General features: G+C 48.0%; 4 protein-coding genes and 2 non-coding genes across 8 annotated transcripts; 5 read left to right on the forward strand and 1 right to left on the reverse strand.

The window, feature by feature from the left end:
- The first annotated feature begins 400 nt into the window (after positions 1 to 400).
- Positions 401 to 40,464, forward strand: PRPF8 (pre-mRNA processing factor 8). The gene is made up of 42 exons (XM_049782026.1): positions 401 to 515; positions 1,336 to 1,504; positions 3,513 to 3,677; positions 3,767 to 3,985; positions 4,076 to 4,288; positions 4,415 to 4,540; positions 4,637 to 4,742; positions 6,840 to 7,030; positions 7,258 to 7,377; positions 7,467 to 7,656; positions 7,773 to 7,892; positions 7,983 to 8,117; positions 9,759 to 9,888; positions 15,215 to 15,411; positions 15,533 to 15,739; positions 15,848 to 16,011; positions 16,154 to 16,280; positions 16,393 to 16,585; positions 17,070 to 17,257; positions 17,346 to 17,584; positions 18,014 to 18,160; positions 18,362 to 18,572; positions 18,767 to 18,883; positions 26,043 to 26,290; positions 26,391 to 26,570; positions 26,736 to 26,871; positions 27,368 to 27,537; positions 27,672 to 27,801; positions 27,885 to 28,031; positions 28,425 to 28,585; positions 29,650 to 29,841; positions 30,810 to 31,047; positions 31,152 to 31,280; positions 31,607 to 31,720; positions 32,041 to 32,214; positions 32,462 to 32,655; positions 34,383 to 34,622; positions 34,717 to 34,858; positions 39,219 to 39,359; positions 39,487 to 39,626; positions 39,731 to 39,933; positions 40,146 to 40,464. The coding sequence occupies exons 1-42, from the start codon at positions 416 to 418 to the stop codon at positions 40,298 to 40,300; spliced, it is 7,008 nt and encodes a 2,335-aa protein (XP_049637983.1). The 5' UTR covers positions 401 to 415; the 3' UTR covers positions 40,301 to 40,464.
- A 626-nt stretch (positions 40,465 to 41,090) lies between these two features.
- Positions 41,091 to 45,492, forward strand: RILP (Rab interacting lysosomal protein). The gene is made up of 8 exons (XM_049782596.1): positions 41,091 to 41,306; positions 41,386 to 41,479; positions 41,563 to 41,669; positions 41,774 to 41,962; positions 42,369 to 42,517; positions 42,969 to 43,091; positions 44,608 to 44,688; positions 44,853 to 45,492. Exons 1-8 carry the CDS (start codon positions 41,091 to 41,093, stop codon positions 44,995 to 44,997), a joined length of 1,104 nt encoding a protein of 367 aa, XP_049638553.1. The 3' UTR covers positions 44,998 to 45,492.
- A 26-nt stretch (positions 45,493 to 45,518) lies between these two features.
- On the forward strand, positions 45,519 to 58,420 carry SCARF1 (scavenger receptor class F member 1). 3 transcript variants are annotated; one of them, XM_049782239.1, is made up of 11 exons: positions 45,519 to 46,027; positions 46,315 to 46,376; positions 46,564 to 46,665; positions 47,342 to 47,867; positions 49,924 to 50,142; positions 50,430 to 50,558; positions 51,234 to 51,337; positions 52,570 to 52,690; positions 54,705 to 54,826; positions 54,905 to 55,051; positions 57,206 to 58,420. In XM_049782239.1, the coding sequence occupies exons 1-11, from the start codon at positions 45,927 to 45,929 to the stop codon at positions 58,054 to 58,056; spliced, it is 2,484 nt and encodes an 827-aa protein (XP_049638196.1). In that variant the 5' UTR covers positions 45,519 to 45,926; the 3' UTR covers positions 58,057 to 58,420. The 3 variants fall into 3 exon arrangements, with proteins under 3 accessions (XP_049638196.1, XP_049638206.1, XP_049638187.1); XM_049782249.1 differs by having other exon boundaries at positions 54,942 to 55,051; positions 57,206 to 57,783; XM_049782230.1 differs by having other exon boundaries at positions 54,705 to 55,051.
- Positions 56,950 to 57,155, forward strand: LOC125995278 (small nucleolar RNA U3). Its single transcript, XR_007490831.1, has one exon. It is a non-coding gene; the product is annotated as a small nucleolar RNA U3 (small nucleolar RNA).
- A 673-nt stretch (positions 58,421 to 59,093) lies between the features above and the next one.
- Positions 59,094 to 59,200, reverse strand: LOC125997038 (U6 spliceosomal RNA). Its single transcript, XR_007491622.1, has one exon. It is a non-coding gene; the product is annotated as a U6 spliceosomal RNA (small nuclear RNA).
- A 16,964-nt stretch (positions 59,201 to 76,164) lies between these two features.
- SLC43A2 (solute carrier family 43 member 2) lies at positions 76,165 to 133,943 on the forward strand. Its single transcript, XM_049782653.1, has 14 exons — positions 76,165 to 76,372; positions 86,088 to 86,295; positions 88,249 to 88,304; positions 91,412 to 91,488; positions 114,493 to 114,585; positions 116,223 to 116,356; positions 116,450 to 116,652; positions 116,855 to 117,001; positions 121,883 to 121,894; positions 122,605 to 122,743; positions 124,872 to 125,001; positions 131,040 to 131,113; positions 132,572 to 132,695; positions 133,066 to 133,943. Exons 1-14 carry the CDS (start codon positions 76,213 to 76,215, stop codon positions 133,225 to 133,227), a joined length of 1,719 nt encoding a protein of 572 aa, XP_049638610.1. The 5' UTR covers positions 76,165 to 76,212; the 3' UTR covers positions 133,228 to 133,943.
- The last annotated feature ends 6,483 nt before the right edge of the window (positions 133,944 to 140,426 follow it).

The raw sequence follows: 140,426 nt of genomic DNA on the forward strand, positions 1-140,426 counted from the left end.
TAGTAAGTTCAAACCCTTCCGCCTAAGACCCGCCCCTTCCGGCCCTAACTCCAACTCTAATTGGCCGGCTCTTTGACCCATCGGATCTCATTGGATGAAACGGCCTGCTTGGTTACGCACTTCCGGCGTCGGTACGCGGCGCGGACGTCGGTTGCCGCCATTGCTTCCGAAGAAAGCGGCTACCTGTGTGTGAGGGGCTGAGGGGTAAGTATCGGGTCTATGGGCCGTCTGTGGGGTCGGTCCGAGGAAGCAGGACGGATCGGGCCCTCGCTCCTGGTGCTTTTAGCTTTTAGCGAGACGGGACAGCGCTGGAGGGAGTCTCGCCGCTCCCTGCTACCCTACCCCCTTGGGGTCGGGCCTAGTTCATTCTGTTTCTTCTTCCGCCACCGTCTAGACTAGAGTCTCTCTCGGCATCATGGCCGGAGTGTTTCCTTACCGAGGGCCGGGGAACCCGGTGCCCGGCCCTCTAGCCCCGCTGCCGGACTACATGTCAGAGGAGAAGCTGCAGGAGAAAGGTGAGGAACGCGCGCGTGGGGCTCGAGCCGCGCTGAAGGGTGGGCGCGGGGCGGGTGTGCGCGTGCGTGTGTGCTTTTCGCGGCCTGCAGGCTCCCCTCCGGTTCTCTGCAAGTCCGACAGGAGCTGTCACTGGGTTGCACGCGCATGCCTTGCGTGCAAGAGGGAGATTCGGGTTATTTCTCTGGCCCCACCGCAGCAGCGTCCTGCTAGCATCACCTAGAACAAAACGGCCTGAAAGCAAAACGTTAGGTGTCACGCTTGTTAGACTCGTTTGTCTTCATACCTACTCAAGTCTCTTTAAAAGCCTTTCTTTGGGCCTGGAGAGAGATAGCACAGTGGCGTTTGCCTTGCAAGCAGCCGATCCAGGACCAAAGGTGGTTGGTTCGAATCCCGGTGTCCCATATGGTCCCCCGTGCCTGCCAGGAGCTATTTCTGAGCAGACAGCCAGGAGTAACCACTAAGCACCGCCGGGTGTGGCCCAAAAACCAAAAAAAAAAAAAAAAAAGCCTTTCTTTCTACACAGTGATTCAAACAATGAGGATGAAATAGCGATGACAAAAATTCCATAATGTGAATTGCAAGGGGGTGGGGAGTGAAACCATTCAAAACCCTCTCCTAAAGACACTTTAAAAGTGTGCAATAAAAGCATTAGGTAGTGATAAATGTGATCAAGGGAAAGGAAAAACAGAATGAGGTGAGGGTTTGTTGTATTTGTTCTATATCCTTCCCTTGGATCCTGATAGGTCTCTTAGGGCAGGAGGTAGGGTTGAATGGGCCAACGTTTTTCAGTCAGTTCTCTAAACCCAAATGTCTTTGTAGCCCGAAAATGGCAGCAATTACAGGCCAAGCGTTATGCAGAAAAACGCAAGTTTGGATTTGTGGATGCTCAGAAGGAAGATATGCCCCCAGAGCATGTCAGAAAGATCATTCGAGACCATGGAGACATGACTAATAGGAAGTTTCGCCATGACAAGAGAGTCTACTTGGGGTAAGGGACATTTTGGAATGATTTTATTTGAAATTTGACACCTTTCTCTGCAGCCCTGAGTCACTTCTTTTATTGTGAGATGGAGCTCAGGGGTTACTCCTTGCTCTGTGCTCAGAAATCTCCTCGCAGGCATGGGGGACCATATGGGATGTCGGGGTCCTGAATTGGCTACATGCAAGGCAAATGCCCTACTGCTGTGCTATTTCTCCAGCCCCTGTGAGATGGACTCTTATGAGAGTCCAGAGAAAGGATAAGTAGGATTCTGTGATCATTTCTGAATCTTCCAGGATGCTATTTATTGCACTGTTTATTGTATTTCTGTTTTTCCTATAATTTGGAATTGTAGCTTCTACCTGACTCAAAGAACCAGTATCCATTATACCAGAAGAGATATCTCTGTAGGAATGAATGGAAACCCAGAACTGAAGCTTTGTATATATTTGTTGAATCCTGGGGTAATGAAGTCCTATGGTCTCTTTCTATATATTTTTTGCTTGCCTCAATATGGATAAGTAAAGATACCCATAAAGTGCCTTAGCCTCTTCCAGCTGGAACCAGAAATTTAGCCATCCAGTGAACTGGCCTAAGCTGTGGAAATCTTGTTTATTTTCAAACTTTTTGAATGACTTACTGTTTCCTTTCCCTGTTCCCATTGTTGCTGCTGTGATATAGGCTTCCCCCTATGTCTGGCTGTGCTTAGTATTCACATTTTTTTAAGCTTGGGTGCTTCCAGCTTGTGCTCTCATGGCTACAGTGCTTGCTGAAGAGGTTTGCATTCTTTAGTTGTGGTTGTCCCATTCTTAGTCAAGGCACACTGAAACAGTGTTGCAGTGCTTGGGGTCACTGCTGATGCTACTTAAGGGGCAAGGTGGGGTGAGGCATGGAGCCCAGGTCCACATGTGCAAGGCAGGTGCCCTACCACTGAACCTTATCTGCAGCCCACATGTTCACTCTTTTAGTTGCTGTGTTCACCAGGATTGCGTTTCTTTTTGTGGTGCTTATACAACTGTGACTATGGCACAGCTGCTTTATGGTTATGGGATCATACTGTGCACATGGGACAGTGGAGATACTAATTTGTGTCTATACATTAACAAGGCAAGCACCTTAAATCTTGCGCTACTCCTCCAGATCTTGTGCTGTTTTCTGCTAAGGGATATAGTAGTCATTGGGGAATAATGACCCTTCTAGGCCTTACAATGTAATGTCACACAGACAAGAGACACAAGATTATAGTAAAGTACACTGAAAATTGATTATATATGAAAAGATACAGAGGGGCCGGGCGGTGGCGCTGGAGGTAAGGTGCCTGCCTTGCCTGCGCTAGCCTAGGACGGACCGCGGTTCGATCCCCCGGCGTCCCATATGGTCCCCCAAGAAGCCAGGAGCAACTTCTGAGCGCATAGCCAGGAGTAACCCCTGAGCGTCACAGGGTGTGGCCCAAAAAAAAAAAAAAGAAAAGATACAGAAAGTAGAATGTAAGCCCACCTAAAAACTATAGTGGTGGGACCGCAGCAATAGCACAGCGGTAGGGCGTTTGCCTTGCACGCAGCTAACCCAGGACGGACCCAGTTTGATCCCCAGCATCCCATATGGTCCCCTAAGCCAGAAGCGATTTCTTAGCGCAGAGCCAGAAGTAGCCCCTGAGCGCCACCAGGTATGGCCCAAAAAGCAAAAAATAATTAGACAGACAGACAAGAAACCTATATTGGTTTAAAGTGACTAGAGCTCATCTTGTTAGACTGATGTATAGCTCAGGGAACTATATATGTTGGGGATTGGAACCAGGGTTCTGGCCATCACAGTCACATGCAAGGCAAGTACTTTATTTCCTGTACTACCTCTCTGTGGGCAGAGTTCTTTGTCTTACAGCCCTGTGTACTATATTTGGAAATTTGGACTTTAAGCAGTATTTTCTGTGGAAGGGGAGCTGATAGCTTATTTGCATGGAAAGCAGAACAATAGAGAATACCTTGTCTTTTCTAATAATTTGTCTTGAACATTTTAGTGCTCTAAAGTACATGCCCCATGCAGTCCTCAAACTCCTGGAGAACATGCCAATGCCATGGGAACAGATTCGGGATGTGCCTGTACTGTACCACATCACTGGAGCCATTTCATTTGTCAATGAGATTCCGTGGGTTATTGAACCTGTCTACATCTCCCAGTGGGGGTAAGAAGGTCTAGACTGTGCTGTATGTTGGTGGGTGGAGAAGGGGGTGGTGGGTGAAAAGCTGTATGTGTGCTATTGTTTGCTTCTAGGTCAATGTGGATTATGATGCGCCGAGAAAAAAGAGACAGAAGGCATTTCAAGAGGATGCGTTTTCCCCCTTTTGATGATGAGGAACCCCCTTTGGACTATGCTGACAATATCCTAGATGTTGAGCCGTTGGAGGCCATTCAGCTAGAGCTGGACCCTGAGGAGGATGCCCCTGTATTGGACTGGTTCTATGACCACCAGCCACTGAGGGACAGCAGGAAGTGAGTGAAGATAGGTTTGTTATTACTGGGCTTGGCTTTTTAGTATGTCTGCTTGACATGGACCTGTATTTTTTTTTTTTTTTTGGTCAGGTATGTCAATGGTTCTACTTACCAGCGTTGGCAGTTCACACTTCCCATGATGTCTACTCTCTACCGCCTAGCCAATCAGCTCCTGACAGACTTGGTAGATGACAACTACTTCTATTTATTTGATCTCAAGGCCTTCTTTACCTCCAAGGCCCTTAATATGGCTATTCCTGGAGGCCCCAAATTTGAACCTCTTGTTCGAGATATCAACTTGCAGTAAGTAGGCAAAAATTGGGATGTTAGTTACCTTGGAATGAATAAAATCCAATATTGAACCTTAATATCCTGTGTAACCTGCAGATATCCTGAATAGTGTGCTTATCTTTGAATTTTGTGCCCTAGGGATGAAGACTGGAATGAATTCAATGATATTAATAAGATCATAATTCGGCAGCCTATTCGCACTGAGTACAAGATCGCATTTCCTTACTTATACAACAACCTACCACACCATGTCCACCTCACCTGGTGAGAATGGGAATGTAGCTGACTAGGGAAAGAGAAGACTGGTACTTATATTGGACCAGGGCAGGAGAATCTGGACTGACTATTCTTTCATTTTAGGTACCATACTCCCAACGTTGTCTTCATCAAAACCGAGGATCCTGATTTGCCTGCTTTCTACTTTGATCCTTTGATCAATCCAATTTCTCATAGGCACTCTGTCAAGGTGGGACATTTGACCTTAGCTCTTCCCAGAGAAATTTCCCAAGTGTGGCTAAAGTATTACTAGATCAAATCAGCTAGAGAGAGACATTTTTTCTAGCCTCTTGAGTGTTCTCTTGAGGATTAAGCTAATTTGAGAGGTTGGCACTTGGCTCAAACCTAGTTGTTGGTATAATTTTGGTTTCTTTGCTTATTCATCTGGGCTTTGTAGTTAATCCTCTGGGATTTTTTTCTCTATGCTATTCTGACCTGTTTCCATTGTTTTCTATTTTTCTCAATTCTTTTTATTGAGATACAATTTGCTTATTGTGTTCTATTTATTTCTTAGTTCCTTTTACTTTGCTTACTATGCTAATTTAAAATGTAAAATGCAGTGGTTATTAGTTTTCAGAGATGTACAACTATCATAATTTCTTTTTATTTTGGTTTTTGATTTTTGGGCCACAGCTTGTGGTGCACAGGGGTACTCCTGGCAGGCTTGAGACCATATGGGCTGCTGAGGATCAATCCTGGGTTAGCTACGTGCAAGTCAAATGCCTTATCTGCTGTGTTATCAAACTGGCCCCATCACAGGCAATTTTAAGACCTTTTCTTTTGGTTTTGGACCACACCTGGTAGTACTCAGGGGTTACTCCTGGCTCTGCTCTCAGGAATCACTCTTTTTTTTTTTTTTTTTGGTTTTTGGGTCACACCCGGCGTTGCTCAGGGGTACTCCTGGCTGTCTGCTCAGAAATAGCTCCTGGCAGGCACAGGGGACCATATGGGACACCGGGATTCGAACCAGCCACCTTTGGTCCTGGATCGGCTGCTTGCAAGGCAAACGCCGCTGTGCTATCTCTCCGGGCCCAGGAATCACTCTTGATGGGCTCCAGGGACCATATGAGATGCCAGGGTTGGCACTGTGCAAGGCAAACACCCTATCTTCTCTAGCCTCGAACATTTTCTTTGATCTGAAATAGATCCCTTATTAGCCTTTATTCTTCATTTCCCCTAGTCTCCCTTGGTACTAATCTACTTTTATTACTAGAATTTTGCCAGTTCTGGATGTATTCTATAAATGGAATCACATATAATTTTGTTTGACTTTGGGGCCATATAGTACAATGGGTAGGGCACTTGCTTTGCATACAACTGACCTTGTTGAGACCCTGATTGATCTGGTACCGCCCCCTATGGTCTCCCAGAACTGCCAGGAATAATCCCTGAGAGCAAGACCAGGGGTAAACACTGGATGTGGTCCCCAGACACTAGGAAAAGAATATTTATCTTTAAATATTTAAATATTTATCTGATATTTATTCTCATGTTACTTCAGGTATTTTGTTCATTATTGTTTTTTGGATTTGGGTTAGACCTGCAGTGCTCCAATTCAGTGCTTGAAGGTTACTTCTGGTGATGCTTGGAAGCAGGGTAGGGAGCTATATGTATTTCAGTCTTTGATCTTTCTCCATGGCTCTTCATTTTGTTCTCAGCAGGAACAAGTGCATTTCTCATTCTGGGGATTACCTGCATCTCAACCTGAGATGTGTAATTCCTTTCTTTTACTTAATGGCATAATTTAATATTGGCTCTTCTCTCTCTCTCTCTCTCTCTCTCTCTCTCTCTCTCTCTCTCTCTCTCTCTCTCTCTCTCTCTCTCCTTTCTCTCTCTCTCTACTCTCTCTCTCAGCCCACATTGTCTCTTGAAGTCATGTCTGTCTGTTTCACTCTCATTATTTTCTCACTCTCTTAGAAAAGCTTATTTTACTTGGAAAAACTAAACAAACATTAGCAAAATTCTCCTACAGCCTAGTATTTGGCATTTGGCTGGGAGATGATTGCAGTGTTTACCTCCTGGAGCTCAGGCTCCTGTGGGAGGTGTGTATTTGGTAGTGAGCCAGTGGGGTGTGAGGACTGATGCTTTTCTTGTTGGCCCTGACTTGTTTTCTGCTCCCTTGGCCCCCTCTGACCTGGCCCTTTAGGGCTTATCTTGTCAGGCAGCCCAGTTTCTATGGCAGTTGTAGCCATTGTGCATGGCCCCAGAGAGTTTCCCTCTCATGCCAAGTCTGCTCAGTTTAGTGGGAGATGAGCCCATGAGGTTCTTCTTTTTTTTTTTTTTCCAGAGCCAGGAACCATTGCCAGATGATGATGAGGAGTTTGAACTCCCAGAGTTTGTGGAACCCTTCCTGAAGGACACACCCCTCTACACCGACAATACAGCCAATGGCATTGCTCTGCTATGGGCACCACGACCCTTCAACCTTCGCTCTGGTCGCACACGCCGGGCCCTGGATATTCCTCTTGTAAAAAATTGGTAAGGTGCTTTCTGGGGTCAGGAACGTGACTCACTGGTGGGGCACTTGGTTTGCATGTGTGAGATCCTGGGTTTGAGCTCTGCATCACTTATACACACATACACAAGAACTGGTAAGGCCTGTGGGACTCCAGGTAGTTTAAGGGGAACAGGATGCCTAGGTGAGCAGGCACTCAGCCTTGAATGGAAGGAGAGAGGGGTTAAACTTCTGCTCCTTGTTTTCTCAGGTATCGGGAGCATTGCCCTGCAGGACAACCTGTGAAAGTCAGGGTCTCCTACCAAAAATTGCTGAAGTACTATGTGCTGAATGCCCTGAAACACCGGCCCCCAAAAGCTCAAAAGAAGAGGTAAGGTATCCTAGGTAACCCTGTTGAGACACCTTTGCTCCAAAGGAAATCAGGAGGCTAAGACTTAATTCTTTCCATTCCCACTTTAGGTATCTCTTCCGCTCCTTCAAAGCCACCAAATTCTTCCAGTCCACTAAGCTCGACTGGGTGGAGGTGGGGCTACAGGTTTGCCGCCAAGGCTATAACATGCTCAACCTTCTTATTCACCGCAAAAACCTCAACTATCTGCACTTGGATTACAATTTCAATCTGAAGCCGGTCAAGACACTCACCACGAAGGTACTTTCTAGAATCTTAAGGATTTCTTGATTTGTACTGACCCCTGAGGAAGGCAGTCATCCTGTTGAAAACATGGCTCATTCATAATTTTTCTATTTGGGCCATCTTTTTATCAGGAAAGAAAAAAATCTCGCTTTGGCAATGCTTTTCATCTGTGTCGAGAGGTTCTTCGTCTAACGAAGTTGGTAGTAGACAGTCATGTGCAATATCGATTGGGCAATGTGGATGCCTTTCAGGTGAGGTGGGGTAGCCCCAAACCCTGCTCCGGTGGGGAAACCAGGCAGATCATGATCTTGGCTTAAGCTTAAATCGTAATTGTATTGCAGCTGGCAGATGGGTTACAGTATATCTTTGCCCACGTGGGACAACTGACAGGCATGTACCGCTATAAATACAAGCTGATGCGGCAGATTCGCATGTGTAAGGACCTGAAGCATCTCATTTATTATCGCTTCAACACGGTGAGCCCTGTGATTGGATCCATTTTCATTTTGTTTGTTCTTTTTTAAGTAAAAATATTTTATTTGGAGGTACTGAGAAAGATGGAGGATAAGAGAGAGTAATGAGTGGGCTTCTCCAGAGGTGTAGAGAGCCCGATATACAACCCAGCATGAAAGTAGGAAAGTCATCTCAAGAGGGGTGATATGGGTGACATGTATTCTGGCACCATGTACCCAGACAACACATTTCCCTGATCAGATCCATTTTTTTTTTGTTTGTTTGTTTTGGGTCACACCAGCATTGTGCTGAGGTTACTTCTGGCTTTGCGCTCAGAATTCACTCATGGCAGATTGGAGGACCGTTATGGGATGTCAGGGATCAAACTTGGGTCTGTTCGGGGTTGGCCACAGGCAAGGCAATTATTGCCTAACCACTGTACTATTGCTCCAGCCCCCATTTTCATCTTTCTTTCTCTTCTTTCTCTTCTTTCTTTCTTTCTTTTTCTTTCTTTCTTTTCTTTCTTTCTTTCTTTCTTTTTTCTTTCTTTCTTCTTTCTTTCTTTCTTTCTTTCTTTCTTTCTTTTCTTTCTCTCTCTCTCTCTCTCTCTCTCTCTTCTCTTCTCTCTATCTCCCTCCTCCCTCCCTCCCTCCTCCTCCCTCCTCTCCTCCTCTCTCCCTTCCTTCCTTCTCTCTCTCTCTCTCTCTCTCTCTTTCTTTCTTTCTTTCTTTCTTTCTTTCTTTCTTTCTTTCTTTCTTTCTTTCTTTCTTTCTCTCTTTCTCTCTCTCTCTCTCTCTCTCTCTCTTCCTTTCTTTCTTTCTTTTTTTTTTTTCACACATGATGGACTCAGGGGTTACTCCTGGCTCTGTGCTCAGAATTCACTTATATAAGGCAGGCACTGGGGACCATATGGCATGCTGGGATTCGAACCACCGTCAGTCCTGAATTGGCTGTGTGCAAGGCAACACCCCACTTCTGTGCTATCTCTCTGCCCTCCCCCTTTTCATTTTTCTATCAGAACCATTTTCTCTTTTTACAGAGATTGCATATTATTAGTACTCTCCTTATTTTTTTTTGTTTTTCGGGCCACACCCATTTGATGCTCAGGGGTTACTCCTAGCTTAAGCGCTCAGAAATTGCCCATGGCTTGGGGGACCATATGGGACGCTGGGGGATCGAACCGTGGTCCTTCCTTGGTTAGTACTTGCAAGGCAGACACCTTACCTCTAGTGCCACCTTGCCAGCCCCAGTACTCTCCTTTTGTAAGTGAATCTCAACATGTCTCCTAAGCCCTTTTAAATCTAAATATGAAATCTCAATTACACTCTTTTACCTTAAAATTTTTATATAGGGGTTAGAGAGATAATTCAGTGGGTAGTAGGCTTCCTTTGCATGTATCCAACCTGGGTTTGATCCCTGGCACCACTTGTTATTCCTGAAGCACTGCCAGTAGTGCTCCAAAAGCCAAGAGTAAGTCCTGTTCATGGCAGCTTGTGGCCCCACCCCAAAATTTTTTTTTATCCCATTTCTAGATAAGGTTCACAGGTTTTCCTTTTTCCTCTTTCCTGTTACAAATCTGTTCCTCCTGTCCTACCTCTGCTTAATTTTGTTGTTATCTAAATGAATTATTAACTTGTATTTCTGACTTTTACTTGGAATTGTAGGGCCCCGTAGGAAAGGGCCCTGGCTGTGGCTTCTGGGCTGCTGGATGGCGAGTTTGGCTGTTTTTCATGCGTGGTATCACCCCTCTATTGGAGCGATGGCTGGGTAACCTCCTGGCCCGCCAGTTTGAAGGTAAGTGGTTTTTCTTTGGCCCCAGCGTGTCTCCTTATTGCATTAATATTAACTCATGTTAAGCCTGCTCTCTCCCTTGTTCTTTGAGTTTGTGAAAAATATTTTGGTTATATTTCTTCTAAGATCTGTTTTCTAGTGAGTCTAGTTTAGTATTCTGTTTTTTGAGTTTTTCTCTGGATCCTAGGTTGTATCATAAATTTATAGGATATGACTTTCTCTGAAATTGGTCTGTACTGGAGTGACAGTACAATAGGTAGGGCACTTGTCTTAAACACAACCCACCTTCAATCCCCAGTATCCCATATGGTCCTGTGAGCCTGCCAGTAGTAATCCTTGCGCACTGCTGGATATCCACCACCACCACCACCACCCCCAAAAAAATCTCAGAAATGTAAGTGTGTATATTCAAAGTAGTTGTTTTTTGGCATGTGCTTTGCAAAACCAGGATTGGTTGTGGGGTGACAAAGTGACTGTCTAATAAAAAGTTTAGTCACTTTAATTACAAAATTAAAGCTAATGATAGATTCCCTGTAGACAGTATTCCAATCCCACACTTCCCACTTCCTAGAGTGACTGCTTCCTTCCCTCCATCTATTTCAGGGTCTTAGGTATTATGGTTTACAATATTGTTAACATAAAGATTTAATGCATACAGCGTTCCAACCCTCAACTCTCCTCCATAATGTCTCCTTCCCTGTACTGTTGTCTCAGGATCCTACTGAAGCTCCACCGCCCCCGGTTAAGCTTAGTTTTGTAGACTGTTTCTCAGATTCTGTTGCTTGAGGCCATTTGTTATTCTCTTACTATGATGCTTTATGTCTTACATGTGTGAGAGGTCATTTTGTGTCTACCTCCCTCCACCTTTTTGCTGACTTTGCTCAGCATGTCATCCTTCAGCTCGATCCGCATAGTAAATTGCATGATTTAATGTTTTTTATTAGCTGTGGATAAGTACCGAAGTCCTCCAGTGCCCTGCTGGCTGTTCTATCACTTTGGTCCCCCAAACGTCTTTTCTGAATACGTATTTGGGTCCTTTTGATAGATGCCCACAAGTGAAATTGCTCAGTCATATGGAAGCTTAAGCCTTAGATTTTTTGGTTGGTTTTATTTTATTTCACACACAGTGAAGTCCTAGTATTCAGGACCTACTCCTATCCCTGTGCTCAGGGATCACTCCTCAAAGGTCTTGGGGATCATATATAAAATGTCTGTGATTGAAATGGGCTTAGTTGTGTGCAAGGCAAGTAGCCCTGCCAGAGCTATATTGTTGCTCTGGTTCCCAAAGTCTGGGTGTTTTAAAAAATATCAATATCGTTTTCCAACTAGTTTGAACCTGTGACATTCCCCCAATGGGTAAATGTGGGTTCTTTTTTCCAATATCTCTTCCAACACTGGTTGTTTTTGTTCTTTGTGATGTGTGCTGGTCTCACTGATGTGAGGTAATAGGTCATCATTGTTTGGATTTGCATTCCCTGATAAGTGCTAGAGAGCATTTTTTCATATATTTAATGCCATCTGTATGTGTTCTTTGAGTAAGTTTCTGTTCATCTCTATGTTTTGATGAGATTGATAATTTTCTTTTTTTGTTTGTTTTTGGGTCACACCTGGTGACGCTCAGGGGTGGGGTGGGGTATTCATGGCTCTGTGCTCCAAAGTCGCTCCTAGCAGGCTTGGGACCATATGGGATGTCAGGATTCGAACCAGGGTTCACCCGGTGTTGGCCACGTGCAAAGCAAAAGCCCTATTGCTGTGCTAACGTTCCAGCCCATCCATTTTTCCTTTATTTCTTTTTATGGTTTTGTTATTTGGGGCACACCTGGTATTGCTCAAGGGTTACTCCTGACTCTAAACTCAGGGATCACTCCTGGTGGGGGCTCAGAAAACTATATTGGAATTCTAGAATCCAGTCCTGGTTGACTTGTTTGCAGGCAAGCCCCCTACATCACTATACTATTTCTCCAGCCTTATCTCTGCTCTCTGGCCCTATTTATAAATTCTTTTTTTTTGTTTTGTTTTGGTTTGTGCTCAGTGGCTACTCCTGGCTCTATGCTTAGAAATGGCTCCTGGCAGGCTCAGAGACCATATGGGATGCCAGGATTCGAACACTGATCTTCTGCACCAAGGGCAAATGCCTACCTCCATGCTATCTCTCCCAGCCCCATAAATTCTTTAAGTGAATCACCATAAGATACAGTTAGAGCGTTATTTATTATTGAGTTTCAGGCATACAATATCCAACAGCCTTCACCAGTGCACATTTTCTGCCACCAGTATCTTTAATTTCCCTCCTGCCCTCTCCCCTGCCTGCCTCTGTGGCAGGGCCTTTTTCTTCTCTTCTCTTCCTGTTTTTTCCTTTTAGACACTGCAGTTTGCAATATTATTGACTGAGGGTTTCATGCATATAACTTTATCTCCTTCTAGCACCCAGTTTCTTGTCTAAAGTGATCATTTTCCAATTATCATTGTCATAGTAGCTCGTTCTCTGCCCAACTGCACTCCCCCCACTATTTGTGGCCCTCATCTTTATTTTCTCTGGGTATTAATATTATTCAATCTTTTAATTTTAGGTCAAATAATGAGTGTCATCATCCTTTTCCTCTCACTCTGACTCATTTTACTCAGCATAATACTTCATATCCATCATGTATAAGCAAATTTCATGACATTCATTTTTCCTAACAGCTGCATACTATTCCATTGTGTAGATGTACCATGGTTTCTTTTATACTCATCTGTTCTTGGGCACTTGATTATTTATTTTGGTTACCATTTCTTTTTTTTTTTTATGGTTTTTGGGTCACACCCGGCAATGCTCAGGGGTTACTCCTGGCTTCATGCTCAGAAATTGCTCCTGGCAGACACGGGGGACCATATGGGACGCTGGGATTCGAACCGATGACCTTCTGCATGAAAGGCAAATGTCTTACCTCCATGCTATCTCTCTGGCCCCCTACCATTTCTTTTATAGTGCAGATGCTTCTTAAATTTGACGTTAGGTCTCATTTCCTTATATATTTTTTTTGTTTGCTTGGTGAGTGGCATTGAATCATGGAAGATGTTTTTAGGTGTTTAGGGGAAGGTTCTGCCCTATGTTTTTCCTCAATATAATGTTTTAGGTCTGATATCAAGATATTTGATCTTTTTTTTTTTTTTTGTGGTTTTTGGGGGTCACACCCGTCAGTGCTCAGGGGGTTATTCCTGGCTCCAGGCTCATAAATTGCTCCTGGGCAGGCACGGGGGACCATATGGGGGCACCGGGATTCGAACCGTTAGACCTCCTGCAATGAAAGGCAAACGCCTTACCTTCCATGCTATCTCTTCCGGCCCCAAGATATTTGATCTTTAATTCTTTTTCTTTGTTTTTTTTTTTTTTCTTGGATACACCCTGGGTGCTGAGGGCTTGCTCTGTACTCATGGATCAATCATAAATGGTGCAGGGAACTATATGTGATGGTAGGGATTGAATTTAGTTGGTTTCCTGTGAGGGAAGCACCTCCTACTCACTGTAGTTTTTCTGATCTGGTCTAATCCATCTTGAATTAATTTTTGTGAATGGTGTGAAGTAGCGGTATGAGTTAATCTTTTTTACATGTGACTGACCAATTTTCTCAACTGGCTCTACATTCAGGAATTACTCCTGGTGGGCTCAGAGAACCATATGGGATGCCAGGGATTGAACCTGGGTTGATTGTGTGCAAGTCAAGTACCCTACCTGTTGTACTATGTCTTTGACCTTGATCTATAGCTTTTAAAAAATTGTTGGGGGGGGATGTAGTCTGTCTACTCAGGTTTGATCTTTGACATCACATATGGTTCCCTGAACACTACCATGAATAATTCCTGAGTGTAGTGCCAGGAGAAACCCTTGCCACAAAAACAAAGACTACAAAAAATAATGTCATGGGAATGATAGAGCAATAGTACAGTGGGTAGTACATTTGCCTTGCATTCAGCTGATCCAGTTTCCATCTCTGCACCTCATATGTACCACAGAGCATGTTAGGATTGATCCCTTAGCACAGAGCCAGATGTAAGCCCTGAGTACTTCTAATTGTGTTCTGCAAACAAATAAATTGTCATGGGTATTCCTGTAGAACTGTAGTGAACTATTGTTAATATTTTTTGGGGAAAAAAATAGTTCTTTGGATAAGATTGTTATTTTGGCAACATTAATCCTTCCAACAAGAACTTACTAAAAGAGCAGACTCAGGCCAGAAAGTTGGCTCAGTCAACTGGAGTTCATGTTTTGCATGCTAGAGACCCAGGCTTGGTTTCTAGCTCTGCATGGTCTTTTGTATACCATGAAAAATGACCCCTAAGCACTAAACCAGAAGCAGTTTCTGAGCATTGCTAGGTATAGTCCAAAAATGTGAACAAAAAATAAAAGCATGGAGTTGGAGTGAGAAGGTATAGCTCAGGTAGGGCTATTGACCTTGCACACTGCCAGCTTGGTTTCTGTCTCCTGAGCCTGCCAGGAATGATTCCAAAGTGCAGAGCCAGGTGTGTCCCCTGAGCACTGCCAGGGGAAAAACAAACAAAAATAATAAAAGCATAGGGCCGGAGAGATAGCACAACGGTAGGGTATTTGCCTTGCAAGCAGCCAACCCAGGACCAACGGTGGTTCAAATCCCAGCATCCCGTATGGTCCCCCGTGCCTGCCAGGAGTAACCCCTGAGTACCGCCGGGTGTGACCCAAAAACCAAAATAATGATAATATATAAATAATGATAATAAAAGCAAGGGCCAGAGCAGTGGTACAAGAGATAGAGCGTCTGCCTTGCATGCAGTAACCTAGGATAGACTGCAGTTCAATCCCCTGGTCTCCTATATGGTCCCCCAAGCCAGGCGCAATTTCTGAGCGCATAGCCAGGAGTAACTCCTAAGCGTCACCAGGTGTGGCCCAAAAACCAAATAAATAAATAAATAAATAAATAAATAAATAAATAAATAAATAAATAAAAGCACTAGAGAGATGGTACAATGTTGTTGGTCAGGATTTTGCATTGCTTGGGTTGACTCAGGTTCAATTCCAAGCACTGTGTACAGTCTTTTAAGCAGGACTGATGTCTTACCACAGAGACTGAATTAAGCCCTGAGTATTACTAGGTGTGGCTCAAAGACCAAAAAGTAAAATTAAATAAAAACAAGGGCACTTTATTGGGGAAAACAGCTCAGGAAGAAGAGCATATGCCTAGGCTGTGTGAGAACCCTGAGTTTAATCCCAAGCACCATTGGATGACCCTGAGGAACATTAAGCTTAACCACTGCCAGGTTTAGCCTTAATAATAGAATAAAAACAAAGACTTTTGGTTTTAATCACTTCTAGGCCGGCACTCAAAGGGAGTGGCGAAGACTGTGACAAAACAGAGAGTGGAGTCGCATTTCGACCTTGAGCTTCGGGCAGCTGTGATGCATGATATTCTGGACATGATGCCTGAGGGGATTAAACAGAATAAGGCCAGGACAATCCTGCAGCATCTCAGTGAAGCCTGGCGCTGCTGGAAGGCCAATATCCCCTGGAAGGTGGGTGGCTTCTGGATACTACAGAGACACAGTACCGTCTTTCAGAGATTCATTTTCTCAGGCTCTTACTGGAGTCTCTCTGAGCTCCATCACTTTTTCATTGTGCCTTTTGTACTTTTAGGTTCCTGGACTACCAACGCCCATAGAAAATATGATCCTTCGCTATGTGAAGGCAAAGGCTGATTGGTGGACAAATACTGCCCACTACAACCGAGAACGTATCCGCCGCGGGGCCACTGTTGACAAGACTGTTTGCAAAAAGAACCTGGGTCGTCTCACCCGACTCTACCTAAAGGCTGAACAGGAGCGACAGCACAACTACTTGAAGGTCAGACAGATTAGCCTAGACTGGAGGTGGATGGTTGAATAGGGCACCTGGGTTGGCTTGGAGAGATTGGGCTACTGAGGGCAACAAGTGATCTTGTTTATCTTGCAGGATGGACCTTACATCACTGCAGAGGAAGCAGTGGCAGTGTACACCACCACCGTGCATTGGTTGGAAAGTCGTCGGTTTTCACCCATCCCTTTCCCCCCACTTTCCTACAAGCATGACACCAAGTTGCTCATCTTGGCCTTGGAGCGACTTAAGGAAGCTTACAGGTGAGAAGGAGAGTAGACATCTGCTCTGTAAGTACAGATGAAAATGAGGCTGTTCTGAGTCTAAAGGAAGATTTATTTCCATCCTGTTTGGGTTTGGCTTCCTCTTGGTTTTTTCATTTTTACCTTCTCTGTTGCCTGTTAGTGTGAAGTCTCGTTTAAATCAGTCTCAGAGAGAGGAACTAGGTCTGATCGAGCAAGCCTATGACAACCCCCATGAAGCATTGTCCCGCATCAAGCGTCATCTTCTCACACAGAGAGCTTTCAAAGAAGTGAGTGAGATTCTTTCAAGTTTTCTTTTGGCTGTCAATCATCTGTGGCACCCCATGGTGGCGGTTACCTCAGATGGATTGCTGTGAGCTATTTTATTTTCCTGTCCCACAGGTAGGCATCGAGTTCATGGACCTCTATAGTCACCTGGTACCAGTCTATGATGTGGAGCCATTAGAAAAGATAACTGATGCCTACTTGGACCAGTACCTGTGGTATGAAGCTGATAAGCGCCGCCTTTTCCCACCCTGGATCAAACCTGCAGACACAGAACCACCTCCTTTGCTTGTTTACAAGTGGTGCCAAGGTAAAACTTGTTGGGACTGGTGTGATATCTCAGACTAAGCAATTACAGAGCATGATTTGCATGTGACACGCCCAGTTTGATTCCCTGGTACTTCTGGGTGTGGCGCCAAAGTAGAAACCTTTCTTAGAAATGCACTCTGTAAGGAAGGTGAATTGCATTCTCTGTCGAAATTCTCACTAGGCTGTATTATGGTATTTGGTTTTGGAGCCACATTGGATATTGCCCATGACTGACTCCTGATGCTCTGTGCTCAGGGATCACTTAAGGCAGGGCTCGGGACCATATGGAGTGCTGTAGCTTGAACCCAGATTGGCCGTGTGCACTGTACTGTCATAGGCAGCATCAAGTTTAAGTGACAAAGCTGATGCTAAATACAGTCCTGATGCGTGATTGACTTGGCAATGGGAATGTGTAACAACAGGTGCCTAGTCTGAAAGGGAGATGTATATGCCTTACTGGTAACAAGGCTTAACTTACCTTTTAGGCATCAATAATCTGCAGGATGTGTGGGAGACAAGTGAGGGTGAGTGCAACGTTATGTTGGAATCACGCTTTGAGAAGATGTATGAGAAAATCGACTTGACCCTGCTCAATCGGCTGCTCCGACTCATTGTGGATCACAACATTGCTGACTACATGACAGCCAAAAACAATGTTGTCATCAACTATAAGGTCAGGAAAAGGGAGAACAAGAAGATGGGCCCTGGGGAAGTCTGAGAATGAACAGGCTAAAGTTAAGAATTTTAACTCTCTTTTATAGGATATGAACCATACAAACTCATATGGGATCATCAGAGGCCTTCAGTTTGCCTCATTCATTGTGCAGTACTATGGCCTGGTGATGGATTTGCTTGTATTGGGATTGCACAGAGCCAGTGAGATGGCTGGGCCTCCTCAGATGCCAAATGATTTCCTCAGTTTCCAGGACATAGCCACTGAGGCTGCCCATCCCATCCGTCTCTTCTGCAGATACATTGATCGCATCCATATCTTTTTTAGGTGAAGGCTTGCATGAGTTGTTTTTTGTTTTTTGTTTTTTGTTTTTTTTTGGTGGTGGTGGTTGTGGGGGTTGTTGCTTAGGTGATTGTATCTTGTGTTCCTTGGGGGTCATTTGCAGTTACCGTGCAGGACTGGGGATCAAGTCTAGGACTTGAGAGTGCAGAGCATACCCTTTAGTTCCTTGAGTTGTCTCTCTGGCCCTTGCTTGGATTCTTATCCCTGGAGGGTATTGAAGTTTAGACTCTTAAGGGACAGGCCCTGCTCCTGAAAGTACCTCTTCAACCTTATTTTACTGCTGGATTGTCCTTCTGTAATGTGACGAAATTCAGTGGGTAGGGTGAGTTGGGGCTCTTTGCTTATGATGCAGTGGATCTGATGTGATCATAGTATTTGGGGGGGGCCCTTAATACTGTACCTTATATGTTGTAGGTTCACAGCAGATGAGGCTCGAGACCTTATCCAGCGTTACCTTACTGAACATCCTGACCCCAATAATGAGAACATTGTGGGCTATAACAACAAAAAGTGCTGGCCACGAGATGCCCGCATGCGCCTCATGAAGCATGATGTCAACTTGTGAGTTGTGTCTGGGAGCTGGACAGACATCAGCTTAAGGGACCCAGTCTTGACTTGTGACTCCTATCTTATGATACTAGGACTTTGTGTGCTTGTTTCCTGGGTGGAAGGAGTACGTTGTGTTAGAATAGCTCAGTATGGCTTTTGAAGGGAAATTTCTTCCAGGAGACTGATGTGACTTAATATATTCTTCGTGGGCAGGGGCCGAGCAGTGTTCTGGGACATCAAGAACCGTCTGCCACGGTCAGTGACTACAGTTCAGTGGGAGAACAGTTTCGTCTCCGTGTACAGTAAGGACAACCCCAACCTGCTGTTCAACATGTGTGGCTTTGAGTGCCGGATCCTGCCTAAATGCCGCACCAGCTATGAGGAGTTCACCCACAAGGATGGGGTCTGGAACCTGCAGAATGAGGTATAATCTGGAAAGCGGACTAGGAAGAGCAATGGTGCCCTATATCCTGGCACATAGGCTGAGGAACACACTGGCACACTTTCATTCTCAGTTACTTGAGTCTTAGTGGGTGGTTGGTGATTAATGGTGCTCAGAGTTGAGCTTGGTGGCTTGGACAGTTTCTGAAGCAAGTTAATCTTGACCTTGTGGTTTAGGTTACCAAGGAACGAACAGCTCAGTGCTTCCTGCGTGTGGATGATGAGTCAATGCAGCGTTTCCATAACCGTGTGCGTCAGATTCTGATGGCCTCTGGGTCCACCACTTTCACCAAGGTAAGGAGGCAGATAGCCCTTACTTACCTCAGATTTTCTGCCTCCCTGTCAGCTTATTTGCTCTCCTTTCTTCCCAACTTTACGTTGTCTGCAAGATTTTATGTTTTAGCAACTTAGATATCAACCAACTGATTTTCTGAGAACCTTTGGCACCACACATGGCTCCTTGAGCCCTTCTGGATGTGACTCCCCAAAGCCAAACAAACGAAGAACAAGTGTAAGGGATGGGATATATAAGGCACTTAACTTGCACACAGGTGATCTGGTTCAATCCCTGGTGCCACAAATGACCCTTTGAGCACTGCCAAGAGTGATCTCTGAGTTCGGTTGCAGAGCCAAGAGTAAGCCCTGAGTACTACGGGTATGGCCCAAAATGAAAAAGCAAGTTTAGGGACTAAGGATTTGAGATAGAGGCAGAACACTTACTTTTTAAGCCTTGTATGGTCTTCTGTGAGGTTTGATTCTTGGCACTGCAAAAAAAAAAAAGAGGGGGCCACTAACCTTTATGGAAAACAATATAAAGATTCCTCATAAAACTGGAAATTGAGGGGCCAGAGAGATAGCATGAAGGTAAGGCATTTGCCTTGCATGCAGAAGGATGGTGGTTTGAATCCTGGCATCCCATATGGTCCCCGAGCCTGCCGGGAGCAATTTCTGAGCATAGAGCCAGGAGTGACCCCTGAGTGCTGCCGGGTGTGACCCCACCCCCCGCAAAAAAAAAGCTGGAAATAGATTCGTCTATACTATTCCTAGGGATATACACTAGTAACATAAAAACATAATGCAAAAATGCTTTCTGCACACCTATATTCATTGCAACACTATTTACAACAGCCAGAATCTGGAAATAATCCAGATGGGTGCCTGACAACACATGAGTGGCTAAAGAAACTGTGGTACATATACACAATGGAATACTATGCAGCCGTCAAGGAAAAAATGAAGTCATGAAATTTTCCTACACATGGATGGACATGGAAACTATTATGCTGAGTGAAATAAACCAGAGGGAGAGAAATGGATATAGAATAGTCTCATACATCTGTGGGATTTAAGAAAAATAAAAGACAGTACTGTCATAATACCCAGTGATAATAGAGATGAGGGCTGAAAGGACCAGCTATGATATGAAGCTTACCAGAGTAGTGAGTTCAGTTAGAGAAATAACTACACTGAGAACTTTCATGACAATGTATTGAGTGAGAGAAATAGAATGCCTGTCGCAGGTGGGGGAGGATTGGTGGTGGAAAGGTTGCACTGGTTAAGGGTCTGTGTGTGTGTGTGTGTGTGTGAGAGAGAGAGAGAGAGAGAGAGAGAGAGAGAGAGAGAGAGAGAGCGAGAGAGAGAGAGAGAGAGAGAGAGAGAGAGAGAGAGTGTTGTAACTGAAACTCTACAAGCATGTTTGTAGGTAGGGGGCATTGGTGGTGGAAAGGTTGCACTGGTTAAGGGTGTGTGTGGTTTTCTTTTGTAACTGAAACCCAACTACAAACATGTTTGTAATTATGGTGCTTAAATAAAGATATTTAAAAGCGGGGAACACAGAGAAAGGCTCTGGGCTTACTCCTGGCTCTCATTTAGAACTCTTTGGTAGTGCTCAGGGGACCATAGGGGACGCTGGTAATCAAACCAAGGTCAGCTGCTAGGTTTGCTGTGTGTAAGGCAATACCCTGCCCTCTGTACTCCAGCCTTAAGAACTAACATTTTGAACTAACATTACTTCCCCCTCAATGGCTTCTGTAGGCCAACTGATGATAGGTGTACTTAAAGGCAGAATTAGATGAGAATTTGTGTATGCAAATTCTGTGCCTTTTCACCATTAGGAAAAGGAATGACTTGATTATGTTACTGTACTGTGAACTGAAACAGAACCAGGTCACAGAAATGGGAAATTTTGAATTTCGTAGGCAGATTAAGTGTAGGCTGATCAGCTGTAGAATTGATAGGCAGCTCATAATGAATTTGAAACTAGAGAGAGAAATGTATTGAACAAGTAAGAAAAGTGAAAAAATTGGTTGGAGAAATACTATAGTACTTAAGATGCTTGTCTTGTGTGTGACCAACCAGTTCAATCTCTGGCCCCACATATATGGTCCTTTGAGTACCATAAGGAGTGATTCCTGGGTACAGAGCCAGGAGTAAATCTTGAGTACAACCAGGTAAGTTCCAAAAGGAAGAATAAAATACACCATTTTTTGTTTGTTTTTGGGCCCCAAATAGCAATACTCACAGTTCCTATGACTGTTCTCAGGAATCACTTTTGGTGGGGCTTAGGGAATATATGGGAGGCTGGAGATTAAACCTAGGTTGGCATGCAAGTCATATTCTACCTGCTGTTTTTTCTACCTATTGCTTTGTCTCCAAATTATACCTTTTTTTTTTTTTTTTTTTTTTGCAGTGTCAGGGTTCAAACTCAGTGCCTCAGTGCCTTACTTAGCAAGGTTAGTACTTAATCTTCATTCTCACATCTGTAGCTCTCAGGAGTTATTTTAGGGTTCTGTAGGATATCCAAGCAGCGATACTTTATCATTTAAAGATCTCTCTTTAAAATGGGAGAAAGATATGCCAGAGTGGGAATTTCTGAGGGACTGTAAGGAATTTAGGACCACATGAGGAGATCAAAGGGAACACAGCGTCATAGGAGCCAAGGCCTTGAACGAAAGTCCAGAACTGGGACAAGTCCTTTAACAGTGTCCTTGTCTAAGAACATTTCTGTTAGAGATGACTCTAAAAGTACCCATTGAGTTTGGCAGTTAAGACGTCATGAATGACCTTAGGGAGAACTCTTTCAGAAATAATGCAATTGGAGGCCAAATTGCAGTGGGTAAAGCTTTATGGGATGTGAGAATGGCAGAGCTGAAGTAAGAGGAGAAAGGCTGCCACCTAGAGGGAGATAAGAGTTAAAGCCTATCGTTTATTTATTTTTTAATAATTTTTGTTTTGTTTTGTTTTTTTGGCTACATCTGGTGATGCTCAGGGGTTACTCCTGGATATGCATTCAGAAATTACTCCTGGCTTTGGGGAACCATATGGGACGCCGGGGATCTAACCAAGGTTCGTCGTAGGTCAGCCACATGCAAGGCAAACGACTATTGCTGTGCTATAGCTCCTATTTATTTTATTTTATTTTTTCGGTTTGCGGCCCCACCCAACAGTGCTCAGGGGTTACTCCTGGCTCTGCGCTCAGAAATTACTCCTGGTATATAAGAGATGCCAAGGTCCATCCTGGCTCAATTGCATACAAGACAAACACCCTACCACTGTGCTATCTCTCTGGCCCCAAAACCTATCTTTTAAATGTCTTGACTTCTAAGGAACTTGTTGGAATACAACAGATACACAAAAATTGATGGTATAGTAATCCAGAGGAATTGAGCAATTTTAGAGAATGAAAGGGCAGCATTTTCTAACTCTGACAGTAATGTCTAGGGCTGGAGCAATAGTACAGTGGGTGATGATTGCCTTGCACACAGATATCCAGGGTTTGATCCTGAGCAGTGCCATCTGTGGCTTAAAAAAACTCAGAAGAGAAAAAAATAATCTCAAACATTTAGCTTTGCACAGACATAAGTGAGGGATGGAGTGTTGGACTTACATGGAGGGTCTAAGAAGCTGAGAGTAAGGGTGTGGGTGGATGTCAGGGAGAGGAAGCATGAGTTTTAGATGCACTTAGCTACTTAATGATGGGAGGAAAAGAAAGTGTGGATTGTAGTGGGTTAGGAGTGGTCTTTGGTTTGGGGCCTCCACCTGGCTGTACTTGGGCTATTCCCAAATCAATGCTCAGAGTTATTCCTTGGAAGTGCTCAAAGGACCATGTGCTGGGCATCAAACCCAGCCTATTATTTCTCTGTCCTGGTATTTCTGTTTTGTTTTGTTTTGTTTTGTTTTGCGGCCACTCTTGGTGATGCTCAGGGGTTACTCCTGGCTATGCACTCAGAAATTGCTCCTGGTTTGGGAGATCATATGGGACGTCAGAGGATTGAGCCGCAGTTTGTCCTAGGTTGCACATGGAAGGCAGACGCCCTACCACTTGCGCCACTGCTCCGGCCCCATCTGTTCTAGTATTAATGGCAAAGGGCTTTTACTATATGGAGTAGTAAAGGATAGAGTGCAAGGATTCAAGGGTTTTGACCTTTGGGAATCCTGGATTAAGGGAAAGGGTGATAAGGAAGAATGCAGAACAGGCATATTTTACAGCATCTTGTGGGATAATGTAGCGCAAAGGAAATAGGCAGAGCCTAAGTAATGTAGGCTTGTCTGGTTGGGGAGACAGTTGTCATATAGTTGGGATACTGAGTCTATATTCAAACTGAATTCATGCACAGCTCTGTCACATGACTAGCTGAGATTCTGAGCAAATCATCCACTTGGACCTCAATTCATTCAACCATAAAGTGGAGCTATTGATGTTATTACTAGCTCAGAGAGCTTTTGTAAGAAATATTGAGCATAATCTATATTTTTGATTGATTGCTTATTATTTACTCACTAATTATAGAGTTGAGGTTATCATATAAAAGGACAGTAATTCTCTACCTATATGGCTTTATTGCAAGAAGAAATTTCAGTTTCCCAAGATGTATAAGGAAATCTCCAATAGGGCTAGAGGTGATTGAACCATAGAGCTATTTTTGTCCTCTAAAATGTTCTATTCCTTTGGCTGATGTTACCTTTGCTGCCACTGCCAATAGTGCTGTTAGATTCTTTGTATATATCCCAAGGTTGGACATAAGAGACTTCTCTTTAGTTCTACCAATAAATATGAAATAAGGCTAGAAGATTTAAGGCTTTGATAAGGGCCAAAATAAAACGGAGGGACCCAAGCAACAGCATAGTGGTAGAGCATTTGCCTTGCTTATAGCCAGTCCAGAGTCGATCTCTAGCATCCCATATATTCCCCTGAATTCCATGAAGAGTAAATCCTGGGTGCAGAGCCAGGAGTGACCTCTTTAAAGACTGGGTGTGGCCCAGTCTTCCCGCGATTCCCCCCCGCCCCCACAAAAAAAAAAAAACAAACAGGTCAGTGAGTACTCAACTAGAGCATAGACCTCAGGTATGAAACTCTGTGTTTGAGCCTCAGCAACAACTAAAATTAACAAAAGTAGGGGTGTGGCTTCTGAATCTAATTTGAGTTGGGGGGTAACATAACCGGTACTGCTTAGGAATCACTGCTGGTGGGCTTAGGGGACCACATAGGGTGTCTGGCATTGAGCCTGGGTCGGCCATGTGCAAGACAAGGTTGCCATGTGCAACCCTACGCTCTGTACTATTAATCCAGCCTCTTATCTGATTCATAAGGTGCAGCATAGTGAGCTTCAGTTTATGAAGTTCCTCAAGGTTGTTTTTCTGCCTTCCTACAAACATCAATCTTTTTGTACCTCTTACCAGGAAATTTATTTTGCTTGCTCCCTCCTATGCACCCTTTCGTACCAGCAGTTCTGGGGCCTTGTGTAGGCATGTGCTCTAAGCACTGAGTCATTTCTCCTGGTATCTTTTTTCCCTTTGGGTTTTTTGGGCCACATCCAGTGATACTCGGGTTACTCCTGGCTATGCGCTCAGAAATCGCTCCTGACTTGGGAGACAATATGGGATGCTGGGGGATCGAAACGCAGTCCGTCCTAGGTTACCATGTGCAAGGTAAACGCTCTACCACTTGAGCCACCGCTCCGGCCCCAGCCTCTGGTGTTTTTTCAAGAGGAGGAAGGAAGGGGCAATGCTTGTTCCTTCATACATGTGGTTGAGTTCTTTGCACACTTGGTGCACACACCATACATTTTTTTCAGTTGTGTTTATTGTAATATAAATACAATGTGGACTGGAAAGATGGTACAGGGGTTAAGATACGTTCCCTATATTCAACCATTGAACTGTTTACTGATTCTCCGTTCTCTTCTAACATTTTTGTTGTTTATTTTTGGACCATACACATTAGTGCTAGAGTTTAATCCTGGTTCTGTTCTCAGGTGTGCACCTGTTTGCGGTGTGCACCTGTTTGCGTGAGGGAGAACTATAGGGAGTGCCAGGGATCAAATTCAGGTTGACTTTATGCAAAGCAGATGCCCTGCCTGAAGTCCTATCTTTCTAGTCCTCTAGGTTTTTATTATCTCAAAAAGAGGCAGTGGGGAGCGGAGAGATAGCATGGAGGTAGGGCATTTGCCTTTCATGCTTCGAATCCCGGCATCCCTTATGGTCCCCAGAGCCTGCCAGGAGCGATTTCTGAGCGTAGAGCCAGGAGTAACCCCTGAGCACTGCCAGGTGTGGCCCAAAAAACAAAACAGAAAAAAAGAGGCAGTGTACCCTTTAACTATCAGTCTCAACCTATTGTCCCCCTCCCATGTACCTAGCTCCTAACAAATGTTGATCTATTTGTGTTTATGTGAATTTGTTTAATATGGATATTTATTACATGGATTTATATAACATGTAGCTCTTTTAGTCTGGGTTAGAATAAACTTCATTTATATTATATTTATATGTTATTAGTACCCTTCTATATCTTTTATTAGTACTTTTCTATATCTGTGATTAATAATATTCTGTTGTTTTTTTGTTTTTGGGCCACACCCAGCAGTGCTCAGGGGTTACTCCTGGCTGTCTGCTCAGAAATAGCTCCTGGCAGACACGGGGGACCATATGGGACACCGGGATTCGAACCAACCACCTTTGGTCCTGGATCGGCTGCTTGCAAGGCAAACGCCGCTGTGCTATCTCTCCAGGCCCTTAAGATCTCTGTTTAACCTTTCAAGAAACTGCCAGGCTATTTCAAAGGTCTGAGCATTTCATGTTTCTAATAGTAGCATATTTAAGTTCTTCATGCACTGTTTGTCACTATCTTTCTTTTTGGGGATCACACCCGTCACGCTCAGAGGTTACTCCTGGCTCTGCATTCAGAAATTGCCCCTGGTAGACATGGGGGACCATATGGGATGCCAGGATTTGAACCACGGTCCATTCTGGATCAGCTACTTGCAAGGCAAACACTCCACCACTATGCTCTCTCTGCCCTGTTGTCACTATTTTTTGACTTCCAGTCATTGAAGTGGGTGTGAAGTGGCTTTTAATAGTGGTTTTGATTTCACCTGTAATGACAGAGCTCAAACTTGAGAATTGGGTTCACCCCCTCTTACCCTATCCATAATTACTTCTTGTCTTCTGTTTTCAGATTGTGAATAAGTGGAACACAGCTCTCATTGGCCTGATGACATACTTTCGGGAGGCTGTGGTAAACACTCAAGAACTCCTGGACCTCTTGGTTAAGTGTGAGAATAAGATCCAGACACGCATCAAGATTGGTCTCAACTCCAAAATGCCAAGTCGTTTCCCCCCTGTTGTGTTCTATACTCCTAAGGAACTGGGTGGACTTGGCATGCTCTCAATGGGCCATGTGCTCATTCCCCAGTCTGACCTCAGGTAGGACTGTGCTGGAAATCTTGCCAGATCCTGAGGGAAGAGATGGTTCTTTATGTCCAGGTTTTACTTTTCTTATAATCTTCGCTGTGCTTCAAAACAGGTGGTCCAAGCAGACAGATGTGGGTATTACACACTTTCGTTCAGGAATGAGCCATGAGGAAGATCAGCTAATTCCTAATTTGTATCGCTACATACAGCCATGGGAAAGTGAATTTATTGATTCTCAGCGAGTCTGGGCTGAGTATGCACTCAAGAGGCAAGAAGCTATTGCTCAGAACAGGTACGTACCAGATTAAAGCTGCCCTGGGGAAAGAGGGGAGGACTTTGAGTTCTGTGTGGAGATCAGATAGGTTCTGTGTGCTCCTCATTATTGGTTAGGGACAATGTTGAACTACTCGTGAATGTCTTTAACTTTGATCCCTTCCCCCCTCCCCAACTTTGGCAGACGATTGACTTTAGAAGATCTAGAAGACTCGTGGGATCGTGGTATTCCTCGAATCAACACCCTCTTCCAGAAGGATCGGCATACATTAGCTTATGATAAGGGCTGGCGTGTTCGAACTGACTTTAAGCAGTACCAGGTACTTGGACCAAACAGGTAGACATTGTCATTCCATTAAAATTCACGGCCATGGGCCAGAGATAGCACAACGGTAGGGCGTTTGCCTTGCATGCAGAACAGTGGTTTGAATCCCAGTATCCCATATGGTTCCCTGAGCCTGCGGGGGGCGATTTCTGAGCTTAGAGCCAGGAATAGCCCCTGAGGGCTGCCAGGTGTGACCCAAAAAAACAAAAATTGGGGGCTGGAGAGATAGCATGGAGGTAAGGCGTTTGCCTTTCATGCAGAAGGTCCGTGGTTCAAATCCCTGCGTCCCATATGGTCCTACATGCCTGCCAGGAGCAATTTCTGAGCATAGAGCCAGGAGTAACCCTTGAGCACTGCGGGGTGTGACCCAAAAACCAAAAAAAAAAAAAAAAAAAAACCAAAAAAAAAATTTAACAAAAAAAATTCATGGCCATGCTGGGATCCTTGGCAGAGTATACCCTGAAGCTTGACTATACCTGCTTTGCATCTAGGTTTTGAAGCAAAACCCTTTCTGGTGGACACACCAGCGGCATGACGGCAAACTCTGGAACCTGAACAACTACCGAACAGACATGATCCAGGCCCTGGGCGGTGTAGAAGGCATTCTAGAGCACACACTTTTCAAGGGCACTTATTTTCCCACCTGGGAGGGGCTTTTCTGGTGAGGATTCCCTTCCCCTGTCCTGGTTGACACCAAAGGGTGCTCATCCCTCTGTACCTTTGTGCCATCAGTCAACCCCAGGAAGGAGGAGGTCATCTGGCAATTAATAGATTTCACATGTCTCTGCTTCTCAGGGAGAAGGCCAGTGGTTTTGAGGAGTCCATGAAATGGAAGAAACTAACTAATGCTCAGCGATCTGGTTTGAATCAGATCCCCAATCGTCGATTTACCCTCTGGTGGTCCCCCACCATCAATCGGGCCAATGTGAGTGTGATTGGTAGACACGGTAGAGGTTGCTCTCCATCCTTGATTGTGTCTTGAAAACTGAAGTATCCCTCTCTTGCCAGGTCTACGTGGGCTTTCAGGTACAACTGGACCTCACGGGTATCTTCATGCACGGCAAGATCCCCACACTGAAGATCTCTCTCATTCAGATCTTCCGAGCTCACTTGTGGCAGAAGATCCATGAGAGCATAGTGATGGACTTGTGTCAGGTGAGCTACAGTTGAGGGACTAAAATCCTGCATAACAGATAACTTCATTCTTTTCGGATTTGGGAAATTCTTTTTTTTTTTTTTTTTTGGTTTTTGGGTCACACCTGGCAGTGCTCAGGGGTTATTCCTGGCTCCAGGCTCAGAAATTGCTCCTGGCAGGCACAGGGGACCATATGGGGCGCCGGGATTCGAACCGATGACCTCCTGCATGAAAGGCAAACGCCTTACCTCCATGCTATCTCTCTGGCCCCGGATTTGGGAAATTCTTCCTCAGAGCTCTGAAGACAAGATTCCTGTGTGTGGCTTTCAGTGTTATATTACCTTAAATTCTCAAAGCCGACATTCTAAGTGGACTTTCAAAATTTGTCCTTACTTGCCCATATGTATTTCCAGGTATTTGACCAGGAACTTGATGCACTTGAAATTGAGACAGTACAAAAGGAGACAATCCACCCTCGAAAATCATATAAGATGAATTCCTCCTGTGCAGATATTCTGCTTTTTGCTTCCTATAAGTGGAATGTCTCTCGGCCTTCATTATTGGCAGACTCCAAGTAAGTGCCTTAGGACCAACCCTTGACATCTGGGAACCTTAGTTTTATTATCAACTGACCCTGCTTACTCTTTCAAACTTTGGACTCATTATTAACCACTGGATCCTATCAATACCCACAGCTGGTCTTGAATTCTCTGGGAGGTCTTACTTATTTGTAATAAGTAAAGGACATGGTTTTGAGATCTAGATGCAGTGATTGGGAGAATTCTTTTTCTCTGTGTTTTTGGGTTACACTTACGGGATTACTTCCCCGGTGCTGTCTGGGGGACTTCGAGGTGCTTAGGATTGAACTCAGGGTTCTTGCCTGCAAAGGATGTGTTCCATTCCTTTGTGTTCTCTCCCTAACCCTCTGAAGCTATTTCACAAAAAGTTTATTATAGGGGCTAGAGAGATAGCACAATGGTAGGGCGTTTGCCTCGCATGTTGCCGATCCAAGAAAGACAATGGCTCTAATCCCAACATCTCATATGATCTATAACTCCATGATTTGCCAAGTTGTTCAAAATACAGTCTTTTCAGGCATTAAATATTCAAACACCAATCCCGCCATCAGTGTGACCTTCCCTTCAGCAATTTCCCACTCATCACCATAACCTGCTTCCACATAGGCACAAACAAGTTTACTTCATATTGTTTGTTACAACACAAAGGCAAATGGTATTTTCAAAACTTAGATCAACAATTGTCAATTTGAAGTGTTTGTCGTATTTCTCTATGGTGTTACTAAAATCAGTGTCTAAGGATTTACTGGGCTGTGGTTGGTATTAGTTGAGCCTTCTGGGTTACTGTTTAGGCTCAGTGAGGATGATAGACTGTGTAAGATGTTGAATGGCTGTGCTATCCAGGATTTATAGATCTGAAACTAATTTTTATTTTTTCAAGACTGCTTTTATTTGGGGGCTATCACACCCAATGCTTGGAACTAACCAGTGCTAAGGATGGTCACAGGCTTTATGCTTGCAAAGCTCACATCTTGCCAGTTGCTCGGAAGAATTCTTATAGTATCAGTTGTGCCAGTTGCTTCCTAGAAACCTGGACTTCTAACCTCTTGTCTCCACTCAGGGATGTGATGGACAGTACCACTACTCAGAAGTATTGGATTGATATTCAGTTGCGCTGGGGGGACTATGATTCCCATGACATTGAACGCTATGCCCGGGCCAAGTTCTTGGACTATACCACAGACAACATGAGTATTTACCCTTCACCCACGGGTGTGCTCATCGCCATTGACCTAGCCTATAACCTGCATAGGTAAGTTAGGCTTGTATTTCCCATCAGTCCCTTATCTTTTTATATAGGTGATATTTGGTTTGCCCATGTAAGATGAGGTTCGGCTCGTCCCTCCTCTCTCTGAGTTATTGACTCTTCCCTGACTCTTTGTAAATGGGCAGATTTATAAGCCTCACCAGTTGTCTTTATGGGTTTTGGTGGGGCTACACCAGCAAGTGCTTGAGGATCACTCCCAGCTGTGTTTAGGATACTTGTTGTGCTAGGTTTTTTTTTTTTTTTTTTTTTTTTTTTTTTTTTTTTTGGTTTTTGGGTCACACCCGGCAGTGCTCAGGGATTATTCCTGGCTCCAGGCTCAGAAATTGTTCCTGGCAGGCACGGGGGACCATATGGGATGCCGGATTCGAACCGATGACCTCCTGCATGAAAGGCAAACGCATTACCTCCATGCTATCTCTCCGGCCCTGTGCTAGGTTTTAATACTGAATCTCCCACCTGCAAGCATGTTCTCCAATAATTAGTCTTTGTCCAATTGTAGTTTGCCCTTTTTTTTTTTGGGCGGGGGTTGGTTTTGGTTTTGGGGCCACACCTGGTGACACTCAGGGATTACTCCTGGCTATGCGCTCAGAAATTGCTCCAGGCTCGGGGGATCATATGGAATGCCAGGGATAGAACCTAGGTCCATTCTGGGTCAGCTGCGTGCAAGGCAAATGGCCTACCACTGTGCTATTGCTCTGGCCCCGTGTTTGCCCTATTTTTAAAATGTTGATCTGGTCTTGATTTTTGTCCTTTTTGGGGGTGGTTTGAGGTGGGGGATTGGATCACACAGCTTTTTGCATGGCTTCTTCTTGGCTTTGTGCTCAGGGATCATTTCTGGTAGTATTTGGGACCAGCCATGGATCAAACCTGGGTTAGCCATATGCAGGGCAAGTGCTTTACCCTCTGTACGATTTCTCTGCCCCTTTATTTTTCTTGTCTCTTCACCCTCACAGTGCCTATGGAAACTGGTTTCCAGGAAGCAAGCCTCTCATACAACAGGCCATGGCTAAGATCATGAAAGCAAACCCTGCCTTGTATGTGTTACGTGAACGGATCCGGAAGGGGCTCCAGCTATACTCATCTGAGCCCACTGAGCCCTATCTGTCCTCACAGAACTATGGTGAACTCTTCTCCAACCAGATTATCTGGTTTGTGGATGACACTAATGTCTACAGAGTGACTATCCACAAGGTGAGCCTTAGCATTATTAGGGTTTGGAGGCTCTGTGTGCATGGGCAGTAATAGAGCGGGCAGGAGGGTGTCTCTAGTCACACTAACTCGTGATCTTTCTTTAGACCTTTGAAGGGAACTTGACTACCAAGCCCATCAATGGGGCCATTTTCATCTTCAATCCACGTACAGGACAGCTATTTCTCAAGATAATCCACACATCAGTGTGGGCCGGACAGAAGCGTTTGGGGCAGGTAAGTAGGGAAACAGAGACTGTGGAAACTTGTATCCTCCTAATTTTGGGGGGGCCGTAAGTTTGCTTGTTTTTCTTTTTTGTTTGCCTGGGGCAGCACTGCTCCCCTTTTCTTTTTCTCAGCAGTGCCAGTGGTTGAGCCCAGAACCTCACCTATGTGAAGCGGGAGCTCTGCCACTGAGCCACAACCTAGGCCATTTGACACTGTTTCTCAACTTGTGAAGTATCTTAACATTAAGTAATGATGGTTCATAGAAGCATTTGGATGAATACAAGATCTGCCTCTGTGGAGACTCATTTCTTTTTCTTCTTCTGCTCACTTTATAGTTAGCTAAATGGAAGACAGCTGAGGAGGTAGCTGCTCTGATTCGCTCTCTGCCTGTGGAGGAGCAGCCCAAGCAGATCATTGTCACCAGGAAGGGTATGCTGGACCCGTTGGAGGTGAGGCTGAGTACAGTGACCGAACAGGCTAAGACCCACAGGCATCCTTGCTAATCATGTTTAAATATTTTCATGTGGGAAAGAAAAATGGCAGGTTTATCTCAACCCACAACCAGAACAGACTCTAGTCTAGACCATCCCTTTTACCCATTCAGGCTGTTCCTATGCTTTCAGCAGTCATCCACAAGAATGATCATGGATCCTGAGCTGGGGCTGGAGCTGAATCTCAGGTCACCCTAGATTGCTCCAACTAGCAGAGAAGGAACAGGTGCAGTAGTGGAGTGCTTTAATCATTAATCACATGTTTAATCTTATTCCAGGTGCACTTGCTGGACTTCCCTAATATTGTAATCAAAGGATCAGAGCTCCAGCTCCCCTTCCAGGCTTGTCTGAAGGTTGAGAAATTTGGGGACCTCATCCTGAAAGCCACTGAGCCCCAGATGGTTCTCTTCAATCTCTATGATGACTGGCTAAAGACAATTTCATCATATACGGTATGTGGTATTCGGTATGAGAAAAGGGTCACTGGGATGGGACACAAGTGGATCCTTCATAGTGTTTCCCACTGGCTCCACGTGGGGCCTTTGCTTAGCATCAGTTTATGGAGGGGATAGCAATGCTGTTCTTTATCAGTTTGACTCTTAAAAATGGGGGCAGCACCCTCAAAGTTAGAGAATGGCTCAGGGAAAGGGAAAGCTGAAATACTGCCCTAACTCCCATGTTTCTGCATCGATTCCCCAGGCTTTCTCTCGCCTCATCCTGATCCTTCGTGCCCTACATGTGAACAATGACCGGGCGAAGGTGATCCTAAAGCCTGACAAGACAACAATTACAGAGCCACACCACATTTGGCCCACTCTCACTGATGAGGAGTGGATTAAGGTGGAGGTGCAGCTCAAGGATCTTATTTTGGCAGACTATGGCAAGAAAAACAAGTAAGTGCGTACTGGGTGGAAGGAATGGAAGATCCAAAAGGGATGAAAGAAGTTTCTCTTCCCTGTAGTTTCAAGAAGTTAAGGTGTCTGGGGTAGTAGTATAGCAAGTAGGGCATTTGTCTTGCAAGCAGCAGATCGATCTCCCATCTCAAGGGGCTGTGTGGTGCTGGGAAACTTGCAATATGTGGTCCAGCTTATTAAACTATTTCTCCAGTCCATGTGCCCAGTATTTTCTGAACCTAAAACTCATTGGAGATTTCCTGAAACTTGGGGTGCTGGTTGCAAGCTGCATGGATAAAGTAATGTACAAGGTTCACCCAGATAGTGAGACTTTTGCCTTCTAGCAATTCAAAAATATTATAAAGCTATTGCATTACCACCCTCCCACTCTCAAGCATTGCCAAAAGCATCATAGTGTTCCCCCAAGCACTGCCAGGTGTGATTCCTGAGCACATGTCCAGGAGTGAGTTCTAAGTACCACAGTGTGGTCAAAACCAAAAGAAAACAAAAAGTTAAGAACACAGGGGTTAAAACACTAGCTTGTGGGGCCAGAGAGATAGCACAATGGTAGAGCATTTGTTTTGTATGTGGCCGACCTGGGAGGGACCCGGTTCGATTCCTGGTATCCCATATGGTCCCCATGCCTGCCAGGGCCTATTTCCAAGTGCAAAGCCAGGAGTAACCCCTGAGTGCCACTGGGTGTGGCCCAAAAACCAATTAATCAATCAATAAAGTTTAAAAAACCTTACATGGGGCCAGAGAGATAGCATGGAGGTAAGGTTGGCAGTTCAAATCCCGACATCCAATATGGTCCCCTGAGCCTGCCAGGAGCGATTTCTGAGCATAGAGCCAGGAGTAACCCCTGAGCGCTGCCGGGTGTGACCCAAAACCCAAAAAACAAAACAAAAAAAAAACAAAAACCGAAAAAAACTCACCACTCACCACTCTGTAAGCTTCATATCGTGGGCCAGTCCTTATAGCCCTCATCTCTATTGTCTCTGGGTACTATGACAATACTGTCTTTTGTTTTTCTTAAATCCCACAGATGAGTGAGACTATTCTGTGTGTATCTCTCTTCCTCTGGCTTATTTCACTCAGCATAATAATTTCCATGTCCATTCATGTATAGGAAAATTTCTTGACTTCATTTTTTTTTCCCTGACAGCTGCATAGTATTCCATTGTGTATATGTACCACAGTTTCTTTTTTTTTTTTTTTTTAATTTTTTTTTTAATTTTTTTTTTTTTTTTTTTTTTGTGGTTTTTGGGTCACACCCGGCAGTGCTCAGGGGTATTCCTGGCTCCACGCTCAGAAATTGCTCCTGGCTGGCACGGGGGACCATATGGGACGCTGGGATTCGAACCGATGACCTCCTGCATGAAAGGCAAATGCCTTACCTCCATGCTATCTCTCCAGCCCCTGTACCACAGTTTCTTTAGCCACTCATCTATTGTCAGGCATCTGGGCTGTTTCCAGATTCTGGCTGTTGTAAGTAGCGCGGCAATGTATGCAAAGTTGTGGTTCCTTTCACAGAACCAGCTTTTCCAGGATTGGTCCTTCTCTTTTTGGTTTCTTTTGCTTTTCACTTCCTGTGTGTCTTCTGAGGACTGTTTGGAGCATGAGTACAGCCTCATCTGTCCCACCAAGTTATATTATTGTCATTGAGACATAAGTAACAAAGGAGAAGGGACCCTCCTGGGTGACATGACTGTCCACTATTTCCACAGTGTAAATGTAGCATCACTGACACAGTCAGAGATTCGGGACATCATCCTGGGCATGGAGATCTCGGCGCCATCACAGCAGCGGCAGCAGATTGCTGAAATTGAAAAGCAAACCAAGGAACAGTCACAGCTGACAGCAACCCAGACTCGCACCGTCAACAAGCATGGTGATGAGATTATCACCTCTACCACCAGCAACTATGAGACTCAGACTTTTTCCTCTAAGACGGAGTGGAGGGTCAGGTACGATAAGGGCCAGAGTGGAGTGATGGAAAATGTTCCCGAAGCATCTAAGATGCTGGATTGATAAGTGCTGACCTTCTTTACCTGTTTTCAGGGCCATCTCTGCTGCTAATCTGCACTTACGAACCAATCACATCTATGTTTCATCTGATGACATCAAGGAGACTGGCTACACTTACATTCTCCCCAAGAATGTGCTTAAGAAATTCATCTGCATATCTGATCTTCGGGCCCAAGTGAGTAGTTTGCTCAGCCAGGCCATAGCAATGTATGTGTTTTGATTCACTTATGATGGTGCTCAAGGGGCTGTGTGGTGCTGGGAATTGACTTGCAATGTGTGGTCCAGCCTATTGAGATACTTTTCCAGTCCATATGCCTAGTGTTTTCTGTACCTAAACTCATTGGAGATTTCCTGGAACTTGGGGTGCTGGTTGCAAGCTGTGTGGATAAAGTAACGTACAAGGTTCACCCAGATAGTGAGGCTGTTGCCTTCCACCAGGATTCAAAGCATTATTGCAATACCAATACCACCCTCCCACTTCCAAGCATTGCCAAATGTGACCCCCAAAGCAAAAAAGAGAATTGTGAATGGTGTGTTTAGGTATCTTTGGGCGTCTTACTCATCTAAAGTTATTGGAAGAAAATGACAGATAGTTGGAAACAAGTCCATTAATATATAATAAATATTGGGGCCAGAGAGATAGCATGGAGGAAGGGCAGTGGTTCGAATCCCAGCATCCCGTATGGTCCTCCGGGCCTGGCAGGAGCAATTTCTGAGTGTAGAACCAGGAGTAGCCCCTAAGCACTGCCGGGTGTGACCCTAAAACCAATTATATATATATTATGATTAAAGAGCCAGAGGCTGACACTACAGTCAAGGTCTGTAGACTAGAGTGAATACTTTGTAATGCAGGAGATCCAGGTTTAATACCCAGTACCACATTACATCATTGTCATATCCCCCATCCCACCACACACCACATACACACACACGCGCGCGCGCACACACACAATGCTACAGTGATCGAGGAGTAACCCGTGCGCACTGCCAGGCATGGCATTAAAAACCAGCAACCAGGAGCCGGAGAAATAGCATGGCGGTAGGGTATTTGCCTTGCATGCAGAAGTACAGTGGTTCAAATCCTGTCATCCCATATGGTCCCCTGAGCCTGCTGGGTGTGACCCAAAAACTAAACAAAACAAAAAAATAACAGCAACTAAAAACCCAAAATTTGGCCCAAGAGAGGTAGTAAAGCGTGTTAAGGTATTTGCCTTATACATGACTGACCCTGATTTGATTCCTGGACTTCTATGATCCTCCAAGCCCCACCAGTAAGCACAAAGCCAGTAGTAAACCTTGAACACCACCGCATATGGCCTCCCCAAAATTAAGAATAGCAATAGAATAGCAAAAAGAAAAAAATATATATATATATTTTGGGGGGGGTCACACCCAGCAGTGCTCAGGGGTTACTCCTGGCTCTGTGCTCAGAAATTGCCCCTGGCAGGCACAGGGGGATATGCAATGCCGGGATTCGAACCACAGTCCTTCAGCATGAAAGGCAAACACCCTACCTCCATGCTATCTCTCCGGCCCCCAGAAATAAAATATTAACAGGAAAAATGAACAGGAAAGGCCAGAGATATAAAAGGGTTTAAGGTGATTACTTTTGCATGCGACCGACCCATTTGTTCTGGCACCAAATGTAGTTCCTTCAGCACAGTCAAGAAGAAGTCCTGGGGGCCCGGAGAGATAGCACAGCGGCGTTTGCCTTGCAAGCAGCCAATCCAGGACCAAAGGTGGTTGGTTCGAATCCTGGTGTCCTATATGGTCCCCCGTGCCTGCCAGGAGCTATTTCTGAGCAGACAGCCAGGAGTAACCCCTGAGCACTGCCGGGTGTGGCCCCAAAACAAACAAACAAAAAAATAAGTCCTGGGCCAGGGCGGTGGCGCAGCAGTAAGGCATCTGCTTCTGCCTTGCCCGCGCTAGTCTAGGACGGACCAGGGTTCGATTCCCCCAGAGTCCCATATGGTCCCCCAAGCCAGGAGCAATTTCTGAGCACATAGCCAGGAGTAACCCCTGAGCGTCACTGGGTGTGGCCCAAAAACAAAAAAAAAAAAGAATAAGTCCTGAGCACTGCTGGATGTGGCTCCAATCTTTTTTTTGTTTTGTTTTGTTTTGTTTTGTTTTTGGGTCACACCTGACGGTGCTTAGGGGTTACTCATGTTTGCTCAGAAATAGCTCCTGGCAGGCACGGGGGACCATATGGAACACCGGGATTCCAACCAACCACCTTTGGTCCTGGATCGGCTGCTTGCAAGGCAAACGCCGCTGTGCCATCTCTCCGGGCCCTCCCAATCTTTATCTTAACCAAATAAGCAAGAAAATACTGGAATAGGTAGGGTGCTTGCCTTCATGCAGCTGATACTGGTTCAATCCTTGACACCCCATATGATCCCCAAAGCCCACCAAGAGTGAGCTCTGAGCACAGAGCAAAGAACCTCTCAACCACCACTGAGTGATAGAAAAAAGGAAGTTTTAATAAGGAATTTTTTTTTTTTTTTTTTTTTTTTTTGGTTTTTGGGCCACACCCGGTAACGCTCAGGGGTTACTCCTGGCTATGTGCTCAGAAGTTGCTCCTGGCTTGGGGGACCATATGGGACACCGGGGGATCGAACCGCGGTCCGTCCAAGGCTAGCGCAGGCAAGGCAGGCACCTTACCTTTAGCGCCACCGCCCGGCCCTAATAAGGAATTTTAATAACGGGCCAGAACGGTGGCACAAGAAGTAAGGCGTCTGCCTTGCCAGCATTAGCCTAGGACGAACCGCTGTTTGATCCGCTGGCATCTCATATGGTCCCCCAAGCCAGGAGCGATTTCTGACTACATAGCCAGGAGTAAGCCCTGAGTGTCACCAGGTGTGGCCATAAAAACAATGAAAAAAATGTTTTTTAATAACATGAAGTACCTGTATAACTTGGGAGATAGGGTCAGGGGTGTCTGCTTATCTTGTACAGGGACCTAAGTTCATCCACACTACCATATGGTCCCCAAGTCACTGCCAAGTATAGCTCTGGAGTTACCTAAATACTCCCAGATATGACTTGTGTCTCCAGCATTCCTAGGCTTGAGTAGCATCACTTTGCCAGGCCCAAACTTGAATTGGTTGGCCAGGTATCAGCTAGTGTGTCTCCTGGGTACTGAGCACTGTTCAGAATGCCCCCAAAAGGATTTTTTTTTTTTGGTTCCTCATATACCATGCACTCCACGGGGGATTCACAGATAGAAAATTGTTGTTACTATTATTTTTATTTAATTTTTCAGTTACATAGCAATGCTTAGGGCTTACTCCTGCCTCTGCACCCAGCAATTACTCTGGCAATGCTTGGAGAACCATATAGGGTACTGGGGATTGAACCTAGTTGGCCACTGCTCATAAAGCAAGCACTCTTTCTACTATACTATATCTCCAGCTCCATATATATTGAACTTAAAATAACTGTAGACGGTTCTGGGAAAATATCTCAACGTGTTTTTTTTTAACACATGTATTTTAACTGGGTACCTTAGTTTAATCCCCAGGACCTTATTCTCTGAGCACTGTTGGGTATGATTTCTTCCTAAAACAAAACAAAATTGTAGGTGCCGTAGCAATAGTACAGAGGGTAGAGCACTGTTTGCCTTGCTCTACTCAAGCCGACCAGAGTTCAGTTGCCAGTTTCCTATATGGTCCCTGGAGTACCGCCAGAAATAAGTCCTGAGTTCAGAGCCAGTAGTAAGCCCTGAGCATCACTGGTATGATCCCAAAAAACTAAATATGGGGGGCTGGAGCGCAGCAGGTAAGATGTTTGCCTTGCAAGTGGCCGACCCAGGACCGCCTTGGGTTCAATCCCCGGCATTCCATAAGGTCCCCGAGCCTGCCAGGAGCAGTTTCTGCATGCATTGCCAGGTAATCTTTGAGTGCTGCCAGATGTGGCTCCCCCTACTCCCCAAAAAAAGGCACAACTAAATACAGACCAGAGCTATATATTACAGCAGGTAAGGTGTTTACCTTGCATGCAGTTAAATCTGATTTGATCCCCTGAATGTTATATGGCTCCCTGATCCCACCAGGATTAATTCCTGAGTGCAGAGCCAGGAAAATCCTTGAGCATGGCCGGATATGGCCCAAAACCCCAAAAAATTAAACAGCAACAAAAATAAAATTGTAGGTAAATGGAAAAAGAATATAAATAGGGCTTGGGAATATGGCTCAAGTAGTAGAGCATATATTTAACATTCTGAACTGTGAGTTTGATCCATGGCACCTGATGTCACAATCGAGAGTAAAGGCAGTACTATCCTGCATATCACCAAGAGAATATTTACCACTTCAGAGTATGAAGGTAGTTGAATAAAGAAACTACAGGGCCTGGAGAAGCTATATAGTGTTATGGCACTTGATTTGCACACCAATATTTGATTCTTGATAACCCATATATTTCCCCAACCCTGTCAGAAGTGACCCCTGAGCACAGAACCAGGAGTAAGTCCTGAGTATAGCCTAGATCCTTCCACCCCCCAAAATCATTTTGGTTGTTGACCCTCTTTTCTTCAGATTGCAGGATACCTGTATGGAGTGAGTCCACCAGATAACCCTCAGGTGAAGGAGATTCGCTGCATTGTGATGGTGCCTCAGTGGGGCACTCACCAGACTGTGCACCTGCCTGGCCAGCTGCCCCAGCATGAATACCTCAAGGTTAGTGCTGGAACTTAGGGAGACTGGTGGACTCTGCATATGAGCATGGTGGAAGGTAGGCCTGTACTTGCCAGTGGAGGATTGTGTTTGCAGTGTAGGTACTAACTAGCTTGCTCTCTGCCTATAGGAGATGGAGCCATTAGGTTGGATCCACACTCAGCCCAATGAATCCCCTCAGCTATCACCCCAAGATGTTACCACCCATGCTAAAATTATGGCTGACAATCCATCTTGGGATGGTGAGAAGACCATTATTATAACCTGCAGGTAGGTTGGGCTCCCTTGGGATCCAGAAGTATTGGGGGGTCAGACTTTGCAAGACAAGGCCCAAGAGGGTGGCCTAAGCTTGGACTATCCTTATCCCTCTTCAGCTTCACTCCAGGCTCCTGCACACTGACTGCCTACAAGCTGACACCCAGTGGCTATGAATGGGGCCGTCAGAACACTGACAAGGGCAACAACCCAAAGGGTTACTTGCCCTCTCATTATGAGAGGGTCCAGATGCTGCTCTCGGACCGCTTTCTCGGCTTCTTTATGGTTCCTGCTCAGTCCTCATGGAACTACAACTTTATGGGTAAGAGTAGGAATACAAGGAAGTACTGGGGTCTGGGCTAGAGCTCAGTGCTGTGTGCTCACTTACCTTGTGTAAGTGAAACGAAAAAACGAGATAGGGGAGTGGGGCTGGGGTTTTCCTTCACCCTGAATTAGGCCTGACTGGTTTGGATCCAGGCCATGACTGCATGAGGCAAGGCAACTTCATTAACTGGACTTTTTGTTTACTTCAAGGTGTCCGGCATGATCCCAACATGAAGTATGAACTACAGCTGGCAAACCCCAAGGAATTCTACCACGAGGTGCACAGACCCTCGCATTTCCTCAACTTCGCGCTCCTGCAGGAGGGCGAGGTCTACTCTGCAGACAGGGAGGACCTCTATGCCTAGACGTGGCCTCTCGCCTCCTGTTTCAAACTCCCCGCAAACAAGCTGGTGACATTCAGCAGCTTGGCCCTTTTTGCTGTCTATTTTGTGCTGACTGTGTTGTTATTGATTTCCCGGTGTCTTGTATTCCTAAACAAAGTATAATAAATTTTGTACAAATAGGAGTACTTGAGTTTTTCCCCTCCGAAGTGCAAACTCTGGGTATGGGTTTATATGCCAGAAGGTAGGACAGTTCTCAGCTAGTTGTCAACCGTGAGGATATAGGAAAGAAGCCACTATTCACGGGCTGTGTGTAGGACAGAATGCCAAAGGGGCTCCTGACTTGACTTTGGACGTTTTCGCTCCGTTTAACATCTCTTGGGAATGGTGGCAAATTTGGAGCCTTCAAATCCCATGACTGGCCGGCACTCGGCGGTGCCATGCTCGACCGACCAGGCCTGGCTAGTGGCTCCTGGGGCCTCGGGCTGGCGGCCAAGACCTTTCACCTTATGCCCCGTGTGCTTGGCAGCCCCGAATGTGCCGCCGGCCGCCTGCAGTAACTTCAGACCTCTTGGGCGGGGCCTGGGCAAGAACCACTCGGAGGCCCAAGAGCGGTTCGTTCCCGTCCTACTTCCTGCGAGTGACCTTGGGGGCTCCTCGTCTAGTCCGGCGGGGCATGGGCTTGGGGTCCGGGGCACCGATCGCCTGGGCCTGGCCTCCCCTCGGCTGCTGCTGGTCCCCCGCTCACCACCCCAGCTCCGCCGCCCTGATCGGCGCCTGGGCCTGAGCGTCCGGGCGGGGCCGGGCGAGGGCCATGGAGCCCAGGCGGGAGGGCCCGGCCGCCCAGGGCGGGGGGCCGCGGGGGGCGACGGCGGCGGAGCTCGTGTACCACCTCGCGGGGGCGCTGGGCACCGAGCTGCAGGAGCTGGCGCGCCGCTGCGGGCCCGAGGCGGCCGCGGGGCTGGTGCCGCTCGTGGTGCGGGCCCTGGAGCTGCTGGAGAAGGCGGCCGTGGGGCCCGCCCCGGACGCGGTGAGTGGGCGCCTCGCTCCCCGCTCAACTACAGCCTTCCGGGCGCGGCAGCCCCGAGCGCCCCCGTCGCTTTCCCCAGCTGCAGGTGTCTGCGCAGCGGGCCGAAGCGGAACTGCGGCGCCTGCGGGAGGAGAACCAGCAGCTGCGGGAGGAGCTGCGCTCGGCGCCTCAGGGTGAGTGGCCGACCGGCCGGGCCTGCCTGCCTTCGGGGGAGGGTCGCGAGGCCGGGCCGCCCCTGAGATCGCTTCTCCCTCAGAGGAGCGCGCGCTGCTGAGGCGCCTCAAGGAAGTGACCGACCGGCAGCGGGACGAGCTGCGAGCGCACAGCCGGGACCTGCTGCAACGAAGCCAGGAGACCGAGGCCGTGAGGGCGGGGCCGGGAGAGCGGGGAGGGGAGGGGTAGGGGCGGGGCTTCCCGGGGCTCGCGGCGTTCGCCCCGCCCACCAGCCGCTCTCGCTCCGCCCCCAGCTGCAGGAGCAGCTCCAGCGCCTCCTGCTGGTGAACGCGGAGCTGCGGCACAAACTGGCGGTGGTGGAAACGCAGCTGCGCTCTGCGCGTGACCGCGAAAGGGAGCGGCTGCTCGAGAAAGAGCCCACCACGCAGGAGCCTGGGTTGGAGTCCGCGGGTGCGGGGCCCTCGGGGTCTCCTGAGGAGCCCGTGAGTGCCTGATTAAGTCCAGGGACCCAGAGTTGGATATGCAGCTTGTTAACTGGTTCTCCAGGACCTCACCCACTGTTTGCCCTATCTCACTTGGGGGGTTCCGTATTGCAGTCTTTCCCCACAACTCTCCCTTCCTGTCACTGCCTCTAAAGTCTAACCTGTCTGTGACGGCCTGCAGGCCGGGGAGCTCTGAGTTTCAGGTGGCCCTCTGTGTATATGTGTGGGAGTTTGGGTGGAGGGACACCCCTAGTGATGCTGGGCCCACTCTGCTTGATTGCAAGAGTCACTCCAGGCAGTACTTAGATGCTGAGGATAGACCTGAACCTCTGCATGCAAAGCATGTGTTTGCAAGCAAAGCCATCTCCTATGGAGGCGACCCTCTAACCAGGCACTCCTTGTGTAGGTGGATGGCTCCCAGCATCCAGCCTGCCCTTCCAAGGCAGAGCCATGCGCTGCCTTCAGTCGAGATGAGGTTGAGCAGATACTTAAGGAGCGGAATGAGCTCAAAGCCAATGTGTTCCTGCTGAAGGAGGAGTTAGCCTATTTCCAAAGGTAAGTGGAGCCAGTCCCAGCACTGCCTGATTCCTGAATACCACTGGGAATGACCTCAGGGCACAGAGGTGGGTATAGTTTCTAAGTCCTGCCAAGTGTAGCCCAAAATCCAAAGAAGTGTTTCTAGGAGGATTGCTCCCTGTGCTAAGGTCTGGGAATGTTAGCAAGATAGTAACTCAAAAAAGGGGAGGTTCCCAAATAAATATAGTCATGGATCATATGCTGGTCTTGAACACGTCCTTCCTGAGTTTGATCCCTGGCACTCCATATGGTCCCCAAAACCCCATCAGGACTGATCCCTGGCTCTGTGCTCAGCTAAGCCCTGGGCACTGCTGGGTGTAGCCCTAAAATGAAACAAAACAAAGGGAAGAGACGGAGACCACATATACAGGTATTTGAGGTGAGATCTATTGGCATCCCCGTGCTTACCATCCTCCCATTTTCTCTGCAGGGAGCTGCTCACAGATCACCGGGTACCTGGGCTTCTGCTTGAAGCCATGAAGGTGGCTGTCAAGAAGCAGCGGAAGAAGATTAAGGCCAAGATGTTAGGGACCCCAGAGGAAGTAGAAAGCAGGTCAGTTCCTGATTCCAGTTCCCCTAAATCAGTGGTTGGCAACCTTTTTTTTTTTTTTTTTTTTTTTGTTTTTTGGGTCACACCCGGCGGTGCTCAGGGGTTACTCCTGGCTGTCTGCTCAGAAATCGCTCCTGGCAGGCACAGGGGACCATATGGGACACCGGGATTCGAACCAACCACCTTTGGTCCTGGATCGGCTGCTTGCAAGGCAAACACCGCTGTGCTATCTCTCCGGGCCCACCTTTTTTTTTTTTTTTTTTTTTTTTTTTTCAACTGAGCCAAATCTCCCCAAAACCACGATTGAAATTTACTTTGAGAGCCACACAGGGCGCACACTGACAGAGGCTAGGAGCAGAGTCCTGACTCCTGGAGCGGCGGCCCGGCACACAGTAGAGCCAAATTAAAAGTGTAAAGAGCCACATCTGGCTCTCGAGCCGCAGGTTGCCCACCACTGCCCTAAATCCACCTTTCTCCCTTCTGTTGAACCCACTAACTTTATGGTCTGGCCCTATTGAACACAGCCTCAACACCTCTTGAGCATGCTGACTAGATCTGACCCTTTACCTCTTGATTATTTCCAGTCATCTACTGAATCATTTCAAATCTGTCACCCCTAGGAAACTACTCATTTATCCTAATCACTCACTGAGTCTGTCACCTAGCCTTGTCACTTCTTTTTTGTTTGTTTTGTTTTTTGGGCCACATGAAATGGTGCTCAGGGATTACTCCTGATTCTGCTCAGAAATCACTCCTGGAGGCTGGTCCGATGGCAGTGGTTTATCAGAACTTATTAACGTTAGTATCACAAAAGTTGGTATATAACCCCACACACACACTGCTCAATTTGACTGGCTTTAAAAAAAAAAAAAGAAAGAAAAGAAAAAGAAACCACTCCTGGCAGGCTCAGGTTTTGGTAATCGAATGTGGGTTGACTGCGTGTAAGGCAAACACCATACCTGCTGTCCTTTCACTGCAATCCCGCCTTGTCATTTCTTGACCCTATAAACCTGGCCTGGCCAATACTGAGCTTGCTGTCTGGTCTTCTGTGAAGAACATGCCACTTTGGTCTGCTCTTCCACACCACAGTCCAGCCTGCTTTGGCTTTACCCAACTTACTATTTTGGCTTGATCATGTCTTCGGTCTACTGATATGGCCAGGTCACCTCCTAAACCTGCTGTCCTGCCTGCTGTCCAAAACTGGCACCCTCTTCTCTGGCTCTGCTGCTCCCTTGTGCCATATTTGTTGTGCCAATCTTATTACTTCCATTTTCCATTTCCTGCCTTGGCTGGATCTGTGTATGCTGCAGTTGTGCTGCAGCTTTGCCCAGATCTGCTGTCAGGCCATAACACCAAAACCTCAGGACATACTTCCTATGCCCAGCTTCATCTTCTCTTCAGTTTGGTGGCCTCTAGTCATCCTGCCCTCTTCTGTCTGCTCCTGGGGCTGCACAGAAGCTGGAGCCCTACTGCCTGTCAGGACTTTGATGAATGGCTCCCACATCTCTCTCTGCCTCAGCGATGATGAAGATGGCTCCTGGCTCCTGCTCTCCAACGATAAGGAAGAACCCCCAGCACCTGAATCCAGAATCCAGAATTTGTATGTTGGTAAAGGAGACAGGGGCTGAGGGAGGGGCCGCTGTGGTTTTTCCCTGAATGCGCTTTCCTACCCCCTGCTATCTTGTCCCCTTTCTGCTGCTGCTCTTAGCCCAGACTTTCATGACTCTGGTATCCAGGCTCAAAGACTCGTGGGTCTCCCTGCAGCTTTGGCTTGTGGTATCGTGGTACGGCAGAGGCCCCTGAGGCTGAGACGTGTGGCTCAGCTGCCTGCATACAAGGGAAAGAAGAGAAGACGCCACAGCCAGCCACTCTGGAGCCTGTGGGCAGCCCTGTGACCCCCAACTCCTGACCTGCACTGTTTTCAGGAGGCAGAGGCCAGCTTCTGGAACCTGTCTGTCAATGGGTTGTGTGGCCTTAAATGAGGACAGGGCTACATTTTGGTCATAGACTTTCTGTACTCCAGAACATGACAGGAATGCAGGCATCTTCCTTCCCTTCCTTCCCTACCTCTCCCCTCCCCTTCCCTTCCGTTGGTGCCAAACCTCCAGTGAAGATAAAAATGTTTCCTCTCCTGGGGCCGGAGAGATGGCATGAAGGTAGGGTGTTTGCCTTGCATGCAGAAGGACTGTGGTTCGAATCCCGGCATCCCACATGGTCCCCCGAGCCTGCCAGGAGCGATTACTGAGCGTAGAGCCAGGAGTAACCCCTGAGCGTGGCTGGGTGTGACCCAAAAAAAAAAAAAAAGAAAAGAAAAGAAAATGTTTCCTCTCCTCTCCCCATCACCTGCCCCCTTCATTGGGCCCATGATCTAAGCTGTCATAATAAAGCCCATAATACCCAGAAACAGCTCTGTGTCTGTGTTCGCCATCTACCCCCTGCCAGCCATGACGTGCCAGTGGCCTTAGCTTTGCCTTGGTTAGTTGTCACCAAGTCCTTTCACTGCTCTGACCTACTGGAAAGCCATAGCTCCCCTGTGCCCCACCCTCACCCCATCCCCTTGCCTGTTCCCATTGTCCCAGAACTGGCTTCACTCATTCTTCCTGTCGCTCCAGACTAAGGCTGGCCCGGAAAACCCCCACTTGGGCTTCACTGTTGTTTTCCTTTCATTTTTTCTGGTGTTTGGTCTTCCCAGCACCTGCCCGCCCTCTAAGGGAGGTGCCTCATGGCAGCCCGCCCTCCGGCCTGGTTTCCTCAGGAAAAGCCTTGGAAGGAAGCAGGGAGGGGGTTGTGGGTAGAAGGGGCCAGATTAGCCCTGGACCTCCTGCTGCACCGGCCACCATGGCACCAGGCATGCTGCTGCCACTGCTTCTGCTCCTGACTGAGGGGGCCCAAGGGTCCGAGCTGGACCCTACAGGGCGTCACGTCTGCAGGGCCAGTAGGTGGGTCAGGTGGGGGTTTGATGGGAGCGGGGTGACTAAACTGGTGATGAGGTGTTGGGAGGAGAAAAGGCCTCAGGGTGCGGCAAGGGACAGGCTGCTGGCAGTGGAAGGACCAATGGTGAGAAAGCCAGAGAGAGAAGACAGGGGAAAACTTGGGGACATTGGGGCTGTGACCTGGTCTAAGCCAGCCTGAGGGAGTCAAGGTAGCTGCCCAGATCCTAGCCCATGACACTGAGACACAGCGGCAGAGCCAGGCTGCCCTCGATTGAACCTGCTCTGCCCCACAGCCCCTCGGCCGAGCTCCAGTGCTGCCCAGGCTGGAGGCAGAAAGATCAAGAATGCAGCATTCGTGAGTAGCCAGGACGGATCCCCACTGGGTGCGGGAAGGCAACACTGGGATCCCTTCCTGCCCTCCTGGGGCCCCTTTCCTCTCCTGTGACACCCCCTGCCCCGAACAAGAAATCAGGAACCAGTGGGGCCAGAGAGCCTCCAGGGTGCCCCCTCCAGTCCTTCCAAACTGGGTGGGGGTTTTCCAGCTATCTGCGAGGGGCCAGATGCCTGCCAGGATAAGGAAGTGTGTGTGAAGCCAGGCCTCTGTCGGTGCAGACCCGGATTCTTCGGTGCCCGGTGCGACTCCCGTGAGTCCTGCGTCTTCTGGAAGGTGGCGGGGGTGAGGGCAGAGTAAAGAAGAATGGAGGGGTGGAGCACTCCAAGGCTAGACGGGGCAGTGTTCCTCCTCAGACTGAGAAAATCGAGGCCCAGGGGCAGGAAATGACACTCCTAGATGTCCTGAGTCATTTGTGAAGTGAACAGTGCCATCCATGGCTTAGGGCTCCTCACTTTTCTTTTCAGCTTCTTAGAAAAGATGGGAGAAGCTCCTCAAAATTACAAAATGGACAATTCTGCATCATCCCCTCCTACCCTTCTTATCCTGGGGTGGACAATGGAAGGAGGCCTCTGGTAGAAAGGGGTGTGTGAAAGAAGGGCTGATGGATTGATGACTACCTGAAATTGGGCTTAAGAGAAAATTTGGGTTGGGTTGGATGTGGCTGTTGGGGCCCCTCTGGCTTTTGAGAAAAGTGGAAGGGGCATGGAGCCTGCGCATCTGTATTCCAGGTTGACCTTGCCCATCCAGGAACTTTGTATTCTGGATTATAGGAGGGGTCGAATGAGACACCATGGCAGGCTTTGTCTGGGACTGGAAATGAGCTGGGCCCCAGAAGGAGAGGGGTCTGTCCCTGGCTCATGGCAGGCAAGCCTGGCACCCTTTTGTCTTTCTTGTGACTTCATTTCTTCTCGCCCTGATTCTTCCAGGCTGCCCAGATCAGTATTGGGGTCCTGACTGCCGTGAGATCTGCACCTGCCACCCACATGGCCTGTGCGAGCCAGCCACGGGCAAGTGCCGCTGTCTAGTGGACCGCTGGGGCGAGCACTGCGAGTTTGCGTGCACCTGCGGCCCACATGGGCGCTGCGACCGGGCAACGGGCGAGTGCCACTGTGAACCGGGCTGGTGGTCATCCACGTGCCGCAGACCGTGCCAGTGCAAACTTTCGAACTCGCACTGTGACCCTGCCACCGGCTCCTGCCTGTGCAAGCCGGGCTGGTGGGGCCACCGCTGCCGCTTCCCTTGCTCCTGCAACAGCTCGCCTTGTACAAAGGAGGCAGGCCGTTGCATCTGTCAGCCTGGCCAGTGGGGCCCAGATTGCCGGCACTCATGCGAGTGCCTGCAGGGCCATTGCAACGCCGCCAACGGCCAATGCATCTGCCCTGCTGGCTTCCGTGGTGCCCACTGCGAGCAGCCCTGCCCACGCGGCAGCTATGGGGTGCAGTGCCAAGAAAAGTAAGTCCAGGCAAGGAAGGGAAGGCCACCAGAGAGAAAAGGGGAGAGGTAGAACATGGGGTGGTGTAGAGGGGTTGTGTTTTCCTCCAAGACGTGTGCATGCGTGCGAGTGGGCACAGGTGAGCAAATGCCTTGCATGCTGCCGACCGAAGTTGTTTTTGTTTGTTTGTTTGTTTTGGGGGTGGGGTACATTCAGCACGCTCAGGGGTTACTCCTGGCCCTATGCTTTGAAATCGCTCCTGACAGACTTGGGGGACAATTTGGGATACCAGGGATAGAACACAGTTAGTTCTCTGTTGGCCGTATGCAAGGCAAATGCCCTATCCACTGTGCTATTGTTCAGGTGCCCAAGTTGTTGTTTTTTTGTGAGAGGGTTGTTTTTTGGACCATACACAGTGATACTCAGGGATTACTCCTGGTTCTGTACTCAGGAATTAATTACTTCTGGTGGTGCTCAGGGGATCATGTGGGGCTCCAGGGATTAAACACAGATGGGTTGAATGCAAGGCAAGTGCCTCACTCACTGTACTCTGGCCCCTGCCAACCCCAGTTTGATCCTATGCTTTGACCCAAGAACCTCTGGGTTCGGTCCTGGAGATCTTTGGTGCTACTGGGATGAGCCTAGGTAATTCATAGGTGGTCTGACAGCTCTGCATGCTCCACCCCTCCAATGAACCACTGGCTAATAGAGTAGGAACCCACACCTCTTCAGCACTTCTTGGTTAATACTGTTACTTCCCCTATCAACAATATTAATTAGGGGCCGGGCGGTGGCGCTCGAGGTAAGGTGCCTGCCTTACCTGCGCTAGTCTAGGAGACGGACCGCGGTTCGATCCCCCGGCGTCCCATATGGTCCCCCAAGCCAGGAGCGACTTCTGAGCGCATAGCCAGGAGTAACCCCTGAGCGTCACCGGGTGTGGCCCAAAAAAAAAAAAAAAAAAAAAACCAATATTAATTAGCCAAACTACGAAACAAAGAATTAACTTTATGGGTGCCAGAGCAATAGCACAGCAGGTAGGGCGCTTACTTTGCAAGCAGCTGACCCAGGTTCAATTCCAGCATCCCATGTGGCCCCCTAGCCTGCCAGGAGTGATTCTTGAGCACAGAGCCCCAAAACAAAACAAAAATATAAATTAATTAACTTTGTGGGCTCAAGAGACAGACATTCCAGGAATTAAGTAGGGCACTTTTGCTGCATGCTGCCAGCCATAGGTCCAATCCTGACACCTCACTGCCTGGCATGATCCCTAAGCAAAGAGCCTAAAGTAAGACCTAAGCAACTCTGGGTGCCAATTATGTCCCAGTAAAATTAGAAAAAAATGAAAAATAAACTTTTGTTTTGGGTTTTTTTTGGGGGGCCACACCTGGCAGGACTCAGGAGTTACTCCTGGCAGGCTCGGATGACCATATGAGATGCTGGGGATCGAACCTGTGTCAGTCCCAGATTGGTTACGTACAAGGCAAACACCCTACCCACTGTGCTATTGCTCCAGCCCTGAAAGATAAACTTATTATATGAAAAGAAACATTCCAGGGACCAGAGCAATAGTGGGTAGGGCGTTTGACTTGCACATGGTCTACCCAGGTTCAATCCTGGGCATCCCATATGGTCCCCCGAGCCTACCAGGAGTGATTTCTGAGCACATAGCCAGGAGTAACCCCTGAGTGCTGCCTGGTGTTGCCCAAAAACCAAAAAGAAACAAAATAAAGAGAAATGTTCCATTTTTATACCTGAGGGAGTAGGAGATAGACTACTGAGTCCCATTACTGCCAGACATCAGGGACAGCTGGGGTTGGTGAGAGGATAATGGCAGAGTGTGGGTGTCACATGGTTGCTGTGGCTGGGCTGTGAGCTCCTGGTGTGCCCTTAGGCCACCTGGGAAGAAAGGTGGGACTTTAGGATTTTAGAAGTGCAGATAACACTTGCTGGGGGGGGGGACGAGGGGGGGGGGAACACAACTGAGGCCCTGAAGGGTGCTTTCTAGTGTCTGTGGAGGCCTGGGTGGGAACTTCACCCCTCCATTCCCAGGATCCTACAAACCACTTTTCTTTCCAGATGTGGGCACTGCAGGAACCAAGAATCCTGCTCTGTAGACACAGGCAGTTGTGTGTCCTGTGAGCCAGGCTGGAATGGGACCCAGTGCCAGCAGCCCTGTCCAGCGGGTACCTTTGGTGAGAGCTGCCGGCATCAGTGCCCCCACTGCCGGCTTGGGGAGGCCTGTCAGCCTGACTCTGGGCACTGTCAGCGCTGTGACCCTGGCTGGTTGGGGCCCAGGTGAGGGGCAGTCCTGGGGGCGGGGTGCACCATCTTCCCATCTTCGAGACCATCCCTTTTTCCCTCTGGGAGCACCCCTCTGGGTCTATCCAGGCTACTGTTAAAGCCTGGGTAAGTCCTCAACTTCCTGCCCTCTGCCCCTTCCAAGGACACAGTCAGGCCCCAGTTTGTAACACACCTTTATTTCTGAGAGGAGAGTTGGGTTCCTGAGTGGAGGAGCCTGGGGGTAGGGGTTGACATGGGGCTCTCTGGTGCAGTCAGTCAGCCCTCACCTTGCCTTCTCTCAGGTGTGCAGACCCCTGCCCGGCTGGCACCTTTGGAGAAGATTGTGCCTCTCTGTGCCCACCTTGTGTCCAGGGGGCCTGTGATGCAGTGACTGGGGAGTGTGTCTGCAATGCTGGCTACTGGGGACTCAGGTGAGGCAGGGCACCTAGAGGGGCTGTTGGGCCCCTTTCAGGCCACAATGCTATATTGTCCTGACTTCCCTTCCTGGCTCCACCACCTCCCACAGACCCACCAGACTCCTCATGACTACGAACTGACACCTCCCTTTGTGGGGGCTTTGCCTCCTATAGGAGAATCCAAATGATGCCAGGTTAAACTGACATGTCCCTCATGTGTGGTGACAGTGATCAAGGGTGGGTTCCAAACACTTGTTTCCCTGGGGCCTTCAGCAGAAGACCAATTACATCATGTCTCCTGAGTCAGGTGATACCCCAGGAGACAGGAAATGGTCTCGGGGAGGAGGCACCTCAGAGGGGAGAAAGGGGCCTGAGGGGGACCAGCCAGCAAAGGATGGAGACAGGAAATGGTCTCGGGGAGGAGGCACCTCAGAGGGGAGAAAGGGACCTGAGGAGGACCAGGCCAGCAAAGGATGTGGACAATGAGAGGTGGATTCTGTCCTTGTCCCAAGTTATATTCTAGTGGTCTGGGGCTCCTGGGTTTGGAAGCTTCTGGAAGACCATCTTGGGGACTGAGGAGTATGCTTGGGCAGCATCCAGGAAGCTGGCCTAGCTGGGAATCAGGCATAGTGCCTAGAAGTCCCCTGCCTTCTTTGTCCCTGCTCACCCAGCCTCTTGGCCATCCCATAGCTGCAACACCTCATGTCCATCCGGCTTCCATGGCAACAACTGCTCTGTTCCCTGCGAGTGCCCAGAGGGGCTCTGCCACCCTGTCTCTGGATCCTGCCAGCTGGGTAAGACAGAAAGCGATATGGGGTGCAGAATCCAAGGGTTAGTGGACCCTTAACAGGGCTGCAGGGGCCCAACTTTGTGAGGGAGGCCAGGCCTGTATAAAGGACATTCCCTTAATCAGTCTGAAACTAATCTAGATGCTTTGGAACCTCTGAGAAGCCAAAGCAGAGTCCAGGACATGAGCAGCAGGGTTGGGTTTTGGGTTGAACTTAGGGTAAGAACTTATGGGGCCATGGGACCAGAGTGATAGTACAGTAGGTAGGGCACTAACCTACATGTAGAATTAAAATATAAAGTATAGGGGCCAGAGAGATAGCAGGGAGGTAAGCCTTGCCTGCAGAAGGACGGTGGTTCGAATCCTGGCATTCCATATGGTCCCCCGAGCCTGCCAGGAGCGATTTCTGAGTGTAGAGCCAGGAGTAAACCCTGGGTGCTGCGGGTGTGACCCCCCCCAAAAAAGCCAAACAAAATAAATAAATAAATAAAATATAATGTATAAAGTCCATGTGTTGGGTGAGGTCACTCCAGGCAGCATGTTTCTCACCCCTTAGGCTGATGGGGTCTGATGAAGAAGGGTAGTAGAGGTGGAGATATAATTCACAAGCAGTCAGTAAAGCTTCATCAGAGTCAGCTTGCTTTTATTCTGTGGCCCTCTCCGCCATGAGTCTCTCTCTTTCTCTCTCTCTCCCCCTCCCTCTTTCTCTCTTTTCCTCTTTCCCTTTCTCTCTCCCCTCTCTCTCTTTCTCTCCTTCTCCCTTTCTCCCTCTTTCCCTCCCTCTCCTATGCCTTTTGCTGACTCTCCTATCTGCCTCTCTGCCTTTTTGCTGCTTCTTCCACCAGCACTTTGTCTGCCCCATCCCAGGTATGGGCAGGTCTGATCATCCAGGTGAAATTTACATCTCAAAAGAAAGTTTAGGTAAAAGGGTGGGGTTCACCTTACTAGGCACTGACCCAACAGATGACCTTGGGTTTGGTCCCAGGCATCCCATATGTTCTCCGAGCTAGCCAGGAATAATTCCTGAATGTAGAGCCAAAAAAACAAGTTTGTAAGAAAAACCCTGAACCCATTAACCCATTAGGAAGGAATAGAGCCGCGGGAAGGCAGCCTGGAGGACAGAGACTTTAGAGTCTACCTTTCTAGAAGGGGAAGTGGAGAGACGATCCCATGGGTGGGACCATCTGGGGAGAGGCAACTCTGGAGGGCCCCAACACTGATCCCACTCTTCTCCCCCAGGCTCTCACAGTCAGGACACGGCCCTCATTGCAGGCATCCTGGTGCCTCTGCTACTGCTGCTTCTGGGAATTGCCTGTTGTGCTTGCTGCTGCTGGATAGCCCGTCTACCCCCCAAGGACAGGTGAATACTGGCCTGTCCCTTCCTAAGTCCATCACTCCATCCCATGTAGAAGAAACCCAGGTGGTATTCTCATGGGTGTTGGGTCTGGCCTTGTCACAAATGTAGGTCAAAGGGAAAGGAGGTAGTTGGCAGTGATCTATCTATCTGCCTTCTGGTAGCCTTCCTGGGGGAGCCATTGAGATGCCTGAACAGGGAAGCCCAGGATCAGTCTGGGTAGGAGGGTGGGGCAGAAAGAAAAGGTCTCTGTGGGCAGGGAGGGAGGAAGACCAGTCCTTAAACTGCCCAGTGACAGGCAGATGTGCAAATGTGAGTAGTGGTATAGCAGGGAAGGTGTTTGATTGTTGGGGTTTTTTTTTTTTTATTCTTTTTTTTTTTTTTTTGGAGCTTACTCCCAACTCTCTGCTCATTTATCATTCCTGGTGGGGCTCAGGGGACCATATGTGGTGCTGGGGTTAAATCTGGGGCAGCTGCATTCAGGGCAAGTGTTCTGTTATACTAACTTTTTGGCCTGTGAGAAATTTAGAGTAGGGAGCTACAGAAATTTCTTTCCTTTTCATCCATTGATTTTTTTTTCCTTTTGATGCCACACCCACTGCTCAGAGATTTCTCCTGATAGAACCTGGGTCAGATGCAAGGCAAATGCCTTTACCCCTGTACTCTTTCTAGTCCTGATGATTTTCTGAGAAAGAAGGGAAGACACAGTAATACTGCCTAGAATTGGGGTCAGAGAGATAGCTACAGCACAGCGGTAGGGCATTTGCCTTGCAAGCAACGACTTCTGAGCTCAGAGCCAGGAGTAACCCCTGAGCAACCACCAAGTGTGAACCAAAAAACAACAACAACAACAACAACAAAAATTCTGTCTAGAATAGAACTTGGTTTCATTACTAAATCTCTTCACTCTTCTTGGCTTCTCTGAGATCCAATAACCCCAATAGCATGGAGGTTTGACGTGGGGTTGGGACAGAGGGCGAAGGGTGAGTACTCTCAGCTCACAAAGGACTCTGACCCAGGGTGGCCTTTGGGCCCTTGTACACAGTCCCATGCCATTTCTCAACTCTTTGTCCTGTGCACCCTTATCAGCATTCAGACTGGAGGACAATGGCTGCTGTATCCTGGGAAGTCACTAATGGACCATCCCAGGCCACTCCCTTAGAGCCTGAGCCTGGGATAGGAGCTAGCTTTTGAAAGGAGAACAAGTTTGCAGGCTATCAGTGGAAAGACTGAATGGAGCGTTACTCCCCATTGGTGGTAAAGGGAGGGTGCCCCTGAGCTTATGGTGCTGGATACCTGGAGAGTAATAGCACTCAGAAATATCTGGGGTAGGAAGTCTCTATAGGTGTCCAAGCTCCATACTAGGTTCTGAAAACTGCTCAGATAGACAGGAGTTGCCCCTATTTTGTTGTTTTGTTTTGGACCACACCTAGTGATCCTCAAGGGTTACTCCTAGCTTTGTACTTAGGAATTACTCCTGGAGGTGCTATGGAGACTAGAGGGAATGCTAGTGAGCAAACCAGGGTCAGAAGCATGCAAGGCAAGAGCTTTAACCACTGCCTATCACTCTGTTCCTGGCTTTACAAAAGAGGAGGCTGAGGCCTGAGGAGGAACTGAGTGACTGAGCCAGTGACTGCCCCTGGCACATGGTCCTGATTTTACACTCAGGTCGCCAGGCCTCAGGCACTGTGCTACTATCTCCTTTACATTAATGCTAGGACCAAAATGGGCCTGGTTCTATTCTTACTTTCTTTCTTTCCTTTCTTTTGTTTGTTTGTTTGTTTTGTTTTGGGGCTATACCCAGCAGAGCTCAGGAGTTACTCCTAGTTCTGCACTCAGGAATTATTCCTGGTAGACTCAGAAGACTATGTGGGATGCTGAGGATTGAACCCAGGTCAGCCATGGGCAAGCAAATGCCCTACATGCTGTGCTCTCTCTCTGGCCCAGCCATTGGTCCTTTTGTCCTGCCTCCATGCTGTCTCCTCTAAAGCTTCTACTGACCACTCTCCTCCACCTTCAGGCCAGTGAGAGATGGAGCTGCTGTGTCCAGAATGAAGCTGCAGGTATGGGGAGCACTGAGCAACTTGGGCTCAGCACTCCCCTGTGGGTCCCTCAGCAGCCACAAGCTTCCCTGGGTGACAGGTGAGTGCAGGGAGTGTTGGGTGGAACAGGGCCAAGGCTTCCCATCGGGCTCTGTGCCTGACATGAAATTCCCGACAGTGTCACACCACGACCCAGAGATCCCCTTCAACCACAGCTTCATCGAGCCACCCTCTGCAGGCTGGGCCTCTGACGACTCCTTTTCTTCTGATCCTGAGTCTGGAGAAGACAATGAAGGGCCTACCTACTGTGTACCACCCCAAGAAGGTAGTTCCCCCCACAGAGCACCTACTCAACTCTTAAGCAGTGGACTTACCCATCACGGCCTTCTCATATGTATGAACGTGTGTGTGCCTGAAGGGATCGAATCCAGGGCCTCACATATGAGAGATCTATGCTGAATGCTGAACATATTCCTGGCCTCATATTTTCTTCTCTGTTTCTTCAGCATATGTGTGCCAGACACCTTTCTGTGCCAGATGCTCTTCCTGGCTATGGAGCATGAAAAGGACAAGGTAGATCCATGTCCTTTCTGAGGGCAAGAATCCCTCAGAGAACCACATTGCAGGTTTTGCTGTAGGACTTGTCATCCTGGCCAAGTGGTGACACAAAGAAGTGGACTAAGTTGAGTCCTACAGAATTGGCATTGGGTCCTACAGAATTTATGGGCACTGGCCCAGTGAAAGCAGCAGGAAGGGAGAATAGCAGTTTAGGAGAGAAACAGAGTCTGTGTGGGCCCAGAGGTGTGAAGGAGGGACTGTGTGGTGACATTAAAAGAATCTAAGGGAGGCCAGAATGATATCACAGCAGGTATGGTATTTGCCTTGCACGCAACCGATCTGGGTTCAATCTCTGACATCCCATATGGTCCCCAAGCCTGCCAGGAGCAATTTTTTTTGTTTATTTTTTTGTTTTGGCCACACCCATTTGATGCTCAGGGGTTACTCCTGGCTAAGTGCTCAGAAATTGCCCCTGGCTTGGGGGGACCATATGGGATGCTGAGGGATCGAACCATGGTCCTTCCTTGGCTAAGCGCTTGCAAGACAGACACCTTGCCTCTAGCACCACCTCACCAGCCCCCAGGAGAAATTTCTGAGCTCAGAGTTAGGAGAAACCCCTGAGTGCCGTCAGGTGAGCCCCCCCCCCAATAAAAAGAATCAGAGAGATATTAAATGTTTACCTTGTTCCATCCCCAGCTCTGCTTTATCTTCTGAGCACTTTTGGAACCAAATCAAAAAGCAAATATTTAAAAAGAAAGAGTGTGAACTTCGTTTGGGCCATAGGTTAAGGTTCTTTCCTTGTATACAACTGATCCCATATGACTGACACTACCTGATGTTCCAAGCACTACCAGGAGTGGTCTTTGAGCACAGAGTCAGGAGTAGCTCTGATCATTGCTGGTTTTTAAACCAAGGTCCTGCAAAAAAAAAAAAAAAAAATTAGGGGATTGGCTGGGGTGTTTGGGTAATATCAGGAAGTGCTCAGGAACTATACCTAGCTCTATGCTTAGAGTAACCCCTGGTGGTGCTCAGGAAACATGTTTCCTGGGAAATCAACCAGTATGAACTGGAAATCAAACAGTATGAACTGATGCAGCTGCATGTAAGGCAAGTGCCTTACTTCTTGTACTACTTTTCTGGCCTCCAGAAAAGAGTTTGAACTTAGTTAGAAGATGGATTAATGGGGCTGGAGCAATAGTACAGTGAGTAGGGAACTTATATTTCATATGGTTGACCCAGAGTCAATCTCTGGCATCCCATATGGTCCTCTGAGCCCTGCCAGGAGTGATTCCTGAGTACTGAGCCATGAATAAACCCTAAGCAGAGTTGACCATAGCTCCAAAACAAAACAAACAGGAAAGGAAGGAAGGAAGGAAGGAAGGAAGGAAGGAAGGAAGGAAGGAAGGAAGGAAGGAAGGAAGGAAGGAAGGAAGGAAGGAAGGAAGGAAGGAAGGAAGGAAGGAAGGAAGGAAGGAAGGAAGGAAGGAAGGAAGGAAAAGGTCTTTTCTCAAGAGAAAAGAATATAGGTAGTATGAACCCAAAGCAGCCCTTCACAAGCTACCCTGCATCCCACTTTTCCTTGTCCCATTTTTGAGACATCCCAGAAAAAACTGGGTAAGATGGATTGAGATGGCCAGTCCAGCTCTGGTCAAATTTTTATGTCTCAAGACTATACTTTCAAGGATCATTTCTATGGTATGTGACTAGAGAAGTTCCTCTGATCATGTAGCACACTCGAAGCCACGAGGAGGAGCCAGAGCGTCTGTCCTCTCCTGAGTGTGAAGCCGGCTTTGGGTGTTGCTTCTGTGACTGCCTTTGGCCATTATTGATGATTGTTCTTCTCTTCCTTTGGAAGGGGCAGAGGAAGTGGTAAGAAAAAAAGGGGGAAAAAAGGAAAAAAATTTTATGTCTCCTCTGCCAGGATTGGTCCCTGTGGTACAAGCAGAATCTTCAGAGTGCAGCCTGGCTGAGGGTCCCTTCCTGCCCCCCGAGGACACCTCCACTCCCTTCACCATCCCACGCACGTCCAGTCTCGCCCGAGCCAAGAGACCATCTGTCTCCTTTGCTGAAGGCACCAAGTTTGCTCCACAGAGTCGCCAAGGCTCTGGGGAGCTCTCCAGCCCACTCCGAAAGCCCAAGAGGCTCTCCCGGGGCGGCCAACCAGGTTCTGAAGGTCAGGAGGCTGAGGAGGTTACAGCTCCAGAGCAAGCAGAGAAGGAAGAGGCACCTCCTAGTGCTGCTAGCCCACAGGATTTGGCTGCTGGCCACCGCCACATCCCACTTGGTGGTCAGACAGTGGCAGAACGCGTGGAAGCCATCGAGGGCAGTGTCCAGGAGAACTCAGGCTCCGTGACTACCATCTACATGCTGGCAGGGACTCCCAGGGCAGCTGAGGGCCCAGTACGGTCAGTCCTCCGCCGCTTTGGTAGTTTCCAAAAAGGGCAGACAATGCCCAAGATCAAGAGCACCATCCCCAAACCTCCACGCCGGGCTCTGAGTCGGAACAAGGGCAGTCCTGGGTTGGCCTCTGGCTCTGCCAGTCCAAGCTCTAGCTCAGCTTTTCCAAATGAGGAGCTTACTGGAGCCTCAGAAGCTTCAGGAACCAGACCGGAAGAAGTAGCCAGAGATCAGGAAGATGGTCTTTGTGGGTCTGGGAAGGCCACCGAGGCTACCCCCCTGGAACAGGAACCACAGAAGCTGACTGGAGAAGAAGGGCAGGAGGAGCCCCAGTATGAGAATGTAGCACCCATCTGTGGGCCCCCAGCACCCTGAAGAACTTGAATTTGGATAGTAGAAAGTATGCATCCAAAGTGGATCAGACTATATCCTATGCTGGCGAGGACCCCAGGAGCAGGAAAAGTGTGCCAGAGACTGCCCTCTCCCAGGGATTGCAGACCAGTTGGCTGTGGGTCCCAGCAGCACTCAGAATGTTCTGGAAGGCCTGGCAGAGATCAAATGGGAGGAAGTCAGGAAAGTGAGAAGAGGCAATGGGGACTTTTTTATTCTGCCCCAAAGGCTATGCTTTCCTTCATCTGCAAAAAAACTTTTCTGAAATGGGAGACAACCTAAATGTTTGGTGATCAAAGATGCGTTAAATAAATATTTCTTTGTATGGATTCCTAAACAAGGCTAAAAATCATGTTGTATGGGAATATCTGACTTGGGAAAAGGTTCAAGTTCTACTGTTCAGAGTAGAAAGTAAATTTTCTTCTTTGTTTTGTTTTGTTTTGTTTGTTGTTGTTGTTTCTTTGTTTTTGGGCCACACCTGGTGGCACTCAGGGGTTACTCTTAGCTCTGTGTTCAGAAATCATTCTTTTTTTAGTTTTTGGGCCACACCCGGCAGTGCTCAGGGGTTACTCCTGGCTATCTGCTCAGAAATAGCTCCTGGCAGGCACGGGGGACCATATGGGACACCGGGTTTTGAATCAACCACCCTTGGTCCTGGATTGGCTGCTTGCAAGGCAAACACCGCTGTGCTATCTCTCCAGGCCCCAGAAATCATTATTAACAGGCTCAAAGGACCAATGGGATGCTAGGATTGAATCTGGGTCTGTCCCAGGTCAGCCACATACAAGGCAAATGCTCTACTGCTGTGCTATTGCTTTGGCCTCAAAAGTAAGTTTTCTTTTTATACATTTAAGGTTTTGTTTTGCCTCAGGAAACATGTTTAAAATTCTCTGTTTTATGACTCCTTACCAGGCATCAGGCCCTGAGTGCAATCCTAGGGACTGTCCACATGCATAGATCCCTGAGGATACAAGAAAGTATGTGACCATGCCATGCCACAGCAGCTCTTTTTTTTTTTTTTTTTAAATATGGAACGCTTCACGAATTTGCATGTCATCCTTGCACAGGGGCCATGCTAATCTTCTCTGTATCGTTCCAATTTTAGTATATGTGCTGCCGAAGCGAGCACACCACAGCAGCTCTTGACAGGTACCACAACCAAGTGTATAATCCCTGGTCATTGCAATAATAACAAAAGGAAAGGGAAAGAGAAAAAAGTATATAGAATTCTCGGGGCCGGAGAGATAGCATGGAGGTAGGGCGTTTGCCTTTCATGCAGAAGGATGGTGGTTCGAATCCTGGCATCCCATATGGTCCCCCGAGCCTGCCAGGAGTGATTTCTGAGCACAGAGCCAGGAGTAACCCCTGAGCGCTGCCGGGTGTGACCCAAAAAAAATTCTCTCCCCCGGCCCACACATACTTTATTTTGTGGCAGGGTACTGGCTTTGTACTCAGGAATAGCTTCTGATGGTGTTCTAGGGGCCATATAGGTTGGTGTGGATCAAACTTAGGTTGGCTGCAAGCACATAGACTCTATGTTCAACTCTGGATGACACACTTTTTTTTTTTCAATTTTGTGTTTTGGACCACACCCAGTATTACTCAGAGGCTACTCCTAGCCCATGCTTGGTAGTCAACTTGGTGGTGCTCAAGGGACCATGCAGTGCTTGGGAGCAAACCCAAATAACCCACATATAAAGCAAACAGGGAGCTACAACAATGTGAGCTCTCTTCCTATCATAGAATTCTCCTTTTGCATATATATTATAATTGTATTATGTGTGCACAAGTGTAAAGGATTTAACCCAAGACCTCCCAAATGTAAGAAAATACTTTGACACTGAACCACATTTTCTGTCTACAATTTTTTAGGGGATGGGGTGCAGTTTGGACCACACCTAGCTATGCTCAGTGATTAGGAGGTGCTCAAGAGAGAAACTGCATGTGATGCTTGGAATTTGAACTAAGGCTGGCCACCACATGCAAGGCCTTTACCCCTGTACTATCTCTCTGGCCCCTGCCTATAAACTTTACTTTTTCTTTTCTTTTCTTTTTTCTTTTTGAGCCATATTCAGCGGCGCTCAGGGATTACTCTTAGTTCTATGCTCAGAAATCACTGCTGGTAGGCTTGGGAGTGCAGATGAGATGCCAGGGATAAAATATGTGTTGGCTGTGTGGGTGGCAAATGCCCTACCCAAGGGGCTATCGCTTCAGCCTGAAACTTTTCTTTTTTAAGTATCAATTTTTTTAGTATTAATTTTTTAATTAATGTTATTTTTCTCTAGAAGATGACATTATGTCTAATATCAATTTTTCTCCCAAATTTCTATATAATATGCTAATTTTTTTAGTGACAATTTTTCTTTAACATTTTTCAAAGAGGGCTTTATGGATTGGAGCAATAGGGCACTTAACTTGCACACTGCCAATCAGGGTTCAATTCCAGCATCATATGTTTCCCAGTCTGCCAAGAGTGATTCCTGAGTGTAGACCCAGGAGTGATTTCTTTTCTTTTTTTTTGGGGGGGGGGGGCCACACCCGGCGATGCTCAGGGGTTACTCCTGGCTGTCTGCTCAGAAATAGCTCCTGGCAGGCACGGGGGACCCTATGGGACACTGGGATTCGAACCAACCACACCTTTGGTCCTGGATCGGCTGCTTGCAAGGCAAACACCGCTGTGCTATCTCTCCGGGCCCCCAGGAGTGATTTCTGAGCCCTGCCAGGTATGGCAGGAGCAGGGGAAGGAAGAGTTTGCTGGTGCTCAGGGATTTGTCCCCTCAAGGGGCTCTGTGGTCATGCCCAACAGTGCCAAAGATGACCCTCACCTCCTCCACCCTTGGCCTCCTGCAGGCAAAATATGTGCTCAGACCTTTGAGCTATCTCTCTGGTCCCTAGATTGAATTTTTTTAATTTATTTGGTTTTGGCCACACCCAGTGGTGCTCAGGGGCTATTCCCAGCTCTGTGCAGTGGAGTTGCTCTTGCTGGTATTCAGGAGACTGTAAATAAGTGATGCTGGGAATCAAACCTGGATCTTCCATATATAAAATATGTTCTTATGAGAATTCATTAAAGCTCTTTGAACTGAATTTTTGTTTGTTTGTTTTTTGGGCTACACCCAGTGATGCTCAGGGGTTATTCCTGGCTCTGTGCTCAGAAACTAATTGCTCCTGGCTTAGGGGACCATATGGGATGCCGGGGATCGAATCCAAGTTCACCCTAGGTCAGCCACGTGCAAGGCAAACGGCCTACAGCTGTGCTTCCACTCCAACCCCTTGACTGAAAAAATTTTGGGGGAGTAGGGCAAGTGCCCTACTGCTGTGCTATCTCTCTGGCCTTGCTGGGCTGAAATTTTAAGAAAAAATTATAAAGCCCAGTATGGGAACTATAGCCTTTTATGTGGCTGACTTCGGTTTGATTTCCAGTGTCCCATATGGTTCCCTGAGCACTTCTAGGAGGGATTCCTGAGTACAGAGCCAAGTGTAAACCCTAAGCACCGCTGGTTATAGTCCAAACCCAAAATAATTAGATAAAAGAGGTTGTACATCCTAAAAATAAGTAAATAAAGGCCCAGTATGTATGCTCTAGGTTTGATCCCTAGAACTGAGAAAAATTATAAGGTTATTTTTTCTTTTGTTAAAAAGTACTAAAAGTGCGGGGGGTGGGGGTGGGGATGGAGCAACAGTGCAGATGTAGGGTGTTTGCCTTGCATGCAGCTGACCAAGGACAGACCTCGGTTCGATCCCCAGCATCCCATATAGTTCCCCAAGCCAGGAGTAATCCCTAAGCATCACTGGATATAGCCAAAAAAAAAAAAAAAGTAGGGGCCGGGTAGGTGGCGCTGGAGGTAAGGTGTCTGCCGTGCAAGCGCTAGCCAAGGAAGGACCGAGGTTCGATCCCCCGGCGTCCCATATGGTCCCCCCAAGCCAGGGGCGATTTCTGAGCACATAGCCAGGAGTAACCTCTGAGCGTGAAATGGGTGTGGCCCAAAAACCAAAAAAAAAAAAAAAAAAAAGTACTAAAGAGGCTAGAGCAATTACACAGTAGGCAATATGCTTGCTTTAGATATGGCTGACATGGTTTCAATCCCCAGAATTCTATATGATTCCCCCAAACCCCACCAGGAGTGATTCTTGAGCATAGAGCCAGTAGTAAGCCCTGAACACGGATGGGTGTGGCTTATAAAAAAATATAAAAGGGGGGCCGGAGAGATAGCATGGAGGTAAGGCATTTGCCTTTCATGCAGAAAGTCATTGGTTCAAATCCCGGTGTCCCATATGGTCCCCCATGCCTGCCAGGAGCAATTTCTGAGCATGGAGCCAGGAGTAACCCTGAGCACTGCCGGGTGTGACCCAAAAAACACACAAAAAAAAAAAGAATAAATAAAAAAATAAAAGGCCTGGAGAGCTAGTTCATGGGGGTTCAGATGCTTGCCTTGCATATAGCTGATGTCATTTCTTTTTTTTTGGGGGGGGGCCACACCGGCCTTGCTCAGGGGTTACTTCTGGCTGTCTGCTCAGAAATAGCTCCTGGCAGGCACGGGGGACCATATGGGACACTGGGATTCAAGCCAACCACCTTTGGTCTTGGATCGGCTGCTTGCAAGGCAAACGCCGCTGTACTATTTCTCCGGGCCCTGATGTCATTTCTATCCCAATGATCCCATATGATCCCGAAGAACCACCAGGAATGACCCCTGAGTGTAAAGCCAGGAGTAAACCCTAAGCACCACCACTAAATCTAAAAGAAAGAATGGGGCCCAAGCGGTGGCACAAGTAGTAGGGTGTTTGCCTTGCACACGCTAACCTAGGATGGACTGCGGTTCAATCCCTGGTGTCCCATATGCTCCCTCAAGCCAGGAGCGATTTCTGAGTGCATAGCCAGGAGTATCCCCTGAGCATCACCAGGTGTAGCCCAACCCCCCACCAAATCTAAAAGACAGAAAATGTACTAAAGTTCAGACATGGGGAGGGCGGAGAGATAGCACAGCAGTAAGGCGTTTGTCTTGTTGCAGCCGATTTAGAATGGATGATTCAATTCCCAGCATCCCATATGGTCCCCCATTCCTGCCAGGAGTAACCCTGAGTGTCACCGGATGTGCCCCCCCAAAAAAAAGTTCATACATGTATAAAGTGAAAATGAAATTTCCCTTTTTTTTTTTTTTTTTTTTTTTTTGGTTTTTGGGCCACACCCAGCGGTGCTCAGGGGTTACTCCTGGCTGTCTGCTCAGAAATAGCTCCTGGCAGGCACAGGGGACCATATGGGACACCGGGATTCGAACCAACCACCTTAGGTCCTGGATCGACTGCTTGCAAGGCTAGCACCACTGTGCTATCTCTCCGGGCCCGAAATTTCCCTTTTTCACAGAAGAGGGTAAGGGATTTCTAGGTGGGAGCCAGTCTTAATTTATTTTTTTAAACCATTGGTTTTATTTTGGGCCACAGCTGGCATTTCTCAGGCATTACTCTGGCTCTGTACTCAGAAATCACTCTTAGCAAGGCTTGAGGATAATATATTGAGAATGAACCTGTACTGTCTCTGTACTACCCAGTGTACTATCTCTCTGACTTCTGGAACCAATTTATTTATTATAGAACACCTTTGGTCTTTTTGTTTGCTTGTTTTGTCTTTGGGTCATATCCAGCAGCGCTCAGGGGTTACTCCTGGCTCTGTGCTCAGAAATTGCTCCTGGGAGGGCTGGAGAGATAGCATGGAGGAAAGGCATTTGCTTTCATCAGAAGGATGGTAGTTCAAATCCCGGCATCCCATATGGTCCCCTGGGCCTGCCAGGGGAGATTTCTGAGCATAGAGCTAGGAGTAAACACTGAGCACTGCCAGGTGTGACCCCCCCCCCCAAAAAAAAAAAAAGAAAAGAAAAGAAAAGAAAAAGAAATTGCTCCTGGCATGCAGGGGGGACAACATGGTATGCTCGGATTTGAACCAACCTTCCGTACTGGGTCCACTGCGTGCAAGTCAAATGCCCTACCACTGTGCTATCTCTCCAGCCCCAATACCTTGTTCTGAATTATTTCTTCCTATACTTTTATTATCTAGTCAAAAAAGAAAGAGTAGCTTCCCTTCTATTCCATCTTTTTTTTTTTTGGTCTGTTTGTTTTGGGGGATCACACTGGACGATGCTCAGGGTATACGCCTGGCTCTGCAGTCAGGAATCACTCCTGGTAGGTTCAAGGAACACTGGGGATTAAACCTGGGTCTGTCTGCTGTGTGCAAGGCAAGCACCCTACCCACTGTGCTTTCACTTCAGCCCCCATTTGAACAGCTTTGAGGCTTTCAGATGTTTTTTTGACACATAAGAAAGAGTATTTAAAGGGGCCGGCGCGGTGGCGCTAGAGTTAAGGTGTCTGCCTTGCCAGCGCTAGCCTAGGACGGACCACGGTTCGATCCCCCAGCGTCCTATATGGTCCCCCAAGCCAGGAGCTACTTCTGAGCGCACAGGCAGGAGTAACCCCTGAGCATTACCAGGTGTGGCCCCAAAACAAAAAACAAACAGAAAAAGACATGTCTTTGGGGCCGGAGAGATAGCATGGAGATAAGGTGTTTGCCTTACGTGCAGAAGGACTGTGGTTTGAATCCCGGCATCCCATATGGTCCCCCGAGCCTGCCAGGGGCAATTTCTGAGCATAGAGCCAGGAGTGGCCCCTGAGCGCTGCCGGGTGTGACTCAAAAAACCAAAAAAAAAAAAAAGAAAAGAAAGAGTATTTAAAACCAAAACAAAACAAAAGCACATACTGAGCATACTGTCCTGCGATTTTTATCTTTCTTGCCATATATCCTGGATATCTTTTTGTTTTGTTTTTGATTTGGTTTGGTTTGTGGGCCACACCCGGCAGTGCTCTCGGGTCATTCCTGGCAAGTTCAGGAGACCATATGGAATGCCAGGAATCAAACCTTGGTCAGCCACGTGCAAGGCAAACACCCTACCCACTGTGTTATCACCCCAACCCCTATCCTGGTTATCTTTTGATGCTGGTGAAACTAGAGATACGTCTTTCATATGTAAAATAAAAAATACTGGTGCAGGTGCTGCCTGTGTCCATGCATCAACTCTTTCTTTCTCTCTTCCTTCCTTCCTTCCTTCCTTCCTTCCTTCCTTCCTTCCTTCCTTCCTTCCTTCCTTCCTTCCTTCCTTCCTTCCTTCCTTCCTTCCTTCCTTCCTTCCTTCCTTCCTCAGAATTATTAAATAAAACCTGGTTTGGGGGGCTGGAGCAATAGCACAGTGGTAGGGCATTTGCCTTGCATGCAGCCGACCCAGAACAGACCTGGGCTTGATTCCTAGCATCCCATATGGTCCCCAGACAGTCCTCAGAACCCCTTCAAGAGTGATCCCTGGGGCCTGAGAGATAGCATGTAGGTAGAGCGTTTGCCTTGGATGCAGAAGGACGGTGGTTGGAATCCCGGCATCCCATAAGGTCCCCCAAGCCTGCCAGGAGCAATTTCTGAGCGTAGAGCCAGGAGTAACCCCTGAACGCTGCCAGGTGTGACCCAAAAAAAACAAAAACAAAAAATAAAAGAGTAATCCCTGAGCATAGAACCAGGAGTAAGCCCTGAGCACTGCCTGGGTGGCAAAAAATAAAAAAAAGGTAGGAGGAATCGGGGGCTGGAGTGATAGCACAATGGTAAGGCATTTGCCTTGCACGTGGCCAACACTGGATGGACCTGGACCTGGTTCAAATCCTGGCATCCCATATAGACCCCTGAGCTTGCCAGAAATGACTTCTGAGTGCAGATCCAGGAGTAAACCCTGAGCACTGCCTGGTGTGACCCAAAAACAAACAAACAAACAAAAAAGTAGGAGGATATGCAGAAAGCGTAAGAGCACTGTAACAGAGCACTGCAAGGTTGACTCTTGGCAACAATATCAGCAGAGGGAAGGAAAGGGGACTCCTGCCTTTTTTGTTGTCTCTGAACAGAGTTCACTGAAAGGAAAAGTAAGTTTTAAGAATGAGCAGCTGAAAAACAGGCTGTGTTTTGTTTTGAAACATCAAAATATGCATTAAAATGTTCTGGGGCTGGAGCAGTGGTGCTAGAGGTAAGTCATCTGCCTTGCAAGCACTAGCATAGGATGGACCTCGATTTGATCCCCTGGCATCCCATATGGTCCCCCCAAGCCAGGGGCGATTTCTGAGCACATAGCCAGGAGTGACCCCTGAGTATCAGTGGGTGTTGCCCCCCCCCCCCCCGAAAAAAGGTCAAGTTCTAAGGTTTAACTTTTTCCTACCTTTTTTTTTTTTTTTTTTGGTTTTTGGGCCACACCCAGTGGTGCTCAGGGGTTACTCCTGGCTGTCTGCTCAGAAATAGCTCCTGGCAGGCACGGGGACCATTTGGGACACCGGGATTCGAACCACCACCGTAGGTCCTGGATCTGCTGCTTGCAAGGCAAACGCCTCTGTGCTATCTCTCCAGCCCCATTTTTTTCTACCTTTGTTTTTCATATTTTTTCTTTAGAGTATCTGATAGCCTTTATTTCGGTGGGGAGCCACACCCAGTGATGCTCAGGTCTTACCTGGCTCTGCACTCAGGGATCATCTTGATGTGGCTCGGGAAACCATATGGGGTGCCAGAATTCAAACCCAGGTTGTTGTGTACAAGGCAAGGGCCCTGCCTGCTGTACTATCTCTCTGGCCCTGATTACTTATACTTTTGCTATTTTTTTCATTGTTTTTGATTTTTGGGGAGCTGTACCTGATCATGCTCAGAGCTTACACCTGGGATCTGCACACAGGGATCATTCTTTTTTTTTTTTTATAATTTTTTTATTTTGAATTATGAGAACAAAAGATGCAAAGAAAGAGAATAAGGTAAAGTTACAGTGGAAGGACAATCACCCATAACATAATTCTCAGAAGAAGTCCCCTTGCTGATATCTTAACTTTGAACTTTCAGCCAAAGAAAGTTAAGATAAATAAAACAGAATCCATGTGCAATTACTTTGTCCCTCAAGTTCCCAGATTGTAGCACATTATAATATTTCTTTTTTTTTTTTTTTTTTTTTTTTTTTGGTTTTTGGGCCACACCCGGTAACGCTCAGGGGTTACTCCTGGCTATGCGCTCAGAAGTCCCTCCTGGCTTGGGGGACCATATGGGACGCCGGGGGATCGAACCGCGGTCCGTCTCCTAGGCTAGCGCAGGTAAGGTGGGCACCTTACCTCCAGCGCCACCGCCCGGCCCCACATTATAATATTTCTTAACAGCACACAAGGCAATCTAAAGCCATCAAACTTACATAACTCCTTAAACATTAGAGGCATAGTATTTTTTTACATTTCCATGTACATGCATATTAGCTTAAGTTAACCTCAAATTTTAAGTGGGTGCGTTTTTAAGGATTAGAGTCAAAGGAGCACAGTAAAAACGGTGTTAGAGTGGCAATTGTTGTTTGCATAGGCCCACCAAAATATGAGAGGGATGGAAAGGAATAACCTTGGCCTAAATACAAAGAGAAGGGATCATTCTTTGTGTCTATGTGAAATGCAGAAGCTCGAACTCAGGTGGCTGCGTGTAAAGCAAGTACCCTACCTGATGAACTATCTCTGCAATCCCTAAAGATATTTTTTTTGGTAGGGGTGGGTTGCATCATACCCAGCAGTTCTCAGGGATCACTTCTAGAGGTGCTTGGGGGACTATGTTGGTTCCAGAAATTGAACCAGGGTAGGCTGCTTATAAAGCGAGTGCCCAAACCTCTGTACTATCCTTCCAACCCTATATTTTTGCTATTGTGTGATTTACGGTCATACCCAAAGTCATATGCATGGCTACTCCCAGTATATTGCTCAGGGGTTGTTTCCGGTGGTACTGGTGCCACCACACAGTGCTGGGGATCAAACCCTGATCCCAGTAGGCAGAGCTTACATCCCAGCCCTTTGAGCCATCTCCCCAGAAACTCTGGTTATATTTTCCCCTGATTTCCTTTTCCCCATGTTTTAGTTGAGATAATCACATTTTCTCTTATTGATTATAGTATATATATAGTAATATGTAATTATCTACTATTTATACATATATTAAGGATGCTAATTCTTAGTTCAGTTTTGATCGTTGATTTAAATCTGTATAATTTATTTTATTTCTCTATGAAAGTTAAATTCTGGAGACTGGAGTGATAGTATAGCAAGTAGGGTGCTTGCTTTGCACACAGCCAAAGCCAGATTCTATCCCCAGAGTCCCATATGTTCCCTGATCACTACCAGGAGTGATTATGAGTGTATTGCCAGAAGTAATCCCTGAGTACCCTGGATGTGGCAGAAAAACAAAACAAAACATAAAGTCAAATGTTTAGGAGACACTGAGAGGACTAATTGCAAGCTTTGTGTATGTGAACCTCCAAATTTTGTCCTAGCATCACATGCTGGGTATAACCTTGATAGTCCACCCCCTCAAGCACTGTTGTGTGTGTCCCCCATGATAATGATTTAAAAAGATTAAAAAAAAAAAAAAAAAGGGCCGGAGAGATAGCATGGAGGTAGGGTGTTTGCCTTGCATGAATCCCGGCATCCCATATGGTCCCCCGAGCCTGCCAGGAGCGATTTCTGAGTGTAGAGCCACGAGCGTTTTTTTGTTTGTTTGTTTTTTGTTGTTGTTGTTTTTTCTGAGGGGCCACACTTGGAGGCTCTCAGGGGTTACTCCTGGCTCTGAGCTTAGAAATCCCTGGCAGGCTTGGGACACCATATGGGATGCCAGAGATCAAACCTGGGTCAGCCACCTGCAAGGAAAACATGCTATCGATGTGCTATTGCTATGGTCCCTAGCCAACCTGTTGATCCCCAGCACCCCATGTGGTTCTCTAGCACAAACAAGAATAATCACTGAGCATAGAGCTATGAGTAAGTTCTGACTATTGCTAGGTGTGGTCCAAATCCCTCCAAAAAATAAATTAAAAATTTAATTTAAGGGCCAGAGTGATAGCATAGCAGTAGTGCATTTGCCTTGCACACTGCCAACCCGAGATGAATCCAGATTCGATCCCCAGCAACCCATATGATCCCCTGAGCCTGTCAGGAGCAATTTCTGAGTGCAGATCCAGGAGTAACCCCTGAGAGCCTCTAAGTGTGGCCCCTCAAAAAATAATTTTAGGGGCCAGAGAGATAGCATGGAGGTAAGGCATTTGCCTTGCATGCAGAAGGATGGTGGTTCGGTTCGAATTCCGGCATCCCGTATGGTCCCCCAAGCCTGCCAAGGGGCGATTTCTGAGCGTAGAGCCAAGAGTAGCCCCTGAGCACTGCCGGATGTGACCCAAAAACAAAAAAAAAAATTTTAATGTAGAAAGTGGTTTTGGGGGGTGTTTGGGCCACACCCTGCAGCGTTCAAGGGTTACTACTGTCTCTGCGCTCAGAAATCGCTCCTGGCAGGCTCGGGTGACCATATAGTATGCTGGGAACCGAACTAGATCTGTCCTGGGTCAGCTGCGTGCAAGGCGAACACCCTACCACTGTGCTATCTCCGGCCTCCAAGATATGGTTTCATATCATGTTTATATAGAATGATCTTTCTGTAAAATGATCTGTAGTTTTTTTGTAGTACTTAAGTAATTTGTTTGTTGTTGCTTATTTTGTTTTTATTTTCTCGGTGCTTTTAGTTACCAAGCCATCTCTGGGATTCCATCCCAGGATTCCGCCTTATGAGTTTCAGCCAACAGGGCTGGTGGTTTGATATGAAGATTTGAAGATGTGTTATTGTTCAGGCCCTGCGGCGTCATCCCAGTGATGCTTAGGGTCCTCTATGGACACACCCAGAGGAAACACTCTGGTATTGGGGGTTGTTTTTTTTTGGGGGGGGGAGGCACACCTAGCAGTACTCAGGGATTACTGTGTTCAGGAGTATCACCTGTTTCTGGTGGTACTCAGGAGACCAAAAGGGATGCTGGGAATTAAACCTTAGTATATGCAAAGCAAGGGTCCTACCTGCTGTACATTCTGGCTACATTTATATATGTATATATAATATATAATATACATATGTATATGCATATATATTCGAGGGGGGTTGGGTCACACACGCTCAGGAGTTACTCCTGGCTCTGTGCTCAGAAATTGCTCCTTGCAAGCACAGGGGACCATATGGGATGCCCGGATTTGAACCACCGTTTTTTTTTTTTCTTTTACTGGGTTGGCCGCAAACAAGGCAAACGCCCTACCGCTGTGCTATCTCGCCAGCTCCCTCTATTTTTTTATATTTTAAAATAATATGTCAAGGGGCCGAAGAGATAGCATGGAGGTATGGTGTTTGCCTTGCATGCAGAAGGATGGTGGTTCGAATTCTAGCATCCCATATGGTCCCTCGAGCCTGCCAGAAGCTATTTCTGAGTGTAGAGCCAGGAGTAACCCTAGAGCACTGCTGGGTATGATCCAAAAAACAAACAAAAAAAGTCGAGTGCTGGAAGTACTCCTGACACATCTAGAAAGAAATGGAATTTTCATCCAAATAGTTCAAATATTTGTTCTGACAAACTTTTTTTTTCCTGACTTTGGAAATGTTAAAGCCTCAAGATTTTCATCTAATATATAATGCCCATCTTCTAGAATTACTATATTCTTCCTTCTCTTTGTTGCTATTGTTGCGGGGAAACCAGGGTGTGTAATGTGATTGTTATGTTCACACACTTTTTTTTGGGGGGGTCACACCCGGCAACGCTCAGGAGTCACTCCTGGCTCTATGCTCAGAAATCGCTCCTGGCAGGCTCAGGGGACCATATGGGATGCCGGGATTCGAATCACTATCCATCTGCACTGCAAATGCCTTATCACTGTGCTATCTCTCCGGCCCATGTTTACACTCTTTATTATGATGCTTGCTAGGGGTTACACAGTTATGTTGTGAGAACACAAGTGGCTGTGACGCGCCGGAGATCTCACATTCTGGGACAGTGTCAGAAGATCCTGGACATCTGGATTCTGGCTCCTCACTACATTAGGGATCAAAACCAGGATCTGATGCTTATGAAGCAGATGCTTTTAGTTACCATCCCAGGATTACTCTGGATATTAAATGACACAGTGTGTAAAGTGCCTTCTAAATTTTTTTGCTCTCAAAAAGAATATTATTGGGGCCAGAGTGATAGCTTAGTGGTAGGACATTTGCCTTGCACATGGCCGACCCAGGATGGACCTAGGTTCGATCCCCAGGATCCCACCCATATGGTCCTCTGTCTGCCAGGAGCGATTTCTGAGTGCAGTAACCCTTGAGCATCGCTGGGTGTGGCCCAAAATCTGAAAAAGAAAAAAGAAAAAAGAAATATTATTCACTTTTTGGCAATGCTAAGGACTTAACTCAGATGCTCACACATGCAAGGCAAGTAAGTGTTCTACTACTGAACCATATCCTTCGTCCAAGAAAAGGTAAATATTATTCTTTCATTTTTGAATCTTTTGTGCCTACTTGTCACCTTTCATCTTGTTTTCTTTGCTCCTGTTTTCATTTGACCACTTTATATTGTATCTTGTCTTTATTCCTATTATTAAGAAATGGTTTAAAAAATTAAAAAGAAATGGTTTATACAAAGGTATTTTGAAGGTCCACACCTGGCAATATTCAGGGGTTACTCCTGGCTCTGAACTCAGAAATTACTCCTTTTTTTTTTTTTTTTTTGGTTTTTGGGCCACACCCGGCGATGCTCAGGGGTTACTCCTGGCTTTCTGCTCAGAAATAGCTCCTGGCAGGCACGGGGGACCATATGGGACACCAGGATTCAAACCAACCACCTTAGATCCTGGATCGGCTGCTTGCAAGACAAACACTGCTGTGCTATCTCTCCGGGCCCAGAAATTACTCCTTTGATGAACATATGGGATGCCAATCCATGGACAAATATCGTGAAGAATGATCTGCAGAGTGCTTAGAAAAGGCTTCTTTTTTTGTTTTTTGTTTTGGTTTTTGGGCCACACCCAGCGGTGCTCAGGGGTTACTCCTGGCTGTCTGCTCAGAAATAGCTCCTGGCAGGCACGGGGGACCATATGGGATTCGAACCAACCACCTTTTGGTCCTGGATCGGCTGCTTGCAAGGCAAACGCCGCTGTGCTATCTCTCCGGGCCCATAGAGAAGGCTTCTTATAGGAGCTGCTGCCTTAAGAATCTAAGGGTCGAGGGGCCGAAGTGGCGGCACAAGTGGTAAGGCGTTTGTCTTGCACATAGCCGAGCAATTTCTGAGCACATAGCCAGGAGTAACCTCTGAATACCATTAGGTGTGGCCCAAAAACCAAACCAAAACAAAGAAAAGAATCTAAGGGTCGTGCTGGAGAGATAGCACAGTGGTAAGGCGTTTGTCTTGCACGTGGCCAACCCAGGACAGACCCTGGTTCAAATCCTGGTATCCCATACCCCCTGAGCCTGCCAGAAGCAATTTTTGAGCACAAAAGCCAGGAGTAAACCCTAAGCACTGCTGGCTGTGATCCCTCCAAAAAAAGAATCTAAGAATCTTGGGGTTGGAGCTATAGCACAGTGGTAAGGCATTTGCCTTGCATGAGGCCAACACAGGATGGAGCTGGTTCGAATCTCAGCATCCCAAATGGTCCCCTGAGCCTGCCAGGAGCGACTTCTGAGTGCAGAGCCAGGAGTAACCTGAGTGCTATCGGGTATGACTCAACCTTCTCCTCAAAATTAAGGGTCAGGGGCCAGAGAGATAGTACAGCGGGTAGGGCATTTGCCTTGTATGCAACTGACTTGTGTTCCATCCATAGAGCACTCATATGGTCCCCCAAGCTATACCAGGAGTGATTCCTGACTGTAAAGCCAGGATTATATATTAAGAATAGCCATGTATGACACACACTCCCAAAAAAAGAATGAGGGTCAAAGGTGAGAGAACATTATGTACAGGAGCCATAAGCAATCCCTTAAGCCATAAGCAATCGCACAGAGGGCGATGAACGTTGAGGATGATGCACATCGATAAATCTCCAGGGCAGGAAGGAACTGGTGGGGAGGAGCCCTTGTGGGTCACATTGGGATAAACCCACAGGACAAAGGACAAAGTTTCAGAAAGATTTTTATAAGAGTCAGCTTTGCCAACGTCAGATTTATATTTCCCATGACTCATTGGAACAGAGAGAAATGATCTGAAGGGTCTGAAATTGGAGGGAGGTGGATGGATGAACAGCAGTTGTACTTGGGACATAAATGAGAAAATGATGGGCTGTGGAGATAGTACAATGGGTAGGGCATTTGCCTTACATGCAGCCAACACAGGACAGAGACTGGTTCGAATCCCGGCATGCCATATATTCCCCTGAGCTTGCCAGGAGTGACTTCTGAGCTCAGAGCCAGGATGTGGTTCGAGCATGACCGGATGCAGCCCCCTCACCAAATGAGAAAAATCTTAGAAGATACAGCTTAATGATGTGGAGAGGATTACTAACAGCAAGGTGTTCAACAAACTTTTTTTTTTTTTTTTTTGTATTTTTGGGTCACATCCAGCAGCGCTCAGGGGTTACTCCTGGCTCTACACTCAGAAATCGCTCCTGGCAGGCTCGGGGGACCATATGGGATCCCAGGACTCGAACCACGGTCCTTCTGCATGCAAGGCAAACGCCTTTCCTCCATGCTATCTCTCTAGCCAATTGTTGGGTTTTGGGGCCACACCCGGTGACGCTCAGGGTTTACTCCTGGCTATGCACTCAGAAATCGCTCCTGGCGGGCCGGAGAAATAGCATGGAGGTAAGGCGTTTGCCTTTCATGCAGGAGGACAGTGGTTCGAATCCGACATCCCATATGGTTCCCAGAGCCTGCCAGCGGCGATTTCTGAGCTGAGCGTAGAACCAGGAGTAACCCCTGAGCACTGCCGGGTGTGGACCCCCCCCCCCAAGAAAAAAAGGCCGGGTCACAGTATGAACATCGGTAGATAGTAGATATCTAAGAGACTGGCCGAGTTTGTGGGGGATAAATTATTTAGGATACGTTTGAAACAGTTTAGAGATCATGTGTGGGACAGCAACTCGAGGCAGGGAGGGACTTCAGTCCGCTTTTGGTCACAACTTCTGCAATGGGTGGCATCCTCATTAGGGGCTCAACCGGGGATCAGCCAAGTCCAGTTCGAATTGCGAGTTGCACCGAGGCGCGTTATGGGCGGCAGGGGGCGCATTCGGACTGGGGGAGCAATCGGCAGCCCGCCCAGTCCTGCTCAGGACCAAATGACATCTCCAAGGCCGTGCCTGGGAGCCCCGCGACGGTCCTCAGCGAGGGGGTAAGATGCCCCTCACGCGGAGACAGACCTCCAGAAGGTGCCGCATCTTCGGAGCCTGGGCTCCAGTTTCCCAGCTCGGGCAGTTACGTTTCTCACTCAAGGCAGGCCTGCTCAGTTTATCCGACTGGAAGCGCGCAGAGAGGCCGGATTTGTTCTTGCAGCCTGGCACTGTCCACCTCATCACCCTTGCAGACGGCCCTTGCTCTAACGGGCACGCCCGGGCACCGCGTCTAAGGGCTGGAAGTGGTTCCGAAGAGCGGGTTCGGGGTGATCCAATCCGGGGGAGACAAGCGGGCTTTTCATAAAGTCTAGGGGCGCCAGAGACACCCGTTAGGTTGCCAACGCCTGTCCTCCAGGAGAGATGCCAGCGCAACCCAGAGTGGGGAAGGAGGCCCTTTTGCTGAGTAGGAGCCGGCACGAACACACAAAGCCGGGGGGTGCAGCCGGGCAGGAGGCCACGGAGGCGGCGAGACGGTTTAGTAGCCACAGGGCACAGCTTCTGCGTCGCCCATAGCCCTGCGGGAGGGAGCCCAGTAGCCCGCGAGGGTGAGGGCTGCAGCCGGGGAAGCCCGGGAGGCTGGAGGCAGAAGCTGGGGGCGCTGCCCAACGCCGAACCCCAGACTCCGAGTCCCCTCAAGGCTCGAAGTGGGGTGGAGGCGGGGGACAGCGCCCCGGGGGCTCCCAACCCCGCCGTCACCCGGGTGTCCCACAGCAGAGCGCGGAAGGCAGGCACGGCCCTCGGCTGCTTCAGCTGCTTCGGCTGCTGCTGCCCCGCGGCCCCCCCAGCTCCCTTGTTTGTCTCCCGAGTCCGGCCGGAACCGGCTTCTGCTCGCCGCCGGGCGGGCGGCGGCCGCTGATTGGCCGGCGTCTGTTTCCAGCCCCGCTCAGCCAATCAGCGCGCGGCGGTGTTTTCCTCAACAGGGTCGAAATAAAAGGGCTGCAATAAAAGGGGGCCGAAAAGGCGCCGGCCGGGCCCGTGACACAAGCCACAAGCGGCAGCTGGGCAAGCCCGCTTAGGGAGCGAGGGCGCGCGCGGGTAGGTAGGTAGGTGGGGAGGTGTCGGGGGAAGCTGTGGGGACGCCGAGAGCAAAGGGAACGGAGGGATGCGGAGAGAAGACGACGACGGCGGCGGCGAGAGGAGGGAGCCGCGGGGTGGAGGGAAGGGGACGGGGGGCCGCTTCCATGGAGACGGGGCTCCGCGCTGAGGTAATGCCCTGATGCGGGGCGGGGGGGGGGGGCGCCCGCTCGCGCCCTCGCGAGGATCCTCGCTCGCGCCGCCGGTTTGAACCGGCTTCGCCGCTCCCATGCGGGCTTCGCGTGGCCGCCGCAGCGCCTCGAGCCCTCCGCCGCGGCCAATGGGGCGCGAGTGCCGCGCGGCCGGGCCAATGAGCGGGCCGGGGGCGGGCCGGGCCGGGCCCCGCGTCCCTCCGCGCCGCTCGCTGCGCTGATCTTGTGGTTGCGGCCGCCGAGCTGAGGAAGGGGCTCGGGGGCGGGCGGGCGGGCGAAAGGGAGGGCGCCTACCCGGCTGCGTCCGAAGGAGGTAAATCAATCAATGCATGCCCCAGCCCAGTGGGCACCGCAGCCTGCAAACGCCGGAGCTCTGCCAGGCCATCCCTTGCTGCGGGGCTCCCTGTCCCCCGTCAGTACGCCTCGCTTGCTTCCATGCCTCAGTTTACCCCGAGAAGTCTCCCTTTCTGGCCCAGGGCGTTCTCCTTGAGCAGGAGAGCTCGGCTAAAAACGATGCATCTGCAGCCCTGGCCCCTGGAGGGATGGCTAGCTAGATATGCAAGCTTTGCAGCAGCGGCCTTGGAACGAGATCGCCGCCTGGGCCAGGCTGGGCCGAGCCGGGACTGACTGACTGACTGACTGACTGACTGACTGACTGATGTCTTGGTTCCGTGCTTTGCAGGTGGCTGCAAAGCGGGAGCCACCGCCGCCGTCGCGTTGCACCATGGCGCCCACCCTGGCCACTGCCCATCGGCGCCGCTGGTGGATGGCCTGCACCGCCGTGCTGGAAAACCTCCTCTTCTCAGCTGTCCTCCTGGGCTGGGGCTCCCTGCTCATCATGCTCAAGTCAGAGGGCTTTTACTCCTACCTGTGTACCGAGCCAGGTGAGACTGGGGGGTGGGGGTTGCTTGGAACTTAACTCGAGGCGGGTCTTGGTGTGGGATTTGGGAGGAGGACACCCATGGCTTTAAAAGATCTAACCAACATTATTATTAGGACCACCCCACCCTAGAGTTAGCCCCAAACTCATTTGATCACGCCTCCCAACTCTGCGTCCTACATGATGACACTGTGCCCCCCGGTTCATGGATGAAGAAATCGAGCTCACCCCAGACAGATCAGACTTGTCCCAGGGCCACGTAATTGGGATCTGTGACTGATCCAGAACCCCCCCCACACAGCACCACCCCCCAAGTCCAGATTGTTCTTTCCACCGCACAGGAACGTTCCTTGCTGAACTCCTCCCAGAGCCTGGCACATCCTTTGCTTTGCAGTAAACATGCTGCTGCCTGGCACATCCTTTGCCTGCAGTAAATATGCCGCTCTGCCCATAAGAAAGAGGAACTCCTGAGTGAGTGGATTCCCCCCCCCCTGCCCTGAGGACTGTTCATCTAGATATTTTTCAGTTAGACTGTTAATGAGTCTCTTCTGGACCTGCCAGTGACAATCTTGCCTATTTTTTTTGCTGCTCTAAGGTTTTCCTCTCACAGGCTGTGGAGGCCTCTCAGTGATCTCAGTGACTCTCAGGCTTGGGTGTATGTGTAGCAGGGAGCGGCTGAGCATATTTATGGTAATGTTGTAAGGACTGCTCCTTTTCTGAGCATGTTGCTAAATGCAGAAATGGACCCACACAGACCCACTTTGAGGATCCTAATCCTAATTGCTGCTTCTCAGCAATTTTAGCCTAGCAGCCCTTCCCCTATCCTTCTGTTCTTCCAGTTAATTACCTCAATGAATTGTCATCCCCAGCACCTTTTGTCAGCCACCCCATCCATCTGATGGAGGTAATCCAAGCATCGCTATGGACCTTTCTGTCTTCCTAAAGTTCGTATTTTGGGGAAGAGAAAGCTGCGGGCTTGCTTGCACTGCCTGTAACTGGTATAATCTCCCTGTTGCCCTGCTCTGATCTTCCAGGAGATTTCCTGAGTGCTCCCACCTCTTGGGAAACCTGGTGGGGGAGGTGAAGTGCCGGAGAAAGGAAGGGCCTGTGGCGAGGGCACAGAGCATATCATTTATAGCCTTTAGCCTTTAGCCTTTAGCCTCTCAGGCAGTTTCCTAATAGACTTAAAGGTGCTTGGCAGACCTTTCCTCACATCAGCAAGAAATGCTGGGAGAGGAGAAGGTCCCTCAGACCTTGTTCCTTGAATGAGTTTTTGTGCTTTGCCCCACAGATGTTAGAAGATTAATGACCCTGGAAGGAACAGGTCAGAGAGAGTTTGGTCACTTCCCTCCAGCCTCTCCTCCCTTTCTCTTCTCAACTCTTCCTTCTTGCCTCCCAATGGGCTCTTGCAAGCAGTACAGAGGGCTTATAAATGGAAGAAAGCGTCATCCCCAAAGGAAACTTGTTTTGTTTTTTGGTTTGTTTTTTTTTTGGTTTTTTGGGCCACACCTGGCAGTGTTCAGGGGTTACTCCTGGCTGTCTGCTCAGAAATAGCTCCTGGCAGGCACGGGGGACCATATGGGACACCGGGATTCGAACCAACCACCTTAGGTCCTGGATCGACTGCTTGCAAGGCAAACACCGCTGTGCTATCTCTCCGGGCCCCTCAAAGGAAACTTTTAACATCTCATCCAGTCTGGAGGAATATTAAAGTCAGATTTTCGGGGCTGGGGGGGGGGAACAGGACGACACATACACCAACAATGGGTGTGGGAAGATCAGATTCCCAGTATGTGCCCACAGACTGTCTACTGGTTTAGTGGCAGAATTGGGACTAGTCACTTCGATGCTGCCTTAGCCTTGGCATCTTCCTTCTTTTAAGAATACCAGAAATTGTGCCAACACAGTGCTGAGCTGGTCTTTAATTCCTTGAGAGATTTGCCAGTCCTTTCTATAAACCAAAGTGAAGGTGAAAGGTCAGGATTGTGGGTTGAATATCAACTTCTTATCACGTGCCTTTGCTCTTGCCTCTGATTTTGGTTTTTCTGCCTATCGAGTGAACCTGCTGAGCCAGCATGCTCTAAGCAGGGTTGCTGATTCTCTGCATCTTATCTCTGGCCTCCCTGCTCCTTGCTTCTTGGAGTCTATGTAACCTGTTGCCTCTTGGGTCCAGTAATCCCTGAGTTTTTTCCAACTGGGTATGTGAGGCAGATTTTAAGGTCAAGGTTTCTGCTTAGACCTTACATTTTCAAGCTTGTTGGACAGCTGAATTGCAGAGAAGCAATTCTGAAGCAGCTTATGAAATTGATTAAATCAGAGATGTGAAAAGCAGACAGTATGTACAGCTGATTGAGACAGACGCAAATGTGTCAGCTTTTTGTTGTTGTTGCTTTAAGGACTGATGCTTTGGTTTGTCCTCTAAAGGAAATTTGCCTGAACCTGTTGAAAGGTTCTCAGAACTCTTTCTTGGGACTCCAGCCAGAAGCTGGCCACAGACAGTTTCATATTCCAGTGTGATGAGGTGGGAGAAGGAAAGAATAGCCTATTTCTCTGTGGACAGTCAGGATTGCTGACTGGGACTGGGGGACCAGGGCTGTGCATTAGGGTTTTATCCCCCACCCCCCGTCCTAGGACAGGAAGGCCAACTGGGTTCCCAGCCTGGGAGAAATGGGGGCTTTCCCAGTACTCTCCTTTTGGCCTCAGCGTGGCCAGTGTCACACCCACATCTGACCCCTTTGCTCGTGTTCTCTGTCATCCAGTGACCTACTTATACAGGGTCTGCTGGGGGATGTGTGTGTGTGTGTGTGTGTGTGTGTGTGTGTGTGTGTGGCTGTTGCATCTCTCCTCTTTGCTCTCCCCTTGATAATACATGTACAGGCACTCTTCAGAGGCCCAGAACAGACCTGGCCCTGGCCCTTAGTCTGCAGTTTGCCAGCATCCAAATAAGCAATCTCAGCCAGACCTATCTAATTTCAGGAGGTGGCTAGGCTCCAGCAGAGAGCAGGGTGCCAGGAGCGAGAGATAACAGTGGGAATCTGACTTGGGTGGGCGGATGGACTGCTCTGCTGTTGAGGCAGAAATATAGCAGGAGATGAGGGGCAGGTCAGAAGAGAGGAGGCTGAGATCCCCAGTGACAAACTGCTCATTGCAGGAAGAAGAAAGAAGGGCTGGGCAGGGTAGGAGATGATGGGTGAGGCAGGAAGGGGCCTGAGCCTGTAGGCCCTGAGTGATGCCTGGGGGAGAAGACTTTATCCTCAGGCAGGAAGAAGTACTGGAGACAAGGAAGGTGGTGGTGCTAAGCCAGCTTGTCAGGTTAGGCGTGGCACAGGGTGGGGGGACTCTGCACATGACGGGTTGGCACCTGCCTAGGGAACTCTAGCCCATTTCTAGACTCTAAGGCAGACCTTGGTTCTGTGCTGTCCTGTCACTTTCATCTGTGTCCCCTGCCTGTGGTGGGGACAAGGGTGGTGTGGGGAAGCTGGACCCTACCCACAATTCTAAAAACCAGAGACTGGGCCCTGAGCCCTGAGGGAACAGAGAGGGAACACAGGGTTGCAGGGCCAGGCCTGGCTGCTGCTGTGTAGGGATCAGGAACCAGGTAAGGACAGATTGATCCCTTAATGCCCAGGACCTTCCCTTTTTAACTCTCGCCCACATGCTAAGGTGAGTCATCGAACAGTTCTGAAAACCCACCTTTCACTTTTATTGTTGTGCCCATGGGTTTTTATTGTCTCTACCCTCGTTTATTTGAAATTTAACAGAAGATAAGGGGACTGGAGTGATAGTACAGCAGGTAGGGCACTTGCTTTGCACAAAGCCAACCCAGGTTTGATCCCCAGGACCACATAAACATCTCCAAACTTCCGCAGGAATGAGACCTTCCTGAAGCTCACAGCCAGCAGTATACTCACCCACACCTGGTATGGTCCATGAGATCACCAGGAGTTATCCCTGAATGCAGAGCCAGGAGCAAGCCATGAGCATAGCTGGGGTGTTGCCCCAAATTCAGAAACAAAAGAAAAAGAAAGCATGAAATTGCCTCCCCAGGTAATCAAGGTCATCACAGCTTCAAGTTTAAAAGCTGGAACCTTGCAGCACTGACCACTTGGATTCAGGTTCACCTTAGCCTCTGGCCATTTCTGAGACCTGAGATGGAGTCCTAGGTTGGGGGGAAGGGTGCCTAGAGACCAAGGACTGTGACCCCGGGTGGGAGGCTCAGCCTCTCTAGGCAGCCCTGTGAGCGGCTGTGTCCTGCCTCCTGTTTGCTCTTTTCTGCGGGTGACCTCTTACCTACATACCCCCTGCTGGACTGAGATTCTGCTTCCTGTTGCCGGATAGACAAGGAATCCAGAGACAGGAGATCCTGGGGCAGGGGAGGTCCAGGGGCTTGTGTCTGTCTGGGCCAAGCGTCTGCTCAGGAATTCAGGGGCCTCCTGCCCTGTGCTTTCTTAAGCACTGTCCTGTCAGCTGGTCTGATCTGGAAACTCTACTTCTCGTTGTTTCCCTGGGGAAGGAGGACCCTCCTCTGACCCAGGGGTGTCAGGGGAGCCTGAATGGGGTCACAGCATCCTCCTCTCTCTCCCCTGGTTTCTCGGTCAAGACCTTGTGTGTGAGTGCTCTATGTGAAGACCTAACAGTGGGGCATTGTTCTCTGCTTTGCCCTCCTGGTCTCCTCCTCAGCAGCCTTAAGCCTGCTGTAGGCACAGAGGCCTCACCAGCTCCTTGCTGGGTTTCAGCTTCCCCTTCAGGCAGGACCAGGCCAGGCCATTCCTGTTGCCCATTTTGGAGGCATCTGTTTCATAACAGGTGCAGGTGAGGGCTGAGGGATACCTCTGGGCTTGGAACTTCCTGGATACTTCTCTGCTTGTGTCTCTTGACCCAGGTGAGGAGAGAGGAAGTGTTTGGTCCCATGCTAGAGGTGGGGTCACTGGTAGAGCTGTTTACTACCAACAGAGCCCTGCCTTCGAAAATTCCAGTTTCTCTAGGAGAGCTGGACACTGTGACATTGCTCTGAGAGGTCACCCAGACCCACTGCTGGCCTTTATGCCTTAGACATCCCTGCCTGGAGGTAGGATGTCATAGGCGGGATTTTGCAGGCATATCCAGGGATTACAGGGCCAGTCGTTACTCCCTTGGCAACTGCCTAACCCCTTCTCATGAGCACTAGGCCCACCATCTACTTTTTGGAGTGAATGATCTGGAAATAATTTGAGATATTACAACTCTATCTGACTTGGGGGCCTTGCCTGGGATTTACCTTTTCCACAGGTGAACACACCAATAACTTAGTGGTTTAGTTGCAGTTCTCTGGGAAACCAGCACCATGGCTCAATGTGACCCCTAGGGCTTCCAGGGCCTGCCTGGCTTCAGCAGCACTGAGACTGGGGTCTCTCCACCCACCCTGCTGTCACACCTGTACTGCTTTGCTTCTGTCTGTATACCAGTGTACAATGCTGAAACCCTGAGCAACCACTTTGCTCAGTGCTGGTTACTTCTGTTTTTTTGTTTTTTGTTTTGCCACACCCAGTGGCATTCAGGGGTTACTCCTGGCTCTTCACTCAGAAAGTACTCCTGGCAGGCTCGGGGGACCATGTGGGATGCTGGTGATTGAACCCGGGTCCATCCTGGGTCAGCTGCGTGCAAGGCAAATGCCCTACCACTGTGCTATTGCTCCAGCCCCCATGCTGGTCACTTCTGGCTGGCTGACTCTCCTGGTAGTGTGACTCCAAAAGTACCTTTGCTGGGGCTGGAGCGATTGTATAGTAGGTAGAGTACCTGCCTTGCATATGGCTGACTGAGGTTCAATCCCTGGCATTCCTTGTGGTCTCCTGATCCCTCCAGGAGTGATTCCTGAGTGCAGAGTCAGGAGTAAACCCTGAGTACTGACAGGTGTGCCCCCCCCCCCAACAAACCAAAAAGTAGCTGTATTTTCCTTGGTTCTGCTCTGAAAGGAGTGCCACTCAAGCCCTATTTGTCTTGTCCTTTGAATAACTGCATGGTTGGGCTGTATTTGAAAAAAAAATGTGGTGGAAGTGGGGGTGGAAGGTATCTGGCTTGTTAGGTTCTTTTGTTTTTCTTTTCTTTTTTTTTTTTATAGCTTTTGGGTCAAAACCAGCAGTGTTCAGGACTGAATCCTGACTGTGTTCAGGAATCCTGAACAGGATTCCTGATGTTGCTCAGGGGATGATATGGGATGCCATAGATTAAACCTGATTGGCTGCTTACAAGACATGTGCCCTACCCATTGCACTACCTAGTTTGTTAGATTTTGTTTTAGTGACTTCATAGGTTAACCTGTCTAATATTTCCTTAAACCCCCCTATCTTCAGTTTGGTTCCACAACTTGGCTCCAGATATCCTCTTTTCTTTCTTCTCTTGTGACTCTTTAACCCTTGTCTTTGTTCATTTAATAAACTGAGGGGATTTGAAGAGGCACTGGCTGTGGTGACAGGGAACACAGCTCTGCCCCAGCCCTATTAGGACTGATTGTACTGTCACTGTTCTGAAGCCCCACTCTAGGGCACTGCCTACAGCTCTGTAGCTTGCCAGTGGCCTGGTATATCCCTATCTCAACCTCAGATAACAGCAATCATCTCTGTAAAGCTAAGATTTGTTAAGTCCTTCCTTCCTTCCTTCCTTCCTTCCTTCCTTCCTTCCTTCCTTCCTTCCTTCCTTCCTTCCTTCCTTCCTTCCTTCCTTCCTTCCTTCCTTCCTTCCTTCCTCCCTCCCTCCCTTCCCTCCTTCCCTCCCTCCCTTCCTTCCCTCCCTCTCTCTCTTTCTCCTTCCTCCCTTTCTCCCTCCCTCCTTTTTCCAGGGGAGGGGCACACCTGACAATGCTTAGGGCTTACCTGGCTCTGCCCTCCGGAATCACTCCTGGTGGTGCTCAGGAAGGATGTTGGGGGAGGATCAAACCAGGTTTGGCTTGCAAGGCAGGTGCCCCACCATTGTACTTTCACCACAGCCCCTTCTTTCAAGGACTATTCCAGGGCTCTGTGCTCAGGAATGATCCCTGACAGTGCTTGGGGATTATATCTGGTGTACAGGATTCAAACCTGGGTCAACTGCAGCCTAAGGCAAGTGACCTAACCTTTGCGCTATCTCTTTGGCCCCTATCAGTCACTTTCTATGCTTGTGTAAGCTCCAGGATGTTATCTGCATTTTCTCATTTATATTCCAAAGCTCTAGGTTGTAGGTCCTAGTACATTATGCCCATTTGTCAGTTAAAGAAACTGAGATGGAGTGAGATGAAATCACATCTCCGAGTTTCTATGAAGTAGGAAGTAGAGGAAGGAAAATTGCAACTCAGACTTGTAGCGTGGCACTTTACCCCCAATCAGCATGCCCCTAATGGAGTTTGCTGATTAAAGGTTGGCCTGAGCATGATTCATCCCAAGTGCATGCTTTTCTGTGACCTTGAAGCATCCCTTTGCAGACCTCAGCTTTATGGTCTTGGCGCCACAAGGCTGCGCTGGGGAGGCGTGGGCCTATCTGCAGAGAGGTATTTCCCGCCTCTCCGTGGGTGACCGCGCATATAATCAGGCTTTCTTCAGTATTACTCAGCATCTTTTAACTAGCTGGCCAACAGGGAGACAGTTCCTTAGCAGCTGGGTGTCCCCCACCCTTCCACCCACAGCTGCCACAGCACTTTGTTTGCCCTGACTGGACTTTGGAGGGGCTGTTAAAAACTGAGATTATAGCAAAGGCGTTGCCACGGGGGACAGCCACACACTGATCCTAATAAGAAGAGGAAGAAAACTGCACCTCCCACAAGTAAAAGCCTATCTCTTTGGGACCAGAGAGGGAGGGAGTACAGAGGATGAGGTACTTGTATGAGAATGATCACACAAACACACACACACACACACACACACACACACACACACACTACAGAGGATGAGGTACTTGTATGAGAATGATCACACAAACACACACACACACACGAGCGCGCGCACACATTCTCTCTCTCTCTCTCTCTCTCTCTCTCTCTCTCTCTCTCTCTCTCTCTCTCTCTCTCTCTCTCTCTCTCTCTCTCTCCCCCACCACACACAGCATTGGGGGGATTAAGCATGGTCCTTAAATCCCACCAGCAGTGATTCACAGATTTAGGACTATCTCCTGAACACCTCTAGGAGTAGTCCAGCCTCTCCCCATTCTACCCCCCCCAATTTAAAAAAATAAGGAAATAAGGCAACACTTTAAAAAACTTGGTTGGGACTGGAGAGATAGCATGGAGGTAAGGCATTTGCCTTGCATGCAGAAGGATGGTGGTTCAAATCCCGGCATCCCATATGGTCCCCCGAGCCTGCCAGGAGTGATTTTTGAGCATAGAGTCAGGAGTAACCACTGAGTGCTGCCGGTGTGACCCCCCCCCCCAAGAAAAAAAATTGATTAAGGGGCCAGAGCAATAGTACAGCAGTAAGATGTTTGCCTTCCATGTAGCCAACCCAGAATAGACCCTGATTTGATTTCTGGCATCCCATATGGTCTCCCAAGCCTGCCAGGAGCAATTTCTAAGTGCAGACCCAGGAGTAACCCCTGAGCGCTGCCAAGTGTGACCCCCCCAAAAAAAATTGCTTAATTTTATAATTGAAGCTTAACTACAAACATGTTTATAATCCTGGTGCTTAAATAAAGATATTATAAAAATAATAAAAATAAAAAATTGGGGGCCGATGAGGTGGCGCTAGAGTAGAGGTAAGGTGTCTGCCTTGCAAGCGCTAGCCAAGGAAGGACTGCAATTCGATCCCCTGGCATCCCATATGGTCCCCCCAAGCCAGGGGCAATTTCTGAGTGCTTAGCCAGGAGTAACCCCTGAACATCACTATGGTCCAAAAAACCAAAAAAATAAAAAATTGAGTCACAGTGAGATACAAAGTTATTCATGATTGAATTTCAGAGTGTTGCAGTACCCATCCCTTCACCAGTGTACACTTCCTGCTATTACGTGTTCCCAGTTTCCTTCCCATCCCCCAGGAGGGGCCAGAGTGATAGTACTTGGGGTTAGGTCTTTGTCTTTCTTGTGGCTAAACCAAGTTTGATCCTAGGCACCCCATCTTTCTCCAGTCCTCTCCAGGAGTGAGTTGTGGGCACTACTGGGTGTTGCCCAGACCAAAATAAATAAAAAGCCAAGCAGGAATTCCATGGGGCAGTACATGTGGGGTCAGCATGATGGAAATGCCCTGGAGGAGATGACATGAGGACTATCAAGGACATCTATTGGTCTTTACAGAAACCATATCCTGCAGGGGTCCTGGCTGCTTATCCTTCCCAGGTGGCCTGGGTGCTGCCTCCCCAGTTCTGCTTCAGTCTGTTTCCATGACCACCCTAGCTGAAAAGGTTCTAGCCAGCCAGGTCCTGCAGTGGCACCTCTGTTCTAGGGTATCCCTCCATTTAGACTTGGATCACCTCTTTAGAGCTCAAGCATGAAGCCCTGAAATTATGGACAAGCCTTTGTGTGTTTTTTTCTGAGGAGCAGGGATAGAGTTTTCTTTATTAGTTTCAGGAAGATCTCTGTGACTCCCACAAAAGTTAAGAACCTTTGCATTATCACCCTTAGGTTGTGGACCAGACAGCGGGGCCTACTTGGAAATGAGAGGGTATAATTAGCTTGAGCCCTTGCATGGGCCATGATCACTTCTGCCTTTCCCTGTGGGTGCACTCAGTATGTACACAGGCCTCCCTGCCAGTCCCTGTGATCAGTTCTCCCTCCTTCTCCACAGAGAATGTCACCAACAGCTCAGTGGGGGGTACAGCATCGCCAGAGCTGGAGGAGGTGAGCTGGATGAATGGCTGGCTCAGCTGCCCCGCCCAGGACGAGATGCTAAACTTGGCTTTCACTGTGGGCTCCTTCCTGCTCAGTGCCATCACTCTTCCCCTGGGCATCGTCATGGATAAGTATGGCCCCAGGAAGCTGAGGCTGCTGGGCAGGTTAGTACATAGCTGGGGGTGGGCAGGGGTACCCCTGGGGATAAACCTTTACTCAGTAGTAAATTCTGGTACTGCTGTTGGTCTACTTGGAAGCCCCCAAGCCCATCCCACATGGTGAGGTTCCTGCTCTGTCTGCTGCTAAGTCAGTGGCTACTTTTACACTGTGCTAAGATTTCTGGAGATGTTTGTCATTAAGAAAACTGGTTTTGTGGCCCAGGGAGATAGTACTGAGGTTATGACATTTGCCTTGTATATGGTGACTTGTTTGATTCCCATCATTACCTAGTGCCCTTAACCCTACTGACTGGGAATGACCCCTGATCACTGCTGCATATGACCTCATTAAAAAAAAATACTTGATGGGGCCGGGCGGTGGCGCAAGAGGTAAGGTGCCTGCCTTGCCCGCGCTAGCCTTGGACGGACCACGGTTCGATCCCCCGGCGTCCCATATGGTCCCCCAAGCCAGGAGCAACTTCTGAGCGCATAGCCAGGAGTAACCCCTGAGCGTTACCGGGTGTGGCCCAAAAACCAAAAAAAAAAAAAAAAAAAAAATACTTGGGAGCTGGAGCAATAGTACAGCGGTGTGCCTTGCACACAGCCAACCTGGGTTCAATCCCTGACACCACATATAGTCTCCTGAGCCCACCAGGAGTGATTCCTGAGCCAGGACTAATCCCTGAGCACAGAGACAGGAATAAGCCTTGAGCACTGCCTGGTCTTACCCCCCAAAAAATAAACAAAATTCTTAAAAATGGTTCCCATACGCCTCATATCTAAGACCTGGGTTTTTTTTTTTTTTTTTTTTTTTTTTTTTTTTGGTTTTTGGGCCACACCCTGTGACGCTCAGGGGTTACTCCTGGCTATGCGCTCAGAAGTTGCTCCTGGCTTCTTGGGGGACCATATGGGACGCCGGGGGATCGAACCACGGTCCGTCCTAGGCTAGCGCAGGCAAGGCAGGCACCTTACCTCCAGCGCCACCGCCCGGCCCCAGACCTGGGTTTAATCCCCAGTCTCACACCCACATTTTTCAAGGGTGTATGTATTTTTTTTCTTTTTTCTGGAACTCAGGACCACATGTAAGTCAATCACATCATGACTAAGCTAATCCCCTCCCTGGTTTTCAGTGTTTTTGACCTCATACCTCCATGAGAAAAAAATGATTTTGAAAATATAATAACCACTATCCACTATAAACTCATAGAATTTTCAATTTAGTATACCTTTTTAATGTTTCATGTGTTACAATAACCTATACAAAACATCAGATAAAGTGACTCAGAATTACAAACTATAAAATGAAATTTCCAGTCTTTTTCCCACCCTAGTAGATCATGTACTCCCTGATTATAAAGCTCCATACCCAGCCTCAGGGTGAATTCCCTGGCAACTGACCTGTGAGGCCAGAACTGCTGCTCTCAGTTCTGTGGGGAATGTTCAGGCAGAGGTTTGCTGTGAGACCCAAGAGGGTGAAGAGAATAGGGTGGGGCCATGAACTTTGCTGATGAAGATATCTGTTTTCTATACAGTTTTAGCAGGGGCTTTCAGGAGCTGCCACTTATCTCCCTGATGCCAACTGGGCATAGGAATCTGAAAATAGGTTATGATCTTGCCCTCTGGCTTTAGAACCTTGGCTCTCTCCAATCTGGGCCTGGGAGGGTCAGTGCAGTATTTACCAGACCTGGCTTTAGGGCCTGAATCCCAGCCTAACTAACTAGGAACTCAGAGGCTTTGGCAAATTTAAGTTCTTTTTTTTAAATCTGTGTTTTATTTTCCTCACCAGTCCAAGTGAGCCAATTATATGCTTTAGAAATGTTAAATGAAAGGCATTCATATATGTAAATTTCCTGAAAGCATTAGACACTTAGTAAAAACCCACAGATGATAATAGCATTAACAATAACAAGAAGTTATGTAATAAAAATCTCAAATAATATGTTATTTTGCTTATTTTAGTGCCTGCTTTGCTGTCTCCTGCTTGCTTATTGCCTATGGCGCCAGTAACCCGGACTGTGAGTATTCTTTTTTCTCTGCCCTTTTGTTGGGGTTTGGGGAGGGGTGCCCAGGAAGCTGTCTGGGAAGTTCTGCTGGTCCCATGCTCACTGAGTATTTGTGGAACACTAACTTGTTAGTCCTTTTCTCCAGGCTCTGCTTTCAAATGGGGGACTGGGTAAGAGATTGAGATGGACAACAAACGCCCAGGGTGTACAACCTACCCCTTTTCTCATCAAAGCAAGTCAGTTGGCCAGACCTGGCCTCACTCATGCTAACCTGAGAGTCAGATTATAGAACCAGTCCAGCTGCAGGGATGCATGTGAAAGCTGTGTGCTGAGTTTCTTCCGTCTATCCCAGCTAGCACTTTACTTATTTAGGGGAGGGGTTCTCCCAGTGGTATTAAGGGCCACCAAAAATATATCTAGTGGTGCTTGGAAGGCAGTGTTGTGCCAGGTACTAAACCTAGGACCATCTACATTCCAGGCATTTCCTTCAGCCCTTTGATCTCTCTCCATGGCAGCAGGTTCATGATTCTGTGTCCAGGGATCACTCCTATGGACTCAGGGAACCAGACCATGCCATAAGAGATGCTGGGGACTAAACCCAGGTCAGCTCCTTGTAAATCAAGCACCCTACCACTGTTGTAGCACTCCAGCTTTAAACTTTAAAACGCTTTTAAACTTAACATTTTTTTAATTTTAATTTTTTTAATTTTTAATTATGAGAACAATGATGCAAAGAGGAGAAGGTAAAGTTATAGTGGAAGGACAATCGCCCATAAACAGAGTTCTCAAAAGAAATCCCCTTGCTGACGCCTAAATATTGAACTTACAAAGAACATTAAGAAAAATAAGGCAGAACCCATGTACAATTATTTTGTCCACAAGTCCCCCGATTGTAGTACATTATAACATTTCTTAGCAGTACACAAAGCAATCTAAAGACATGAGATTTATGTGACTCCTTAAACATTGAAGGCATAGTATTTTTTTTTATATTTTCATGCACATGCATATTAGTTTAAGTTAACATCAAAAGTTTAAGGTTTTTTTTTTTAAGGGTTAGAGTCAAAAGAACACAGTAAAAACAGTGTTAAGAGTGGCAAATATTGTTTGCATAGGCCCACCAAAATATGGGGGACATGGAAAGGAAAAGCCTTGGTCTAAATACAAGGAGACCTTACCCCTGAAGTTTCCTGGCATAAGACCAATTCTAGGCTCCAGGCTAACTAGTTTATTCAATCCAAGTCATTGTAGTGCCAATACAGTTTTATTTTTCACGTAGTCTCAATTATTGTTGGCATCAGGTTTTTGTATTAAAGATCCTGGAATCTGCACATCCTACATTGAAGTCAGGCTGGTGTGGAGTATCCGCTAGTTTCTTTTTTTGTTTGTTTTTGTTTTTTGTTTTTGTTTTTTATAGTGCTCAGGGGTTATTCCTGGCTGTCTGCTCAGAAATAGCTCCTGGCAGGCACGGGGGACCATATGGGACACCGGGATTCGAACTAACCACCTTTGGTCCTGGATCGGCTGCTTGCAAGGCAAATGCCGCTATGCTCTCTCTCCGGGCCCATATCCGCTAGTTTCACCTCACAATTAAGGGGCAATACAGAAAGCCCTGTCCTGTAAGCAGGTCATTGTTGTTGTTAAGTCTTCTCAGTGTTAAGGGAAGTCTCTTTTGAGTAGGTCGATGTCAGAGCAGCGGTAGGGGCTTTCCCCGGGCCACATGCCTGGGAAAGTCAGCGAGGTGGGTCCCTTGGCAGAGCTTGAAGGTACTCTAGGCTTTTCCCCATTCTCCACTCGGCTCCTTAGGGAGGGGCTGGGTGGGGGCCCTGAACTTCCAGCCTCCCAGCTTCATGAAGCAGTCACTGTTAATCTCTTACCAGTCTATATTTTCAAAATGCCCCCGCGCACACAAGATCCATTAATAGTACTCACTATCATTGAATTATGTTTTTATGTATACAGAATGTCCATTTTGTACTCTGCCCTTTCACACATACCTACGAAAGTCATTTTTTCTCTTTAACTTTCTTACCCCCTATCATCATTACTCCACATTTACCCTTTTTAACTTAAGTACTGTAGAGTCCTAAGTCACAGACCAAGTGGTGCCCTGAATTTAACACCCCCCCAACTATTCCAAAAGGGAATTTGATGAAAGAGTCCCTCAGTTTAATGCTTATGTTTGAACCAAGTCATGGGTATTGTTGGATGTGTTCTTACGCTCCCATATACTCTGATATCCACGTGGCTTTATTTCTTGTTTGCATAGGCACATTAAAACGGGAAAATACTATACATACAAGTAAGTTATTATCTAATAGAGATAGGAACACACAAATCTTGTAGTGCAATGGAACCTTACACTCTGAACATTGACATAAAGACCTGGCACAGGCCTCAGAAGAATGGGCATTCTCCATCCACCCCTGATCTAGTGAAGACATCTACTAAACTTAACATTTTTAAACACCAAAGTAAGACTTGAGGTACACTAAAAACTGAGCCAAGGGGCGGGAGTGATAGCAGAGTGGTAGAATGTTTGCCTTACACATGGCCAACCTTGGTTTGATTCCCGGCATCCCATATGGTTCCTGGAGCCTGCCAGGAGCGACTTCTGAGCACAGAGCCAGGAGTAACTCCTGAGTGCCACCAGATGTGACTCAAAAAACAGCAACAAAAAAATTTTGAGCCAAGCTCATTTACTGATTTGGGGTTACCTGTTATAGTTTCTGTGAAGAAACTTTTTTATTTTATTTTATATTTGTTTTGAACCCGTAACTGGCAGTACTCAGGGTTTACTCCTGGCTCTGCACTCAAGGATCACTCCTGGCAGGTCTTGAGGGACCATATGGAGTACCAGGATCAAACAAACCCAAGTTGCCTATGTGCAAAGCAAGTGTCCTACCCACAGTACAATTGTCCTGGCCCAAAAGTCCCTTTTCATTTGTATTGGTGAGAAAGAAAGATTGGGTTATACCTTTTCTGAGAGGCTGTTCTGGATCCCCTGGGTTTGGGACTAACTGGTGGCTTGTTCCTCATTCAGCTGTGTTTGTTTATTTGACATCCACACCTGATGGGAGTTTTGGCCCCCAGCTTACAAGCTTTCTGTTTTCTTCTAGCCCTGTCTGTGCTCATCTTCATCGCCCTGTCTCTGAATGGCTTCGGTGGGATGTGCATGACTTTCACCTCACTGACGGTAAGTCTTGAGTTCAACAGAGCCTTTCTATGCTGCAATCTGCTTGTGAACTTGGGGCTGCTTTTTATTGACTTCCAGTTCCTTGCCTCTCATGAACTTAATTGCCTGGACATCCCAAGTCAATGGTCCAATAGCAAAGCTGGGGAGGCCTGTGGGCAAGCTGGGCAAGGACCCTCAGAGCGGGTCCTTCTCCCTCTTGGCACAGATGCTGGGGAAGTCATGTGCCCTGGAAGACAGAAGCAGGGAGAACAGAGCTGTGGTCTACTTTGTTTTCTATCCTTCTCCATGACAGCTCTAGCTAACAATGCAACCTAAAAACAATCCTCCCTTGAAATCAGCTTTGCCCCCACCTGGCCGTTGCAGGGTGGTGCTGAAGACTGGCCATATAGGTCACACTTGCCAGGCAGGTGTTTTGCCACTTGGTAACAATCAGGTGCCATCTCCTTTTCTAAATGCTGGGCCACAGAGATCTCTTCCAGGCAGGGAGATATTTTCTGGAGATGCAAAGCATCTCTTATTGGTTGTACCAGAACACAATAGAATGTGCTCTTTTTGTGCTGGGAGAAGCTTAGGAAGAAGGTTCAGGTTATCTAGGTTGATATATTTTTTGGGTGCTGGGGATTGAACCTAGTATTTGATACATTCAAGACAAGTGATCTCTCGAGGTGTCAGAGACCCCAAGAAGGTACAGGCTAAAGGAGAGAAAGTTAAAGAGAACCGAGTCTGCCTTTACCAGTGCGGTCCAATGAAGAGAGGTTTCATCCAGAAGGATAGTTTGACCAGTTCCTCTATGTAAAAACAAAAGGTTTTTTATTCAGTCACCGTGAAACTATAAAGTTATCATGATTGGGTTTCAAGCATGCAATGTTTCAACACCAATCCCTTCACCAGTGTCTACTTCCCTCCACCAGTTTCCTCCTCCTATTTGTCTCCCACCTACCTACAAAGGAGTGGTTTTTTTTTTTAAGCTTTTGCACTGTTGCTTATAGTACTGTTACTGATAGGGTTCCATACATCGCACTTTATCACCTCTCAGCACCACCTCCTCTGGTTGAATGCTTCTTTCCATCAGTCTTTGTCTTATCCCCAGCTCCTTCATGCAGAGTGGTTTTTTGGTTTATTTATTTATTTTTTTGTTTTTGTTTTTGGGCCACACCCTGTGACGCTCAGGGGTTACTCCTGGCTATGTGCTCAGAAGTTGCTCCTGGCTTCTTGGGGGACCATATGGGACGCCGGGGGATCAAACCGCTGTCCATCCTAGGCTAGCACAGGCAAGGCAGGCACCTTACCTCCAGCGCCACCGCCCGGCCCCTTTTTGGTTTATTTTTTTTGTTATGTTTTCAGGCCAGACCTGGAAGTGCTCAGGAATCACTTCTGGTGGGCTCAGGGGATATGGGAATATGGGCTGCTAAGGGATAGAACCCAGGTCAGCATTGTGCAAGTCTCATGCATGGAATATGACTTACCGCTATACTATCTTTGGCCCCATAATCCAGAGAATTTTCTATTGGCTAACAGTTCTCATGTTCTTTGTTTCCATTGGGTCTTTTGTTTGTTTATTTGTTTTTGGGCCATGTTCTTTGGCACTCAGAGTTACTCCTGTACGGCTCTGTGCCTCAGAAATTACTCCTGGCAGGCTCGGGGACTATATGGAATGCCAGGGATTGATCCAGGTTGGCCGTGTGCAAGGCAAATGCCTACCCATTGTGCTATTGCTCAGGCCCCTTCCATTGGGCATTTGTTATTCCACAATTAGGTTTCTTTTTATCCTTCATATGAAAGAGACTATTTTGTGTTAGTATGTTTGTTCTAACTTCACTAAGAATAATACTCTCCAGGTCCCTCCATGTAGCATAAATTGCATGATTTTATCTTTTCTTATGGCCAAGTAATATTTCATTGTGTATGTGTTCACATGTTTAAACATTTTTTTTTTCGATTTTGGGTCACACCCAGTGATGCTTAGGGGTTACTCCTGGCTATGCACTCAGAAATCGCTCCTAGCTTGGGGGGACCGAACTGTTATCCGTCCTGGGTCAGCCGCATGCAAGACCCTACTGCTGCACCATCGCTCTGGCCCCACCATGTTTAAAATTTTTACTTTGTTTTGTTCTTTTATTTTTGGTTTTTCAGGCCACACCCATTTGATGCTCAGGGGTTACTCCTGGCTAAGCGCTCAGAAATTGCCCCTGGCTTGGGGGGGGGAACCATATGGGACGCCGGGGGATCGGACTATGGTCTCGATCTTTCCTTGGCTAGCACTTGCAAGGCATATACCTCAAGTGCCACCTCGCCGGCCCCTGTTTTGTTCTTTATTGGAGCCACACAGGGCTTATTTCTGGCTCTGAGCATAAGGATCACTCCTGGTGGGCATGGGAGACTATGTGTAGTGTTGGTGATAGATCCCTGGTCGGATACATGTAAGACAAGCTCCCTACCTGCTGTATTATCTCTTTGACATTCCCATGTAAAACTGTGGATAGGATTGCAGATAGCGGTGCGCTCAGGTCCTGAGCTCCATCTCCAGGAATCCTGTTGTGCGTGGACACCTGAGCCTGCTGGTGAGGACCTTGCAGAGTTACTGGCAGCTCCATGATCACTGCCCTGTTGGTGAAGAGTTAGTAGCCAGGCCAGCCCTGGAGGCTTCCTAACCCCTGCTTAGGCCTTGGTTTGTTCACTTTGTCCTGGGGGCACGGAAGAATTGTTAGGGACTACAGGAGCTCCGGGAAGTCTGTGTTGGGCGAGAAGGACATGGCACAGCATCCTGCATGCAGGAGCCAGGTGGAAGGTGGCCATATTAGGTGTGGGTGACACCACATATGGGAATGCTAGGTGCATGGTGTCTGGTGGGAGGAGGGAGAGTTACTTTGTGTTCTTGTTGCATTTTTATTTTTATTCATTTATTTATTGTTGGTTGTGGAGCCATGCTAAAAGTTGATTGGGAGTTACTCACAGTTCAGTGCTCATCCCAAATGCAGTGTGTGTGTGACCATATGGGATGCTGGGATTCTACCCATTGTAGGTCCTAGATCAGCTGTGTGCAAGGCAAACACCCTACCTCTGTGCTATCTCTCCACTCCCCCTTCTTTTGTTTATTAATCACAGAAGCGGGAGATGTTACCCTGTCCCAACTTTCTGTCTAATCTTACCTGATGATAAAACCAGTTGTTTCTGGGAGGGGTCTATGGAAGGTAACAAAGGGGTTGCCTGAGGGGTGTAAAGGGCATTCAGGAGATTCAAAGAAAGTCAGCAAGAAGCCTCAGAAGAAGTAGGCAGCATGGAGAGAGCAAGAGTTAGGATTAACTGGAGGACAGCTTGGGAGGCTGCTTAAAAGGTTAGTTTAGAAGCCACACATGGTGACTAGGACCTTATAATTAAAGCTTCATGTCTCCGGACTTGGCTGTGAGTCTTTTCCTCACCGCTGTCCTGAAACCTACAGACCTGCCTGCTGGAAGGGGATGCAGGCACCTGGCCTGGACGAGAAAGGTCTTCGGTATTCAAGGCAAACGCTTTACCTCCATGCTGTCTCTCTGGCCCCAAAACAGATAATATTTTTGATTTTCTTTTTTTGTTTTGGAGCCACACTCAGCTGTGCTCAGACCTTACTGCTGGCTCTGCAATCAGGTATGACTCCTTGTGAAGCTCAGGGGACCATATGGTGTGCCCAAGATTGAACAGAAGTCTGCTATGTGCAAGGCAAGTGCCCTAATTACTGTGCTGCCCCTGGCCCCCAACAAATAGACTTCAGAAAAAAACCAAACAGGTTAGGATAGGTGCTATCTCACCGGCCCCCAAAACGAGGTTTTTAAAAAACAATTTTTGTTTTGTTTTGTTTTGGGGCCACACCCGGCGGTTGCTCAGGAGTTACTCCTGGCTATCTGCTCAGAAATAGCTCCTGTGGCACAGGGGACCATATGGGACTCTGGGATTCCCTTTGGTCCCGGATTGGCTGCTTGCAAGACAAATGTCTCTGTGCTATCTCTCCGGGCCCTGTCTTAAACTTTTATCTCAAGATGAACCCCCAGGGGCCAGAGAGATAGCACAGTGGTAGGGTGTTTGCTTTGCACGCAGCCTACCCAAGTCAGATGGTGGTTCGAATCCTGGCATCCCATATGGGCCCCTGAGCCGGCCAGGCCGATTTCTGAGTACAGAGCCCAGGAGTAACCCCTGAGCATCGACTAGTGTGACCCAAAATTAAAAAAAAAAATCAAGATGAACCCTCAGTTAAGAAAGCCTTTGAAATGAATTTAGGAACCTGAGAGATATTGTAGCAGAATAGGACATTTGCCTTGTACTGCAGTAACCCAGTTTTGATTCCTAGAACCCCATATGGTCCCCCTAGCCCTGCCAGAAGTGATCCCGGAGTGTGGAGCAAGGAGTAAGCTCTAAGCACAGCTGGGTGTGGCCCAAAACCGTAAATAAGTAAATGGATAGTGAACTCAGGGCCCAAAAGATGGCTGGGTGACTTAAAAAGTGCCCAGGGCAAGTGTGAGGCTGTGAGCTCATCCAAGCATGTGGCAATCCTGGCAGCCCTACAGTCTGGGGATCCCCAGCAAGGAAAGAAAAACACAAAATGAATTCACTGTTCTCAAACAAACTTTTAGAGGAGGCTTCTAAGTCCACAAAGATTCTTTTTTATTTTTTCCTTGTGATTATCTAACCAATAATGTTTAATTTAAAAATTGAGTGTTGGGGCTAGAGAGACAGCACAGTGGGAAAGGTGTTTGCTTGCACCCAGCCTACTTAGGTTCTATCTCTGGCATCCCATATGTCTCCCGAACCTGCCAGAAGTGACCCCTGAGTGCAGAGTCAAAAGTAACTTCTGGGGGCCGGAGAGATAGCATGGAGGTAAGGCGTTTGCCTTTCATGCAGAAGGTCATTGGTTCAAATCCCGGCGTCCCATATGGTCCCCCGTGCCTGCCAGGAGCAATTTCTGAGCATGGAGCCAGGAGTAACCCCTGAGCACTGCTGGGTGTGACCCAAAAACCACCAAAAAAAAAAAAAAAAGTAACTTCTGGGACTGGAGAGATAGCAAAGCGATAGGGAATTTGCCTTGCATGCAGCCTATCCAGGATGGATGGTGGTTCTAATCCCAGCATCGCATATGATCCCACGAGCCTGCTAGGAGCGATTTCTTTTTTTTTCTTTCTTTCTTTCTTTTTTTTTTTTGGTTTGTTCTTTTGGGCCAAGGGTTACTCATGGCTATGCGCTCAGAAATTGCTCCTGGCTTGGGGGACCATATGGGACACTAGGGGATCAAACTGCGGTCCATCCTAGGCTAGCAGGTGCAAGGCAGACGCTTTACTGCTTTGTGCCACTATAGGAGTGATTTCTGAGTGCAAAGCCCTAAGCTCTTCCAGACCTGATTGCTTCTTACCCCCAGCCCTCAGTAAAAAGAAATTAAATCAAAACTCATTATTTAGGAAAAATAAGTATAGACAGTAAAATTCTATAAACCTCTTTTTATACAGTAGTCTTCATATACCAGGGCCCTGGAGAGAGAGCTCAGAGGCCTGGCACCCTGCATGAGTGGTTGAGTGAAACCCTGAGTGTTAACCCTGTGTGACTTCTCCCTCCCTCCCTCCCTCCCTTCCTCCCACCCTGAGCTGAGCTCTGCTGGGCCAAAGCAACCTCTTGTCATTGTGCCTGAGCCCTGAAATGACAGGCCTCCACAGCCCAGCTGAGCAGACCCTTTGAGTGACGCCCCCACCCCAGGACCTCAGAGCACTTGAAAGGCTTCTCCCAAAAAGAAAAAATTTGAATATTCTCATGTTTGGATTTTGGGCCACATATGGCAGTGCTCAGGGCTTATTTCTGGCTCTACACTAGAGGATTTATATGATTGCTGAGGGTGGAACCTGGGTCTGCAGTGTCCAAGGCAAGTGCCCTTCTTACTGTCTTCTCTCTCTAGCCCCTTGGTATTAAGTTTTTTTCTTGTTTTTGTCCACACCCAGCGATGCTCAGGGTTTATTTCTGGTTCTATACTCAGGATTCACTCCTCTTCGAGCTAGGGGCACCATATGGAATGCTGGGAATTAAACCCCGGTTGGCAATGTGCAAGACAAGTGTCTGACCCACTGTACTATCTCTTCTGCCCGTAGTATGAATAGTTTCTTGGAGCGTGGACATGCCTACTAGTGCTCAGGGGTTACTGCTGGCTCTGCATTTAGCAGTCACTTCTAGAAGTGCTTTGGGAACCATATGGATGCCAGGGATCAACCCTAGTCCACCACAGTTGATGGAGCTTTACCTGTTGTACTGTATCTCAGCCACTAACATTAATTTTTAAGTACTGTTGCAACTTGCCTTTCTTACCTAACAGTGTTTCTTTTACAATTATTTTCCTGGTGATACTTAGAGATCTGCCAGACTATTTTTAACCAAGAGGTCTATCTCATTATTAAACAGTTTCATGCTATTCTAGAATATAGCTGTACCATAATTTATTTAGCCAATTTCCTACTAATGGACATTTGGGTAGGGTTCCAGGTTTTTATGATTTATGATGCTGCTCAAATAAATGTCTCTGTACATTATTTCTGTAAAAGAAATTCCTGGAAGTGGCATATCTGGGCCACAGGATCAGCATGTTTGAAATTTAATATATATTGTCAAATGTTCTTCCCTGGTTTTCCAAGATACTTGGCACTGCCAACCTGGATGAACCCTGTACTCCCCATACCCAGCCCCTGCCATTCAGCTCTTAAATATCCTCCAACCACAGCCAGTAAAAGAATAATGTACTATGATTTTCTTTTTGCAATAGTGCTTAAGGGCCTTCACTCCGTGTAATACTTGGCTCAGCAGTGCAGACTTTAAAGTTCCATGCTTGAGTCTCTTGATACAGGGGTCACCAGGGCCCCTCGACAGTGCTGGGTTGGAGGACACAGGACCTTACTCATGCCAGACATGTATACCATCCAATTGTTGTTATGGTTTTTTTTTTCTTAATTACTAGTGAGATGCAACATGTCTTTACCTCTCTCAGTGGTCATTTGTATTTCTTTTGTGAATTGTCTCTTTGTATTATTGTCTGTTTTTACTAAAGAGTTGTTTATCTTGTTTCAGTATATTTTTGTTTTCCTTTTTGTTTTTGGGCCACACCTGGCATTGCTTAGGGCTTACTCCTGACTCCTAATTCCTGGCAGGCTTGAGGGACAGGAGCTGAACCCAGGTCTGTCCCAGATCTGCTTTGTATATGGCAATGCCCTGCGGCTATGCTCTAGCTCTGGCCCTTGTTTCTGTATTTTCTAAGAGCCCTTTCATATACAAAACAATTAGCTCTCTAAGTGAGTGAGGCTTCATACCCTGAGTGTTCAGGCCTCTCAGTGGTCCTTGGCCTAACAACTAATTTCAGGATGACTATGAGCCCCTTGACTATATTAACAGCTGGCAGCCAGTGGGGTGTGCACTATGCTATGGGCTTTAGGGGAAGGTCCATGGCTTTCATTGCCCTTTAGTAGGTTTGGGGGTTGCTCAAAGGCCTGCAGCAAGCATGTTTTGTGAGCTCCTTGCTCTTTTCAGGAGGAAAGAGCTAGACCCAGCTTAGGTGATGACCAGGCAATAAAGCTGTTTGGATTGTAGGGAACTGATGAAAGGGGCTTGATAGCTTGCCCTAAGGATCCCCTTCTTGGGTCAAGAACAGGGTCAACAAACTGCTGCCCACAGGCCAAACACAGACCACTGTAAGTGGGGAGAGTTTGCAAACAAAGTTTTATTGGCACCTAGCAACACCCACTTGTTTACTCTCTGGCTCTGCTCCCTGTTGACAGACTGAAGGAAAGGAGACCGTGACAGAGACCATATGGCCTACAAAGCCTGAAATATTTACTTTCAGGCCCTTCACAGAAAGAGGTTGAAAGCCTTGGTTTGGAGTCATCAAGACTCTGCTCACCACTCTTCCCTCTCTGAAGTGGGCAGACTGACTTAAACTTCCTGGCCCGGTTAAATATCAATTCTCCACGCACTTTTCAACTACTGCTGCTCCTGCTGCCCCACAGCCCATTCCCAAGAGGCCTTAAACAGGGCTGTGTGCTGGCCGTGCCACCACATAGACCCCAGAAGCAGATCACTGAGGTTGGCCCAAACTCTTGAGCAATGTTCTTGTGCTGGGTGGTGGCTGCTGAGCAGAGCAGGATCTCATGTGACACAACCCAGATCTTTCCCAAGTAGACTTTCCGGCTCAGCTCCTGCTGACACTGCGTTAGCCACACAGTGGTACTTGTTGGTTGCCCACACCCAGGTTCTGATTTGGGGGACAGAATCACTTATTGAGGCCAAATTTCCCCCCCAAGTGCTTTGGGGCCGTGGGAGTGGCCTGAGTATGTGCCAGTGATTGATAGTCCAAGAATCTGGGGGAACCATGGAAACTTCAATTTGGGGACTTTCTGTGTCCAAAGGGATTTTATGTTGCTTGGGCTATTGAAGAAATAAAGATGAAGATGGGGGCCCGGAGAGATAGCACAGCGGTGTTTGCCTTGCAAGCAGCCGATCCAGGACCAAAGGTGGTTGGTTCGAATCCCAGTGCCTGCCAGGAGCTATTTCTGAGCACAGCCAGGAGTAACCCCTGAGCAATGCCGGGTGTGGCCCAAAAACCAAAAATAAATAAATAAAATGAAGATGGGGGCGGGGGGGGTTAAGTAATTGCTGTTCTCAGTGGTGCAAAGGGGGCCTCAGCTGGCAGAACATCTTTTCCCACTGGCCAGGACCTAGTCTCCCTCTAGATTTGTACTTGTGGATATGGTAGGGCCTCAGGGAGGTGGAGTGAAACCCAGCAGCTCATCTTAGCTGGACACTGTGGCATCCTCAGGAGTAAGGGGGCTAGGTCACTTGAGGAGTGCAGAGTCTTCCCTGTGGGACATCTGGACAGTGCACTTCAGTTTGTTCACTCCTTGTACTCGCTTCAGTGGCTGGAGTAAGAGTGGACCCAGCAGCAGCCATGGCAGCGGCTCTGGGCCACCACCCCACTGCCTGGCCTGGGTTGCTTAGAGATGGCAGCAGGTGTGGCCAACACTGTGATCATCACTTTTCCAGTTCATTACTCTGACCCTGTCCGCGTGGGTGGGACACAAGTTTCCAAGCTGTGACTTTTAAAGAAAAGCGATTTCAGGATGTGGCCTGGTTTCTTAAGAAAACATTTCTCTGTGGGCTTTTTCTATTGATGCCTTGAAGTCTAGCTTTATTTACTTATTTATTTTGGGGTTTTGGTTCACACCCAGATGTACTCAGGACTGACTCCTGACTCTGCACTCAGGGATCACTCCTGGGGGCCAAAGATTGAACTAGGGTCAGGCACGTGCTTTACCCATTGTACTATCTCTTTAGCTCCCTTAAAGTCGCTTTCAACCTGAAAAAGAACCCTATGGGAATTTGGGTGTTAGGGTTTGAAGAGACTAAAATAAACATTCCTATTAAGACACTTGAGATAGGAGCTGGAGCTATAGCACAGAGGTAAGGTGTTTGCCTTGCACGCAGCCATCACAGAACAGTCTCCTGCCATCCCATATGGTCCCCCGAGCCTGCCAGGGGACTATTGAGCAGAGAGCCAGGAGTAACTCCTGAGCGCCACCAGGTGTGACCAAAAAAAAAAAAAAAAAACCCAAAAACAAAACAAGACACTTGAGATAGGACCGGAGCAATAGTACAGCTGGTAGGGTGTTTGCTTTGCATGTGCCTGACATGGGTTTGAACCCTAGCATCTGATATGGTTTCCCAAGCACCACTGGGAATGGTTCCTGAGCACTGAGGCATGTGCCCAACCCCAAAACAACAACAACAACAACAACAACAAAAACCACCCGCCTGAGATAGAAGGAACAGAGTCAGGGTTTAGCAATGAAGCAGTTGTACTGGTGTTGGACCTTGTGAGGGTTCAACATTCCTACTTCACTAAGATGTTATCACAGCCCCAAAAGTCTCAGCACCCCCACCTGGAGCCCCAGAGTTCAGAATCAGGACTGATTCTCCTGTGTCTGCACCTGGCTCTGCCATTTAGTCTGGCGTGAGCCTAGACTAGCCTGAGCAGTCAGCTGAGTGCTCTGGTCTGGGAAATATTTGCCTGTTGGAGGGTTTCCCTTGGTGAATTTCCCTTAATATGTGACACCTTCAGGGGTAGGCTAAAAATGCCAGGAGGGACCTTGGCAGGGCTGAACCTGGCTGGGAAGGCTATTGCCTTCTCAGTGACTGGCAGAAGTGGAGCCTCTCTGCACTGCAGCAGTGAAGCAGAAAGGTGACCACAAGGATCTATGGAAAATCCTTGGAGGCTCTGGTATGGGTTAGGAAGCAGTCCAGCTTCACTGAGGCCACTTGTCTAGACTGGCAGCTGTTGAAGCAGGTCTAGAGAATTCTGGGTGTGTCTGGCAGCATCCTGTTGGCAGGGCTCACTCACCTTTGAGAGGGTCCAAGGACCAGGATGTAGCCTCCCATCCATAGTGTGTGATACCACCTCAAGGACCAGGACATTCCCTCAACCTGTGAGCTCCAGATTAAAGGTTTTGAAAATCAATGACTTGTGACTAAGATCCAGATGGCCCATCTGTTATTGCCTGCTGGCACCTCTAGGCCTATCTTGGGGGCCTGTGTGTGTGTGTTTGTTTGTGTGTGTGCTCATGCATGAGCACGCGTGCTTGCACATGCCAGTAGCCAGATCCCGCCCCCTCCTGCCATGTGTAGCTGATCTTTTCCCTTTGGGGAAGGTCATTCTGAAGGTCACCTTGCTGTGATCCTTCTTGCAGTGCAGGGAGGGACCAGATGAGTCACTACTGCATCCTGGGAGCCAGTGAATGCTCATGCAGGGCTGCCTGGATATGGAGCAGCCAGGGCCAGGAGGAGAGTGTAGTGTGTCCTGCACACCCAGCCCTAGATGGAGCACCCAGAGTGGGATTCTGTGCGCTCCACCTGTGAGTGCAGTGGATGGGGGACAGGAAACAGGATGGGGGTCTGCCAGGTGTTTCTCTGGCACCAGGTATTGCAGCATGATTTCTGCTTCCAACTTGGCGGCAGGGCTGTTTCCTCACAACCACCTGGCCCTTGAAGTCTGCATAGGTGATTGACTCTGCACAAGTCTTCATGGGCCAGACCTCCAAAGGAGGAGGCTCAGTGTCCAGAAAGGGCTTGAGAAGCTACCTTACCAGTGTCCTTAGGCCTGGCCTATAGGAACGAGAAAAGGAGTCAAATCTAGAAGCCTCAAGAGTTGTGCAGATAGATTATTGATACATGGTTCCTCTTCCTTTTTTTGTGTTTGTTTTGTTTTGTTTTGTTTTTTGGGACACATCCGATGATGCTCAGGGTTTACTCCTGGCTATATGCTTAGAAATCGCTCCTGGCTTGGGGGGGGGCATATGGAATGCTAGGGGATTGAACTGTGTGCAAGGCAGATGCCCTACTGCTTGCGCCACTACTCCAGCCCCTCTTCCCTTTTTTTTTTTATGAGACTCTTTCTCTCTTTATAGTAAGAAACCTCCATCAGTCAAATCTATTTCACTTCAAAAAGATACCAAGATTAAAGAAAGGGATGTAGGAAACCCAATGAAGAGAGTAAGTAAGTGCTCTATGAGGACCCTGTGAATGGGAGAATGAGGAGAGTAACTGCCTGAAACCTACAGGAGCTCTGTGAGGTTTGAGGCTGGAACAGGGTTCTCAGTGCATGTTCATGAACCTGACTTGCTTCAGAACCCTAAATTTAACCCTTACCAGTATAGAGTGAGGGCAGTAATTAACACCTGCTTTGTAATTTTGTTTTGAGGGTTTTTAAGATAATGTATAGCAAGCTGTTAAAACAGTTGCTCTTCTCTGTGTGCTATTATATTATTAGAATAATATGCTAATACAATAATACACATATCATTACTTAATAATGACAGTCCTCTGATCAAGTTGCTTCTGGGCATAGCAACAGGAGCATCTCTAGCAGGTATGGGAAGTAGAGGTGGGGGAGGGACTTAAAGGCCAAAACTCATTATCAGTGCTTGAAGAATTGTGGGTGTCCACAGGGAAACCCTACTGGCCCCTGTGTGAATCACTCACTAGTAACTGTGCTCTTGTAGTCCTGCCAGGATTTCATTGGTCAAGGTCATCCTTGATGTTCTTTTTTTTTTTTTTTTTTTTTGGTATTTGTGTCACACCTGGCAGCACTCAGGGGTTACTCCTGGCTCTACGCTCAGAAATCGCTCCTGACAGGCTTGGGGGACCATATGGGATGCCAGGATTCGAACCACCGTCCTTCTGCATGAAAGGCTATCTCTCCGGCCCCTCTTTTTTTTTCTTAATCTTAATTTAAACACCTTGATTACAAATATGATTGTGGTTGGGTTTCAGTCATGTAAAGAACACCCCCCTTCACCAGTGCAACATTCCCACCACCAGTGTCCCAAATCTCCCTCCTCCCTACCACACCCCCGCCTGTGCTCTAGAAAGGCTTTCTACTTCCCTCATTCATTCATTGTTATGATAGTGCTCAATGTAGTTATTTCTCTAACTGCACTCATCACTCTTCGTGGTGAGCTTCATGTAGTGAGCTGGAACTTCCAGCCCTTCTCTCTTTTGTCTCTGAAAATTACTGTAAGAATGTCTTTTATTGGGCCCAGAGAGAAAGCACAGCGGCGTTTGCCTTGCAAGCAGCCGATCCAGGACCAAAGGTGGTTGGTTCGAATCCGGGTGTCCCATATGGTCCCCCATGCCTTCCAGGAGCTATTTCTGAGCAGAGAGCCAGGAGTAACCCCTGAGCAATGCGGGGTGTGGCCCAAAAACCAAAAAAAAAAAAAATGTCTTTTATTGTTCTTAAAACCAATAGATGAGTGAGACTATTCTACGTCTATCTCTCTCCCTCTGACTTATTTCACTCAGCATAATAGATTCCATGTACATCATGTATAGGAAAATTTCTTGACTTCATCTCTCCTGACGGCTGCATAATATTCCACTGTGTATATGTACCATAGTTTCTTTAGCCATTCATCTGTTGAAGGGCATCTTGGTTGTTTCCAGAGTCTGGCTATTGTAAATAGTACTGCAATGAATAGTGTAAGGAAGGGATTTTTGTATTGTATTTTTGTGTTCCTAGGGTATATTCCTAGGAGTGATATAGCTGTATCGTATGGGAGCTCAATTTCCAGTTTTTTGAGGAATCTCCATATCGCTTTCCATAAAGGTTGGACTAGGTGGCATTCCCACCAGCAGTGGATAAGAGTTCCTTTCTCTCCACATTTTCGCCAGCACTGCTTGTTCTCATTCTTTGTGATGTGTGCCAATCTCTGTGGTTTGAGATGGTACCTCATAGTTTCGATTTGCATCTCCCTGATGATTAGTGGTGTGGAGCATTTTTTCATGTGTCTTTTGGCCATTTGTATTTCTTTTTTGTCAAATTGTCTATTTCTTCTCCCCATTTTTTTATGGGATTAGATGTTTTTTCTTGTAAAGTTCTGTCAGTGCCTTGTATATTTTGATATTAGTCCCTTATCTGATGGGTATTGGGTGAATAGTTTCTCCCACTCAGTGGGTGGTTCTTGTATCCTGGGCACTGTTTCCTTTGAGGTGCAGAAGCTTCTCAGCTTAATATATTCCCATCTGTTAATCTCTGCTTTCACTTGTTTGGAGAGTGAAGTTTCCTCCTTGAAGATGCCTTTAGTCTCAATGTCATGGAGTGTTTTACCTACATGCTGTTCTTTATACCTTATGGTATTAGGTCTGATATCAAGGTCTTTAATCCATTTGGATTTTACCTTTGTACATGATGTTAGCTGGGGGTCTAAGTTCACTTTTTTGCAAGTGGCTAGCCAGTTGTGCCAGCACCAGTTGTTGAAGAGGCTTTCCTTGCTCCATTTAGGATTTCTTGCTCCTTTATCAAAGATTAGGTGATTGTATGTCTGGGGAACATTCTCTGAGAACTCAAGCCTATTCCACTGATCTGAGGGTCTATCTTTATTCCAATACCATGCTTTTTTGATAACTATTGTTTTGTAATACAGTTTAAAATTGGGGAAAGTAACGCCTCCCATATTTCTTTTCCCAAGGATTGTTTTAGCTATTTGAGGGTGTTTATTGTTCCAAATGAATTTCAAAAGTGTTTGATCCACTTCTTTGAAGAATGTTATGGGTATCTTTAGAGGGACGATGTTCTTTTTGTTGTTGTTTGTTTTTGTTTTTCTACTAGGAGACCACACTTAGGGGTACTTGGGGCTACATTCATGTTGGAACTGGGGATCCACTCCAACAGTATTGGGAGACCATGTGGTGCTGTGAATTGAATTTTGGCTCCATCATTCAAACCATGTGCACCAGCCCTTTGAACTAACTTGCCAGGGCTCCTCCGCCATGTTCTTTTCTTTTGGTTTGGGGGTAGTGTTCAGGGTTTTTCTTTTTCTTTTTCAGAAAGATTTCATATGATATGATATGGTTTCCTCTATTTGGGTGTGGGTTTTTTTGTTTATTTTTGTTTATTTTTGGCTTTTGGGCCACACCTAGTGATGCTCAGGGGGGGTTACTCCTGGCTATGTGCTCAGAAATCACTCCTGGTTTGGGGAACCATATGGGATGCCGAGGGATTGAACCTCGATCTGTCCTAGGTCAGCACGTGCAAGGTGAACTCCTTACCTACTGCTTTTCCCACCTGTCCAGCCCCTATTTGTATATTTTGACCTCCTCATTTGGGGGGAACAACTGAGACATGTTGGGGATCAGACCCAAAGCCTCATACATGCAAGCATTTTCTCTGCCACTGAACTACATCCCCTCTGTGACACTCTCGTTGGTCCAAAAACCGCATGAACCTAGTCATTAAACTAGGAAAGTGTACTTCTGCCATTGAAGTAAGCCTGGACTTTAGTATATCAAGAGTTTAAACAGGCTGGAGAGAGATCATGGAGGTAGGGCATTTGCCTTGCATACAGAAGGACAGTGGTTCAAATCCCAGCATCCCATATGATCCCCCAAGCTTGCCAGGAGCGATTTCTGAGTGTAGAGCCAGGAGTAACCCCTGAGAGCTGCCGGTTGTGACCCAAAAACAACAACAACAACAAAACAGGGACTGGAGCAATAGTACAGTGGGTATGGCATTTGATTTGCATACAGCCAATGTGGGCTTGATTCTTGTCATTTCATATGGTCCCTGAGCCACACCAGGAGTGGTCCCTGAGTTGAGTCAGGAGTAAGCCCTGATCACTGCTGTATGTGGCTCAAAAGCAAAAAAATTAAAAAGCTTATATAAAACTTATATTTAAAAATTTTTAACTTGCAGAACTGAGAGATAGTTCAGCAGACTGAGTGCATGCTTTGTGTTTGGAGTCCCCATTCCCTGCACCAATTGAACCCGTGAGTGTAGCCCAAAACCAAAATAAAGAGAAAATGACAAATTAGGACTGTAAATTACTTATTTAAAATTTTGCTGAAAATAATACTGGAGTGCTAGTATAATGGGTAGGTAGCTTGCATATGGCCAACTCAGGTTGTCCCTGGCACCTCATAGGCTCCTCCCAGCTCCAACATGTCTGATGTGCTGAGCCTGGAGTAAGCTCTGAGCACTATCAAGTGTGACTCCACCTAAAAAATGGCAGAAAGTTGTTCAGACATTTGTAATTTAATATATGTAAGCGTTTCCTATTTTGGGTTTTTGTTTGTTTTGGGGGGCTACACTTGGCAGTGCTCAGGGGTTACTCCTGGCTGTGTGTTCAGAAATCACAGGGACCATGTGGGATGCCAGGGATCTAACCCACGTCCATCCTGGGTCAGCCGACTGCAAGGTAAAGCCCTACCACTGTGCTACCACTCCAGCCCTGCTTTTCCTATTTTAATTACAGAAAAATAAAAACACGGGTAGTAGTATTAGAAAGATTAGTATAACACACTTAATGTCCCTATCTGTAACATTAAACAGTTATCAACTCATGATTAGTCTTGTGAACTTCTCCCTCCTCCACCATCAGTATCAAAAATTGATTTATTTTCTGCATATATACAGAAAGAATAGGCTTTCAGGGGCTGGAGAGATAGCATGGAGGTAGGGCATTTGCCTTACATGCAGAAGGACAGTGGTTGGAATCTCGACATCCCATATGGTCCCTGAGCACTGCCAGATGTGGACCCCCCCCCCAAAAAAAATATAGGCTTTCAGACCAGACTTGCAGACTTCCCTGGCTTCAAGGAGTGGAGCTCATGCTTGTGTCCAGGAAGTCGAATTTATTTATTATTTTTGGGCCACACCCGGTAACACTCAGGGGTTACTCCTGGCTATGCACTCAGAAATCACTCCTGTCTTGGGGGACCATATGGGATGCCGGGGATCGAACTGCGGTCCATCCTAGGCTATCGTGGGCAAGGCAAGCACCTTACCTCTAGCACCACCTCGCCGGCCCCCAGGAGGCTGAATTTAATCCTCTAGCACTACAAGGCACCCCAGGAACTACCAGGAATAGTCTTGATGCCCTCTAGCAGTGTACACCCTGCAGGAGGACATATATTAAAAAAATAGTAGGGGCCGGAGAGATAGCATGGAGGTAAGGCGTTTGCCTTTCATGCAGGAGGTCATCGGTTCGAATCCCGGCGTCCCATATGGTCCCCTGTGCCTGCCAGGAGCAATTTCTGAGCCTGGAGCCAGGAATAACCCCTGAGCACTGCCGGGTGTGGCCCAAAAACCAAAAAAAAAAAAAATAGTAATAAAAGGGAAAAAAATCAGTGACGTGTCAAGACTTCCAAATAAACAGGACACAGGGTGTTGGCATTGCAGTGAAACAGGCATGCAAGCTTTGCTGCTGACAGGAGTATCAACTAGTTAAATTTTCTAGAAAGCAGTTGGCAAGAGGATGGCAGCACTTAAAATGCTGATGCCCTTTACTTAATGACTATCTTCTTAGAATTTACCTTACAGAAACAATAGCCAGATGCTATATTATCTTGAAGACTGTTCACTGAAATACTATTTGTGCTAAGAATGTGAAGAACCATGGGATGGAGCAATAGCACAGTGGTGGGACGTTTGCCTTGCACATGACTGACCCAGGAAGGACCTCAGTTTGATCCCCGGCGTCCTATATCGTTCCCCAAGCCAGGAGCGATTTCTGAGCGCATAGCCAGTAGTAACTTCTGAGCATCACCAAATGTGGCCCAAAAATCAGAAGAGAAGAAAAAAGAAAATGTGAAAAATCCCAGGTCCAACATTAGAAATAGTTGCTTAAATTATAAACCATTTAGATAGGGAATTACTAGGTAGTTGTTGTGAAATATGTTGAAGAATACCTAATGATATTAGGAGAAAAAAATTTTTTTGTTCATAGACATCTTCTATAGTTTTATAGTGTTGGGGCTCAAACTCAGACCCTCACATAAGCAAGGCAAATGTTCTACTATTGAGCTACATCCTTGGCACCAAAAATTTTATGATAAAAAGTAAAAAATTTGGGGCCGGGCGGTGGCGCTAGAGGTAAGGTGCCTGCCTTGCGTGCGCTAGCCTTTGGATGGACCGCGGTTCGATCCCCCGGTGTCCCATATGGTCCCCCAAGCCAGGAGCAACTTCTGAGCACATAGCCAGGAGTAACCCCTGAGCGTTACCGGGTGTGGCCCAAAAACCAAAAAAAAAAAAAAAAAGTAAAAAATTTACAACTAAAGATGTGAATTAATGGTGGAGCACTGTGTTTAATTCCTGGCACAGCCTGTCTCCTGATCACTTGACACTGGAGTAGTTTTTAGGTACAACTAAGTGGCTTTAAAGTACAAGGAGAGAGGGCCCGGAGAGATAGCACAGCGGCGTTTGCCTTGCAAGCAGCCGATCCAGGACCAAAGGTAGTTGGTTCGAATCCTGGTGTCCCATATGGTGCCCTGTGCCTGCCAGGAGCTATTTCTGAGCAGACAGCCAGGAGTAACCCCTGAGCACCGCCGGGTGTGGCCCAAAAAAACCCCAAAAAAATAAAAAAAAAATTAAAAAAAAAAAAGTACAAGGAGAAAAAAAGACAGTAGAAGGTTAGGCTAGAGGGATAGAGAGATAAGGTACTTGCCTTTCCCGCAGTCAACTCTGTCATGCCATACGATTCCCTGAGTACTACCAGGACTGAGTAAAGTACTCCCTGAGTACAGAGTCAGGAGTAAACCCTGAGTATAGCTGGGTATGGCCCAAACCCTCCCATCCCCATGGGGGAAAAAGTTGTTTTAAGGAAGAAGATTAAAGGAAACTATATTAAAATTTTAACAGGGCTAATCAATGTGGGTTTTAATTGTTTAGGTGTCCTTTGTTCAGATGTTTTACAGTAGGCTTATGTTGCTTTTCTAATCAAGGACAATTAATCATAATTTAAAACAAGATACAAGTAGGTGGGGGTTGAAGCCATAGTACAATGAGGAGGGCATTTGCCTTGGACAAGGCCGATCAAAGGTTTAATTCCCAGCAATTTATATAGTGCCCCAGAGGCTACTAGGAGTGTAATTCCTGAGTGCAGACCCAGGAGTAACCCCTGCACACCACTAGGTGTGGCCCAATAAATTAATTAATTAATTAATTAATGCTACAGGTAAGCCTTGGTGGAAAAGCTGAATGTATGGCTGTCCTTGAGAGTCCAACCACTGTCCCAAGACAATGGCTTGCTGACCAAAATAACTTGTTGGGGGATCAGAACTTTCTTGGGAAGATATGTTCTAGGGTAGAGGAATAGAATAGCAAGGAGAGCTGCTGGGAGGCATGGCTGGTGCTGGCCAAGAAGGGCTAAGCGCTTCCTTCCCCTTGCAGCTCTTCTCACAGGCATGCTTCTGCTGAGCTGATGCTGGAGAGGGGACTAATACCAGCTTAGCCGTTGCTTGCTCACCCCAAACACAGCCTCGATTAGAAGACAGTTGTGAAGTTTTGAGCAGAATAAGAAGGGAACCTCACCAGATCTCAGATCTAGGTAGAGGCGAGCTGACTACTGTTGTGGAGAAGCCTCTCAACCTGCTGTGCTACAAAGAGAACTGTGGTAACAAAAGTGTTTCCTGGGCTTGACACTGCACGGAGTGCCCATTTGGACCCCAGGCTCTTAGTCTCTACTTGTTCTTCCAGTTGTTTTTTTCTAAGCCCCTTTGATCCCTTTCATCCTTTACCTGCCCTGGCTGGAGTGGCCTCCCTAGTGGGAACAGTTCCCTGCTTTCATGCAAGCAGAACTAATCTCTGCATTCTCCCTGGAGCACATCAGGCCCCAACATTGCCTCTGGACAGGGCTGCCTGCTGGAGCAACCCAAATATGTGAGCTCAGTATCCCAGGCAAGTCCTGTGCACCACAGCATAGCTGAGAAGCAGGTGTGCAAAGAGGAAGTCTGGATGCCTTTTGTGTGCTCCATAGCATGCCAGCACACAAACAACATCCTATTTCCTCTCTCTCCTGCTGGGAGATATTTCCATACACTCCGGATACCCCCTCAGACCCTCCTGAGAAGCCTAAGTGGATGGAGGGTTCACTTTTCGTGGGGTTGGCAGAAAAGCTGTTTGTGTACTCAGAATTTTTCATCAGTAACTTATTTGGAGAACCACAGATGGCTTAGGCAAACAATTCTTGGTATACATTCTAGATTAGTTTCCTGTGCCTGTGTGTGTGCCTCTGTGTGTGTGTGTGTGTGTGTGTGTTTTTGAAGTGAAAAAAGGTTTTGTGGTTTTTTTGTTTGTTTGTTTTTTTGGGCCACACCCATTTGATGCTCAGGGGTTACTCCTGGCTAAGGCTCAGAAATTGCCCCTGGCTTGGGGAACCATGTGGGACGCCAGGGGATCGAACCTTGGTCCTGATCCTTGGCTAGTGCTTGCAAGACAGACACCTTACCTCTAGCGCCACCTCACCGGCCCCGAAAAAAGGTTTTATTTGGAAATTCTGAGAAAGGGGAGAGAGAGGATAAGAAAGGGAGAGTAATATGCTTAAGAGAACACAGGCTTCTCCAAAGGTGGAGAGAGCCCCAGTACATAACTCAGCATGAAAGTGGGAAAATGCACATCTCAAAAGGGGTTATGATATGTGCATGTGGGTACCATGCATAGGCCTAAGGAGCATGTGTGCCTCCTGTGCCTTAAACAACAGTACCAGGGCCACAGTGATGGCACAGCTAATATTTGTTTGCCTTGTATGCAGCTGACCCAGCTGACTCTGGCCCTTAGAGCAAGCTTTTTTTTTTTCTTTTGGTTTTTGGACCACACCCAACTTGCTTAGGGCTTACACCTGACTCTGCTCAGTGCTTACTCCTGGCAGTGCTCTGGGGACTATACAGACTGCCAAAAAATGAATCTGAGTTGCAAGGCAAGCACCCTACCTGCCATATAATCTCTTGAGCTCATATTTGTATTTTTTTTAGGGGGTTGGGGAGGCACCTGGCAATGTTCAGAAGTTACTCCTGCCTTTGCACTCAGGAAACACTTCTAGTAATTCTGCTTCTAGTAGTGCTCGGGCCCATATGGAATGCCAGAGATTGAACACAGGTTGGCTGGCCATGTATAAAGCAACTGCCCTGCTTATTGCACTATCTCCAGCACCCACATTATATATATATATATTGGGGGGTCACACGCTGCATCGCTAAGGGGTTACTCCTGGCTCTGTGCTCAGAAGTCGCTCCTGGCAGGCTTGGGAGACCATATGGGATGCTGGGATTTGAACCGGGGTCAGTCCTTCGTTGGCAGCGTGTAAGGCAAACGCTTTACCACTGTGCTATTGCTCCAGCCCTGTGTGTGTGTGTGTGTGTGTGTGTGTTTTAAGGATGATAGTGAGACATGCTATGTGAGCCATACAATTTATTTACCATAGCTATTCAGTGATTTTTAGTATGTTCACAAGAGTACCGTCAGCCCCAGAATCAGTTAGATCACCTCAAAAAGAAACCCTGGCCCAGTGGTTCTCAAATAATGGGACATGCCCCCCAGGGGGGGTGAGAGGCTCCGTAAAGTGGTAAAGTGGGGCGTGTTTGACCTTCGCAAACACTGTCATAACAAGCTAAGCTCCGTGTTTATGTCTCTGGAGCTGAGAGTTGCTGTGTCCTGCTTCAAACCACCACTTCGAAAAGCTATGCATTGCAAAACATGCTCATTGTAACCATTAATCCAGACATCACCACCTCTGATTAAATAATCAGCTCAAGGGGCTGGAGAGATAGCACAGGGTCGTTTGCCTTGCAAGCAGCCAACCCAGGACCTAAGGTGGTTGGTTCGAATCCCGGCCTGCCAGGAGCTATTTCTGAGCAAATAGCCAGGAGTAACCCCTGAGCATCACCAGGTGTGGCCCAAAACCAAAAAAAAAAAAAAAAAAATCAGCTCAAATTATTTTATATATTTTTGTTTTGCAGGTTAAAGTTTTTTTCTTTAATAAAGATACTATTTAGAGTCATGCAGTGGGCGTGAAAAATGTTTTCTTCTTCGTAGGGGGGCATGACAGAAAATAATTGAGAAGCACTGCCCTGGCCCAACTGACTCTTCTTCCCAGTTTATTTCTAGCTTCCTCTTTCCCAGCCTTAGGCAACCATGAATCTTATTTTCTAACTGGAACTGCCTATTCTGGACTTTCATAACAATGGACTCATACAATATGTGGTCTTTGTGACTGATTTCTTTGATTCAGCAAATTTTCAAGTTTATTCATGTTATAGCACATATTTGCACTTCTTTCTTTATTGGGGTGCCCCCCAAACAATGCTAAGGAGGCCTACTGGCCCCTCCCTGCTATTGCTGGCCAACTGGGCCAGTGGTTCAGTTCAAGTGCTTGGAGATTTCCCAGGTCATGCCTGCAGTAGCTGAGGACATCCAGAGCTATCCCCAGTGATGTGGGGACCACACGGTGCTGGGCATCAAACCTCAGTTGGCCACATGCAACCTTACCCTTTAGCTCAGATGCTCACACATCGTCTGGCTGTGGTGTTTGCTGGGCATCATGCTTCTGTCTGTGGTGTGGCTGGAAATCACTTGTGGTCCTGGGGATCAGATACAGTAGAGCTGCTAGGACTGTGTATAGCCCATGTGGTAGTACTGGAGAGTGAACTCATGGTCTTGGGCTTTCAAGGTAAGTGCTTTAGCCACTGAGCCCACTTCCTGGCCCAGCATGTGTTTGAAGGAGAGTGAGGGAGACCCTTGCTGAGGCAGACACAGGAACGCGTGGGCAGGGCTCTCTCAGAAGCAGTCCTTGATTTCTTGGCATTATGCATATGCAGGAGAAGCCTCTCTGTGGCCAACCCACAGAGAAAGTTCTCTGTTTTGGATCTGTTTGGATTTTAAACCAAGGTCTTGTTTACTGGACCCAGAATGAGCCAATGTAGGACAGCAGGGTGGCCTCTAGGAAGAAAGAGTGCCTGTCTCGCCATTGCCATTAGTCTTCACAGGTGCTGATTGCTGGGGTCATACTCAGTGGGAGGGAAAAATCTTCTCTTGGAGTTTTGTTTTTAGTTTTGTTTGTTTTTTGCCTTTTTAAATAAGTCCCATGGTGCTCAGGGCTTACTCCTGGTTCTGTACTAAGAAATCAGTCCTGTTGGGCTCAGGGGACGTATGGGATGACAGCGATTGGAAACCAGGCCTTCCGTGTGCAAGGCAAAACCCTACCCACTGTGCTATCACTCTAATCCAGGAAAACCTTTCTTGGACTTTGACCTTCAGAAACAGAAGCTGAGGGAACCGTAGTGTTCAGGCACCTTCTCAAAGCCTCTCAGAACCAAAAGCAGCTTTAACTGGCATCTGGTCTTTTATATATGCTGTTATTTTTATTTATAAAGCAACACCCTCATCCCCAAATAGACTCTTCTTTTTAATAGACTAGCTCCCTTTGAGGAAAGTCTGGGGCTCCCAGTTTTTCTCTGGGGGCATCTCAGAGGAATTCTGCCAACATGGGAACACTGCTAGCCTACGAGCTGTTCAGGAGGCCCAGCATGCATATCTTAATAACTGGAGTGCATTTCTTTGTTACTCTTCCTCTGCCCTTCTCAAACTTGGTCCAGGAAGGAAAATCTTTCCATTAGCAGTACTTGGCACCAGACCAGTTCTTGCCTCTCTCTCTTCCTTTGTCAGTGCTCAGCTCCTTGCTTCTTGTCTTCCAGCTGCCCAATATGTTTGGCGACCTTCGCTCCACGTTTATTGCCTTGATGATTGGATCCTATGCCTCCTCTGCTGTCACCTTCCCAGGAATCAAGGTGAGGGTGGGGTTGACAGTTTTCAGCTTGTTTATTTGCTTTGGTGTCTGAACAGAGGCCTCTCCAAAAGGCTCCTTTAACCTTCTCTGAAGTGGGAAGTCTTTGTGGGCTTTGAGCTGGGCCCCTCCCAGCCTCCCACACCTGGGAGGATGCACCTGGCCCCAGAGTAATAAGAAAAGCAAACCACTGGGCCATGAAGGGTGGAAAATTCGAGCAGGTTTCTGAAGGTTTCTGAAGGGTAATACCACAAAAGCCTGTTTTTGAGGCTGATGGTGAGAAAGGAGGGGAGGTGGGTTTGCTCAGGTCCTGAGTGAAATTCCTGGCTCCCCTCGTAAGCTCTATTGTTGGGCTGTTTCTACCCATTAGCTAAAATGCTGTTCATAGCCAAGTTAGTTCAGCTGTTTCCCTCCCAGACAGGATTCACAGCACATGGAAGTCACTTAGGGTCAGGTTGACGCAAACACTCAAAGTTCCCACTCCTATTCCTGCTGCTGCTGCTGCTGCCAGGCTTGCTGGAGGGGCTACTCGCTCCTCTGGCTCCAGCTCCAAACCCCAAGCCCCCTTTTCTGAGTTCCATGGGGAAATCCTCAAGGTGGACAGGCACTGTGAGGTGCTTGGGGCATCCAGGGCCCAATCTCCTACCCCCCGACTGTGAGAGGCCAGGAGTTCCTCTACTGCTTGTCCTTGTTGGAGCATGTTCTTCCTGGGTTGCTGAGCCACTGTCTGCCAGTGCTGAGCTCATGCTAGAAATAAACAGCAAGGGCTGGGACTATAGGTGAGGCTCTTGCCTTGCACATGTTGACCCAGGTTCAAGTTCCAGCACCACATATAGTCCCTGGAGCATTGCTAAGAGTGATCCCTTAGTGCATTGCCAGGAGTAAGCTCTGGGCACAACTGGATGCAGTCCTAAAATAAATTAAAACAGGATCTGGAGAGATAGTACAGTTGGTAAGGTGCTTGTCTTGCATATATCTGACCTGGGTTCAATCCCTGGTGCCCCATATAGTTCACCAAGTACTGCAGAAATAATTCCTGAACACAGAGCCAGAAGTAATCTGATCACTGCCGGGTATGCTTCAGAAACAAAAGAAATCAAAATAGAGTGACAGTAACAGCTACACCTTGCTTAGTCACTTTACTTTGGTGGGGAAGTTGGATACACACCCACACCTAGTTTTGCTCAGGGCTTACTCCTGGCTCTACACTCAGGAATTACTCCGAGCAGGCTCGGGGTATGAGATAGATGCTGGGGATCAAACCCAGGTTGTCCATATGCAAGGCTAGCATCAGATCCATTGACTCTGCCTATGTGCTCTTTAAGGTGTAGAAGGAAATGAATGAATAGGGCTGAGAAGTTTCTATTCCTAAGAGCAAGATTTTAGTGGTTGAGGAAGGGGGTTGAGTGAGAGATGTGGTGGGACTGCCCCCAAGAGCCAGCATGGTAATAGGGATGGGCCTTTCCAAAAAAGTGATACATGGTTCAGGCTGCAGGCATCACTGAGAGTTAGCGGGCACTTCAACAAGTGCCCTCACCTCTGGTGAGCTGGTGGGCCCCAGACTGGTAGCTGTCTCTATCACAGATAAGTCCTGAGTTGGCCTACTGCCAACTCTGCCCCCCCCTACATTGCCCCTGATAGGTCATCTATGACTTTGGTGTCTCCTTCATCATCATCCTTGTGGTCTGGGCCAGCTGCTCTGGACTGGTTTTCTTCAACTGCTTCTTTAACTGGCCCCTGGAACCCTTTCCAGGGCCAGAAGACATGGACTACACGTAAGTGCGCGTGTTCCCAACCCCCAAGACCCTCCTGGCCAGCTGCTGGGCAGCTGCTCACAGCCACACACATCCCCTCACCATGGCCTCCAGGGTGAAGATCAAGTTCAGCTGGCTGGGCTTTGACCACAAGATCACCGGGAAGCAGTTCTATAAGCAGGTGACCACAGTGGGGCGTCGCCTGAGTGTGGGCAGCTCCATGAGAGGCACCAAGGAGCAGGCATCACTGCAGGATGGCCACAAGCTGTGCCTATCCACTGTTGACCTGGAGGTGAAGTGCCAGCCCGATGCTGCAGGTACTTGCCATGCAGCCAACAGACCCAGCACCACACTGCCACCCCTGCTGTGACCCATGCTCACCCCAACATGCAGGGATCTGGTGGGCAGATGGGGCTCCTACTCCCAGGCCCCTGGTGCCCAGAGGGTGGGTACATATGGGGCAGGTCTTCCACTTCTCTCTGAGCTGAGCAGCCCTGGCCTCCTGCCTCCTCCCTGCAGCGGCCCCCTCGTTTATGCACAGTGTGTTCAGCCCCATCCTGCTGCTCAGCCTGGTCACCATGTGCGTCACACAGCTGCGGCTCATCTTCTACATGGGTGCCATGAACAACATCCTCAAGTTCCTGGTCAGCGACGACCAAGATGTAGGTAAGTGAGCCCTGGGCCTGGGTGGTGCCGCTCCCACAGAAGAGCATCCCCCAGTAGCGGCAGTCACTGGCTTGTGGCTGTTGACTGGAAAGAGGCTGTGAAATGGGCAAAGCTCAGTCAGCAGTTGTGGTTTGGAGCCATTTCCTCACAGCCAGGCCTGATGGAGTTTTTCTGGCCTCCGCTATTAGTTCTCAGTGGAGGTGAGGACACAAATGACTGCAACTGGGGTGTGGGTGCCTATTTTTTCCTTGCCTGGGGGGACAGCTGGCAGGCTGACAGTGTAGGTTAGCAACACTGCCCAGAACATGCTCCACCTGAGAGCTTGTTGAATGATGACTTCGAGAACCCCACATGAGCATTTTCAGGAAAGCCGCAGGTTGGCACAAGGAGTGACAGGGTCCTGGGGCAGGCAGGACATCCCAACTGGAGACTCTGGTATAGAACCGGGATGGGGCCAAGACTGAGATTTCCAGGGACCGGAGAGATAGCATGGAGGTAAGGCATTTGTCTTTCATGCAGTAGGTCATTGGTTCGAATCCTGGCACCCCATATGGTCCCCCGAGCTTGGAGCCAGGAGTAACCCAAGCGCTGCCGGGTTGACCCAAAAACCAAAAGAAAAAAAAAAAAAGACTGAGGCTTCCTCCTGCTCCCCCGCCCCCCCGGGGGTCTAGGCTGTGGGTAAACAGCACTGATAAACTCACATGCCTTTCTACTAGAACAGCACAGAAGGTCTTCAGCTGATAAAAAGGTTTTGGTTTAACAAAGAAAGTCAGTACTTCCTCAGGGCTTGAGCTGAGTCAGCTTTAGTCATCCACACTTGGAACAAACACTTTCGGTAAATCCCCTTTTATTGGCAGACTCCCTGGTGTCCTGCTTTCGTGTCAGCTTGTTTTTCCCTTGGGATTGATACTGGCACCAGGGTATTGTGAGAAATCAAAGCTAATTTTTAAAGGGAACAAGAAGAAAGGGACTGCACCCAACCAAAGGAAGTCGACAGCACAGGTTCCACGGTGCCATGGGTACCCGCTAATGAAACAACATATGCAGTCTTGCAAAATGCTGAGTGACCTCTGACAAAGTAAAAGCCCTGCCCCTTGAGGAACCTTCATGCAACCTCATATTCCTGCTATGGAAAGCCTTTTAGAACAGTTTTTCTTTAGTGGCTAGAGAGATAGTACAACAGGTAGGGCACTTTCCTTGCATATACTGACCAAGGATAGATCCGCAGCACCCCTATAGTTCCCTGAGTGGCCCAGAGTAAAGCCTGAGCACTGAACTGCTAATGTGGCCCAAAGAACAAATATTGCAGAAAGCTTCTCATTTATTATTATTATTATTATTATTATTATTAATTTTTTTTTTGGTTTTTCAGCCACACCCGGTGACACTCAGGTTACTCCTGGCTATACACTCAGAAATTACTCCTGGCTTGGGGGATCATATGGGATGCCGGGGGATCGAACCACAGTTCGTCCTAGGCTAGTGATGGCAAGGCAGATACCTAACCGCTTGCATCACCGCTCCAGCCCCAGAAAGTTTCTCTCATGTGCTGCAATATTAAATCTTAACTCCTAGAGCTGGAGAAATAGCATGGGGCATATGCTTTGCATGCATAAGATCCCAGTCTCTAAACTGCATAGCCCTAAGGGGCAGTCAGATGTGACCTTGATGGCCCTTGATCGGTCCCGGGTGGTTCTTGGCCTGAGCAGTACTTCATCCTCAGGTCCTAGTTTTGAACCATCTGCCTCAGTTACCTACAAGTCACTAAGAGTAGCCACATGGTCCACTGCATATAGCCATGAGAGTCTAAAATAGGAAAGACATCTTAGGGAGATTGCTCAACTGAGCATATGCTTTACATGTATAATTCCCAGGTTCAATTCCCAGAGCCAGGAGTAGCCCCTGAGCATTGCCAGGTGTGTCTCTCTCCCCATCTCTAAGCCCTTTGTTTTTTAAGAAAAGGGAAAAAAAAAATCTGGATCAGAGAGATAGTACAGTAGGTTCAGTGCTTGGCTTGTACATATCTTACCTGGCTTTGATCCCTGGATCCCCATATGGTTCCCAGCCCCGCCAGAAGTGATCCCTGAGTACCACTGGATGTGTCCCTCCCCTAAAAAGGAAAAACTATCAGAGAAGAGGTAACATGTGCAGCAAACCTCTCAAGGGGGTTGCTGACCTCTGGAGGCGTTATTTACTATTGCTGAATCCTGAACTTGACTCAAGTTCTCCTAAAAAATCTTACTATCTAAGAGTAATTTTTATGACTGTTTTCCACATTCATAGTCTTTTTCAAGAAAGAGGAATTTGGCTCAGGAGCTTCAGTGTGGACATTGAGACAGGATATTGGTTTTCACCATCCTGCATAGTTGTACCAGCACCATAGCCCTGGCTCTGTCCAGTGGGCAGGCTCAGCTGTGACACAGATGCTGACTAGTTTGAGGAATGGGGTTTGGGGGACATAATTGGTGTCTTCTCCAGGCAGAGAACCAGAGAGATAGTATAACTAGTAAGGAGTTTGCCTTTCTTGCAGCCAAAATGGTTCAATTGCTGGCACCTCATAAGGTCCCTTAAACCAGCCAAGAGTTAAGGTTTGGTTTTTTTAGTTGTTGTTTTTTGTTTTGTTTTGTTTTTGTTTTTAGTCCACATCCAGTGACACTCAGGGATTACTCCTGGCTATGTGCTCAGAAATCGCTCCTGGCTTGGACAACCATATGGGACGCCAAGGGGTTGAACTACAGTTCATTGTAGGTTAGCGCGTGCAAGGCAATCTTCCTACTGCTTGCACCACTGCTCCAGCCCCAGGTTTTTGTTTTTGTTTTTGTTTTTGTTTTTTTGGGGGGGGGGTTGGGCCACACCTGGCGGTGCTCAGGGGTTACTCCTGGCTTTCTGCTTAGAAATCGCTCCTGACTGGCACAGGGAACTATATGGGATGCCAGATTTGAACCACCATTGTCCTGGGACCAAGGCAAACACCCTACCGGTTCTATCTCTGTACCCCTGAAGAGTTAAGTTTTGAGCGCCACCGGTGTAACCCAAAAATCAAATAGGGGAGAAAAAGAAGCAGGACTGGCCAGATAGTACAAGTGAGGAGGGGGCTAGAGAGATAGCATGGAGGGTAAGGCATTTGCCTTGCATGCAGAAGGACAGTGGTTCGAATCTTGGCATCCCATATGGTCCCCTGAGCCTGCCAGGAGTAATTTCTGAGTTGTAGAGCCAGGAGTAACCTCTCAGGGCTGCCGGGTGTGACAAACAAAAAAGTACAAGTGAGTAAGGTGCTTGCCTTGCATGCCGTACCCCAAATTCAAGACCCAAGTTCAATCCCCCAGCATCCCTTATTGTTTCTTTTTTTTGTTTTGTTTTGTTTTTTGGGCCACACCCAGCGATGCTCAGGGGTTACTCCTGGCTGTCTGCTCAGAAATAGCTCCTGGCAGGCACGGGGGACCATATGGGACACCAGGATTCGAACCAACCACCTTTAGTCCTGGATTGGCTGCTTGCAAGGCAAACACCACTGTGCTATCTCTCCGGGCCCCCTTATTGTTTCTTAAGCACTGTCTGGAGTGATTCCTGACTGCAGAGCTAGGCATAAGCCCTGAGCACACTTGTTGTGATGCAGTAACCAAAGAAAAGAAGAGAAAAGAAAAGAAAAGAAAAGAGAAGAAAAGGCAGAAAGAGACAGTGTTTCTGGAAAGGAACACACATAGTCTTTTACTAATACACAAACACACATGCTCATATATAGACTCACACTCACTTTCACATACTGTCACACTCTGTTTTTGGTTTTTGTTTTTGGGCCACACTCAACAATGCTTGCACTTAGGGATCTGCACTTAGAGATCACTCTTTTTTTTCTTTTTTTCTTCTTTTTTTTTTTTTTTTTTTTTTTTTTTGGTTTTTTTGGGTCACACCCGGCAGTGCTCAGGGGTTATTCCTGGCTCCAGGCTCAGAAATTGCTCCTGGCAGGCACAGGGGACCATATGGGGCGCCGGGATTCGAACCGATGACCTCCTGCATGAAAGGCAAACGCCTTACCTCCATGCTATCTCTCCGGCCCCTTTTTTTGGTTTTTTTGTTTTTTTTTTTTTGTTTGTTTTTGGGCCACACCCGGTGACGCTCAGGGGTTACTCCTGGCTATGTGCTCAGAAGTTGCTCCTGGCTTGGGGGACCATATGGGACACCGGGGATCGAACCACGGTCTGTCCAAGGTAGCGCAGGCAAGGCAGGCACCTTACCTTTAGCGCCACCGCCCGGCCCCTTTTTGGTTTTTTTGGGTCACACCCAGAGGTGCTCAGGGGTTACTCTGGCTGTCTGCTCAGAAATAGCTCCTGGCAGGCACAGGGGACCATATGGGACACCGGGATTCAAACCAACCACCTTTGGTCCTGGATCGGCTGCTTGCAAGGCAAATGCCGCTGTGCTATCTCTCCGGGCCCAGGGATCACTCTTGGGGTACAGGGAAACATATATGTTGCTAGAATGGAACCTCATTGCCCTACCCATTGTACTGTCTTTCTGGCCCTACCCCCACACTCTTATTTTCACGTGCACTCTCATTTGCACATTCTGGTTTTGCAGGATTCTCTGTACCCTCACCACTTTCCTGTCACAGTCCCCAGCCCATAGGCAGGTCTGATTCACTAGTCTGCCTGGGACAAGGCCCCAGCAGACAGGAAAAGGAGAGCAGACACACACAGACCTCCGCTCCGGAAGCCTGGAGCTCAGTGTCCCCATGGGCCAGGCATTCTGAGTTGGTCCTGGTAGAAATGGGCACATGCGCTAGGCCCAGAGCTACCCTGCTCCACACCCTGGCTCTGACACTCTTTTCCTTCTTGCTAACTTTTCTCCTCTCCACTTTCTCACTAGGTTCTCAGGATGCAGTGATGGCTACCGGTAAGCTGGGATAAATTGTCTGGGAATGCTGCAACACATCCCCCAGCCCTACTCTGCTTCTCCAAGTAGCACCATGCCCTGAACACTACACATTCCTCCCCACTGCAGGCAGGGTGGGGTGGTCAGCTTGCAGCTTCTCTTTTCCTGAAAAACCCCTTCATAATTTCTGGCTCTTTGAAGATGGGATCGTTACGTCAGCATCCCTTGGAGCAGGGACTTGTGGATCTATTTTCAGAAGCAGATTCTGATGGCCCATTGTACCCAAAGCCCAACACAGGCACTGAGCTTTCCTCCATCCTAAACTTCTGGATCTTCTGGGCAAGGTCATTGTGGCAAAAGGGCTTTAAAAAAAAGAAAAGGGGGGGGGGGCAGAGAGATAGCATGAAGGTAAGGCGTTTGCCTTTCATGCAGAAGGACAGTGGTTCGAATCCCGGCATCCCATATGGTCCCCTGAACCTAGCAGGAGCGATTTCTGAGCGTAGAGCCAGGAGTAACCCAAAAAAAAAAAAAAAAGCAACAAGAAAGGGATTTGGAGAATGAGGGACTGTCCCTTGTCCTGCCTTTTATTTAATTTCATGGATTCGGGTTACTATACCCCTTTGCTACCCACAAAGAGTCAAGAGACAGAGAGGTTTGGAAAAGACTCAGAAAAGCCTGTAGGGTCTTAAATTCAGCCTCATGCCCACCTATCACACTGTCTCCCTCCCCAGTTGGGCTCTACACATCCATCTTCGGCGTGCTCCAGCTGCTCTGCCTGCTTACAGCTCCAATCATCGGTTACATCATGGACTGGAGAATGAAAGAGTGTGAAGATGGCTCTGAAGAGCCTGAAGAGAAAGACACTAACCAGTGCGTAGCCAGGGACTGAATACCAGTTCTTTAGGAAATACATCCCTAGAGTGAGAAGTCAGGCAGGGATTGGGTGGGTAGATTCAACTTTATTTTTTATTGATTTAGGGGAGGAGGCCATACCCTCGGGGCTTATTTCTGGTCTTATTTCAGGGCTTATTCCTGGCCCTGCACTCAGGAATCACTCCAATTGGTGCTTGGGGAGCCATATGGGATACCGTAGATTGAACCCAGGATGGCCACATGCAGGGCAAATGCCCTACCATGGTCTAACACTCCCAAGTGTGGGTTCAACTTTAAAGACAGTGGGATTGGGGGGCTGGAGAGATAGCACAGCAGTAGGGCTTTTGCCTTACTTGCAGTGACCCGGGACAGACCTAGGTTCGATCCCTGCCATCCATATGGTCCCCCTGAGCCAGCCAGGAATAACCGCTGAGCACCGCCAGGTATGGCCCCAAAACAAAATAAAGATCAAGACAGTGGGATAGGGACAGCTTCAAGGGCATCCAGACATGCCTAGCATGTTCAATAACTCAAGTTTAACCTGGATGCCACCTATGTCCTCCAAGTAAAGTATTGAAGGCTCCCAGCACCACTGGGAGTGGCTGTGGTGACTGCTGGCCCTGCCCAGAATTGCCAGACCCCAGCAATGTCCCTCTTGTTTTCTATTTTGGAGCTCACATGGTGGTGTGCAGGGGACCATTTGGATCAGTCTTGAATCCAGAGTTCCTATGTGCCAGATATGTCCATAGTCCTTTGAGTTCTATCCACTGCCCTAAGCCCTAGCATTGAACCACAGCCTCATAAATGAGAAACACGTGCTATGCTACTGGGCTGGATCCCTGGTCAAGAGCAGCCAATTCTCTATGGAAGATCTCAGGAGCTCCTAAGCTAAGGTAATTCAGAATGGGAAAAGGTCTGTGTGTAGCCGCTGGCCCAGCTAGAAGCCGTCCAGGTTTCAGGACTACACATGGTAGCACGAGGGACATAAAATCCTGCTGCCTTTGGGGTTGGCTCCCCTAGCTATGTGATCCCATGTCTTCATAGCTTTGTTCAGGATTGTGAGGCATCATCAGGCTCTGGAACGCTACCAGTGTCCGAACCCTGATAGCTTAGACGAGAAGATGACTCAGAGCCATCTTCTCTGACTCCACCTCATCTAATAAGCTACTGTCAGTTATATTAGGCCTTGTGTCAGTCACTTTATATCTCACAGGCACAATATCTCTTTGATGGAACCTGGGCCAGGGCTGTACCCATTTTTCAGGTGAAGAAACTGATACTTGGTATTTTGGTGCTTGGCTGAGGTCCAAGGTCAGGAGCTGGGGAGCTGGGGCTTCCTGCACATCTTCAAATACTTAGTGTTCGTTCTGGGTGTCCTACAGCTGTCTGTGGGTTATCTGTGTGGGTGGCAAGACTAGCATCAGGAATAATGAATTCAAAGGGAAATAATTACAGAGAATACTGTTATCTAGGTCAGGTCCTGCTGCTAGGAGGTTACTTGTGCCTATTCTGGGTCCATCTGCTGCATATTCCTTTCTACTTCCTCATCTCCAAAGCCTCCTCCCCACAAGCAGAGAACCACTCACTCCCTCATTTGGCTTCTTGTCAGCTCCCTGCAGAATTTAGGTGAAGCCAGAACCGGCACTGAGTGAGGCTCTGACGCATGCTAGCGCAGGCCCACTCCTACCCCTTCCTTGGCATGCTCTGAGCTCAGTCAGCCCCATTATCTGCAGATATGTCTTCTAAGTGAAAGGCCTCTTTTTTGGTTTTTTTTTAGACCCATACCCAGAAGTACTCAGAGTTACTCCTGGCTCTGCACTTGGGTATATACTCCTGGCAGTGCTCAGGGTACCATAGGGAATGCTGGAGACTGAACCCAGGTTGGCATGTGCAAAGCAAAACCCCTACCTTCTATATTATCACTCTGGCCCAGTGAAAGGGCTCTTCTGAGACTCACACCCAACACTTGGTCAGGAGTACAATGGGGAGTGGACTGATGCTGTCCAGACTTTGATAGCCCCTCCAGTAGGCTTGGGTGACCTGTCTCTAAGCATTGCCCTCCCAGCTGTACTCTTGAAGATTGGATGCAAGCCTCCTGGCTCTAGTATGTGCCCTGTCTCCACAGAACTCAGGACAAGAAGAAGCGGGACCGACAGATTCAGAAGGTCACCAATGCCATGCGGGCCTTTGCCTTCACGAACGTGCTGCTTGTAGGCTTTGGGGTGACCTGTCTCATTCCCAACCTGCCTCTCCAGGTGGGTTATGGGAAAGAAAGGGCCTGGTGTTGGGGGAGGAAGGTATTTTGGAAGGACAAAGAGACTCAAAGGTCTGATGTGTTTATTCTGGGACCCAGAGAGAGTGGAGGCTTTTCACTGAACTCCACTCATGAAATTCCAAAGTTATTCAGGATTGGGTTTTAGGCATACAGTATTTTATTTGTTTATTTGGTTTTGGGGCCACACCCGACAGTGCTCAGGGGTTACTCCTGGCACTGCACTCAGGAATAACTCCTGGTAGGCTCAGGACCACATGCTGTGCTGGGGATCAAACCCGGGTTGGCCATGTGCAAGGCAAGCACCTTATCCACTAGACTATCTCTCCGGTCCCTAGACATTGTGGGTTTTTTTTTTTTGGGGGGGGGGGCACACCCGCCAGTGTTCAGGGGTTACTCCTGGCTATCTGCTCAGAAATAGCTCCTGGCAGGCACGGGGGACCATATAGGACGCCAGAGATTCGAACCTACCACCTGAGGTCCTGGGTCGGCTGCTTGCAAGGCAAACGCCGCTGTGCTCTCTCTCTGGCCCCTAGACATTCTGTTTTAACACTGATCACTTTACCGGTGTCCACTTCCCTCCATCATTGCACTCCCAACCCTATTTGCTTCCCATCAGTCTGCTTTTACAAGAGGTGTTTATATTTATATATGAATGAATTCTTTTTTTTTTTTAATATATTTTATTTTATTTAAACACCTTGGTTACATACATGATTGTGTTTGAGTTTCAGTCATGTAAAGAACACCACCCATCACCAGTGCAACATTCCCATAACCAATGTCCCAAATCTCCCTTCTCCCTACCCAACCCCTACCTGTACTCTAGCCAGGCTTTCCATTTCCCTCATATTATCATTATTAGGACAGTTAGGAATGTGGTTATTTATCTAACTAAACTCATCACTCTTTGTGGTGAGCTTCATAAGGTGAGCTGGAACTCCCAGCTCTTTTCTCTTTTTTTTTTTTCTTTTTTTTTTATTATTTTAATTATGACAACAAAGATGCAAAGAAAGAGGTCAGGGTAAAGTTACAGTGGAAGCCCAATCACCCATAAACAGAATTCTCGGTAGTCCCATCAATGATATCCCAGCCTTGAACTTTCAGCCAAAGAACATTAAGAAAAACAAAACTGAACCCATGTACAATACAATTACTTTGTCCCTCAAATCCCCAGTTGTAGTACATACTATTTCTTAGCAGCACACAATATAATCTAAAGACATTAGACTTATGTAACTCCTTAAACATTGAGGGCAAAGTACATTTCTCTAGTTCCATGCACATGCTTACTAGTTTAAGTTAGCCTCAAAAGTTTTAGTGGGTTGTTTTTCTTAAGGATTGGAGTCAAGGGAACATAGTAAAAAACGGTATTAAAGTGGCATTTGTTTGCATAGGCCCACCAAAATATAAGGGATATGGAAAGGCAAATTATGGTCTAAATACAAGGAGACCCTACCCCTGAAGTTTCCTGGCACAGGACTGACTCTAGGCTCCAGGCACACTAGTTTGTCCAATTCAAGTCATCCTCTGTAGTGGCAATACACCTCCATTCCTCACTTAGTCTCTGTTGTTGTTGGTATCATGCTTCTGTATTAAAGATCCTGGAGTCTGCATATCCCATATTGTAGTCAGGATGGTGCGGAGCATCCTCTCATTTCACCTCACACTTATGGGGCAATAGAGAGAACCATGTCCTGTAGAGCAGGTCATTGTTGTTGTCAAGTCTTCTCAGTGTAAACGGAAGTCTCTTTTTAGGAGGTCGATGTCAGACCCTTGGTAGAGTCTTTCCTGGTAGAGGACTGCTTCCAGCTGTTGCTATAAAAGACCTTGGATGTTTCGTAGATAGCTTGCCTGGTTCCGGCGTGAATGGAGGATGCCCATTCTTCTGAGGCCTGTGCCAGGTCATTATATCAATGTTCAGGGTATAAGGTACATTGTACTGAGATTTATTAGATAAGAACTTATCTGTATGTATGGTGTTTTCCCATTTTAATATGTCTATGAAAACAAGGATCAATGCCATGAAGCATTATTGGTGCATCTGGAGGCAATGGGAACAAGACCAGCAATTTCCATGACATAGTTCAATCATAGGCATCAAACTGAGGGATAGTTCCACCAACAATCCTTACTGAACAGCTTACAAAGAAAAGAGAGAGGTGAAAAGTGGATAGAAACATCATAGTAGAAGAATATAGAGAGAGTTACATCAGTTAAAGAAAATACCCATAAAATATTCAAAAGATATATGTGTTCAATATATGTTCAATTTCTGTCCTTCTAAGTAGTTCTGGGATTTGTTAGATCTACTGTATGTCTTTGGTCAGAGAATAGAACTGTGTGTTACTGAAGTTAAGAAGAGTAAATCTGGGGTACTAATGGTTGGGAGGAGCATATGTTCGCGCGGGGGCACTAGCCCCCGCGCGGTTTGCAAAATGTAGACTGAGTATAGCTGAGCAGCTATCTGCCACCCCCCAGATCAATCTCCACCCCTTTAGCCAACCTCTGTAGCCAGCCTAGGAGTGGGGAAAACCTGCTCCAGGAAGGGAGAGAGACCCTCCCAAGCCCGAAGGACAGGGATTTAAGCCCCACCCTAGGCCAGGGTCTGGACCCGGCCAGGGAGTGGGGAAAACCCAGGGTGCCCCATCAGCTCCTTCCAGAAACCCACCTGGAGATCCGGAGGAAAGGAGGAGAGGGGGGTCGGGTGACCCATGTCCGAGCCCCCCTACCCTAGGCCGGGCCAAGAGGCCGCTGGCACATGCGGAGGCCTGCCAGCTGCCCGCCCGTGCTGGCCAAAAGTCCTGCTCCAGGAAGGGAGAGAGACCCTCCCAAGCCCGAAGGACAGGGATTTAAGCCCCATACAGCACTGTTGCTAAAAGGGTTTATACATATCATTTTACCACCTTTTAGCAGTACTTCCTCCTCCTCCAGGTTGAACGTTTTCCTCTCCTATCCTCCAGTTTCCTTAAGAGGCTTATTTCCTACTGAATTAGCCTGATTTTATTGCCAAGAGCATTTACCTGCCAGACTCTGCCTTGCTCAGGAGTGAGCAGGAGATGAAGTAGGATTGCCCTTCCCTAAGCACTACTAGCGTGACCCAAAAGAAAAAAACAGGGGTTTCTAAATGAGTAGAGTTTGAAGGTGGCATATTCTTGGTCTTTCAGGCATTTTCTATAACAAACACCATGATCAACCCATTTCCAGAGCTGTGTGGGCTAGTTGTGTGGCTGCTTGGTTGTTGCAGAGATTAGGCCAGTGTGTGGTGTGGGTGGGACTCTGCCCCGAGTTCCGAGAATGTCTCTCTGTTAGACTGGAAAAGGGCAGTGATGAGTGCTGGATATGTGGGTTCAAAGCTCACTTGCTTTGTACCAGACCTTAGGCTTTGGAAACATGACCTTTGTTAGAAGTTACAAGCAAGATCTATTTTTGTTCCCTACTTGATCCCACTCTTAGGTTCATAAAACTTTTTTAAGTTTATAAGCTTAGAATGGATACACATTGGGTCAGTGTAGCTAAGTTCATATGATTTCTGGAGGGGACAGGGATGTGACTTAGTGATAACACAGGCCTGGCATGTGTGAGTTCTGAGCTCCATTCCCAGCATCCCCAGTTTCTCAAGCCAGGTGAAAGAAAAAAACTAGAGTCCTTGTGTTTTCACAAGTGAGTATATATTGGAGATGGGGCAGGTTAGGGCTTTTGCCTTGTATGTGGCCAACCAGGAATTATCCCTGAATACTGCTGGTTGTGACCAAAAACACCACAAGTGGATATATGCCGAGATATGTTCAAACCCAGTTGTGTGCCAGCATGGGTGCATTTGTCTTTTTTGGGGGGCAACGCTCAGAAATCTGGCTCTGCACTCAGAAATCGCTCTGTTGGGGCCAAAGAGATAGCATGGAGGTAGGGCATTTGCCTTGTATGTAGAAGGATGGTGGTTCGAATGCCGGCATCCCATATGGTCCCCTGAGCGCTGTTGGGTGTTGGGTGTCCCCCCCCCAAAAAAAAAAAAGAAGAAGAAGAAAAGAAATCGCTCCTAGCAGGCATAGGGGACTATATGGGATGCCGGAATTCAAACCACTGGCCATCCTAGATCAGCTGCATGCAAGGCAAATGCCCTACCTCCATACTATCTCTCTGACCCCTGCACTCATCTTTGTATGCAGAATAGAGAAAACCACAGGGATCATACCAGTCCCATCTGGGAGTGATATCTGGGGACTTGCAGATCTCTGCAAGAGGCAAGGGACCTTGCTCAGACAGTTGGGCACTTGAGGAGCAATATTCAGTGGGTATTGTCACGTCCTTTCTGTTTTCGATTCTCAATAGAAAGAAAAGTTTTAAGAAGGCAGTGAGGCCCATACAGTTGCATTTGAAACTTGGCAGGAGCCTGCGAAATATGTGTGCATATCCAGGCTCAGCTCACCTCACCTTGCAGAGAGCAGCCCCAGCCCATCTACTGCACATTCTTGGGAGTGGGTCCAGCTGCTAAACAGGAGAGCAGGGCTGTTTGCAGAGGGTAAAGTGGGATGCTCTTGAGTCTCTTAGGAACCAGAAGTAAATATCTTAGTACTTTCTAAGATACATGACAGCCTTCTCAAGAAAAGAAGATTTCTGGGGGCTGGAGTGATATCATAGTGGGTATGGCATTTGTCTTGCACGCGGTTGACCCATGTGGCCCCCCTAGTCTGCCAGGAGTACTTTCTTTTTTTTCTCTTTTTTTTTTTTTTTTGGTTTTTCGGGCCACACTCGTTTGATGCTCAGGGGTTACTCCTGGCTAAGCGCTCAGAAATTGCCCCTGGCTTAGGGGGACCATATGGGACGCCTGGGGATCGAATCGAGGTCCTGATCCTTGGCTAGTGCTTGCAAGGCAGACACCTTACCTCTAGAGCCATCTCGCTGGTCCCAGGAGTACTTTCTGAGCACAGAGCCAAGAGTAGTCCCTGAGCTGCTGGGTATGGTGCAAAGATTTAAAAAAAGAAAAGCCTCCTCCTTCTCTCTCTTTTTCTCTCACCTAGAAAAACTCTCTCTTCCCTCCCCCTCTTATACACCCAAATAGATACCCACATACCCCAAGAAACATTTTTTTGGGGGGGTCACAACAAGCAGCACTCAGGGATTACTCGTGGCTTTATGCTCAGAAATCGCTCCTGGCAGGTTTGGGGGGCCATATGGAATGCCAGGACGAACCATCGTCTTTCTACATACAAGGCAAATGCCCTATCTTCATGCTATCTCTATCTCTCCAGCCCCCATACCCAAAAAATTTGACTTAAGATGTTTTTGTTTTTGTTTTTGTTTTTGACTTAAGATGTTTTGGCACTCAGTATTAAAGGCTGGGGGTGTGATTTCTCATTGGGTGATTTGTTTTTGTTTTGGATTTGGAGTCACTCCCAGTGGTGCCCCAGGTACCAAGATCAAACCTGTTACTCCTACATGTCGAGCATTGCTCCAGACCATTTTGCTGTCTCCCAATCTTCATTGGATAGATTATAGGCACAACCATGTGGAGCCAAAGGCATTGGTAAGAATTGAGTTTGTGGGGCCAGCGAGGTGGCGCTAGAGGCAAGGTATCTACCTTGCAAGCGCTAGCCAAGGAAGGATCGCGGTTCCATCCCCCAGTGTCCCATATGGTCCTCCCAAGCCAGGGGGAATTTCTGAGCGCTTAGCCAGGAGTAACCCCTGAACATCAAACAGGTGTGGCCCAAAAAACCAAACAAAGAAAAAGAATTGAGTTTGTGTAAAAGCGCAGAAGTGTAGTTTGATCCAGGGAAATGCAAATCTCAATTAAAGGGTATCTGGTGTCTGGCTGCCATGGTTTGTGTCTCTTTTGGCAAAGCCAGAGATAAAACATTCCTTTTGGTGAGGAAGTGTTTAAAGACTTCTTGGAAATTCAGGAGTTGGGCAGGGGAGCTGGTAGAGCCAACCCAGGTTTCCAATACAATGTTAGGGGTCCAAGAACTGAGGCTGGGGTGCCAGGGAAGGGACCTCATAGTCGGTCCTCTTATCTCCATTCCACAGATCCTCTCCTTCATCCTGCATACCATTGTGCGAGGCTTCATCCACTCCTCCATCGGAGGCCTGTATGCTGCTGTGTAAGTGGGCACTGCAGGGGCCGTGGGCCAAGGGAGGGTGAAGGGATGAGTGGGGGTGGGGGGCCACTTGCCCTCTAAAGGTTCATTTTCTTTCTTTCTTTTTTTTTTTTTTTTTGGTTTTTGGGTCACACCCGGCAGCGCTCAGGGGTTACTCCTGGCTCTGGGCTCAGAAATTGCCCCTGGCAGGCTCAGGGGACCATATGGGATGCCGGGGTTCGAACCACCATCCTTCTGGATGTAAGGCAAATGCCCTACCTCCATGCTATCTCTTCGGCCTCTCAAGGTTCATTTTCTTGCACAGGGGACTGATGCCAGGGTTTCTGGCATGGAGGCCCTCTGGGCAGGACCTGTGCCAGCAGCTTGACAGTTGGATGCCCACAGCCTTGGCATTTAACACGAAGTCAGCTTCGCAGCCATCGTCAATGCTCATTAGGTGCCTGGGCTACTGCTCAGCCATGTCCAGCACTGCCCCTGGCTGCTGGGAAGGGCACAGCGGGTCCTTGCTGCCTAAGTCTGTGGAGTTCAGATATGCTCAGCCTGGGGAGTTCAGATATGCTCAGTCTGGGCTCAGGAGGAATGGAGGACAAATTTTTCAAGTGAGCATCTCTGAGGGCCTGATTTCTTGTTTTTGTTTGTTTTCACTCTGCTGTGCTCAGGGCTTATTCCTGGCTCTATGCTCAGGAACCACTCCTAGCAGTGCTGGTGGGGAGATCAGTGGGATGCTGAGGATGAAATGAAACCCATATGCAAGGCAATTGCCCTACTATGGCTCTGGCCCCTCTGAGGGCTGGTTTTGCCAGTGTTTTTACTCCCTGCCTCTAAGGAAATCTGCCCCTGCTCAAAGAGGCCACAGGAACACAGTTGTTCCTCCTTCCTGCATCAGGATTTGGTTCCATGAACATGACCCAAAACCCCAGAGGTTTTCTCTCTGACCATTGATGTGTCTCCTAGCTCAGAGACAATGCCTTCTGTTGGCTAAATTTTGCCAGAATTCTGTCTCCATCCCAGAAGCATCATGTAAGGGTCATTTCAGGTCTGCCTGTCTCACCCCCAACCCCGCCTGCCAGGAGGAAGTTGCGGCTGCTCTGGCAGGGTCTCGGGGAGTTGGCCAAGAGCGTGATGCTGAGTTTCCGTGATTACACAATGTGCCTCTGCATGGAGGGTGCAGCAGAGCCAGGCCCAGCCTCCCACCTGCTCCCTGTTCCCTAAACTGCAAACTCCAACCAGCACCAGTTTCCCACCCAATTTGGCCAGGCACTCAGGGGCACACCTGAGCTGGGCCAGGGCTTTGCCCCCTCTAGACCTTCAGGTGGGCCCCAAAGGAAAAAATGACTTTGCAGAACTTCCTGACATGAGTTGTCATCCAAGGGTATGGTTAGAACTGTCCCTCCTCTGCAGACCAAGCTGGGAGTTTGTATTGGCAGCACCTGCAGTCACAGACTTTTCCCCGGTCCACAGGTACCCCTCCACACAGTTTGGCAGCCTCACAGGACTACAGTCTCTGGTCAGTGCCCTCTTCGCACTCCTGCAGCAGCCCCTGTTTCTGGCCATGATGGGTCCCCTCCAAGGAGACCCTCTGTGGGTAAGAAGGAACTGGTGTTAAAGGGGATGCTGGGAAGCAAGGCTTTGAGAATGGTATTTGGAGTCCCCTTGTGAAGGGTGGCTGGGCTGGAGAAGAGTCCTTTTATCTACCTGCCTGCAGAGTCAACAGAACTGAGTTGCTCTCTGGGCCCCTCCCTTTAGATTCACATCAGTGGAATTGAGGGCCAGGCCCAAGGGTGGACAGGGGAATTCTGATAGTGAAATGATTATTTTGGGGCCTGTGGGTCTGTTTGGAACTTCCTGTTGGATCATCCCTGTAGCAGGACCTTCTCCCCTCACACCCCCAAACTCAGTATGAAGCAAGGCCTCTGACACAGCAGCCTGGGTCTCTCTCCCCCGCTCTTCCTCAGGTCAATGTGGGGCTCCTGGGCCTGAGCATGCTGGGCTTCTGCCTTCCCCTCTATCTCATCTACTACCGAAGCCAGCTGGAGAAGCAGCTGGAACAGAAGAGGGAGAACGACAAGCTTTACCTGAAGATCAATGGTTCGTCCAACCAGGAGGCATTTGTGTAGCACCCAGCCTCCTGCCTTTGCTTTGGTGACTGACTGTTGTCCTCTGCCCCAGCCCAGAGGATCCCCAAGCACCTCCAGGATCTCTCCTTCACCACGGTGGCATTTGCACTCCCTCCCTGGCCCACGTTCCTGCCCAGATGCTCTGCATGGAAGGATGGAGAGGGCCTGGACAGGCAGTGGAAGGAGCAGCTGTCCTGGGCTTTGCTCTGACACCCTCAGGGTCTCGGAGGTGCCTTCATGGTGCAGCTGGAGGAGTGGAGAAGCCCAGCAGGCAGGTTCTCTCCCTCCAGGGCCTGGAGGCTGCCACCCACAGCCTGCCATCCGCTCCTCAGCTGCATGCCCATCAGCCACGCCTGCCTGAGGACAAAGGCTTGTACTGTCTGCACCCCTTGCCTGGCCCCTCACTATCTCCCCTGGCCGGTTGGAGGAGTCTGCCTGAGGAAGGAAGGACCCACTTCCTGTTGTTGGTGCTAACACCTTTGCCATTCCAGTCCTGGGGCCCCTCCCACACGCCTACCCTCGAGCCTGGAGAAGCCCCCTCATTTCCACTTGGGAGGGGATTGGAGCTCCGGATGGGTGAACACAACAGCCTAGGATCCATGGACAGAACGAGCAGCAGCTCCTTGCCGCTTCCTGCGGCTGAGGCCCACGGTGGGTCCCACTGCCGAGCTCCACCTGGTGTGACCCTAAGGGGGGATTAAAGGGCACCAACAGGGCGTCCCCTCACACAGATGCTTTTGTGGGATTGGAGGCTGAGAGATGGGGAAGTTCAGGCTGGGGTGGATTTGTCAGGGCTTACGAGAGAAAGGGGAATGAGTGTGTTTTGGGGAGTGAGGTGAGGGTCTGATGTGGGCTCTGGGTGCCAGTCTTTCTCCTCCGGGCAGGCAGGTGCCCAGGAGCCAACCAAGCCTGCAGTTGGCCTGCCCCAGGGAGCCAGTCAGAGGAGCTACAAAGCCACAGCGCCCCCTGCTGCCAGACTGTCCCCAGAGCGCCAACACTTGTTTACAGAAGACAGGCCCTCATTCCCTCCCTCCCTCGCTGGGGCCTGGCTCAGCCACCCACATCTGACACTCACTTCCCAGGGGCCCTGAGTAGGGCAGGTTGATTCTTAGGGTTATGGTGGGTTTTTTGTTTCCAGACTTTTATAAAGCAATAAATCCATTTTCCTCCTTTTGGGGGGATGCCCCTTCTGGCATGTCAGTTATAGCTACCTGTGCCTGCTTTGAGCTTCAGAAGAAAAGGCAAGACAAAGTTTTCTGCCTGTCACCAGGCCCCAGTTTACCCTTTTGAGTGACTGTTGTGTTGGGGGGAGGGCAGTGGGCCGGGGAAAGCCCCTTCACACCATCCCCAAGATGATAGTTTGGAAAGACATGTTGGAAGTGATATCTGGCCATCTTGTTTATCTAATCCTGACCCGTTCTGAGCCTCTCTCTGAGATCAGTTCTGTCCCTAAGCTTTACACTGAGAGTCCCTCCAAGATTCAGGGCTCAAGGTGATCCCAGGAGCCTCAAATCAGATCCAGGGTTTGGGAATTAACCAGGGAAGACAGGAAGGGATAGACTCAGGCTCAGATTAGAGCTCTGCATGAACACTTGAGCACACACCGTATCTCCATAGACTTCCCAGCATTCAGATCTACAAGAACAAACACGTTTAAAATACAACACGAGGGCCTGAGTAATAATAGTGCATTGAGTAGGGTATTTGCCTTGCACAAGTTGGTATAACTTGAAAGCAACCTGGTAGGGCACATAGAGCCACCTAGTGGTGCTGGGAAACTATGCAGAGTTGGGGATCAGGCCTGGATTGCAGGTTAAGTGCATTCCAAGCCTTTAAGTCTTCACCCTAGCCATAAGCAACATTTTATGTTCGTTTTTGGACCACACCTGGCAGTGCTCAGGGGACCATATGGGGTGCCAGAGGTTGAACCCAGTCGTCCATTTGCAGTGCAAATGCCCTACCCACTATGCTATCGCTTAGCTCCTGCCCCAACAATTTTTTTAAAGATACACTGAATAAATATTTACCTTAATTAGAAATTTTATATTGAATGGAGCCGGAAGAATAGTACAGTGGAAAGTGCTCTGACGCAGCTGACTTGGGTTCTATCCCGGGCATCCCATATAAGGTCCGCCAAGTCTGCCAGAAGAGATTCCTAAGCTCAGAGCCAGGAATAACCCCAGGATCTGCCCCCAAAAAACCACACACACACAAAATAGAAAAATAGAGCACGTTTTATAGTGGAATCTGGGAAATGCTAAGAGAAAGGTGTATTTCCAACAGCTGGCTCTCAGCATCCACTGAGGCAGCAGGTATGCAGCTAGGGGAATAGAAGCCCTGGGCTTGAGCCAAGTACCTACTAAACACCGGGATTCCAAGTCTGACTTTGAAGGAAGCAGCATTTTGTTTAAAGATCATCTGGGGCCGGGAGAGATAGCACAGCGGCATTTGCCTTGCAAGCAGCCGATCCAGGACCAAAGGTGGTTGGTTCGAATCCCGGTGTCCCATATGGTCCCCCGTGCCTGCCAGGAGCTATTTCTGAGTAGACAGCCAGGAGTAACCCCTGAGCACTGCCGGGTGTGGCCCAAACCCCCCCCCCCCCAAAAAAAAAAAAAGTTCATCTGATGGGGCTGGAGAGGTGGTGCTAGAGGTAAGGTGTCTGCCTTGCAAGCGCTAGCCAAGGAAGAGGAAGGACCGCGGTTCGATCCCCCCCCCCAAGCCAGGGGCAATTTCTGAGTGCTTAGCCAGGAGTAACCCGAGCATCAAATGGGTGTGGCCCAAAAAATAAAAAATTAAAATAAACAGGCCGAGAGATAGCATGGAGGTAAGGTGTTTGCCTTTCATGCAGGAGGTCATCAGTTAAAATTCCGGCATCCCATATGGTACCCCATACCTGGCAGGAGCAATTTCTGAGCCTGGAGCCAGGAATAACCCCTGAGCACTGCTGGGTGTGACCCAAAAACCACACACACACACAAAAATAAGACATAAATAAATAAACTTCATCTGATGAGTCCCCACCCCTTCAAGAGAAAAAGCTGCCTGTATTCACTGTGACACAGTGAAGTGATGACATAGACCAGTAAGCAGCCAGCCAGCCACATTGTTGAGGTTCACATCGGGTTCATGCCCCAGGCCCAGCCCAAGGAATGCTACTGCCTCTCAGGCCCCTGTGGGATGCAGCAGGCCCTGAACACTGCAAGAGCTAGTTCTGTAAGTACTGGAGGCATGAAAATGGGACTAGGATGCCACTGTGCAGAGCACCGACACCCCCTCCTCCATCCCTTAGTAGGCCCAGTTGTTTAGGCTGTGCAGCATGACCAACTGACACTTTCCCATTATGAAATGACGATCCAGGAGTTCATCTTTTGTGTCACACACAGCTGTGTTCAGGAATCACTCCTGGTGGGACTTGGGTAACCCGATATGGTGCGGGAGATTCAGGTTAGTAGCATGCAAAGCAGGTACCCTACCTGCTGTACACTCTGGCCCTATCCTTATTTCTCAACCAAAAGAGAGACCCTGAGAAGTAGATTCAGTCAGGACATGAATCTTTTGTCTTGAGCATGGCTAGGCCTTTGAGCAGGAGGAAGAGAAGCCATGGTCTAATTGGAGCTAAGAACCTCTGAGTGGAGCTGAGCTCCCCTTGGAGTCTCCCTGACCCTAGTGACTGGTGGACACCAATTTTCTCAGGCCCTGAGATGAGCACCTTGGTGTAGCACCATCATCCAGGCTCCTGGAGTGCAGGGTAGGAATTGCTGTCCAGTCCTCAGTGAGTGAGGAAGAGGCTGGGCCAACTCAGGGGTGTGTCTCCTTGTCCAGCACCTGCAGTCTTCCTGGACTGTGCTAGATGTATCTAGCTTTGTATCTGGCTTCCTACCAGCCCTCCTGGCTTCTGCTTGATGTATGTGTTGGGGGAAATTCAGCCCCAAAGAAGGTCCAACTGGGGTGCCAGACCTGTGGATGTCTCCATTACTCCATCTCCCTCCTCATATGCTGTCAGCCTAGTCAAAAGAACATCTGGTTGAGCCCTCCTCAACTTAGTATAGGCTGTATTTCCCAGGCCCCCAAGACACTGAAACTGGGGTGGAGGGATATCAGGACTGTCCCAGATAGAAGCACAAACGTTAACCCTTTAGGAGCCTCAAGTCAGCCTCAGTCACCTGGGTAGAGCTGCAGCAGGTATGAGTGAGGGGGTGGGGACAAGCTGGATATTCTATAGGGTGAGTCCCAACAGGGTCAGGGTTATTTTCTGGTACTGGGGCTGGAACCCCAGACATCACAGGTGCAAGGCAAATGCTCTATCACCTGAGCCCCAGCTTTGCCTTGAGACTATTTCCGGCTCCCATCACTCTGAGAAGTTATAGGGCAAGTTCTTAGGAGTTCTGGGATCAGTGAGGTGCCTGCATTCCCATTGCTGGGCCCCACTTCCTCCAAATAAAGATCAGGGCATGAGTTTTACACAGGTGGGAGGTAGGCATTCTCCAGTACTCTTCCTCACTGTCCCCACCCTGATTCATTCCTGGATGAAAACTGGGTATCTTGAAGAAGCTGCAGCCTTTCCATGTGGTCCCCTCCTATCAGTACAGGGCCACCTACTCTGCTGAGGTTCCTGAGAGAGCATGACCACTTCTAGAGTCATTCTCAGCCACCTGTGCAGATGGCAAACTCAAGTGGGACCCTGAACTTCCAAACTAAGAAACTGAGGCTCCCAATAGCCAGTGTCCCCTGCTCCCACTTCCCAGAGTTTCAATGTCCATGTAGCAAGAAGGACTGGAAGTGAATAGAGCTTAAAGCATCCCAGCTCAGGCTCAGAGCAATAACACATTGGTAAGGCATTTTCTTTGTACGCGGCCAACACAGAACAGATCCTGATTCGAATCCAGCATTTCATATGGTCTCCAGAGGGGCCGGAGAGATAGCGCACAGCAGTAGGATGTTTGCCTTGCATGACAGCTGATTCAGGGCAGACAGTTTGAATCCCAGAATCCCATATGTTTCCCTGTGTCTGCCAGAAGGAATTTCTGAGTGCAGAACCAGGAGTAACCCGAGTGCTGCCAGGTGTGACCCAAAAGCCAAACATCAAGGAAAAAAAAGGGGGGGCCAGAGAGATAGCACAGCGGTAGGGCATTTACCTTGCATATGACCAACTCAGAAGGGACCTGGCTCGATTCCTGGCATCCCATATGGTTCCCCAGCCTACCAGGGGTGATTTCTGAGTGCAGAGCCTGGAGTAGCCCTTGAACATTGGGTCACACCCGGCAACGTTCAGGGGTTACTCCTGGCTCTCTGCTCAGAAATCGCTCCTGTCAGGCTCAGGGGACAATATGGGATGTCAGGATTCGAACCACCGACCTTCTGCATGAAAGGCAAACACCTTACCTCCATGCTATCTCTCCGGCCCCAATAATCAAAGTTTAAAAAAAAAAATTAGGGGCCGGAGAACCTCTTAGGGGTTCTTAAACAAAAGCCTTAAGTTGTTCCCCAAGGTCAGTAGATAGCATGTTCAGCTTCCTTGCTGCTTATCTGGTTCTGTTTGAATCCTGGCATGCCAGATGGTACCCTGAGCACAGCCAGGAGTAAGTGAATACTAAGTAAGCACTCCCACCAAAAAAAAAGAAAGTTGTCCTTTTAAGCCAGAGAAATAGCTCAAAGGGCTTGAGTACATGTTTTGCATACTGGAAGCCCAGTTTTGATTCCCTGCACCACATGGTTTTCTGAGCACTGCCAGGAGCAACCCCCAATCATAGAGACAGGAGTAGCACCCAAACAGCTACTAGATCTGGCCCAAAAACAAAACAAAGATAATCCTCTATTCATTATTATCTTTCATTTTCGACAAGAGATTGACCTAAAAAATTGCTCAAGGCTGGGCCCGGAGAGATAGCACAGCCATTTGCCTTGCAAGCAGCCGGTCCAGGACCAAAGGTGGTTGGTTCGAATCCCGGTGTCCCATATGGTCCCCCGTGCCTGCCAGGAGCTGTTTCTGAGCAGACAGCCAAGAGTAACCCCTGAGCACTGCTGGGTATGGCCCAAAAACCAAAAAAAAAAAAAAAAAATTGCTCAAGGCTGGAGAAATAGTACAGTGGGTAGGGCACCTGTCTTGATCAATCCCTGGTAGTTCATATAGTCAGTCCCCTGAGCACTGCCAGGAGTGATTCCGAAGTGCAGAGCCAGAGTAAGCCCTGAGCATCGCCAGGTGTGGCCAAAACCCAAAACAATACCTCTGCATCATCCCCCCCAGTGGACTTCACAGACAGGCATGCGTGCATGAAGCATAGTGCATACATATGTGGGTGTTGAAGTGGGAGCTGTGTCCCAGAGTGAACATGAAGAGAAGCGTCTAGAGAGCTTGTCTGCTGCATGCCTCTTCCTCCATGGAGAAAAGGAAAGGGTCATACATGGCTGAAACCCTGTCCAAGGCCAGTATGGTCTCAGCAAGCTCAAGGCAGAGCCTGTGAGTCCATCTGCTCCCATCTCAGTCAGCATCAGTCTGTGTCCAGCTGTCCCAGACCCTTCCCACCTATCGATGTCCTGCTCACCTGGCTTTTTTTTTTTTTTTTTTGGTTTTTCGGCCACACCCACTGACCCTGAGGGGTTATTCCTGGCTATGCACTTAGAAATAGCTTCTGGCAGGCCGGAGAGATAGCACAGTGGTAGGTCTAGGTCGTTTGCCTTAGACACTGAAGGACAGTAGTTTGAATCCAGCATCCCATATGGTCCCCCAGCCTGCCAGGAGCGATTTCTGAGCGTAGAGCCAGGAGTAACCCCTGACTGCTGCCTGGTGTGACCCAAAAAAAAAAAAACAAAAAAAGAAAGGAAGAAAGAAATAGCTCCTGACTTGAGGGGCCATATGAGACACTGGGGATGGAACCACAGTCCAGTCTAGGTTAGTGCACACAAGGCAGATGCCTACGGCTTGCGCCACCGCTCTGGCCCCTCCACCTGGCTTACTTTTGACCATACCATACAATGAATACAAGTAAGTCTGTAGGACGACCAAGAGCCATTTCCTTCTGTGCCTCTATGCCTTGCCCTTGGGGGGCTGGAGCAGTGGCGCAGAGTAGTAAGGCATCATCTATCTGCCTTGCTGGTGCTCACCATATGGTCCCCCAAGCCAGGAGGGCTTTCTGAGTGCATAGCCAGGAGTAACCGCTGAGCATCACCGGGTGTGGCTCCCCAAAAACTAAAACAAAATA

The sequence above is a fragment of the Suncus etruscus genome, chromosome 1, assembly GCF_024139225.1.
Source record: "Suncus etruscus isolate mSunEtr1 chromosome 1, mSunEtr1.pri.cur, whole genome shotgun sequence".
In the NCBI taxonomy this organism is placed as follows: domain Eukaryota; kingdom Metazoa; phylum Chordata; class Mammalia; order Eulipotyphla; family Soricidae; genus Suncus; species Suncus etruscus.

Bases quoted from the DNA above. Each gene is read 5' to 3' on its own strand.
- SLC43A2 (XM_049782653.1), top strand. From the start codon at position 76,213: ATGGCGCCCACCCTGGCCACTGCCCATCGGCGCCGCTGGTGGATGGCC. The intron at 76,373-86,087 runs GTGAGACTGGGG...CCTTCTCCACAG, and splicing joins CTACCTGTGTACCGAGCCAG to AGAATGTCACCAACAGCTCA. The intron at 116,653-116,854 runs GTACTTGCCATG...TCCTCCCTGCAG, and splicing joins GTGCCAGCCCGATGCTGCAG to CGGCCCCCTCGTTTATGCAC.
- SCARF1 (XM_049782230.1), top strand. From the start codon at position 45,927: ATGGCACCAGGCATGCTGCTGCCACTGCTTCTGCTCCTGACTGAGGGG. The intron at 51,338-52,569 runs GTAAGACAGAAA...CTTCTCCCCCAG, and splicing joins CTCTGGATCCTGCCAGCTGG to GCTCTCACAGTCAGGACACG. The intron at 52,691-54,704 runs GTGAATACTGGC...CTCCACCTTCAG, and splicing joins CGTCTACCCCCCAAGGACAG to GCCAGTGAGAGATGGAGCTG.
- PRPF8 (XM_049782026.1), top strand. From the start codon at position 416: ATGGCCGGAGTGTTTCCTTACCGAGGGCCGGGGAACCCGGTGCCCGGC. The intron at 16,281-16,392 runs GTGAGTGAGATT...CCTGTCCCACAG, and splicing joins CACAGAGAGCTTTCAAAGAA to GTAGGCATCGAGTTCATGGA. The intron at 32,215-32,461 runs GTATGTGGTATT...TCGATTCCCCAG, and splicing joins AGACAATTTCATCATATACG to GCTTTCTCTCGCCTCATCCT.
- RILP (XM_049782596.1), top strand. From the start codon at position 41,091: ATGGAGCCCAGGCGGGAGGGCCCGGCCGCCCAGGGCGGGGGGCCGCGG. The intron at 43,092-44,607 runs GTCAGTTCCTGA...TCTCTGCCTCAG, and splicing joins CCAGAGGAAGTAGAAAGCAG to CGATGATGAAGATGGCTCCT. The intron at 44,689-44,852 runs GTATGTTGGTAA...GTCTCCCTGCAG, and splicing joins GAATCCAGAATCCAGAATTT to CTTTGGCTTGTGGTATCGTG.